Here is a 136587-nt window from a genome sequence, read left to right on the forward strand (position 1 = left end):
TCTGCGAGAGCGCGCGCACGCGCACGCGCACACACACACACACACACACACACACACACACCAGCTTTGAGTCTACAGAGCAGTTCCTCTGAGTGACAACAGGCCCTCTCCCTACTCTGCCCCCCCTCCACACCCAGGCAGGGTCAGGCCTCCAGACAATTTTCTTGGGCTACTCCTACTTGACTCAGTCTCTCTCCTTCCACTCCTTCCACTTGAGTCAGCTCCATGGATTCCTTATGGGTGCTGTGACTCAGAGCTTTGGGGGAAAAAACATTTTTGGGGGTCACACCTGGCAGCACTCAGGGGTTACTCCTGACTCTGAGCTCAAAAATCGCCTCTGGCAGTCTCGGAGGACCACATGGGATGCGGAGATTCAAACCACTGTCCGTCCGGAGTTGGCTTCGTGCAAGGCAAACACCCTACTGCTGTGCTATCTCTCCACCCCACCCCACCCCACCCCGGAAATCTTTTTGTCTCGGGGAACCCTCCAGGGTAGGAAATGGAGACATAGCCCTTTACAGTTTGGGAGTTCTTTCTGTTTGTGTTCTGGTAACACCCCTGGGTTACAGGGAGTCAAATCCAAGGCTCTAGCATTTGAAGGTGCAGGCTGCAGCTTTCTGCATTCATCAGGTACCCCCGAGTTTTCTCTCTGGCCTTAGGGCCACTTCCATGAGGTGCTGAGGGCACTGGAGCTGCTCCCACCCACTCCTAGTCAGCTAAATGAGCTAAATGCTGAGTCCAAGGACATGCTGCTGCTCAGACTGGACCGTGGTGCCAGGAACCACATGGTGCCAGCAGCCAGGTGGTACACCCTCTCCAGACCCTGGGGAGTAGCTTCTTTTATTTATTTTTTTTAGTTTTTGGATCACACCCGGCAGTGCTCAGGGGTTACTCCTGGCTCTACGCTCAGAAATTGCTCCTAGCAGGCTCAGGGGACCATATGGAATGCCAAGATTCAAACCACTGTCCTGCATGCGAGGCAAACGCCCTACCTCTATGCTCGCTCTCTCTCTCTCTGGCCCGGGAGCAGCTTCTTTCAAAGCCTGAAAGTGTAGGGCAGGACAGATGCTCTAAAGGCTGGTGTGGTCTTGATCTGCAGCAGGGCTAATTCCCCTGAGCATCACCAGGACCAACCCCTGAGCTCTGAGCTCTGAGTGCCCTTGAGTTCTGCCATGTGAGGCCCCCAAACAGTATTTTCTGGGAGGTTGAGACCTGGCTCAGAGGCAGAGCTCATGGCTGCAGACATGAGTACCTGGGTTCCATCCTGCTATGTCTTGGGAGTGCTGAGTGTGGCCTTCTCGGGTCCTGGGGGTGGGAGAGAGGGCCCATATTTCACCCTCACAGACACTGTTAAGAGTCTGTGTTCTGGGGTGGGGGAGAGAGGGGCCACAGGTGGTGGGAATGTTGCACTGGTGATGGGGAGTGTTCTGTTTATGACTGTGAAACCCCACTATAATCATGTTTGTAATCATAGTGCTTAAAGATTAAAAAATTAAAAAAGGTGATCAAAAAAAAAAAAGAGCCCATGTTCAGTTCAGCTATGTACCACACCCTGTGCACGTCTGAACCCCAGGGCACCTGCCCTGGTCCCGGGATGGTAGAAATCTTTCCAAAACCTCCTCACACAAGCCTGCTTCTGGACAGCCTCCTGCTGACCTGCATTTCCAGCCTTCATGCCTCTGCCTCCCTCCCACCCGCCTCCTCCCCTACTTCTCCCTGCCTTTCTCCTCCTCTTCAATCCCTATGATGGAGACCAGCCTGAGCATTGGTTTCTGCCCTGGGGGAGGTCCCTCCCCTGCAGTCATGCTTATTTGCATGCTCTCTCTCGAAGTGAATTTTTTGTTTGCTTGCTTTGGAGCAGCGCCTGGCCATGCTCAGGGGTAACTCTTGGTTCTGAATTCAGGGATCACTCTTGGTGGGGCTTGAAACCATATGGGAGACTGGGGATTGAACTTGGGTCAGGCTCAACCAAGGCAAGCACCCTCCCCGATGTAATATTCCTTTGTGTTGTTGGTGGTGGTGTTTCTTTTTTTTGGGGGGGGGGTCACACCCGGTGGCACTGAGGAGTTATTCCTCGCTCTGTGCTCAGAAATTGCTCCTGGCGGGATAGGGAGACCATATAGGATGCCGGGATTCGAACCACTGTCTGTTCCTGGATCAGCTGCTTGCAAGGCAAACACCCTACCACTGTGCTATCTCTCTGGCCCCTGTAATATTCTCTTGTCCCTAATGAATTTCTTTTTTTTTTTTTTTTTTTTTGGTTTTTGGTTTTTGGGCCACACCCGGCATTGCTCAGGGGTTACTCTGGCCGTTTGCTCAGAAATATCTCCTGGCAGGCACTGGAGACCATATGGGACACCGGGATTCGAACCAACCACCTTTGGTCCTGGATCGGCTGCTTGCAAGGCAAACGCCGCTGTGCTATATCTCCGGGCCCCCTAATGAATTTCTTTAAAGAACACTAGTTTACTTCATAAAAAGGGAAGGGGGAGAAAAGGGAATTGTGGGGCTGGACAGATGATACAATGGGGAGGGCTCTTGTCTTAAGCAAGGCCAACCTGTGTTTGACCCAGCATCACATAGGATCTCCTGAGTCCAGCCAGGAGTCATCCCTGAGCACAGAGCCAAGGTGTCAGCGATGAGTCCGGCCAGGAGTCACCTCTGAGCAGAGTCAGGAGTCAGCCCAAGCACTACCAAGAAAATTAAATGGTTACATTTGTGCCTAAGTATGTGGACTGAACTTACATCCTGGCACCACCCACCCCAAGGTGTCCCTGTGTCACTTCTAGCTTTATCTCATCCTCCTGTCCCCAGAGTGTGGCAATCCCTTTGTGACCTGAGGTCAAGGGCTAGTACTTGCCCCCAGACCTGGGTCCTTCCTCACTGGTACCCACTTCTCTCCCTTTTGTTTGCTTTTATTTTGTTTGGATTGTTGTTTTATGTTGGTTTTTTTTGGGGCCACACCTGGTGACGCTAAGGGGTTACTCCTGGCTATGTGTTCAGAAATTGCCCCTGGCTTGGGGGACCATATATGATGCCGGGAGATCGAACCGTGGTCTGTCCTAAGTTACCATGTGCAAGGCAGATGCCCTAACACTTGCGCCACCGCTCCAGCCCCTCTCCCAAGTTCCTTGTACCACTTCCCTGCCAGGAACTGCCACTGGGGAGTGTCAGAAGGTGATTGCAAGCTGGGGAAAAGTCATGGGTGAGAAAGGCCCTTGAGGGCCTCCACATTCATGCCCGGAGGGACCCAACACCCCATTTTTATTCCTTTGGGACCCATGAACCCTTAAGGTCTGGGACCCCTCCTGATGCCTGATGCCACCCTGAGCCCCACATTGCATGACCACTTCACCCTTCTTGGTTTTGCCTTACTCACGACAGGTGACATGGTCATCTCCAAGAACCCCTAAGACAGCTGAGGGCCCTGCATCCCCCAGGTGGCTGAGGACCCCGTGGGCAAGGGCATAGTCAGATAACTGGCTGCCCCTAATGCTGCCTGTGCTTCTCCTGGGCACTGTAGATAAGGGCTGGCCCTTACCAGGGTAAGGGTAGCCCCTCGGGGGGCCCGTACCTAGGTAGAAGCCATGCAGGACACAGACTGACCCCTTCCACCTCAGCATCTCACATGGCACGGGTGAGAAGGCCAGTTGTGCGTACAATGGGATGGTGTAGTCCATTTGGGGAGCACTGTTGGCAACACACCGTGGCCACAGCCACCCTGAAGAGCCACACATTCCACAGTGTCTGCATGGAACCCCCACTCAGACACAGAGACCACGGTCAGACTAGAACTCATGTTCACATCAGAGCTCATTGGGGCGCAGCCCCCGCCCACCCTGCTCCATGCAGGTAGCAGGTCCTGGTGAACCTGGGCAAGGCTGCGGGGTCCAGGCTGTGTCCCCATGTTCCATGAGCTCTTCTATTCGCAGGTCCTTCAGCCTCACCAGGTGTTCCAGTTTGAGCACCTTTATCTGGAGAATCTTGGGAAAACACATGCCCCTGGGAGTGAGCCCATAGCCAGTCTCATGGGGGCCAAGTGACCACGCCACAGGGAACAGATGTGGAACCCCCGGGAGAGGAACAGGGAAGCCTGTACAGAAGGTGAAGAAGGAGTGCATTGGCCACCACAGCGTTTTAGACGGACACCGGGTACAGCTGGGGCCCTGTGAAGTTGGACAGCAAACACCGGGGCTCCCCAGGGCTTGTGGGCAGTGGCTCCATCTCCAGAGCGCCAACAGGGCACTGGTGCTGCCTCACCAGCAGGGGAGGGGGCAGCCAGGGTTCCTGTACGGTGCAGGGACAGGGTGTGGCCTCCCAGGAACATGGGCACGGCAGGCCGCAAGCTACATTCTTCCTCCTGGCACTTCCTGTGCTCTGCAATGCCAACCACAGTGACTCCAGTTCCTCACCAGCACCCACAGGTCTGACCAGATGTGGTGAAATCCCTACACCTCTCAGCTTGAATCCAAAACAGTCAGTGCAGGAGCTCATGGGGCTGTGGTGGCCAATCTGTGGTGGCAAGGGACAGGGGCTTCCTGCTTGGGACATAGAACCTAAGAATCAGGCCTGTACTCTCAAGAACCAGGTGCAGGGGTGTCTGTCTCTCTTGTGCTGTTTGGAGTGCCCCTTTCAGGGTCATGCCCCCTATTCCCACACCTGCTGGCTCAGGGGCCCCTGCTCCAATGTCAAGCAGTTCCTACCCATAGGCATCAACCCCAGAAGCCCCTGGGTTCACTTTCTAAATATTCCAACAGAAACTCCAGCCCAGGGCCTACCTTAACAGTCTCCTGCAGAATGGCCAGAGCCTGCTCCTTCTCCTCCAGTAACTGCTGGGCCTCGGGGCTTAAGAGTGTCCAGGGCCCATCCGTGTGGGTCAAGGGTCTACTGAAAGAGAAATGTAGCCTTAAAGATGGGAGAGGAGTGCAGGGAGTGGGAGTGGGATGGGAAGTGGGGCCCACCCTCTGCAAACACAGCAGTTGGTCTTCTCAGGCGCTGTCTGTGGCCCAGGAGTCTTCGCATGGCCAGATACCTGGAGGCTCTGCAGGTCTGTACAGTGCAACACTACATCTCAGTCCCCACCGGGAGAGACCCACGGGGCTTAAACACAGCTGTCCTGGGTGGTCCTGGACAGGACAGACCTCCCCTGTCAAAGCCATGCTTCCACACCACCCTGCCAGTTCCCAGAAGCCCACTCAGCTGCTTCTGAACAGTGCCCAAAGGGGCCCAGACAAGGTCATTCTCCATGCCAGAGGATCTGTACACTACCAGCATATGTGGGGGAGTCAAATTCCCCCCGAGGCCCATCAGCTTCAGCACTGGAGGGTCCTGGGTCCTGTAAAAACAGCCACGGCTGGGGCTGGAGAGATAGCATGGAGGTAGAGCGTTTGCCTTGCATGCAGAAGGACGGTGGTTAGAATCCCAGCATCCCATATGGTCCCCCGAGCCTGCCAGGAGTGATTTCTGAGTGTGTAGAGCCAGGAGTAACCCCTGAGCACTGCTGGGTGTGACCGCCCCCCCCCCAAAAAAAAAAAACAGCCAAGGCTGGAGGGGCCAGGGACAAGGGAGGCAGGGCAGGGCAGAAAGAACAGCCCAGCTCATGTTGGCTGCTGTCCTGCTGCTGTAGCATCAGGCTTGTACCCACTCGAGCGCCTTCACTCCATGGGCTTTTAAGGATGTGGGTGCAGCGGCCACAGCCACCTACGGCAAGCGGCAGGTCCTCGTGGACAGCAGCGCTCTCCATCTTCTCCCGGAGGACACACAGGATGGGCTCAATAGCTCCGGGCGTGTTGGCCACGACCCTCTGGATGTCGGCTTCGGAGACCCAGAGCTTCAGCTTTGAAAGGACTTTCCTGCAAGAGGGAAGCCTCGCACCCCATTCTCCCTCCAGGCAAGGGGCTCCGCAGCCCCAGCCTTGCGTCCCAGGGGTTCTCCTTGTGGATTTAACAACACTCCCAGCTGTGCCCTGCCTGCTGTCACTGTCTCAGCTGGGGCTCAGCACTCCTGACCCTGGGCCACTGGGCCCACTGGCCGAGCTGCCCCACGGAGACTCCCACAGCCTCTGCTTTCACCAGGTTGCTCAGTCACTTCGGGGCCAAGCCTAGTCCCATAGTGAGGGGCGGTCAGCCAGCGGGGACAGCCAGCTGAGTGAATCGGACAGGGGCCCGAGGTTATAGGGTTGGGACCCCAGGTAGGCGGGCAGGGGCCCAGGGAGAGGCGGGCAGGGCCCGAGGGAACCAGGCTGGGGTCCTAGGGACCCGACAGGACCCAGGGACGGGGCGTGCCGCCTGCCTGCCCAGGGTGCGCCAGTTGTCCAGCTTCTGCTGCGTGTTGCAGGTGGGCACGTAGTTGTGGAGGTCCACCAGCCTCGGGTGAAAGAGCTTCACGATCTCCGCCAGCAGCACTGGGGGCGGGCGGGCTAGGACCAGGGACCCTGGTAGGCGCATCCATCCCCTCCGTCCTCGACGAGCCCCGTCTCGGCCTCTGGCGGCCCTGGCCACACTCACCGCCGTCGCTGAAGTCCCGGGCCACGTGGCGCTTGGGGCGGCTGAGCGGGAGCCGGTCCAGCCAGGCGTAGAGCCGCTGCAGCGCGGGGGCCGGCAGCGTTGGGGCCGGGGGACTCGGCCTGGCTGCGCCCAGCATAGCGTCGGGCTGGCCAGAGGGAGGCCGTTGCCTGCAGACGGCGCGGGGCGCCGCTGGACGGGTCTGGGGGACGCTCTCGGGCCCGCGCCGCCGCTGCCCTGCTGCAGACCCGACTGGGACTGGTCCAGTACGTTATCTTTCTTGGTTCGTTTTCAGTTTACACCCGGCGGCGTTCAGGGGCTACACCTGGCTCTGCGCTCAGAAATTGCACCTGGCAGGCTCAGGGATATAGGATTCTGGGGATCAAACCCGGGACTGTCCCAGGTCGGCAACATGCAAGGCAGATGCCCTGCCGCTGTGTCCCCCCTTTATTTTTTTAAGCCACACCTGGTGATGCTTAGCTGTTTCTCCTGGCAGGCTTGGGGGACCCTATAATCCGGGTCAGCTCATCCCAGGCAAACCCCTCCCCACTGTGCTATGGCTGCAGCCCAGACGCTGGCCATTTATACTACACATTTATCGTCACAAGCGCCCCTTGGATCAGCACTCCATCCTTCCCATACACCTAATGAAAAAAATAAAAAAACCTGCGCTTTTTCTTTCATGTTTAATAGGAAAACATCAATTTTATATTTTAATTATAGGTATTCTGAGAGCCAGAATCTTTCAATAATGCACTCCAAGACAGAGTCCAGAGCCTCTGGCTGGACCCAGGAGCCATAGGTGGCAAAGGGAACTGGTTCTTCTGCTGGGATTTGTAGAGACCCTCAGACGGCCCTTCACCGTGGTCCAGCTGGGGGCTTCAGGGCAACCTTTGGCCCCATGGCTCCCTGGGAAGGAAAGCAGTAGAGGCTGTCAGAGAACCACCCACTGACCACTGGCTCGTTCCTCCCCGTAGAAAGCCTGTGTCCTGGCCAGCAGGGCAGTGGGCAGGCTGGCAGCCCTGAGCTCCAAGAACACACTGGATCGGGCCCGGAGAGATAGCACAGCGGCGTTTGCCTTGCAAGCAGCTGATCCAGGACCAAAGGTGGTTGGTTCGAATCCCGGTGTCCCATATGGTCCCCCGTGCCTGCCAGGAGCTATTTCTGAGCAGACAGCCAGGAGTAACCCCTGAGCACCGCCGGGTGTGGCCCAAAAACCAAAAAAAAAAAAAAAAAAAAAAGAACACACCGGATCAGCAGCATTGCCTCTGGCTGATGGTGAGGCTGGCCCTGCGGTTGAGGCCAAGTACTTGGCACTCAGTGGGCAGGGGTTACTGTGCTGTTCCTATGGGGTCCTCACCTGAGCACCTCCAGCTGCTGGTTTTATTGGGGGCATCGGGGGTGCGGCACCTCCAGCTGCTGGTTTTATTGGGGGCATCGGGGGTGCAGAGGTTGGCTTCATGACCTGGGGGTACAACACAGGTGAGACCTCAGATCTAGCCCCTTCCCTCTGCAGCCCCTCAGTCTACCCCATCTGGCATTACTGCGGGAGGGAATGTTGATTTTGTGCAGTTCAGTAAATGTGCTATAGACCTGGAGCCAAAAACCCTGCCAACTAAAAGCCCCATTCCTCCCATCAACATTTTAAAGCTATTAGTTAGGGAGCAGCCCAGTGGTGCCCAGAAGCTAGATTTATCTCTGCTCAGAGTAGCCCCTGGCAGCACTTGGCCTGCCAGAGATGAAGCCAGCGCCAGCCCACTGCAAAGAAAGTGCCTTAATTCTTTGACTAGCTCTCTGGCTCCTCGAAGCTATGTTTGCAACTTCCCATACATAATGAAAATGAAAATGCAAAGTGGGAGAGAAGAGAGAGTTGAACTATGACCAGTGGCAGAGAGAGAGTGCAGGGCATCCATGGGAGGGATAAAGGGGCTGTGGAGCTGGTCCCGAAGCATCCTAACAGTGACCACTCAGGGAAGCTGAGTTGTGGTGCTACAGCTGCCAACAGCCAAGCAGGAGAGGATACTGCTGCTGCCCTCTACTGAGACCCCCACCTCGACCAGTCAGGTGTATGCAAGACTGCCCTTCACTTGGCCCTATGACCCAACAGCAAATGGGGACTTGGCCTGCTAGTGCCACCTGTCATAGCCATGAGCAACAGTGCGAGAGGTAAAGGGCTTCCTGGGAAGGCCAAAGCTGGGGACTGTGCAGGCTGACACTGGACAACCTCGCTGGCTCAGATCTGCAAGACTCTCCCCAGCTCCCTCTGCTTTTTCCACGTGCTGTGTGGTTCAGCCTGCAGCAACCTTGGGGCATTATAGGGGTCCCTGGGCACAGCCCCTCTCACCTGCTTAGGCTTCAGCTGCGTCGGGGGCTTCATGGGAGTTGCATATATGAGCTGGGGGAGGAGTGGTCAGGGGCACAGGTCAGGCTCAGCTCATGTCCACTCTGAGCCATAAGCATGTGCCTGGCCCACAGCACACTGACAAACTGTCCCGGTCCTTCCTTCACAGGAAGGACCCGGACGCCCTCTCCGTGCTCCTCACCCCGCCTGCTTACCTGGTCTTGGGCCTGCTGTGAGTACATGGGAACCTTGCAGGGTGGGCCTGGCAGGGGGACTGGAGGCTGCAAGGGAAGGAGTATGAGCACAGCCTGGGAGCACCCAGTCAGGGCTGCCCTCACCACAGACTGGGTACTTGAGGTCCTGTGTGTATACTACATGCATGCTCTACATATCATGTGTGTGTGTGCCTCAGCAGAGCTCTGCTCTGACCCTAGGAAGAGTGAGCCTGTGTGTGGACACATTTGTTCAGGCTGAATGCAGGTGGCTAGCATGGATACTGGTCTAGACTACACAGGAATCAAACCCTAGCATCCTGCCATTTTCAGACCGCCAGTCTAGACCCATACGCTTCCTCCTCGGGAGAATGTGGTGCAGCAGGCTACACCCTACATGATGGGCAGGGCTGGGTCTGCTTGAGGGATAGGTCTGGAACCTTTTTCCAGCTTCAAGAACCCATCAGATAAGTTTGACTTACAGCAGGGGGTGACCGCTTAGGGGTCACCTTAGGAGCCATTGGCCTAGAGGGCTGCATGGAGTGGGTGGTGGAGATCTGCTCTGGGTGGGCCATGGAGTGAGCCGGAAGTTCCCCCATGGCTGGCGTGCTGTCCCCCTTATGAAACAGGGGGTTGGACAGTCCCATGGGCCTCTTGGATGTTGAGTTCCTGGGGAAAAATAAAGGCAAGATGAGTGTCCAGGCTTCAGGAAACAGTCCAGGGACAGGTGCCTGGGCATGGCCCTGCCTGCCAGCTGTATTGGCCCCACATCACACATGGCCTGTCTCTGGTTCTGGTGTGCTATAGGGTCCATGGAGGCCATGGGGAGATGCCCAATAATGGCCAGCAGCAGACCCAGGTTCCCACAGACTTAAGACACAGCTGCCCACCAGGAAGCTTCTCAGGCCAAGTATTGTCATGTTATTACTGCATGTGAAAGTGGGGGACAGGGCCTTGCCTTCTGCACAGTGCTTACCTCTTCCGGAGAAAGAACACCACGACAGCTAGTACCAGCAACAGAACCAGGGCCACAGCCACGGCTACCTTCGCAACCATTGGGAAACTGCGGGACACTGTGGTCACAGAAGTCTATCAGGGCCACCCAGAGCCTGGGTCTGTCCATGGGCACCATGGAGGCTGGGAGCCTCAGACTGTGCCCCCAAGCCCCGCTGACCCCAGCTTAGGGGGCACAGGGGGCTAAAATGTCTGTGGTGCGCCTGTGCCCTGGACACCCCCCCATTTATGATGCCCCAAGCCCAAAGGACCCACCTGCCCGTGTACCTGACAGCTGCTGAGCACAGTGTGGCGGAGCCCAGCCAGGGCTGCAGTAGCACTGCTGCTTGTGATTGCACACCTGCGGGCATGTGGGAGTGGGCACGGGGCCCGAAGCTCAGTCCCTTAGCAGGACAGGAACAGCAAGGGGCATTACATGCACACAGCAGTGCAAATATGCAGACATACACACAGGCAGGCACCCACACCCATACAGAGCTTATCACATGCTGTGCACATGCAGACACATAAGACTGTTGGTGTAACTAGTCTTCACCCTATTCAATAAGTCTTTTTGTTGGTGCTTGTCAATCATTGGACCTTTGGATTGGTCTCTTTTTTTTTTTTTTTTTTTTGGGTCACACCCGGCAGTGCTCAGGGGTTACTCCTGGCTCTATGCTCAGAAATCGCTCCTGGCAGGCACGGGGAACCATATGGGACGCCGGGATTTGAACCATGGACCTTCTGCATGAAAGGCAAACGCCTTACCTCCATGCTATCTCTACAGCTCCTGGATTGGTCTCTTATCCTACCGGTTGTCCATCCCAGAGTGTGGTCTTGTGCTTCCCACAAAAGACCCTGGGTCTCAATGAAAAACCACTTGCATTTTTGGTTTTCTATGACTGAGTTATCTGCTTGCTGTTTTTTTTTTTTTTGGGGGGGGACACACCCAGCGTTGCTCAGGGGTTACTCCTGGCTGTCTGCTCAGAAATAGCTCCTGGCAGGCACGGGGGACCATATGAGACACCGGGATTCGAACCAACCACCTTTGGTCCTGGATCGGCTGCTTGCAAGGCAAACACCGCTGTGCTATCTCTCCGGGCCCTGCTTGCTGTTTTTAGTACTAGGAGTGGAAGGCTTGTGTGTGGAAGTTCTTGAACCTGTTTTATTTCCTTAATCATGTGTGGATTATTTCCTATGTTGGAGTTTGCTTCCAGACCTGTGTCCCTTAAATCTCTTAGGATTAGGGCATGAAGCTTCTGTTTCACCCATGTTCAGAAGACACATGAACACACGAGAGCACATGTGACATGTACACACAACAGGCACTAGCCTGCTTACTCATGCATCTACATAAACCACATATCAGCAAATGCAAATAGACACATAGACACATAAATACACGCATGCAGAGACACACCTACATAAAAAAGCACGCAGACACAACTGCACAGGCACATTAAGATACCATGCAGTCTTGCCCTCACCCTCCCACTCCCCTCTGACCATGTATGTGCACCCTGTCACCCTCCTGCTGCTGCTCCAGCCCTGTCCCATGCAGCCCTCCACCCACTGTAGCCCTCGTCCCTACCCCATGACCATTGCACTTGGCTGAGCAGTTCCTGGAGCTGTAGACAAGGAGATCCTCACAACGCCTGTTCCAGCACACCTGAGAGAGGCATCTAGCTGAGTACGGACCCTACCTGCCCCCTCACCCACACAACCAACCTGGAACCTGGGCATGCAGAATCTGGGCCCAGCCTGCTGCCCACCACACCTGTGGGCTCTGCAGCCTGAGGTTTCTGGAGCACCCTATCCCACCCCAGCGCCGCCACCCACATGACTGGGCTCCGCATAGTGGGCACTCACCCTGTCCTGGCCGCAGCGCGTACCCTGGGGCACAGGCACATAGTTCCTGTTGTCCTGGTAGAGTGCCTGGCAGGTGCCCGAGGAGAGGGAGATTATACAGGAGGCGAGCTCAGGTGCCTTTTGGCCGCCTTCACAGAACAGGACCCCACACCTGTCGACCCTAGGATGGGATAGACGGGACAGGTGGGCTTCATGCTGGACCTACATTGTCCTCCGCAGCCCCTCCACCTCCTCCTGGGGCTGCCTGCAAAGTCGCTCTTACCTATCTACACCCCGGGGCAAACTGGCCCTGCAGTTCGGTGCGATGGAGACGCTGTAGCATTTGTCCATGGCAACGCGGGCATCTGCAGGGCAGTGTGGTCAGCTAGGTCAAGCTCCCGACCCCACCCCCCACCCCCTGACTACAGAGTGTGCCTCACCTGGCCCCCACAGTTTCTGGCACGTCCTGGCCAGAGAAGGGCAGTCACCATTGTAGCAGTAGCCCCACGGGCAGGGCGTTCCATTCTCCTGGAAGGCATCCTCGGGGCACTCGGGCCCAAGCCCGTCACAGTGCTCCTCCAGGTCACACTGATCCTTGGCGGCCCGGCACAACTCCCCAGCGGCCTTCACCTGGTCCAGCAGATCCCAGAGAATCTTGCCACTGCCCAGCTCGAGGCTGCCTCCAGCTGGGCTGGGCAAGTGGGAGTGCCTGAGGTTCGGGGCACCTGGGGTGAGCTGTGGGCCTGGCTGTGGGTAAGGGGCGTGCTACTGGCAAGGAACGTGGTTTCTGGGGCATGGTTGTGTGTGGGTCTGGCTGAGGACAAGGGGCGGGGGTGTGAGTTAAAGGGGCTATTGATAGGGCGGGACTGAAGTGGGCCTTGAGTAAGGGGCAGGGCTTTGGGTAGGTGAGACGGAGTGAGGTGTAGGCAGGAATGAGTGAACAGTGGGGCTATGGGCGGGGCGAAGCCCACTCACCCTGCAGTTCTGGCAGCAGGTTCCTTGTCCACACTCGGCACCAGGGACGAGCTGGCAGGTGGAGGCGTTGCAGCAAGGGTTTTGGCAGTCCTGAGGGGGCAAGGTCCTGCTGTGGCTCTTCATCCCCATGGGGGTTGGGGCTTGCATGCAGCTCTTGTGGCCATGAGACCAGAACTCCTCGTCTCCTTCCCTCCCTCCCAGAGCCCAGGCAGGAAGTGTCCCCAATGCCAGGGTTGGCTCTGTGCCACGTACCTGGAGTGGGCCGCAGTCACACTGCTCCCCGTGCTCTAGAAAACCGTTCCCGCACTTGGGGCCACCCACTAGCCGCACAGGGTCTGGGGCGTTCCTCAGGCAGGCTGCTTGCTCCGTCGCCACAAAGGTCTCCAGGTCAGCCCGGCTGCAGTAGCTGAAGATCTTGGGGAAGCTGGAGCTGTGGGTGCAGACCATTACGGGGCTGCCCAAGTCTCCCACAGGCAGAGCCCCGGGCTGGATTTGGCTTCACCTGAGGCTGGCGGTCATAACGCATTTGCGGTCCCCCTCCACTTCTGGGCAGTAGCAGCCAGGCACGTTGTCATCGTGGTCCAAGCCCAGGTTGTGGCCCATTTCGTGGGCCATGGTGACCGCCACACCCACGGGGTTTCTGTGGTGGTCCTGAGGGAGAGCCGTCTCTGGGGCCCGCTGAGGGAAGCCTCGCATGTTCTCCAGCAAGGCAACTCACAGGCCGGGCCCAGCCAGCTTCCCACACACCCACTAACATAGGTCCCTCCACCTGGACCCCGTAGTGGCCAGGCCAACAGCTTGCACACCTGGTTCACACCACCCGAGTACTTGGAACACATAGTAGCCACCTTGGCCAACCCCACAGTGGTCCCGGTGAAGTCCACAGCCCTGAAAAGGAAGAGCATGTGGGTGGGGTTCTGCCTCACCTGTGCAGCCCCATCCTGTGTGTGGGGCCCACACAAACCCAAAGGGCCAGATGTACCTGTACTCATCTGCACCCACCCCCAGGCACACCAAGCCTGCCCATACTCCCACGCACGTGATGAGGTGCACGCTGTCGTACAGGTGCCACTTGTTCTGGTTCTGCCACCAGGCTAGGAAGTTGTCGAGTGTGGTGTCATCCTTGGAGCTGACGTGAATCTTGTCTCCGCTGTTCCACATCTCCAGGCCCACCAGGACTACACGCATGTGAAGCTTCTGATATAGCTGGGAAAGGGCAGGACCCCCTCAGGCTTTGGGACACACAGGACAGCAGATGGCTCATCACTGACTGGGGGGCTTGCACCCCCATGCAAGGGCTCTGGCAGCCACTAAGGGCAGTATGTACCTTGTCCATGTGGTTGACCACTTCTAGTACCCGTCTGCGCACAGCTTCCACGGTGCCCAGAAGCTGAAACTGAGAATGGGGACCCTCAGGACCCTTGGGTGGGCTGCGGTGCCCTCATGACCCAGCCCCTCACCTGCCCCCTTATGCACCTCACTATAGTCTGTGACCACGTACAGTTCCACGTAGCGGGTTTCTCGAGAAGGTGGCCAGGTCTGGGGATAACGAAAAGTCGGTCAGTGTTGTGGTCACGTACTCTGGGTCCCAGAGCTGCCCCCCATTATTCAGTTGCCTCCTGGGGATGGCAGAAGTACCCTCACTGCTGCATGGAGGGGTCTTGGGAGTGCAAAGGCCATGTAGACAGTAGGCTGCTCAGTAAACCTCTCACCTGGGACCTGAAGGTGGCTGAGGCCCGAGGCCCAAGAATGTGATCCAGGTTGGAGTCATTGACCCCACAGGTCCCGGCCACCTGCTGCAGCTGCGTCTCTTGGTACAGGGCATGTGGCCCCTCCTCCCCAGCACCCTCCAGGGGCTCAATCAGGTGCATGGCTGAGCCCACCGTAAAGAAGCCCCTGAGGGTGAGGGAACTGAGTTAGGCCCTGCAGGGCAGCGCCAGGACAGGCCTGGGCTCCCGAGCTCATTTGTAGGGGTTTTGGCAGGTCTCCAAGGTGCCCACCTGAGGCCAACGCAGTTGCTGAGGCTGGCAGCCGACTCGGGGTAGCCCTCCACGTGTCCCTGATAGAAGCAGTGGTCCTGCGGGAGGAGGGCATGAAGGTCCCATCTTGCTGCCCCCAGGCCTGCTCAGGGAGGCCTCCACCTACCTGTGGCTGCAGCTGTTCTGTCACCTGGGAGCCGTTGGCAGTGACATAGGTCTCTGTATAGCCCGAGGCAACTAGGTCCCTGGGGAGACACCAGGTCCCTGGTGCTGTACAGGGATGGCACCATCCAGAAGTCCCAGTATGGGGCTGGGGTGGACCCTCTAACCAGCAGGGGCAGGGTGAAGGTGTGGGGGTGGGGATCAGGTGGGATTAGGGTGTGGGGCAGGTCTTCTGCTCACCTGTTCTTTCGCAGGTGCAGGGTGAAGGTGCGTCCTGGGACCCCAAGGACATAGCTCACACTCTCTGGGTGGCGGGTCTGGTAGGGAGTGGAGACATTAATACACCCTATACTGGGCTCTGGGGAGCAGTCTAGAGCTCCTCAGGGACTCCAGGCCCTGCTGGGCCATCAAGTGAGTAGGAACATGGGGTGATCCTGTTGATAGCACTAAGCATGGTCCCCGCTTTTTTGTGCCTGGAGCTGCTGAAACACAGCCCTGTGGGCCGCTTAAGGATAGGCCTCATCAGGGCCAAGAAGGCTCTGCCAAGAGCAGGACAGCCACATGTGCTGGCCACACACATGTTCCTCACCCACACACATGTGTCCACATGCACATAGACTTATAAATACTAGCTCACTCATGCAAACCCATCATGCGCACCCACTTGCATATGCACACACGTATGAACTCATAGCCCGAGGCCTATAGGCATGATGGCTAATTACTGGCAGGACTGCTGGGCGCAGGCCAAGCCTCCCTACTGAAAAAGGGGGAGCAATCCTGGAAAACACTGCTGAGAAAAGGTCAGTTGTGTCCTAGGTTAGTGCTTGGCAGGATAGCAACAATGAACTTACTAAACATTAATGTATGATCAGAATGAACTATGCTGAGTACATAAAAAAAAAAACTGTGCCTTTGTCCCTCTCATTAAAACAAGAATTGTTGGAAAACACCTTATTCTAAACCGATGGAATAATCTATAATAATAGTTTACTCAAGCTGGTAGAATCTATATTTTTCCAAGCTGGTAGAATCGATAATAATGTTTTTTGTTATTTTTTGTTTGTTTTGCTTTTGTTTTTGGGTCACACCCGGCAGTGCTCAGGGGTTACTCCTGGCTCTAGGCTCAGAAATCGCCCCTGGCAGGCACAGGGGACCATAGGGGATGTTGGGATTCGAACCACAATCCTTCTTCATGAAAGGCAAACACCTTACCTCCATGCTATCTCTCCGGCCCCAATAATGTTTTTTAGTCAGTTATTTAGTATTGTGTAGACTGTGAATGTGTTTGGTCTTTTAATTACATCTGTCCTCTTTTTACTATAGTTCCTTAGTATAACATTAATAGACAATGGGACTGTACTTTGTCAATTAATAGTTGAAAAACAAGAATCATATCCTGGGCCAGAGAGAGCACAGTGGTAGGGCATTTGCCTTGCACACAGCAAATTCAGGACGGACAGATGGTGGTTCAAATTCTGACATCCCATATGGTCCTCCATGCCTGCCAGGAGCAATTTCTGAGCAAAGAACCAGGAGTAACCTCTGCGTGCCGCCGGGTGTGACCCAAAAACCAAACCAAAACAAAACAAAACAAAAAAGGGCTGGAGCAGTGGCACAAGCGATAAGGCATTTGCCTTGCTTGCCCTAGCCTAGGAAGGACCATGGTTCGATCCCCCAGCGATCCATATGGTCCCCCAAGCCAGGAGATTTCTGAGCGCATAGCTAGTAGTAGCCCCTGAGTGCCACGGGGTATGGCCCAAAAACCAAAAACAGACAAACAAACAAAAACAAAAAACAAATACCCACAAGAATCATATCCAAGAGGAAATAATAAATAATAAATATTGTTCTGATTTCTGTTTATGGTAAATGAAACTGATGACAAAGAATTTACCATATACATACAATGTTTAGATAGTTGTCTAATGATTGTGCTGACACATAATATTTAATCTTTTTTTTAGAGGGGGGGCCCTAGGTCACACCCAGCAGTGCTCAGGGGTTACTCCTGGCTCTACCTTTGCCTTGCATGCAAGGCAAACGCTCTACCTTCATGCTATCTCTCCGGCCCCTCTCTGAACAATTCTTAAACGACCATCATTTGTCCTGAAGAGTGACTTTCCGACCAGTCTCAGCTGCTTTTCTGTGACTCTTTGAGGGCTAGGGCAGAGAAAGATCACATGAAGTTATCTGCATGTGTGTGGTGAGTGAAGGGCAGGTACAAGTTAAGGTACTGCTGAGCCTGGGGTGCAGGCAGGGAACAGCTATGGACTCAAGTGCCATCTCCAAGCCCGAACCACAGCCTGCCCCTGCCACCATTGCTGCTGCCGCTGCTTCAAGTCCCAAAGAAAAGGGGTCTCAAACTCAAGGCCCGCAGGCCGCAAGCGGCCCTCCGTACAACATTTTGTGGCCCTGCCCTAGAGGAATCTTTTTTTGTTTTGTTTTGTTTTAGTTGTTTAGGTCACACCCCCCAATGTTCAAGGCTTACTACTGACTTTGCACTCAAGGATCACCCCCACTTTGCCTCCTGCGGCCCCCAGATAAATTGAGTTTGAGACCCCTGCACCTCCTTTTCTTCCTACACATGCTACTGTGCTACTGCTCTGTATTTCGTGGGAATGCGAGCAGTAAACAAAGGCCAAAGGCAGGAGAGCCAGCCTAGCCCTTTCCAACTGTGGAAGTTAGCTGGAGAAGAGCAGAAAAGACTAACCAGCAAAGGGGTGCTTTAAGTAGTAGACGGAATTATTAAAACACTGGGCATTCAGGGGACTTTGAAAACCCAGGCCTGAATGAATTAAATTACTCCAGAGAAAAAGTGACGCCAAACTCCCTCTTTTTGCCACCACCTCTCAGAAATTTCTGAGCAGGTACTCTTCCTCAGACTCTGTTAATGGTAACAGACTATCAGAAAGAAAAAAAAACGGCTGTTTTAAATTCAAACCACTTGTACTACAAAAAAGAGCAGCTTTAGGGGCCAGAGAGATAGCATGGAGGCAGGGCGTTTGCCTTACATGTAGAAGAACGGTGGTTCAAATCCCGGCATTCCATATGGTCCCCCGAGCCTGCCAGGAGTAACCTCTGAGCGCTGCTGCCGGATGTGATCCAAAAACCAAAACCAAAAAAAAAAAAAAAAAAAAAAAAGCAGCTTTAATCATGGTGATTTTCTACTAGATTATGAAAAGCCTAGATTCAATTCAATCCCCGGCGTTCCATATGGTCTTCCAAGCCAGGAGCAATTTCTGAGCACATAGCCAGGAGTAACCCCTGAGTGTCACCGGGTGATGAAAAACAAAACAAAACAAAACGAAATATTGAGCCTTTACTGAAAAAAAATTTGTTTTTGTTTTTGGACCACACCTGGCAGCTCTCAAGGGTTACTCCTGGCTCTACGCTCAGAAATTGTTTCTGGCAGGAAGCATACCTCCATGCTATCTCTCCAACCTCTACTGAAAAAAAATTTATCTGACTTTAGAGGTTTTGAAAAATTAAAAATTCGGTAGAAAAGGTTGCAAATTATTGTGGTAAGACAATATTGTTAATTTTGCAAGTATATAATATTGTTAAGATGATGCAATTTCGGGGCCAGAGAGAGAGCACAGTGGTAGGGTGTTTGCCTTAGACCCAGAAGGATGGTGGTTCGAATCCCAGCATCCCATACGGTCCTCTGAGCCTGCCAGGAGCAATTTCTGAGCATAAAGTCAGGAATAACCCCTGAGCGAAGCCAGGTGTGACCCAAAAAAACAAAACAAACAAAAAAAATGATACAATTTCATGACAGTTTTGTCAACAGGTATTAAACTTAATGTTGATCATAAGATAGCTTTATATAGTGTAAAAAATATCAATGGGTTATGATAATATTAGAAATGCTATCTGGGGCCCGGAGAGATAGCACAGTGGCGTTTGCCTTGCAAGCAGCCGATCCAGGACCAAAGGTGGTTGGTTCGAATCCCGGTGTCCCATATGGTCCCCCATGCCTGCCAGGAGCTATTTCTGAGCAGACAGCCAGGAGTAACCCCTGAGCACCACCGGGTGTGCCCCCCCCAAAAAAAAGAAATGCTATCTGAATGTAATGAATATATTGTCAATATCCAAAAGATGGAAGTCTATAGAATTTATTTAAATGTATTTTTCTTTTTGAGCCACAACTGGTGACGCTCAGGGGTTGCTCCTGGCTATGCACTCAGAAATTGCTCCTCGCTTGGGGGATCATATGGGATGCTGGGGGATTGAACCAAGGTCCATCCTAGGATGGTGTGTGCAAGACAAACACCCTACTGCTTTGCATCACTGCTCCAGCCCCTTATTTAAGTGTTTTTTTTTTGTTTGTTTGTTTTTGGTTTTTGGGCCACACCCGGCAGTGCTCAGGGGTTCCTCCTGGCTGTCTGCTCAGAAATAGCTCCTGGCAGGCACAGGGGACCATATGGGACACCCGGATTCGAACCAACCACCTTTGGTCCTGGATTGGCTGCTTGCAAGGCAAACACCACTGTGCTATCTCTCCGGGCCCTTATTTAAATGTTTTAACAAATATTATAAAGGACAATTTGGCCCTGATTAGGTGTAAGCATGTGCAGTAATTTGGTTCCATATTGAAAGAGGGCTTCAAGCCCCCTATAGCTGTAGCACTGATTTAAAAATTATTAGCGGGGGACCAGAGAGATAGTATGGAGGTAGGACGTTTGCCTTTCATGCAGAAGGTCATTGGTTCGAATCCCAGCATCCCACATGGTCCCCTGAGCCTGCCAGAAGCAATTTCTAAGCGTGAAGTCAGGAGTAACCCGAGTACTGCTGGGTGTGACCCCCCAAAAAAATAAAATATTAGGAAATATTAATTGGGTTCAGCCCTATTGAAACTGACTATAGAGGATTTTTTTTTTTTGATTTTTGAGTCACATTCGGCAGCGCTCAGGGGTTACTCCTGGCTCTATGCTCAGAAATCGCCCCTGGCAGGCACAGGGGACCAGATGAGATGCCGGGATTCAAACCACCGTCCTTCTGCATGAAAGGCAAACGCCTTAACTCCATGCTATCTCTCCAGCCCCTGACTATAGGGGATTTAAGCCCTCTGTTTAACATCCTGAAAGGACCTCTGACCCAAAGTCTAAAAAGTATCTGACCAGTGAAGCAGAAAAGGCATTAAAATTAGTATAAAGGAAAGTGGGTTAAAACAAATCAGTTCTTCAAAACCATGGCGACTATTAACTTTAAAAACTGCTTATATCCCTACTGAATGTACTTGGTGACAAGGACTAATTGAATGAATTCACCTACCTAATTCTTTACATAAAATTAATAACTCTGGGCCGGCGTGGTGGCACTAGAGGTAAGGTGTCTGCCTTGCGAGCGCTAGCCTAGGACAGACCATGGTTTGGTCCCCAGGCGTCCCATATGGTCCCCCAAGCCAGGAGCGACTTCTGAGCGCATAGCCAGGAGTAACCCCTGAGCGTCACCGGGTGTGGCAAAAAAAAAAAATTTAATAACTCAGGCCAAAGAGATAGCATGGCGGTGGGGCACTTGCCTTGCATGCAGAAGGACAGTGGTTCGAATCCTGACATCATCCTATATGGCCCTCTGAGCCTGCCAGGAGCGATTTCTGAGCTTAGAGCCAGGAGAAACCCCTGAGCGCTGCTGGGTGGGACCCAAAAAAACAAAAAAAAAAAAATTAATAACTCATATCCATACATGGTGGCTTTGGAAATTGGTAAGAGAAGACTTAAAAGTATTAATCTTACAGGTATTGATATATCTGAAATTATAATCTCTTGCAGTAAATAGCAGTTCAAACAATTGTTACAGATGAAGGATCAATGGGGCATGACCCTGCAAGGTTTTGTGGGGGAGCTGTTACATCATTTGCTCTCACACCCACTATTAACTTTTGTTAAAAAAAATACTGCTGGGGGCCGGGCGGTGGCGCTGGAGGTAAGGTGCCTGCCTTGCCTGCGCTAGCCTAGGACGGACCGCGGTTCGATCCCCCGGCGTCCCATATGGTCCCCCAAGAAGCCAGGAGCAACTTCTGAGCGCATAGCCAGGAGTAACCCCTGAGCGTCACAGGGTGTGGCCCAAAAACCAAAAAAAAAAAAAAAAAAATACTGAATTTGGGGCCGGAGAGATAGCATGGAGGTAAGGCATTTGCCTTGCATGCAGGTCATTGGTTCAAATCCCAGCATTCCATATGGTCCCCCGTGCCTTCCAGGAGCAATTTCTGAGCGTGGAGCAAGGAATAACCCAAGCACTGCCGGGTGTGACCCAAAAAACCACACACACACAAAAAAATACTGAATTCGAGCCGGAGAGATAGTATTGGAGGTAAGGCGTTTGCCTTTCACGCAGGTCATTGGTTCAAATCCCAGCATCCCATATGATCCCCGGAGCCTGCCAGAAGCAATTTCTGAGCATAGTGCCAGGAGTAACCTCTGAGCGCTGCTGGTGTGAACCAAAAACCAATATATATCTATATCTATATCTATATCTATCTATCCATCCATCCATCCATCCATCCATCTACTGAATTTGGTGCCGGAACTATGGTGCAGCTTTAGGGCATTTGCCTTGCACATGGCTGACCCAGGACGGACAGCAGTTCGATCCCCTGGCGTCCCACATGGTTCCTTGAGCCAGGAGCGATTTCTGAGTGCATAGCCTCTGAGCGTCAGTCACCGGGTGTGGGCTCCCAAAATGCTGAATTTATTTTTCCTATTAAATTTAACCATATTACTTTAAGTACTTAAGTAAAGCTTTAAGCTCCTGTGATAAAAATTACTAATTTTTGCATAAAAGGCTAAAATAATTTCAGTCATAAAGGTTTTTAACTTGTGTCCACAAAAATTTAATCTACATACTGAATTCTGCATATGTATATTCTGCATCTATTCTGCATCATCTCTGAAAAGGGACATGAACGAGTTAAAAAATTTAAAAAGTGGGCCTGGAGAGATAGCACAGCGGCATTTGCCTTGCAAGCAGCCGATCCAGGACCAAAGGTGGTTGGTTCGAATCCTGGTGCCTGCCAGGAGCTATTTCTGAGCAGACAGCCAGGAGTAACCCCTGAGCACCGCCGGTGTGATCCAAAAACCAAAATTCAAAAAGAAAAAAAAAATTTAAAAAGTCTCTGCATATACCCGGAAAGCCCCAAAAGGTTAAGGTGACTGCAACTGAAAATTCACTGAACCTGTACAACCTGTTAACCTGTTATTGTGTCTGTGATAAATGTTTCAAATGTTCCCTGAAATGTAAAAGTCACTAAACTTCCTGAAATCAACTGTCATGCTGTGTTCTGTAAATATTCCATTGTACTGAAGTTTATTGGACATCTTCGAGGTCATTCTAATCTTCCAGGGCCTCTTACTGAAGGCAAAAGACTAGCTGATCCCTTTTATTTTATTTTATTTTTTTGGTTTTTGGGTCACACCCAGCAGCGCTCAGGGCTCACTCCTGGCTCTATGCTCAGAAATCGCTCCTGGCAGGCTTGGGGACCATATGGAATGCTGGGATTTGAACCACCATCCTGTACGTGCAAGGCAAATGCCTTACCTCCATGCTATCTCTCCGGCCCCACTAGCTGATTCCTATACCAAGGAATTGTCATGAATCTGATTAAAATTGTCAAAAAAAATCATCAATTGTAGCACGATAATGCTTCAGCCCTAAGATTAATGGGAGAACGTTTGGCATTACTAGAGTATAAGCCAGACAAAATAGTAAGAGACTGTAAAAACTGTCCTATCACCCACCCATCTTTATTGATGGCAGTGAACCCTAGAGGTTCAAAACCCAATGTCTTATGGCAAATGGATCTTACTCATATTCCTAGCTTTGGCCACTTGTTTTACGTGGATGTTAGTGGGCACTTAGCCTCATGTTATCCAGTCACTGATAGAAAAAGAGAAGCAGTAAAAGATGTCATACAGCATCTTATGTCTTGCTTTTCTATATTAGGTGTGCTGAAGAATATAAAAACAGATAATGAGGGCCCGGAGAGATAGCACAGCGGCGTTTGCCTTGCAAGCAGCCGATCCAGGACCAAAGGTGGTTGGTTCGAATCCCGGTGTCCCATATGGTCCCCCGTGCCTGCCAGGAGCTATTTCTGAGCAGACAGCCAGGAGTAACCTCTGAGCACCGCTGGGTGTGGCCCAAAAACCAAAAACCGAAAAAAAAAAAAAAAAAAAACAGATAATGACCCTGCTTATACTTCTAAGGCTTTTGTACAATTTTTCAAAACTATGGGCATTTCTAATTTTACTGGTATTCTCTATAACCTTCAGATCCAGGTTATTGTGGAGAAAGAACATCAAACTTAAAATATCAAATTAGAGGGGGCCGGGAAGGTGGCGCTAGAGGTAAGGTGTCTGCCTTGCAAGCGCTAGCGTAGGACGGACCACGGTTCGATTCCCCGGTGTCCCATATGGTCCCCCCAAGCCAGGGGTGATTTCTGAGCACATAGCCAGGAGTCAACCCTGAGCATCACCGGGTGTGGCCCAAAAACCAAAAAAAAAAAAAAAAAAATCAAATTAGAGGCCAGAGCAATAGCACAGTGGTAGGGTGTTTGCCTTGTAGGTGGCTGACCCAGGACAGACCCTCAGTTCAATTCCCCTGCATCCCATGTGGTTCCCCAAGCCAGGAGCATTTCTAAGCGCACAGCCAGGAGTAACCCCTGAGCATTACCGGGTGTGGCTCAAAAACATAAACAACAAAAATTTAAAAATTTTTTTCAAATTAAATGATTAAGTGCCTCAGGTTGTCAGTATTTTACTCCTTATCAATTGCTTAATCATGCTATTTGTTATAAATTTTCTGAATACTGATTATAAGGGCTCTACACCCATGGTCCAGCATGAGAGGAGAAGCCCCTGGTCACATGGAAGGACCTATAAATGTTCCAATGGCGTGGTCCTGATGTGCTTATCTTGAATGCAGTGACTGTCCATCCAAACTTCCACATCTGCTCTTCCTTCGACTCCAGGAATGATGACTGTGGACCATATCTGGATGCTGACTCAAGAAGCAGACAGGGCGGTGGTTCGAATCCCAGTATCCCATATGGTCCCCTGAGCCTACCAGGAGCGATTTCTGATTGTAGAGCCAGGAGTGACCCCTGAGCGCTGCCAGGTGTGAGCCCCCCCCAAAATACTAATTTTACAGGCATGTCTAGTGATGTTTCTATTTGCTTTACATATCTGGGTACCCACCCCTCTTAATGTCTGCCCACAACCTAACAAGTCTTTCTTTTTTTTTTTTTTTTTTTTTTTTGGTTTTTGGGCCACACCCGGTAACGCTCAGGGGTTACTCCTGGCTATGTGCTCAGAAGTTGCTCCTGGCTTGGGGGACCATATGGGACACCGGGGGATCGAACCTCGGTCCGTCCAAGGCTAGCACAGGCAAGGCAGGCACCTTACCTCTAGTGCCACCGCCCGGCCCCACAAGTTTTTCTTATTGATAAAAATATGAAGAATGAAAAGAAGCCAAGTATACATGGTGTTTGGGAACCACAAAGTCTCACTTTTGGCTACAAAAATTATAATGACTCAGGGGCCGGAGAGATAGCATGGAGGTAGGGCATTTGCCTTAAATGCAGAAAGACGGTGGTTCAAATTCTGGCATCCCAGATGATCCCCTGAGCCTGCCAGGAATAATTTCTGAGCATAGAGCCAGGAGTAACCCCTGAGCGCAGCCAGATGTGACCCAAAAAACAAAAAAAATTATATATATATATATATATATATGTATTTTTTTTTATTTATTTTTTTTTTTGGTTTTTTGGGCCACACCCGGCGGTGCTCAAGGGTTACTCCTGGCTGTCTGCTCAGAAATAGCTCCTGGCAGGCACGGGGGACCATATGGGACACCGGGATTCGAACTAACCACCTTTGGTCCTGGATCGGCTACTTGCAAGGCAAACACCGCTGTGCTATCTCTCCGGGCCCAAAAACAAAAAAAATTATAATGACTCTTTTCAACCTGTTTCTTACCCTAATATTATCCCTGATGTCGCAGATTATAAAGCCTACACTGTGCCCTCTGAAGAGACACAATAACTGGATTGTGGCTTTAAGACTAATGCAAAAGGTTCAGCTTGTTGGTACAGATCTAAGTTTTTTTAATTTCTCCATCTCCTCCCCTAAGGCCATTGATAAAGGTTTCCCCAAGGATGGGTTGCCCCTCCTATTGGAGTATATCTCCATATCATAATTTTTCCAATTTTTTCCCAAATGTTTCTATGGAACCCATTCTTGTAAAGGTGGCTGATGAAAATATTTGGTTTTGGGGCCGGAGAGATAGCATGGAGGTAAGGCGTTTGCCTTTCATGCAGAAGGTCATCGGTTCGAACCCGGCGTCCCATATGGTCCCCCATGCCTGCCAGGAGCAATTTCTGAGCATGAAGCCAGGAGTAACCCCTGAGCACAGCCGAGTGTGACCCAAAAACCACAAAAAAAATTGGTTTTATTTTATTTTATTTTTGCTCTTTTTTGGGAGGGGGTCACACCTGACAGTACTCAGGGGTTACTCCTGGCTCTGTGCTCAGAAATCTTGTTTCTGGCAGGCACGGGGAACCATGCCAGTAATTGAACCGGCTGTCCTGGATTGGCTGTGTGCAAGGCAAATGCCCTGCTGCTGTGCTATCTGTTCCGCCCCTGGTGAAAATATTTGTATTAATATTTATGATATTAAGGTATGTTTAAATTTTCCCTATGCCCTTTTGGTAACTTTATTCAGCAAGTTTCTATTTGATCATTTAGATTTTCCTGTAATATTTCATATTCTGATTATATTATTACTAATTGTCTAGATCAGAGGTCCTCAAATTACAATGGGCCACATATTGTATTTGTTCCCATTTTGTTTCTTTACTTCAAAATAAGATATATGCAGTGTGCACAGGAATTTGTTTAATTTTTGTTTTTATTTATTTATTTTTGGGGGGTTTTTTGGGTCACACGTAGCAATACTCAGGGGTTACTCCTGGCTCTAGGCTCAGAAATCGCTCCTGGCAGGCACAGGGGACCATTTGGGATGCCAGGATTCCAACCACCGTCCTTCTGCATGAAAGCCAAATGCCTTACCTCCATGCTATTTCTCTGGCCCCAGTTTTTGTTTTTACTGTAGTCTAGCCCTCCAAAGGTCTGAGGGACAATGTTTTAAAAAGTTTGAGGACCACTGGTCCTAGCATTGCAGCCACTGATTCTGGTTTGATCTTATTGAAACCTCCTCCTTATGTCATCATTCCTGTTAAAGTTTCAGATTACTGGTATGATAATTCTATTTAGTTTTGAAATGTGTGGATGCTTTCATTAGACCAAAGAAATTTGTTGCTGCCTTGATCTTGAGCACTACCGCCCTTATTACTATTTTTGTTTCATTAGCTGCTTCTATTACATCTTTGGTTCAGGAAGTACATTCTGCTTCTCATGGCAATAATCTTTCAAAAATGTTTCACTTGGGCCAGAGAGATAGCATGGAAGTAAGGCCTTTGCCTTGCATGCAGAAGGACGGTAGTTCGAATCCTGACATCCCATATGGTCCCCCATGCCTGCCAGGAGCTATTTCTGAACAGATAGCCGAGAGTAACCCCTGAGCGCTGCTGGGTGTGGCCCAAAAACCAAAACAAAAAAAAAAAACACAAAACAAACAAAAAAACCTGGTAGAATCAATAATGGCTTTTAGTCAGTTATTTAGTATTGTGCTACGAATATGTCTGGTCTTTTAATTATATCTGCCCTCTTTATGCCAAGAAACATTAATAGGCAATGGAACTGTACTTTGTTGATTAATAGTTGACTAACAAAAAATCATATCCAAGAGGAAATAGTAAATATTTTTCTGGTTTCCATTTATGGTAAATGAAACTGATGACAAAGAATTTACAATATACATACAATGTTTAGATAGTTGTTTAATGATTGTGCTGACTCACAATGTTTAATCTTTTTTTTTTTTTTTTTTTTTTGGTTTTTGGGCCACACCCGGTGACGCTCAGAGGTTACTCCTGGCTATGCGCTCAGAAGTCGCTCCTGGCTTGGGGGACCATATGGGACGCAGGGGGATCGAACCGCGGTCCATCCAAGGCTAGCGCAGGTAAGGCAGGCACCTTACCTCCAGCACCACCGCCCGGCCCCACAATGTTTAATCTTATGGCTTAAAAATGTCATGCTTGATCTACCCAACTTCCTATTATGATAATTTATTCTTTAAATATAAAGCAGAAAAAAAAATAAGCAGAACTCCCAATAAATTGGACTCAGTTACAACTACTCTTGAGTGTGTCTGGTCTGAGTACCCACTCTTCTCCGACTCCTCCTTACTCCCATACTCCCTGAAATTACCCTGACACCCCTCCTCTCAGTGCTGCCCAACGACACTCATTCACATTCATACATTTGCATATGCACATATGTATGAGCTCACTTAATCATGCATACATGTTTGCACACATGTATGAGCACACGCGTGCACTCACTTGTGTGTCCATTTGTGCATGTAGCCTGTGGGTTCAGAAAGGCAACGAGGTGGCAGTATCTCCCCAGCCACAGCCCAGCCCAGCCTGAGGCGGAGGTGGGAGGCTGAGTCATCCAGAGGCTAGTCAGTTGAGCTGGCCCTTTGGCTATCTGAATCTGGGAGTGGCCTGAGCCATGACTGGATGCCATCGTGTCCCAGGGAGGCACAGAGCTTCCTTGGAGGCCAGGACCTCAGTGAAGATAAGAGAGGAAGCAGGAGAGGCCTCTCATGGTCTCCCTGTGGTGCTTCCACAACAGAAACTCATGGAGGAGAGGGGGGGGGGCAGTGGCCTGACCACCATCCACTCTAACTTACCATATGAGAGAGGGCTCTTCGTGAGCGAGGACCTGGCAGGCGCCGGGGCAGCACCACCTCATACTGCTCAACAGGGGTCAGGAGGGTACTAGAGGCTACCTCTGCAGAAAGAGACTTGGGTCAAGGGCCTTTCTGCACTACACTCTCAGCAGTCACCAGGCCAGAGGTAGTAATAAATGTCCCAACTCTGTGAGCTTTCATCTCTTCATCACAGCCAGTCAACACTGCCGGTACCTGGGGAGACTACCCCTTCCTTTTCTGGTGCCCCAGCAGCGTGGGCCGCCCCATATTCTCTTCCCTATCCCTCTCCACAGTTCCCCAGCACAGAGCCCTACTGGGTTCTCCCTCCCTGCCTTAAGACCCAACCCTGGGGCTGGAGAGGTGGCTCTAGAGGTAAGGTGTCTGCCTTGCAAGTGCTAGCGTAGGACTGACCATGGTTCAATCCCTCAGCGTCCCATATGGGCCCCCATGCCAGGAGCTATTTCTGAGCGCATAGCCAGGAGTAATCCCTGAGCATCAAACGGGTGTGGCCCAAAAAGCAAAAAAAAAAAAAAAACCAACCCCACCACCAACCAAGTTTAGTTCCCCTTTGAAAGGTCCCTCTGCACTGCTCTCTCCCTCCCTGGCCCCCAAGCAACCACCTCCACAGCCTGGTGGCCAGAGGTGACCAGCCCAGATAACTCACCAGCCATGTGGATGACACTGCCCAGAGAGCCCAGATCAGTCCTGATAACACAGACTGACCACCATGACCACCACCCCCTCCCCGCTGGTCCTGTGGACAGAAATGGAATCAGACTCACCAAGCAGCCAAAGCAGCAGCCAGAGTCTGAGGCTGCACATGTGGGCTGGAGGGTCTGTGGGCACAGTGGGGTCAGACAGGGCTCTGGGAAGCAACACTCCAACCAACGCTTAACCGCAGATACTGATCCCTCTAAGCCCTGGGCTGTTCTTTCTGAAGTGGGTGGGAGAGAGGGTGTAGAGGGCAGGTCAGGGCTTGTGATTTGCAATTGCGATTGCATCAGGATCCCGGAAGGAGGGCCTCAAGGCAGGAGAGGAACTAAAAGGAGGGGTGTGACTAACTTTAAAAGGGATTAGGGTTTTGGGGCCAGAGTGGTGGTCGGGACCTTGATTCCCGATGTCCCATATGGTCTGGTCCCCCAAGCCAGGAGCTATTTCTGAGCGTAGCCAGGAGTAACTCCTGAGTGTCACCGAGTGTGGCCCAAAATACCCACCCCCAAAAGAGAAGGGGTTAGAGTTCATTGATACCCAATCTACAACAAGCTATACAGAGGGGAGCATGTGGGGGAGAGGGGCAAGAAAGAGAGGGAGATAGGGGATGCATGCTGGGAATAGGGGTGGAGGGAGGACAACACTGGTGGTGGGAATGGCCCTGATTTATTGTCCCCATGTAATTTAAATATTACGATTACTGTGAAAGATTTGTAACTCATTTTGGTCACAATATTAGGATTCTATCCTGGCACCCAAAACAGACCCTGAACAAAGAATTGGCCCAGCTCCCTCAACAGGTGGGGTGTGCTCTCCTGTTCATCCCTTCTTCCCAGTCACGGGGGTCCCTAGGGCTATCCTCCACTACCCCAACACCAGGGTATGGCCCAGCCCCTCTGCTCAGCACCACACTCAGAGTCTGGGTTTTCACTGTTTATTTGGGGCAAAGGGAAGAACAGGTTCAGCCGGAGGGGAGTGCCGAGGGCAGCCTAGTTCCAATGTGGCCTTAGCAGGCCAGCACAGGGCTGTCCCATGGGGTCACTGCGCAGTCACAGCAACCCTAGGGGCTGGTGCTGGTGGACCCCGAGGGCCAGGAACGTGGGGAGCTGTCCTCTGGCTCCTCTCTGCAGACAAACGCTCCAGACGCTCAGTATAGAAGCCATTGAAGTCGAGCCTGTGGGGGCCAGGGTGACTTCTGAGACCACTGGGCACAGCCAGAACTGAACACGAACTGACAGACACACATATGGACAAGCACACAGATAGACCAGAATATAGACACACACATGCATATGAACAGAGACAGGCACACAGGCATACTTCTAGTATACAGATACATGGACAGATATACAAGGACACACACTAAAGTGTTAGACTTCGTGGTTCCAGTATATAGGTCAGGATCTAGAAGGCAGCAGAGTCTGCAGCCAGGTGCTGTCCAGTCACTCCAGCTTTACTGCTACAGGTTGGTGCCCTGAGCTGGGTGCCCAGCCCACCTCCCCATCAAGTCCACCCTGGCCCTTCCTTCCCCCTCTGAGGGTGGAGGCTCAGACCCCTGCCCTCTGCCCGGTGTTTCCCACCACCCAGAGCCCCAGGGCCCTGGAGCCCGAGGGTATCTGGCCAGAAGCCAATGCAGTGTGGTGGCAGGCGGACCTGGAGATGACGCTGGCCATGCCGTGCTCACAGTCGCTGGTGCTGTAGATGCTCAGTCGGGCCAGAAGGTCCAGCAGGTGCGCAGAGAAGTTCTTGTCGAACTTGCTGATGGTGGCTTCAAAGCTGGAGGCCAGCTGCGGCGCGTCCACATGCTCAGCCAGGTGCTAGGGACAAGACAGCCATGAGGGCGGTGGCAGCCCCGTCTCTCCTCTTGGCTGAGCCTTGCTATGCGAAGGAACTTGTACTTCCGGCCCTGGACCACCTCCCGTGGCTCCGTGAGGAAGAAAGAGGCCATGGTCCCGTGTGCTGGGCACTGCTACCATGTACTGCATCTGCACTGAACTTGGATCCAGTCCCACTCAGAGGCCAACAGACCAGCCCTGCCCCTGGGAGCCTGGCACCTAGCCGCACACACACACCTGGAGGTGTTGGGGGCCTGTGTCAGTGACTCATGCCACAGCAGGCCTCTGGCCGCCCGCCCACTGCCGCACCTTCCTGGCATGCTCCTTCCTGGCACGCTCCTCCGCCCGCTCGACATCAGTGGGTGGTCCTAGCAGGCCATATTCTGGCGCCCTCGGGCACAGTTCACCATCTAGCTTCATGCTCTGTGTGAATCTCTGGAGGCAGGGAGGCGCGTATCAGCCGTGATGCACCTGTCCCCGGGCCCCATGCACACGCCTGGCACAGCAGCACACCTGCATGCAGTTGGTGAACATGACACACACGGACATGAGCTTGGAGAAGACGCGCAGCAGCTCAGGGTTGGTCAGCATGCAGTCCTTGAGGCACGAGTCCAGGAAGCCCGTGTGGTGACCCAGCACGTCGTCAATGTTGCTGGCCTGGGGGGTGAGGGATGGGGACCAATGCGGCTTCTGTCTGAGCCTGAGCCAGCTCTATGACAGAGGCCACGCATTTCCAGGACAGACCAAGGGACACAGGTGAAGCTCCAAAGGCACATGAGGGTGGGGCGCTCGGACCCTGTCAGAACCTCCAAGCCAGCACCCCAAGTACTCCCACCACACTTGAAGATCACTAAAGCCACTGCTGTCTCTGAACCCTCTGGGGGGACATCCTGATTAGTGCAGAACTTCTTGCATGTTCTGCTGTGCTCTGCATGACTTAGATCTCATGCCCTGAGAGACTGCTGAGTGGTCAAGGTGCCAGCCCTGTGTGCAGCTGACCCAGGTTTGATCTCTAGCAGCTCGATGACTGCCTCACCCTGCTGAGTGCGGCCCTGCCCAGTCTGCATACACAGCAGCGCTCACCGATCTAAGGTTCTTCTCCAGCACATGCCATGTGGGCTCCATCACCTCGAACATCATGTAGTACTGAATGTTCTGGACAAAGTTGAGCATCCGCTGTCGCAGTGTGAAGGCTCCAGCCAGCCTGTGAGGTAAGGGTCTTTGATAGAGCCGAATGGGGTCTACAGGCCAGCAGGCACAGAGCCTGGTCTAGCCTCCCTGGTTGCTGGAGGGGACAGGCCCACAGTCCCCACAGGAGTGCAAGGACATGCGTATGGATGGGAACTGTCTTTCTTGGGGAGGGGCAGACGCACCACTTTGCCGAGTGAAGTGAGCACTGCTTGGCTGCCTTGTTGCTGATCCACACATTACACAGCTGCCGCTCCACGTGCTTGCAGTAGAACATATGCCGGAAGAGCATCTGGTAGCGCGTTAGTGCTTTCCTTCAAGGGCCAGACAGGCAGTATAATGAGTAGGGCGCTGGCCTTGCACATGCTGACCGATCTATCCCTGCCACAATATAAGATCCTGAGAGACCCCCAAGAGTCATCCCTGAGTTCCACCGGGAGTGGCCCGGAAACAAACCACCAACAGAAAGACCAAATCTAGGACTGGCATCACAATCTAACCTCCAGTACTACATGGTGCCCTGTCATCTGCCCACCCACAGTGCAAAAACCAAGATAAACGGGAAAAGAGGCTCAAAAGACAAGGGCAGAGCCTGGGCCCTGCCACCCACCAACAAACTTGTGCAAACAGTCCAGTCACAGGTGGCAGTAGGGAGCCTCAAGGACACAAAAGCACACTAGAGCCATGGCCCACCCTCATGGTGAGTGGCCTGCAACAGCCACTCCACAGCCCCTCTCACCTGTTGATGATCAGGGACAGTGGCCACTTGACCACGTAGTCGAAGGAAAAGGCCTCCAGACCACTCAATGTGAGCTCCGTGGGGTCAGCCTGCACCATGGCCTTCTCTTGCTTGGTCTCGATGGCCAGGACTCTCAGGAGCTGAGTGATGAGGTCATGCGGCATGAGGTCAATCTGAGAAAAAGAGGAAGAAAGAGATGAGACCTGACTCAGCATACCACAGAAGCTCAGGAGCCCAGGGCCCAGCCGCACGCAAACACAGGAACTACTTCCCGAGGAAACCAGAAGCTCAAAGGAACTCAGCAAATGCTCCCCAGGGGCCCTAGGTTTATCCTGCACCAAGTAGGTGGGCACCACCCAGATGTCACAAATGGGAATAGAAACAAAACTGCCTACAAGTCACTGGGTGTGCTTGTGCCTGGGGATAACAGACAGAGGAACAGGCAGCCTTGTGGGGGAAGGAGAGGGGGATGAAAGAAGGGAGAGGAAAGGGGGAAGGAAAGAGAGGGAGAAGGGGAAAGCAGGAAGAGAGCAGAAGAGAAGGAAGGATTGGGAGATGGAGCAAGAGTGTAAGAGGGGAGGATTGGGGGATGGAGCAGGAGTGCAGCAATTAAGAAGCAGGGGCTCCAGATCGCTTGGCCTGAGGAGGAAGTGCTGGGGCTCTGCAGCTATCTGGTGTTTGGGCTGGATCTGGGATCCCTACATGCAGCTACTCTCCTGGGTCAGCCCCTGTAGCAGTCAGGGCCACCCCGCTGTCCACCTTGAGGTCATCCTTGTAGGGGTCGGTGTTGGCAGTGCTCATGCGCAGGGCCAGCTCCAGCAATGCCTCCAGGCGGGAGGGTGCAATGTCATCTACCGGCTTCTTCAACTCCTCTTCCGTGAGGTCCATGAAGTGCACGAAGAAATCTCCCTGGTCCATCAGGAAGTAACGCTTGATGGACCTATCAGAGAGGTCTGGGTGAGGCCTAGGTGAGACCTGGAGACCGGCGGGGGCACCCTAGGCAGGTGAGGCACAGGCCAGGTCAGCCCAACACCCTGCTCCTAGCTAGCATCCCAGGAAAAGGGGTGGTCTGGCCTGCAGCCAGGCTCAGGTGGGGACACAGTAGACACCCAGTGCCAGGGCTTGGGGATGCCAGTGTGGACACAAGTGGGTGGCCTCTAGAGCAGGAGCAAGCCGCATGTGGCAGCTAGGAGGGGGCAGAGCTGCCCATCACCTGAGGTGCTCCAGCAGTGCCTGTTCCTGCAGCAGAAAGCCCAGCAGCACCTTGCTGGCATAGCTGAAGGCCTGCTCAATCTGTTCCACGTAGGCCCGCTCCTTCAGCGTGTAGACCACTTCGGTAGCTGCGGGGCAGGTCACATCACGCCCGCATTCCCGGACCACGTTGAGATACTTCCCTGAAGGGGTCAAACAGCGGACCAGGGCCTCAGTGTGGCCTCAGGGTGCTGCACCAGAGGCAGGCAGTCATAGTCTTGTAGGACCAGCCCCTGGGGCCCCGCTCTGGTACTTCAAGCTGAGGTCTTAGGTCAAGGGAATGAGCCAACTCCAAACAGCCTTTGGCGCCATCTCAGGCTTCCGGACAGCTCTGCTTGGAGGCAATGTACCTGGCCAGGCAGCATATCCAGACTCTGGGCTCAGAATGGCCTTCAGCAGAAGACAGGACTGGGGGGGAGCATGCCCCTTAAGGCAAAGACAAGTTAGGGCTTTGGCCACAGGGTTCCAGAATCACAGAGATTCTGTTCCCCGTTGCCATTCTCTAGAGCCTGGCTGAGGGCAGGAACCAGGTCCTGGGGTTCACCTCCCTCAGTGCCTCCAAAGGGCACCAACACCCTCAAGTGGAGCACAGGGCCAGTAAGTCACCTGGCTGTTGGAGCAATTCATCAACACCGAGGGCATCTGAGACTCTGCTCCAAAGACCAGAGTGCTAGGCCAGTAGGAAGGGCACCTGCCTTCCATGAGGACGACTTGGGTTCAATCCCTGGAACTACCAGTATTAAGTTCTGAGCACAGAGCCAGGAGTAACCCAAGCAATGTTGAGTGTGGACCAAATGCCTAGATCTACTCCAGAAACACAACAATGCCACCACGAGGACCCAGGAACAAGGGGGCATGAGCCTCTGTGATGTACCTACTGGGGTCATGGGCAGTGCTGAGGAAGAGTGAACCAGGGCGGGCAGTCAGCAGAGCTCGCCACAGCCAGGTGCATTAGGTGGGTCAGGGGCACAGCTCACCAGTGCTCAGGACCTTGCCGGCCACCTTCTGCAGGAAAGACGGGATGTGCCTGGGCACCACGGTGTACCGCTGCTCCCAATACTTGTCATTGTAATCCTCCTGGATCTTCTCCTTCTGAAGCTCATGCTCCTCCACCATAAACTCGCTGCAAGCACATACCAGCTTAGGGCGTCACAGGGCATGGGGCCAAGCATAAAGAATCCCACATCTGGGGCCGCGAAGGTGGCTCTAGAGGTAAGGTATCTGCCTTGCAAGCGCTAGCCAAGGAAGGACCGCGGTTTGATCCCCCAGCGTCCCATATGGTCCCCCCAAGCCAGGGGCAAGGGGCAATTCCTGAGCACTTAGCCAGGAGTAACCCCTGAGCATCAAACAGGTGTGGCCCGAAAAAACAAAAACAAAAACAAAACAAAAAAAAGAATCCCACATCTGTGCATGAAGTGGGGCACCAAGGCTCAGGCATGTGTAGGCCCAAGTGGAGGCGGCTTCCTTCAGGACTGAGGACCAAGCCTCACCTCCTCCAGGGACTGAGACACTTTTAGGGAGCTGTTCCATGAAGCTGTGGGGTGCTGCAACTTGACAGGAGGTGGGACATGGCTTGACAGGCTGAAGCCTGGTTTGATCACCAGCATCAATTGTGCCAGAGTCAGGACTGATCCAAAACCCAGTGAGGAAATAAAAATGGAAGAAGGTGGAGCCGGAGTGATAGCATAGATGTAGGGCATTTGTCTTGCGTGTGGCAGACTTGGGACAGACCAGGGTTTGATTTCCAGCATCCCTTTTGGTTCCCTGAGCCTAACAGGAGCAATTTCTGAGTGCAGAGCTAGGAGTAACCTCTGAGCACCACCAGGTGTGGCTCTAAAACAAAACAAAAAAGGCAGACAAATAAAAGCACTTTAAAAAATACAAAGGGGGAGGGGCTAGACTCCTCAAACTATGGCCCACAGGCCACATACTATATTTGTATCTGTTTTGTTTCTTCATTGCAAAATAAGATATATGCAGTGTGCATAAGAATTCGTTCATAAGTGTTTTTTTTTTCTATAGTCAGACCCTCCAATGGTCTGAGGTACAGTGAACTGGCCCCCTGTTTAAAAAGTTTGAGGTCCCCTGGGCTAGAGTGATTGCACAGTGGTAGGGTGTTTGCCTTGCTAATAGCCTGTGGGTATCCCCTTCCTCCACTTACTGTTTATCCCACCTGAAACAACAAACACCAGGAATGGTAGAGGAGTCTGCCTGGGGGGGAAAGAGGGGGTAAGAGAGAAACAGAGGGGCCCGAGTGGGCGCACTAGAGGTAAGGCCTTTGCCTTGCAAGCACTAGCCTAGGATTGACCGTGATTCAATCCCCGGCATCCCATATGGTCCCCCCAAGCCAGAAGTGATTTCTGAGAGAGAGCCAGAGAGGAGGAGGCTGGGAGACCATTAAATAGGAGCTGGGGCTGGAACTCAGCAAGGAAGCATGTAAAGCAGCAAAAAAGGAGAAATTAAAGAGAAAGACAAGGTTTAGGAGCAGCAGGAAGAGTAACAGGCAGAGATAGAAGAGAAGCAGCAGAGAAAGGCTGCTTGAAAAGTTTAGCATAGAAGCCATGTGAGGAAATGCAAATGGTGGTTAGGACCATGAAATAGCTAGCTGACTCCTATGTAACTTTTGTTTGTTTGTTTTTGGGTCACACCCAGCAGGGCTCAGGGGTTGGTTACTCCTGGCTCTATGCTCAGAAATCGCTCGTGGCAGGCTCAGGGGACCATATGGGATGCTGGGATTCGAACCACTGACCTTCTGCATGCAAGGCAAACACCTTACCTCCATGCTATTTCTCTGGCCCCAACCTGTGCAACTTAAACTGACTGATTGTGATAATTTCTCCACCTTTACCCTTCAATTTCCAGACCCGCTGGCTGAAGGGGCAAGGGGCGCCAACCCAAGGAAGGCCTCACCCAACACACGTGGACGGTCTCATGAAAGCAACAACAGCCGACTCAGGGCAGACCCAGTTTGACCCCCAGTATCCTATATGGTCCCCCAGGAACGATTTCTGAGCACAGAGCCCGAAGTATCCTGAGTGCCTTTGCCAGGTGTGACCCAAAACTCAAAACAACAAACAAAAAAAACACAACCAGGCCAGCAGCTGGAGTGATAGGACAGTGGCAGGGCGTCAGCCTTGCACATAGCCTACCTGGGACCTACCCAGATTTGATGCCCAGCATCCCCTATGCTTCCCCGAGCCTAACCTGAGTGAAATCTGAGTGCAGAGCAGGGACTAACCCCTGAGTGCAGCCAGGTGTGTGGGGGTGGGGGTCGGGGGGACAACTGACACAAAAACCACAAAAACCCACACCCACAGGCTAGAGTCCCTAGCATCTAAATACACTGTGGCATGTAGGAAGGGCAGCAGAGTGGTCAGAGCCCGATTCAAGGAGACTCAGAACACTAGAGTGAAGGCAACAGTGCCCCCTGCAGACACTGTCCTGACTGCATAGGGCCCCGTGCCTCTGTAAGCACCTCCTCACTCTGCCTGACCACCCTGGTGCCAACCCACCTCACCTATACGGGTCGTCAATGATTCCTCTGTAGATCCACTTCTCCAGAATCTCGAAGTAGGGCACACTGGCGGCCTTGGTAAGGTATAGGCACAGCTCCTGCGCCTGGCTGTCTCCCGTGTAATTGAAGCTGCGGTCGTGTAGAAGGCTGAGGGTGGCCCCTCCCAAACACTCGCCTTTGTCCACTGACGTGGCTGCAAGGAGACAGGGTGCTTGCATGCAAAGGGGAGCAGCCAGAAGCCCCCAGCCATGTTTCCCTCCCTATGGAGGAAGCACTCAGACTACTCAGAGCTTTCTAGCAGCAAACAAGCATGGCTCTGCCTCACTCCCTGGAGCAGAAGGAAAGGAGGTGGCCAGTGCATGGTATGGGCAGCTGCCCACACTTGGTCCCAGCCACAATCGTCACACTGTTGGACCTGGCTGAGGCGTCACATACCCAGGGAGGCCAGGATATCAGCAGTGCGCATGGCCGGCTGAATGTAGAACCAGAGCTTCTGCAGGGACAGCAGCCCCTGGCGCTGCAGCTGCTCCAGCTGTGTGACCAGGATCAGGTACTCTTTCACCAGTGTCCTCATGGCAGCCGCCAGGGCATGGTTCACCTGCCCATACTCGAAGGACGACTTCTCTTCAATGAACCTGCACAGGCAGCTTTGCGTCATCTGCAGCCTCTACCACAAGATGCCCCAAGTCGCCAGGGCATTTGCCTTGCATGCAGAAGGCCAGTGGTTCGAATCCTGGCATCCCATATGTCCCCCAAGCTTGCCAGGAGCGATTTCTGAGCATAGAGCCAGGAGGAACCCCTGAGCACTGCTGGGTGTGACCCAAAAACCAAAAACCAAAAAAAAAAAGATTCATCTTACTTTGTTTCGGTTTAGGCCAAATCTGAGTTGTTATGGGCTGACTCCTAGCTCTGTGCCTAGAATCCCTCCTGGTGGAAATCAGGGAAGTATACAGGGTGTTAGGGACCAAACTGGGTTGGCTACATGCAAGGCAAGTGCCCTCCCTGCTGTACTATCTTTGTCCCTCTGTGCTACTCTTTAGGAAAAAATGCAGGCCATCTCTCCACACTGCTCTCGGGCCTCCGCTGCACCTACCTGGTGATGGTGGAGTAACTGGCAGCCACAGGCAGAATCCTGCCCACCAGCTCTCGGACGGATAGGTCCAGGTTGGGGTCTACGAGGAAGGTGCGGCCCTGTCTTCCAGTCAGGGGCTGGGCTGTGATGTACCTGCCGTCCACACCCACCAGCACATACAGCAAGTCTTCCACCACGGCCGACTCCTGGGCAGCCAGCGGCAGTGAGCCTGCGGCAGACACCAGATGGGGTCACTCCCCGCTGCTCACAGGGAGCCAGGCTGCCACCCACTGCTCTCCACACCCCCAGAATCACAGAAATGAAAACCCAAGACTGCGCTGGCCCCAGGGAGCGGTGGACATTGAGGCCTCCAAACTAAAGGACAGCCTGAAGCTGCGGACTGGCCCACAAGCACCCCTCATTGCCAGGGGAGATGCAGCACATACCTATGGGCACGGTGGTATCTGTGCTTGGGCCTGAGCCGGTTAAGAAGTCCCCGAGCAGCGTGGGCCTCTCGTACACCCAGGCAGGGAAAACCGGGAGCTGCTGGCCTGAGTTTTTTTTGTTCTGCTTGTCTCGAAGCATCTTTCTTGTAAGTTCCAGAGACTAGTGACAGTGTTTCAAGAACAAGATCAGAAAGACACTTTCAGGACAGACAGGCTTCAGGGAGCACTGTGGACAGAGTATGGCACCTACACCAGTCTGCCCCCAGGACCCAGATCCGGCTCTGCTCTGCTCTGTGTGACACCCAAGCCAAGTCACTTCCTGGGAGGGTGCTCCCTGCCCGAATGCCAAGCTTTGGTGGGCTCAGTGTCCAGGAGTGCAACGTGGCACTCACTGAGTTCACCCAGGCTATCTCACAGGAGTGTGAAGCCTACACGAGACCAGGACACGCACCCAATGGTGGTCCACAGAGAAAACACAGGTGGGGAAGGATGGCCAGGTCTGATGGTCAGCCCAGGGTCCCCCAGCACTGCCCAGAGTAACCCCAAGAGCAAAGCACCAAGCCAGGAGCATCCCTCAAACATGCCAGGAGGGGCTTCCCTGAAGAATTACAAAGAGAATGAAAACAATCCAGCAAGAACCATCTAGAAAGTATCACCTAAGGAAAGCAGCTCTCAGGAGTCAACGAAGTAAAGGAGTCCCACATGTTTTGCTCAAAATGCACGTCAGGGATAGAGTAACAAGGATTAAGGTGCTTGCCTTGCACATGGTGATCTGGGCCTGTTCCCCATGCAGGTGTGGCCTCAAACCAAAATAAACCCAAAGCACAACTACCCACTCAGCTAGGCCCACTTGCTCAGAGCAGGACATCAGAGGTTCGCATCTCTGCCCTAGAAGAGCCTGGAGGGGGGCAAGCAGATGGCTCAGAGGCCACAGACTGGCCTGGCAGTGACTATCTTGAGCACCAGGGAGGGTGAGAAGCAGATCAGAAAGACCCGGGGCAAAGCAACCTCTCCAGACACGGTGTGGGTCACTCTGAGGTATGGGTCAGTGCTGCAGGCAACGCACCTGCTGCAAGGTGGAGCCTGTGGCAACGCTGCCCAGCTGCTTCCTCAGCTCCTCCAGCTCCTGCATCGAGATTCTGGAGGCCATGGCCGGGGTGCCAAAGCCGGGGATGCTGCTGGTGGTGGCAGCGGCTGCCAACTCAGCTCTTTCTTTGGCATTCTGCTGGAGGTACTGTAGTGTCTGAAAGGATGCAAAACTGGCGTTATTCAGCTCAAGAGGCAGACCGGTACCCGCCCTTCTGTGGCCCCATGCAAGCACAAATGCCTGAGGTCCTAGAAATGTGCTCTCCTGGGCTGCCTGCTGCCGGGCCTCATAGCTCACACACAATTCTTCAACTGCATCTCTAGGACACTGCCATGTCCATTTGACACTCATCCTGGTGCCCAGTAGACCACAAAGGTGCCAGGCCCAAAGCAGCTTTCCTTGGCATGACTGGGGCTTGGCATTGTCTATCTCACAGTTCCATCTTCTATCCCTCAGACCACAGGACAAGACACAGCCCTGGGGAAATCAGTGCAGCAGATGCCAGAAGAGGGCGCTACTGAGGGTCCAGGACATACCTGCCTGTCCTCCGTGAGCTTGGACAGCAAGTACACCAAGGAATCAAGGTTCCTGGTGCTTTTAGACTTCAGCTCATCATATTTCTTCAGAAAGTCTTCTGGAGTACGAGAAAATTCTGCTATCTTAACCTTAAAAACACAAAAGCAATTAAGTGATAGTTATCAACAAAGGACTTAAGTTAAAAACCAGAGTCATGAGTCGGAGAGATAGCACAGTGGTAGGGCGTTTGCCTTGCATGCAGAAGGACAGTGGTTCGAATTCCAGCATCCCATACGGTCCCCTAAGCCTGTCGGGGGCGATTTCTGAGCACAGAGCCAGGAGTAGCCCCTGAGCACTGCTGGGTGTGACCCCCCCCCCCCAAAAAAAAAAACTCCAGAGTCACAACAGGGGCCCAGGGCTCCATGGTCTGTTCTGGAGGCCATGACTTCTTATTGACTTAAAAGTTTCTTATGTGTCAAATAGAATTGGGAGTACTCTGAAACTCTATTCTGCCCATTTTATCTGTCTTGTCCTCCTTCTAAGCATGAATAATAAACATAAGGCCAGAGTGGTAACACAAAGTGGTATGGACGTTAGCCTTGCACCTGGATGACCCAGGCTTGACTCCTGACATCCTATATGATTCTCTGAGCCTGCCAGGAGTAATCCACAAGCGCTGCCAGGTGTGACCCAAAAACTAAAATCCATGAGTGGGTGAGACCACCCCAGGCACTGTGTTTCTTTTTTTGGGGGGTGGGGGGTTGGGGTTGGGTCACACCTGGTCACACACAGGGATTACTCCTGGCTCTCTGCTCAGAAATAGCTCTGGCAGGCTCAGGGACCAAATGGGATACCAGGAATCGAACCAGGGTCTGTCCTGGGTTGGCTGCATCCAAGGCAAACGTCCTACCACTGTACTATCACTCTAGCCCCAGGCACCGTGTTTCTAACCCCTTAGGCAGAAAGGTCTGATGAAGCAGTGTAGCAGCTGAGAAATAATACCAAGCCAGTGAGTATTGAATCCCACAGTGAGGACAGATTTACTAGTCAGCCTGCTTTTGACCTCATGGCCTCTCTCTGCCATGTGCTCTCTCTGCCCCACCAAAATCCAGCATTCCTCTTTCTTTATAGCCAAACTCACCAGGGTGGGGGAAGGTCCTATAATCCAAGTGGGCTTTTACATATCAAAATAATAGGTTGTCGGAAGAGGAAGTCAAGGGAACACTTTTGTTTAGGATTTCAGCTAGGTTCACTTTACAATGAATAACCAAGGCCTCATAATTGTCCTAAAAGCAGATTTAAAGATATATACCTTTCATTCTGAATTAAAATTGCAATACAGAACTACTTTAGGTACAAACAAAATTCCTTCAAAGAAATAACACTAAAACATCCTTTCTGCCTGATGATGCTCTGAGAAAATGTCTCCTCCTCACAGGTCCCAAAGTCAGGATGACAGGCTCTCAGCTCAGTGCATCCTTGCACCTCTGCAGGCCCAGTCCAACCAGGGGATCAGCCAGCTCACCTTAGCACTGTGTGCAGACACAGTGGTTGTCACGTATGGGGTTCTGTTCTTCTGCAACAGCTCAATATAGACCTCGGCCCCATCCCCACCGTGCACACGCAGCAAACTCAACAGCTCGTTGACATCATGGTGAATACGAAACTCACTCATAGTTCTGGTTCCTAGATGCCAGCAACATCACAATGTCCTCCTGAAAGACAGCGGGAAGAGACAGACAGCGAGATGCTGTGAGGACACACTCAGTGGGCCAGCCTGGTAGCATTGGTCTCTGGGACGTCCAACAGCTCCCCCTGCAGGAGACATCTGGGCTGTAGCTTCTAGGATCCAGGTGGTGGATTTAGTCCTTTCAGCCTCATTCCAACTGGTGCATGGACATGGCTACTCAGGTTTGGGCTCTCTGCTCCTCTGCAGCTTCCAACTTTACAGTGCTGGACTACTTAGGGACGGTTCCCCAAGTTGGGAAGTTTTCATGTCCAGCTGTGCAACAGTCCTGGGCCAATAAGAGCACTGCCATTACACCCTTGCTCCTGCCTGAGTGGAACTCTGACTTTTCCCCTCTGATCAGCTCTGTGCACTTCTCAGGTACAGTTTGACACTATCATGCTTTCAGGGGAGAGTTGGACCACACCCAGCAATCTCATAGCTCTCCTGCCAGTGCTCGGGACTATATGGGCACCAAAGATCAAATTTGGGTGAGCTATGTGCTAAGGCCAGGTACCCAACCCATCCTCTGGCCCATATTTCCTTTTCTTGCCCAAATAGCTCTGCAGGAGAGCTGATCAGGCCTCTACTGCAGCTGACCAGGTGGCCATACTACAGAAACATGTCCCATGTACACAGCCTGTACCTCTGACTCTAACTCCATTAGACTAACTTGGGGGTTGAACTCCTTTCTGTTCCATAATGCGTTAGCCAAGAGCATGTAGTTGATCCAAATAAATATACACACATACTCACAGGCAAAAGCCACATGTTAACGCAAGTTACTGACACGAGGGATCCTACTTTGAGCTCACAAACTCTGGGTGATCAAAGAATACTTGGATGTGTCTCATCTGGTACTGGGGCATGCCCCCAACCAAATGTACCATAGACACAGCACTTCCAGTGCTCTCTGACACAGCAAAGCTGTTTTGATCTATAAATTTTCTGGGGCCTATATTTTTTTGTTTTGGGGTCACACCCTGCAGCGTTCAGGAGCCACTCCTGGCTCTATGCTTAGAAATCGTTGTCGTCCCCCCCCCCCCCCCCGTGGGCAGGCTCAGGGGACCATATGGGATGCTGGGATTCGAACCATCCTTCTGCATGTAAGGCAAACACCTAACCTCCATGCTATCTCTCCGGCCCCGAGGGGCCTATTTTTGGGGGGGAATCACACCTGGTGGTGTTCAGGGCTTGCTCATGGCTTTCTGTGCTCAGGAATCACTCATGGCAGGGTTCATGAGACAGTATGTGGTGTCAGGAAGGCATCAGGATCGGCAGCTTTCTAAACAGATGCCTTAACCCTGTACTAACTTTCTGGAGCCCTGACATCTTTCAATTGATCCTTAAAGACTCCATAACCCACAGGTCAGGAGCCCCCTTGCTAACAGTTCCAGCAATGAGCCAGGATGGAAACAAAAGGCAGAAGTCCTGGGCAATGCTTACAATATGCGGACTAGGTGGTGGTGCTGCGACCGTGAGCTCCGAGGGAGAAAAGGCTTCTCCAGCCATGCCTGAAGCATCTACCACTCGACACTAAGAAGCCCTGGGGTTCCCTGGAGTAACTCCCCATGCACTAGGAACTCTGGGGACACCCATCCAGAGCTGGAGTGGGAAAAGTGGGCACAGGGCGTGAGCACTGGGCAGTCTATGCTCCCATTTCATTTCAGGATAGGTTGCATGGATGTCTGTAGCCTTCTGGGAAGGGTCAGGTCACAGGAAGCCACTGCAGTTCTGCTCACCACCCCCATTCCCCATTAAAAACAAACAAACAAACGCAATACCCAGAATAATTGAAATGGCAAAGGGGGAGCCCGTGCACTCCAAAACCAACTATTCCCGTTGTCAGGGGCTAGGTCCTGGGTGCAGGTCTTCCTATGCTGGGAGACACGTCTGTCTTCCTTTCACAAACGGCAGAGGACAGACAGCCCAGTCTGGGTACAAGACTGTCGCCACCATAGGATGCCCACCCGGTGCTCAAGTCCTGAGGCCGCTAGGCCCCGCCTTGCAGGCAATCTGCGGGCGCCCTTTCCTCTTCCCGCTCCAGACTTTCTATCCTGTGAAACCCCCCGATCTAGTCGTGGTCCATTCTCCCAGGCTAACTGGAGAAATAAGGCCCTGAATGCTCTCGGCCTACAGCAATGGCATCCTAGGACGCAGCCCATCGGGCCCCAGCCCAGGGCCAGCTTGCAACCACACTCGGCTAATCGCAGATCGCCCATCTTTGGGGGCCACGCAGTCCCGCGCACGTCCGAGCAGGCGCGTCACGGCGGGAGCTGCGGCAGCCGAGGGGCGACAGGATCCCGGCGCGACTCACCGAAAGCGCGCGCGGGGACAGAGCGCCAAAACCCTCTCGGCGCGCAGCCGGGCGGCGGGGGAAGTGACGTCACGTGCGCGACGTCACTGACGTCACTTCCGGCCCGTTTCGGCGGCCGACGGTGGCCGGGAGGCTGAGGCGGCCGGTGCGCGCCATGCAGCTCCCTCCCGCGCTCTTCATTCGGCTGGCTGAGGGACCCGGGGCGGCAGAGCCGCTGCCCGTGGAGCGGGACCCCACAGCCGGGGCCACGCCATTCTGCTTCGCGGCCCGCCGAGTGCGCTTCCCGCGGGAGCACGAATTCTTCGAGGTGCGGGAGCCGCGCTGGAGAGGGCGGTTGTGGGCGTGGCCGAACCTGGGTGGGCGTGGCCAAGTCTAAATGGGCGTGGCCTGTCCGGACGGGGCGTGGCCGGCCCTAAACGGGGCGTGGCCCGGGTGGGTGGGCGTGGTCGATCGCGGCGGACAGGTCTGTTCTGGATGGGACAGGGCGAGGTAGGTGGGCTGGAGAGGGCTGCTGTGAGCTGGACCTGCCTACGGGGAGGAAGGGCCCGAGGCCTATGGACGGGGCCTGTTGCAAGTCAGCCCCTGAAGAGGTTGACTGATGGAGGGATGGAGGATGAGATCTTTCCCCTTCAGCTCGAAGCACGCATCTGCCATCCTGTCTAGCCGACAGTTCTGAGATGAAACTGCGGGTAAACAGCTCTCAGACAGTCAGGCTTGTGGAAATATTAGCTTTATTCGGTGGACAAGACTGAAGTCCAAAGCCTCAGCCTCAGTTTCTGCCACAAGCCTCTCGCCTTCCACAGACCCTTGTTTTTATCCCCCAGAATCAGGTACCACCCAATGGTGGGATCAGATACCACCCAATGGTGGAGGCAGAATCAGGTACCACCCTAGGGTGGGGGCAGAATGCCAGGTCACACCCTAGGGTAGGGCACAATCACCATCAGAGTAGGGTCAGTAACATAATAATCCCCTAAAATATTTACATACACAACAGGGGCCTATGAATGGGGCCTGACTAATGTTGTGGTCTGTCCTCCCTCCATGCTTACGGCAACGTTTCCTTTAGGATGGAGACGTGCAGCGACACCTGTACCTTCAGGACCTGCTCACGCAGGTTACCGAAGTGCCAGAGAGTCCGAGGTGAGTGCAATGCCTTTCTTCCTGGTGACCTGTCCTAAGCCCAGTGTTGGCCTCAAGGCCCCTCCAGTGCCCACCCAACTGTCCTGTGCAAAAATCCCCTTCTGAACTCGCAATAGCAAAAGAGAACTCACAAGGTTCCGATGAGCTTGTAGGCACGAGGCGGAGGGTCATGTGTCAGTGATCATAGTCCTCCCCTCCATTCTCGCCCCCACTGTGTTTCCTCGCCAGCGTGCCTGAGTTTCCCTGCCAAGTAGCGGGCTGCTGCCAACTGTTCACTACACTGCAGGCATATGAGCAACACTACCATGCCCTGCACCGGAATGTCTGCTCCTTCTGCAAGCGGGTTTTCCCCTCGGGACACCTGCTGGACGTCCACATCCTAGAGTGGCATGATGCACTTTTTCGGGTCCTGTCTGAGAGGCAGCCCATGGTAGGTGGCATGGAGTGAGGGACAGTGTGGCATCCGGTCTGTGGTCATTCCCACGCTGAGGTGACCCTGTTTCTCTTTCAGTATCAGTGCTTGGTGGAAGGCTGTGCGGAGAAGTTCAGGAGCAGCCGAGACAGGAAGGATCACCTGGTGACAAGTCACCTCTACCCTGCAGATTTCCGCTTTGATAGACCCCCGAGAAGCCAAGGATGTGCGAGGTGCGGGCAGAGCCTCCTGAATATTCTCTGCAGGGGCCTAGGAGACCCTACCCCCCACATCATCATGCCTGGCTCCTAACACATGGGAGTCACCGACCAGAGCGCTCTTGTGGCTCCTCTCCTGGGGCAGCCCCATCTCAGGTATCACTGCCTAGGGGCCTGTGTGTTTGATTCATCCTGGGCACAGAGCTCTTCCTGTGTGTGGGGGCCTGGTAGGTTCACAAACCTGACAGAAACAACTCTTTTGGGGTGCACATACTATGGGGTATCCTTAGGAGAGTGTATGGGGGTCTGCAGCAGTGCAGGCTGGCTGCATCTGTGCTGAGTCTCTGAGAGCTCATTGTGATGAGTAGATTCTTCAAAGGCCTCAGTAAAACAATTTTCTCTCTGCTGTCACTGGGCAGAGACAATCCCACCTTGTGCTGGCCTGGTGCTCTGCAATGAGCCGATTTTTTTTTTTGTTTGGGGAGGGCCACACCCGGTGACGCTCAGGGGTTACTCCTGGCTTGGGGGACCATATGGGACGCTGGGGGATTGAACCGAGGTCTGTCCGGGGTCAGCAAGGCAAGCGCCCTACCACTACGCTACTGCTCTGGCACCAATGAGCAGATTCTCATAACACTTGCCCCATCACTGACCCCTGGGATAGCAAGACACTATGTGATACCAGGCTGTGTGACGCGTACAGGCATGTGGCCCACATGGGGTCTGCAAGGGTGACGGATGAGATGAGAGTGACCAACTATTGGCACCAAGCTAATGAAGTGGGAACTTATTCTGGGAGTACTCAGTGGCCCCAAGTATTGGGATGGGAGATGAAAGCTGCTTCCTTTGTACTCATTTCCTGGGGGACTCCTGGAGCTGGGGGAGTGTCGTCTATAGCTGCTCAGGTCTCCTTCCTCACAGCTCCAACGCCCTGTGCCTGCCGGCAGAAGCCATGGGGGTTGACAGGGAGCAACCAGAAGGGGACACCATGGAAGTCTGCTCTGCACATACAGTGTCCCCTGCAGAGCCCACAGGGGAGCGGCCAAGGCCCAGACACAGGTCAGTGTCCAGCTTATTCTTCACATGAGATTCAGTGCTGGCTTGAAGCCTTGCCCAGTGGTGTGTCTTTGCTTACCGTTATCATCCACTGCTAGACACGACCAGGGTCTCCAAAGAGATCTGCTTGGCTGTGTGATGGGCGACTAAAGCTCTGTGCTAGGGAGAATGTTGAACTCCATGGAGGGAGCTGCATTCCTTTTCCCTCAGCAGTGGGCATTGACCCTGCATTTCACCTGGTTCTGGGGGAAAAGGCAGCAGGGCTTCCTCTGACAGCCGGGAGCTGAGGAGCCTGCCACTGCTGTGTCTGCTCTGTCTCTGCTGTGTGTATGTGGTGTGTGCTGCATGTGGGCTGGTATCCTGGTACTCAGTGCTTCGGGTGGGTGGGAGCTGCCGTGGGAATCTGGTGGGACAGTGCAGGCTGGAGGGAGCCTAAAGAATGTTTAGAGGGCGAGGGGGAGTGTCTGAAGGCAGAAACAAGCCAGGGCTGCGGCTACTGGAGATTGGTGCTAGAGCTTGGGGCAGTGGGTGGCTAGGGGGTTGAGTGCCTGCTGCTTGGGCAGGAGGGCCCGCTCATTCCCCAGACAGTCCCAGCAGTGAGTGGGGCAAGGCTCCAAATGTAAATAAATCACCAGGTTGGTCTCAAACTTTCTCCTGTTCCAGAATTCCTTCCACCATCTGTTTTGGCCAAGGAGCATTGCGAGGATTTAAAAGCACCAAGAAAAGGACTAAACACTGATGGTTGAGACAGAAACACCGAGGTCTGGTGACAGCCTGGGGTCAGCAGCCAAGCTCTCTTAAGTGTCCTGGGTGGGCATCTTTGTGTCTTCACCAGGGAGGTAAAGGCGAGAAGCAGCAAAGCGCCCCAAGCCTTTGGGAACCCCAGTCATGCGGAGCCAGCCAGGAGGGTCTCAAGTGAGGACATGAGTTCGTATGGGAGCTGGGAGCTATGTCTGTTTTCAGCCATGTGATGGCAAAATGTTCAGGGCATCTTAGAGCCTGGAGTCCTGGGCAGGGCCACTCTACTCTGAGGAGTAATGCTGAGAAAGGCCCGTGGCCATCTTACAAGTCCTGTCTGTCCACACAGCTCATCTGACGCCCACACAGGTGGGGAAGGGGCTTAGCTGTGAGCAACATATACATGAGAATACAGGCTTGCCACTAACCCTCACCTGCTGCTCACCACAGCTGCAAGTTCTGGGTATGAAATAGGACAGGTGACACCAGGCTGCGCTAGGACCAGCTTCACAGATCTCCAGCCACAGTTGTATTTTAGGGCTCCCTGCCCCAGAAATTTGGACCCACCCCACTGAAAGGTCCATAGGTAGATGTGGATCCCCAACAGGCTGCTACAGTCACTGGTGGGGACTGTAGTGGACAAGACAAAGTACTCCCCTGCAAGGCCAGAAAGGTTCCTCAGAGTAAAGCAGGAATAAAGGCTGAGGGAAGAATCCCAGGACTGCCTGAGTCCAAGCTCATTCCCTGCCCAAACATTAGTCACAGGATGTCCCGGCAGAGAAAGTAGGGGAAACATTTTGGAACGCCAACCTGCTGCTCTCCATCCTCATGTCGCCTAGATCTCAATGCCTATGTATGCCCTTAGCTCTCCTCCCTCTGGAGACACCAGTCTCCTGGCACGCACCTCACTCCTGACTTTCTTCCAATAAAAGGTGTTTGCTTTCCTTTGGGTCTCTGCCTGGAAGTGTTTTCTGCAGAGGTAGGACTGGCCAAGGGAGACTCACTTCCTTCAGAGGACCATCCCCATCTTGTGCCATGACACTCTGGGAATGCAGTGCCTGATGTCTGCTCAATAACTGGAGAGATAGAGTGTCTGTGTCAGGCAGGTGTTTGTGGCCAACAAACAGCCCTGGTTCCTAGCTGCTCCCCAGAGACCAAGGAGGATCCAGGAGAAAGGAGGCTGCTAGATCAGAAGACCCCATGTAGCCCTGCCACAGCTTCAGGGCTCAAAACACCAGTCAGGGAGTGCTATAGCCCACTGATGGGGCCTACGGAGCAGATGCACCCCACAAACAAGGTCTGAGAGCACACACACCACACAGACAATTCCTGTGTGTTGTCCCAGCACTGTGGGATTTTCTGTGTGTTGTCCCTGCACTGTGGGATTTCCTGTGTGTTGTCCCTGCTGTAAGGGGTGTGCAGGACTCAGCCTACTGACACCTCCACACGACCCAGCCCTGACCAGGAGTTGCTGGGCAGCACATGCCAGTCTGGCCTTGGACCCTGAATGCAGAAACTCAGCCTGGCCAGGGTCACCATCCTCCTGAGCCCAGAATGACGACAGGACAAGACATGCAAAGGGACTGAGGGTTTACTGTGGCCTCCAAGGCCACAGGCATCTGCCGGAGTCCTACCATCCATGACACCCCATATCCTGAGGCCAGATAAGCCACACTCCACCTGCCAGTCACTGCACTGGGCTGCTCTGTAGCCCTTTCAGGACCTAGCTCTGCACATGGAGCTGGGCCCAGCCAGCAAGGACTCCTGTGTCAGTGAACAGATCTGGGGTGGACAGGACCTCCTGCTGGTTTCCTCCTAGGGATCCCCTAAAGGAACCTCCCTGCAAAAAGTTTAGCATCTCTCCCCATGGTACCCACAGGCTGTTCACGGTGATTCTTGGGTGCCTGTGGTTTTAGAGGGACCATTGGATCTAAGTCCATCCTGATGCTCCGGTACAGCAATGCACTGTCTGGCCCTCCTAACAGTGGCTTCACTGTCCTTGCATGCCCCAGACCCAGGGTGAGGGGCAGAGGGATAGTCTTTGGGTCTACGGAGGTGTGCTTTGGGGATTCCCAGGCTTCTGTCCTAGCAATGCCCCATTGCTGCTAGGTCAGGGCTCTGCTGGTCCCTGCTAACCACCCCAACCAGAGCTCTCTGTTGTATATGAAAATATTTCCATAAGATTATTCTTTGCCTGTTGTCCCACCTTGACCTTCCAGGTGGGGGCGCTGTGGATAGCCGAATAAAGAGTTTGGGAGCGAGGTGGTCAGGGTCTTTTGCCAGAGTTTGCTGGCTGGCCCCAGGTGGGTTTTGGAGCTAGCAGCAGGCTGACGAAGGCCTCTCTTCCCCCAACCTTTTACCCCTTAATCCTCCTGTTCGTGTGGATTAATATTACCAAGATCTCCCCCCAAAAAGGGACAAGGGGATGGGAATCAATTTCTCATTCTGGGAGCTCTTTGCGGATACACAACCAACCAACAAAGGAGTAAACGGGACCCAACACTCTCCACTCCGGACACTTCCTTCTAGGTGATGTCATGGCTGTAGCAGCGCCATGGCTGGGAAGCACCTTGCCCAGACTTCCTGTGATTCTGCCGCAAACCTGCTCTGTGGACGGATGCACAAGTGCATGGGCAATTTCCCAGTGCAACCACCTGGGCCATGCAAGAACAAGCCCAAGTCGGGAATAGCGAGGGAACAGGCAAGACAGGTCCTGTTTGGCTCAAGGAAGGATACTGTGTATACCCCAGTCCAACCCCTGACTGCAGCTGTGGGGGAAGCAAGTGGAGTAGCTGCCCTACTGGTCAGGTGGGAAAGAAGCCAAGAGCTTTATATAGTGATGGCGGTGTGTCTAAGAAGCGATCCGATTGTCTAAGTGCACTGGTTGGTTATCCTGCATGCACACCTCTGTTAGTGCTGGGCCTAAGCAATCAGACACAAGGGGTGAGGCCATATGTAAAGCGTATTCGAAGAGGAAGACCCTTCTGGAGAAGTGGTTGGTAAAAGAGTGGCTGGTGCAGTCAATGCTGATGTCCCATATGCTCTGACCCTGCAGGCAGGGGTGGTTGGTGGAGATTCTTACATATACTCAGGGTCCCAGAAGTCACTGTAACAATTGGGGGGGGGGTGGAAAGTCCACTGTGGTGGGCAGTGACCTGAACCCCCATGTGACCCTGAGTCAACCATCTGTCTGGATACAACCTTGGGAGCCCCAGTGCAGCGAGGACAGAAACCTCAGGTCTACACTGCAGTGAGGACAGAAAGACCATCAGGAGCCCCAGATGTGAGTGGACAATGCCCCTCCCCAGCCCTCAGGCTGTGGCTGCTAGATGCTGGGAAGTGTTCTTGCCCAGAGAGGTGGTGCTTTAGGGTTAGTCCGTGTGCAGGGTCAGTGGTGTATCAGTGAGTGTGTGTGTGTGTGTGTGTGTGTGTGTATGTGTGTTCAGTCTATGTGCAAGCAATGAGGGGGTCAGTCTGTGTGGTCAGTGGGTATGTGGAAGTCAGTATGGGGATCAGTCCGTGTGGGTGGTCAGTGGGTGTGTGTAGGGTCGGTGAGCGTGTGTCCGTATGTATAGGTGTGGCTGTGTGATGAACTAGGGTATGGAATGTGGGGCTGTGGCTGAGGTGTGTGTGAGAGGGCTTGCATCCCACTAGGCACCCCTTTGGATGGGTAGCAGGACCTCAGGACTCACAGGGCCAAATCCCCTTTGTCTCCCAATCCTGGTCCCCACTCACAGCTCTCCAGGTGGGGTACTGGTGTGAAAAGTGGCACTGGTCGAGGGAGTGGGCACAAGTGGGGTATGGCAGGTGGTCAGTGGCGTGAGGGTGCACCATTGGCACAGGACGCAGGGCAGGCAGGTGGATGTGGAGCTTTACTCAGAGGCAAGTGGCAGAATTGGGGGCACGTCAGGGTGTCAGTGGAGGGGGTTGTGAGGAGTTGGGGATGAGCTCAGTGGCTGCAGTCCAAGGAACTGCAGGCTGAGCCCGCCCCCTTCACTCTGGGACAGGTGCGGAGGGAGGGGCAGCAGAGGCAAGGGGTCAGCTGCTAGGACCCCCTTCCCGGTGGGCACAGTTTCACGGGCATCACTGGGGGGTCGGAAGTGCCGTGCTCCCCTCCACCTTCTGCACAGCCACACCTGTGGCACTCTCAGTCTCGATGGAGGCTCTCCCTGGGGTCGCGGTGGCCACAGGCACAGGTGTAGGAGCCTTGGGCCCCTCCTTGCCAGCGCGATAGCTGCCCCCCCAGGCCGCCGGTCCATCTGCAGCCCCATGCTTGCGGCTCACTGGGAGGGCGCCAATGGCAGCCAGGATGCTTCGGTGCCGCTCAGGGTCCAGCTCCGTGTAGTACATCTCCAGTGTGACTGGGCTGCAGATCTTGTGCTGCTGGCAGGGAGGGCAGAGGGGAAGTGGTCTCTGAGCATGTCCCGACTGCATTTAGGGGCTACTGAGGAAGCCCTCTGTAGGGTGAGATATGTCACCCAAGCCAAAGGGAGACCCAGAGTTCTCAGGATCAGCAGGGCAGAGGACAGTGTATGGCCTCCTGTTTCCAGTCACCTCTAAAATCCCTGGTCTGACTTGGGAGCTCCCCAGGTTCCACCCCACCCCTCACCCTGAGGCAGTCTTACCCTGAGCAGGAAGCCATCCGGGCAGGTGAACTGGTCATACCAGATGGCCTTGTACATGATGAGCACGCAGCCCAGCAGGGCCATGGTGAAAGCGATCATGCGCGCTGTGGGCAGCTGTGAGACACAGGATAGGGGTGGGGGAGAGCCAGCGGTCCCCTGGGCCAGGGGTGGGGGGTCAGATGTGGAACAGTACCCACAGCACAGAGTGGAAGGCACCATCTGCTCACACAGGGATGGGCACAGGATTACCAAGAAGCAGAGGATGAGATCTGCAGGCACTGAGGAAGGACCAGGACCCAGGGACATGTAGATCAAGCTCAAGGCTACCCACCCAGGCCAGCGGCCCATCCTGTACTCAGGTCCACAGTCTGCCTTCCCAAATGTGGGAACAGGTGGCCTACGTTACCCTGCGTCCCTCCTCTGCATCACCACCACTCAGCTTCTGGGCCTCCAGGTCAGGGAAGCTCTTGGCTGGGTCAGAAAAGGAGAGTGGGAATTCCGTCTGTGTCTTGATGACCACCTTTGGGAAAAGAGCACCTGTCACTGAGCTGGAACCAGCTGGCACTACTATGTACTCAAGGTCACCGGTGCCCATGGTCACTTGGAGCTGTTTACAGTCAGGGTAGAGGCTATGCCTTGCTCCTCCCTGGCAGTCGGTCAGGTGGAGAGACCACCTCAGCAGCCCTGTACACAGCAGCCAGGAAAAAGGGGTCTTCTTCTCAGGCAAAGGGGTCTACTTCGGAAGGGCCAGAGGGTGATGGGCCCAGCTCCCTGGTGGGCATGGCCCAGCTTCTCTGCTGCCTGCCCCGGGACCCCCTGTTCACTCTACACCAGTGCTCCCTCACAGGCTGCTCTGGGTACTTACCTGCTCAGAGAATGATGGCTGCAGCTGGCTGACATCCAGAGGACTGATGAGGGGGACGCTGTCCAAGGCAGTCCCATCCAGGTCCCCGGGCCCTTTGCCTGGCTTGCCCGAGAAGCTGCAGCCCAACTTCACCATGGTGTCCTGTGTGGGGACAGACATGGGTGGGTGTCCACAGACACACCTATTTTATGGGCATTACCAGCACTGAGCCCACTGCGCCCCCCCCCCCCACTGCCTTGCTCCTGAGTGTTGCCTCTGCCTGGATGCTGATGCCTAGCCCAGATACTCCCTCGGTCCAGATGTGTCTGCCCAGTTCCCTCAGTCCAGATGTGCCCTCTACCTGAATGTTTCCTCTGCCCAGATGTGTCTGCCTGGATGTGCCCTCTGATGCTGCAGTAGGCCTTGGGCACTCTGGCCACCTTGGGAAGACCAGCTCATCTCACTGGCACTGAAGGGGACCTCGCTAGAGGTCCCATGTCCTGTTGAGCTTTGACTGGTTTAGAGCCTGGAGAGGAGGTATCACTACCCCACAATTCCAGCTACCCCCACTGCCCCTCACTCCTAGAGGAGCCCCAGAAAGGAGCTGTCCTTGGTCTCTGCCCTTGGCTGCTCTCCCAGGCATGCAGCCCACACCCCAGCACCGCTGGGCACCAGTGACCAGCTCCTGATCCACGTGATCTCGGCACCACAAACCTCCCTGTGAAGGTCCCACAGCTCGGAGCCACCGCATGTGTGGTGGCTTGGGAAATGGGTGCCTTGTGGGGGGGGTAGGCTGTGCTGGGGGGGGGGGTCAGGCCATGTTGGGGGGCAGGAACGCAGTGGCATGGGAGCCTGCAAAAACGAAGCGATTCCCAGAAGAGAGGGGAGTTATCCCGCCACCCCCGGAGTCCGGGTCCAGTGAACCCCTCTCCCCACAAGGATGCGCGAGAGGGTTGCAGGGGCAGGGCCACTGGGCTGCGGCGCGGAGGGTCTCCCGCCCCAGGGCAATGCGCAATGTCCACTTGACGTCACCGCGGCTCCATGGCAACGGAGAGGCGGGGGCCCTGGCGCGGGCGGGCCCGGTGGGGAGGGGCCCTGCCCGCAGAGGTGTTTTGGAGTCGGGGATCCGAGGGCTGGGTGCGGGGCTCGTCTCTGCGCGCGTGTCCGAGCAGCACACGGAGCGGTGCGGGCTCCTGGCTGAGGCTCGTGGGCGGAGGCCAGAGTGGGGCTGGGGTCTGCACGGGACGCGGTGCCCCCTCTGCAGCTTCAGGAGGCACCCCTTCTCTGCTCGGTCGGGCTTGCGCGCCGGTGCGCCCCGCGCGCCCCCGCCCCAAGGCCGGCCAGGGGCCCTGCGCGCGCTCAAGGGCACGGCGCCACCTGTGGCCCCGCACCCGGACCTGTGGCAGGTGGCTCGGTGCCACTCGGAGGCTCCCGGCGCCCCCCGTCCTCCTTCCTCTTCCAGGGGCACCCTCCCGGGACCCCTCCCCAGCCCGCGCAGCTGCCCCTGCTGAGCGCGGTCCTGGGGCCTTCCGTGCGGTCGCCCTCGGCTCCCCGCACACGCCGGGCTGCTGCGTCCTCCGGAGCACGGCCGCCCCGGCCGGGACCCCCACTGCCTTCGAGGGACTGGGGCCCCCCGGGTCTTGCCGGCCACTGCTGCGGCTGCAGCGGTGTCGTATCCGCTCCCAGGCAGCCAGTGCACGCGTCTGGCACACCCGCGCACACCCCGGCACATAGCCGTGCAAGCCCGCACACACCCGCGCGCACTCGTCCCCTCCTCACCCTACGCCGCAAGCTGAAATGCGGGAAAGGCTCACAGGCGGCTCTGGGCAGCTGTTAGCAGGATGCGGAGCCGAGCGGGATGCGGAGGAAGATGCGGTTCCAGACGCTTCGCCGCAGCCAAGGCAGGAGGGAGGAGGGTTGAGCCCCAGACCGAGGCTGCGGTTGCCAGGGAAATGCAGGAGGAGGGGGGCCAGAACGCCACCTCACAGCCCGGCCCCCACGTGACCCCACCTCAGGCCACACAAGTCGCGCACACACACGCACACACATCCCACATACATCCCACAAACCTTGCACACGCACCACACACACCCACACACTCACCACTCACCTTACATATGCGCCACAACCTCAAAATGCACCACACATCCCCCCCACGCACCACAAACCTCCCAATGCACCCACCCACACATGCCTCACACGTGTGTCACACGACTCACACATGTATCATATACTCACACATGTACCCTATCTTCTCACACATGTACCACACACCATACATGCGTCACTCCTTACACACATGTACCATGTCCCTCACACATGCACACACACCAGACACCTCGCACACGTACTAATGTTGCACAAACCCTCACAAGGAACCATGTCGACGGAACAACCTCTCCCAACATCACCACTCCATACTCTGCCCGTGCCACCCACACCTGTCCCATCTCCTCACGCTCTGCCCACGCTGCACACACCTGTCCCACATCCCCCAACACTCGGCCCACACCGCAGTCGCCTGTTCCATTCCTGGCACATGATAGGTGCTCTCTGTTGAGAGATCAAGTGTGGTTTGAAATGACTAAACATGGGGCCGCTGGCAGGGCCCTTTTCCACTCTGTCACGACCAGTGTGTCTCCCTTTATTTTGGTGCGGTCACACCCGGCAGCTCTCGGGTTACTCCTGGCTCTACGCTCAGAAATCGCTCCTAGCAGGCTCGGGACCATATGGGATGCCAGGATTCGAACCACCGTCCTTCTGCATGCAAGGCAAATGCCCTATCTCCTTGCTATCTCTGTGGCCCCAAGGTTGTCTCCCTTTCTGGCCCTGCTCACCCAGCCTCTGTGCCCTGACCTGGGTGATAGGAGCAGGTCCAGGAAGCCTCTGACCCCCCTCTCTCACCAGAGCCCAGAGCTGGCTGATCTGGAGACCCCTTGGGTATCTCTAGCTCTGAGTCTGCCACCCAAAGGGTCCCAGCTGTGGGGTGGCTGGGCCTAGAGCCCCAGCATGATAGCAGGGGTTGGCCTGACCTCTGTCCAGACACACCCCTCAGGGCTATAAACCCAGAGGCCTGGGCAGGAGGAGCAGAGTCTGAGTGTGAGCCATTTCTGCTGGGCACTGGGAAGGCACGGACATGAGGTAACTCGGGAGCCCCTCAGCCCACTCCCCTCTGTGCTGCCCAAGAGTGACTTGGGCTGATTTTGGGAGGCCTGTGCCTTAGGAGCAGAGTCTGGCTGCTGGCTTGGCTCCTGCTCCTCCTGTGTTCCAGAGCTCTGGGTGTGGGGTCTGTCAGGAGGGGCCCATTCCATGCAGGAGCAGGCCTGGATATCCCCAAAGGAAGGGAGTCCAGGGGTAGGGTGGGGCTGGGGAGAGCAGTGGCCTCAAGGTGTGTGTGTGTGTGTCTGAGCCCCAAGGATTATGTGTGATGGGGGAAGAGAAAGGGCCTCTAGGTTTGTGTGTGTGTGTGTGTGTGTGTGTGTGTGTGTGTTTTATGTGCATGTGTGAGTGAAAGCCCCCAGCGGGCTGTAGGGTGTCAGTTCCAAGCCCTGACAAAAGGTTGTAACTCTATTGCCGGGGGGCAGGTGGACACAGGGTTGGGCAGGGCCCAGTGGCATCCAGTCTTTGCCCCAAAGAGACCTTTGTGCCTGTAAGTGACTGGGGTGGGGCTGGGTACACTTGGGGTATCAGGGAGGTGCCTGACCCTGGGCCCCCACCCTCCCGCAGGTACAGTGGGCCTTGCTCACCACTGTGCCCCCTGGCCCCCACACAGCAGGACAAATCTCCCAAGGTCTGGACTGCAGAGCCCAGCCCTGCTCAGGATCCTGCAGGCATTAGAGAAGCCAGCACCTTGGCCTGAGGACAGTAGTGAGGAAGTGGGTCACTTAGGCAGGACTTCCCTTTGGTGGGGACCACAGGCTCACACCGTGCAGGCACACACACACACACACACACACACACACACACACACACACATACACACCAGCTGTGGGGCTCAGACACACATACATTCATACACACAACGGTTCACTGCCTCACAGAGAAGCACTCTCAACTGAGACATGGTTGTGCGTGTGGTGCTTCCAGGCTGCACTTCCTGTCCCTGGTGCTCACACATCTTTAAGCTGCAGTGCTCCTATCCTCTGTGCTCTCGCACACTTAGCTGCAGAACCTTCAGAAGTCACATACGGCACGTGTTTGTGTCCTGCACATACAGCTCACATGTCCACATACCCTGCATGCGCATGGCAATGTATTCTCATATTCAGGGGTCTCAAACTCAATTTACCTGGTGTCCCGTCCTGCAGGACTCCGTTATTTCGTGGGTGTATAGAGGGGTTCCAGCCTGTAAAAATAATGTGTGGGGGGGGGAGAGACAGAGACCAAGTAAAGTGTCTTATCAAGGTCTCGCTTTATTGAAGGGTACAGGCTCTTTTAAGCATGACTAAAACAGGGGGTGGAGAGGAAGCAGAATGGAATAGCCAGCATTACAGGCAGTCTCTACAGGGTGCATCCTGTAATTAAACTTTACATGTTATCTTTACACAGGAACCAATTTTTACCTTAAGATAGTAAAGCTTCCAAGATGTCTCAAGCTTCCTGGAATGTATGCCTGATAGGAAACTGTTTCCTATTTTTCCTAATTTTTCCTAAGAAAAATATTTCTTAGGGCTGTGGGGCTAGTCAATGCCTTAGGTTATGTACTCTTGCCACACAGACTGGTTTTTTTCTGCTGAATTCCATATCAGGGGTTGGTCTCTGGCTGTCTCTGACAACCTGGGGGCCGCAGGAGGCAAAGTCAGGGTGATCCTTGAGTGCAAAGTCAGAAGTAAGCCTTGAACATTGGGGGGTGTGACCCAAACAACTAAAACAAAACAAAACAAGATTCCTCTATGGCAGGGCCACAAAATGTTGTAAGGAGGGCCGCAAAAGGCCTGCAGGCTGTGAGTTTGAGACCCCTGTCATATGTGCATATGCCTGCATGCCACACTTGTATGTATCCTTGTATGTATATATGCATGTAGCTTCCTCTGTGTTGGCTGGCCTTTGCTCTCCTGACTGTAAATTGATGATGCCTCCTGACCCCTGACTAGTCACTTACTTTCTGTCCTTCTGACCTTTGCTCCTCGGCTGATTCTGGGCCTGGCCTTCTTATCCCCTGTCAACCACCTGGATCCCCAGGGGGCCCTTCCTTGTCACAGTCCACATTCCTCAACTGTGCCCAGCTCTGGGACATAGTACTACATGGGCCTGACCAGAAGGGCCCCGGTGACATTCAGGTGACATCCTTGCAGCCTCAGCTCATCAATATCTCCTCTGCGGGCTGAGTCCCTAAAGGTTTAAGTGTCTGTGTCAGTGGGATCTGCTGGGAAGGTCCAGTACTTGTGGGCAAGGGGGCCTGGAGTAGGGATGTGTGTGCCTCTGAGAGACTAGCTTTGAGCTAGGGTAGAAAGGAAGGTTCTTGGGGCCTGTGCCTCCCCCCAGGGACTGTCTGGAAGTCAATGACAGCTGCCTTATCCACTTCATGCTCTTCTGTCCACAGGTTCCTGCTTCTGTCTCTGCTGGTCCTGCAGCTGTGGGAAGCTGGTGAGGCCTCAGCACTTCAGGTATGTGCAGCTCCTGATGGCCCCTACCGGACTGTCGGCCCCAGGCTCTTGTGGTGACTGGCCAGTGCATGGATGAGTCTGTGATGTCAGATGGCCCAGGTGGGGGTGGTTTCACCCCTGCGCCTCACACCAGTCCACACTTCTTTCTCAGGCACTCACGACCAAAGACTTCGAAATCCCCGCACAGGACACAGATGAGTGAGTGTCTCTCTGGAGCAGGAGTGTTGGGGGACAGAAGCTCTGGGAAGTGCCCCAGACCACACAGGGACTGTTCCCCAGGCAGAGCACCAAGCCACCTGCATGGCCAGATGTTCTCTCCTGGTGGGGGGGGGGGTCCTGGTCTGTAGGTGGGAGAACCATCTGTGAGCCCTGCTCCAGGGCTCTGTGGAGGCTCCATCCTGGGCTGGGGACTGACCTACTGTGCTCACAGGGCCTGGGACAAGCATGCCCCGGAACCTCTGGGGAAGGACCATCCACTCTGGGGCCTAATGCACTTGGGGCTGCTCCCAGCAATGAAGTTCCTGGCCGAGACCCAGCAGCAAGGTGAGGGTTCCCTATGGGTGGGGACAAAGTGAAGGTCCTTGTTATGGAAAGAGGGTCAGGGACCTGTTGGGTCTAAGGGAGCCCTGTGCCCTGGAGGGAAGTGTGACTCCCTGCCTGTTCCCAGGTCTGCCAGCCACAGCAGACTCTGAGGACCTCTTGGCTGCGCTTCGGAGCCCAGTAGAGGGTCCTGAGCCTGACCAGGACCCCCTGCACCATGCTGTGTCCGAGGATGGCTGGGTAGAAGTGGAGCCAAGGTCGCAGGCATCGCTGAGGCGCCTGGTGCTGTCCGGGCCAGAGGAAGACCTAGACCACATCCACCACCAGAGTGGGGACTCCCAGGGGCCATGAACTTTCACTAGCACAATAAAGCTGCAGAGAAAGAACCTGTGTTTTTAGGGGGACCCACAAAGCAGGAGCCCCAGGGCTGGCCCTCAACTCTATGCAGCTCAGGGTCCTCTGTTGCCCCAAAAGTGTCTGCAGATGCAGGGGTGACCGAGGATGGCAGGAGCCACAACAGATGTGCAGGTCTGGGCATCCCAAGGTGTCCAGCAGGTAGGTGCTGGGCCTGAGGACCAGGGCCAGGCTGGCCTCAATCCTCTCACTCACCTCCTGGTGGCCCATTCTCCACAGGCTGCTGGAAGCCTAAGGTTGCCGCCACAGGGCTGAGGTGCAGGAAGGTGGGGAATTTGACAGGGGCTGAGTTGCAGGAATGTGGGGCCCTGGCATGAACTGAGGTGTGGAAGTTGGGAGCACAGTCCGTGCATGCAAGTATGCTCCTGTCCACTAATGTTCATGTCCTGCTGGCCTGTGCTCCTGAGGTTCCCCCTGGTTTTTGGCTAGGGGCCCAATTGTGCCCTTGGGTTCCCAATGCATAGGAACAGAAGCCTTCACCCCAAAACATAATCCCTCAATGTGGGGTTGTCGGGAAACCCCAAAGTAGGAGCCCATGCCTTGTGAAGGACTGAAGTCGTCCTGGTTGCTGGGTGGAAAGGGCAGAACAGCAGCACCTAGAGCCCACCTGGCCTCCTCATAGGCCTTAGCACCTTCCCCAGATCTTGGGCCAAGGGAAGGGGCACATTCATGGCTCCTGCACCCCAAATAGGAAGGACCAGCCCTCCATCAGACAGCACCAAACCCCACTCCACAGGCACACCCACTGCCTGCCATGTCTGAGGGGCCCTCCCTCTCCTTCAACACAACCTGCTGGCACTAAGGTGAGGCCTTCAAGGTGTTTCGCCCTGAACTCATGGTACAGAGAAGCTATCCTGGGTCCCATTTACCACCAGAGGCAAGTGACCCATCAGAGGGCTTCAGCTTAGTCTGGGAGTCCTCTTGCCAGGACACAGTGGCAGGGTCAGAGGGTGGGACAGCTCCATGGTGTTCTGGGCCTGACAGAGAGACCACAGCTGGTGCAAGCAGCACCTGTGCCCCACCACGCACGGCTGTTGCTGAACACTCACTCTGCTTCACCTTTTCCTGGGCCCACTCCTGCAGAAAACTGATGGGGCCTGCTGGACCTGGGGAAAAGCCATTGGAGAGGGCAAAGCCACAGCAGATCCTGGTCTGGCAATACCTGTCCTGATAAGCAGTCAGCTGTGTGGAAGAACTTCAGTCTGCAGCAGTCTGGTCCTGCATGCACCCTTGGCCAAAGCTGCAGCATTTGAGTGTGAAGCATGAAGGGGAAGCCAGTGCTGCTGAGAAGCTACAGGGTGGAGCGAGTACACTTTGCACCAGAGCAAAGGGGCTGTGGCCAAGGGGAGTGTTGCTAGGGTCAACCAGCTAGGGGCTGGGGCGAGCATGATGCCTGGAGAGGCCTTGCTCTTTTGCACTCTTTCCCTGCCCAGTTCTGCTGTCCAAAGACCCAGTGGGCGGAGCCCATCAAGATGGCAAGGATATTCCCTGGGTTCATCTGGGGCTATTTCTGGGGCAGAGAAACAAAGACAAGAAGATAAGGACAGGCCCGGAGAGACGGAGAGATAGCACAGCGGTTTTGCCTTGCAAACAGCCGATCCAGGACCTAAGGTGGTTGGTTCGAATCCCGGTGTCCCATATGGTCCCTCGTGCCTGCCAGGAGCAAGCCCTGAGCACCGACGGGTGTGGCCCAAAACAACAACAACAAACAAACAAAAAAAGGACAACAGGAAGGAAACTTGCTCTGCACAGTTAACTCAAATCTGATGCCTGGCACCCCACAGGATTCAGTAAGCACTGCTAGCTGTGTGCCCCGACACACCACAGAAAGAAGTGAACTCAGGCAGACTCTATTTGTAACTTGTGGCTAAAACAATGAGTAAATCTGCAGATAAGAAAATTGGAAGAGCAGGTGCAGGAGCCATGTTAGAGGCTGAGCTATTTAATGGGCCATTTGTGTGAGTAGGGAACAGTTCTGGGAGGGTTGGACTCTCCCTGTACTAAGGGAGAAGACTGCATTTCCACCAAAGCAGTGGCCAGCAATGGTCAGGATGTCCAGGAAAAACATTTTTGAAAGATGCTGACCCACAATTCTGCATGTATATGCAGCAGCAGCAGAAACCCTAGCAGCCCAGGAGTGGAGAAGATGACTTCTCTGGCAATGGCTGGGAAAAGGCACCATGTGATCGTATGCCATTTTAGTCAACAGTGTACATAGAGCTCTCCAGTTGACCATCAGTTCCCACAGGAGCATGATGCTCCACCTGGTTCCGTCCTTCAGTGAAAACCCGGAACACAGGCAGTACATGGGCAGAACCCTTCATTGTGAGCAGAACAGAACATGTTCTGGGCTGCACAGGGACTGTGAAAGCTGCCGCAGCTAGAGACACGGCTTGGCCCAAGACCATCATTCAAAGGGACAGATTTTGCTCTGAAAGCAGCAAACAAGTTTCTTCCGTAAGTTGAGGTGGCTAGTCACTATTGGTCTCTGAAGGTGGCCTTCCTCTTCTCCACAAATGCTGTCATGCCTTCTTTCCGGTCCTCCTGTGGGAAGGGAAAGAAGCAGGGGGTCACACACAGTTCTGCCTAGGTCCCATCCTGCTTGCCATCCATTCCTGCTTCCCAAAGCCCTCCACATTCACAGCTGGCCAGGAGATGAAGAGGGAGGGCCTGTGTCAGGGCCACTGCAACCTGAGTAGGCCCCAGATTCCCTTGCGTGGTGCTTGGCCAGGGATGAAGATTTTATTTTGGGGCCACCTGGTGATGCCAGGGATTCCTCTTGGCTCTGCACTCAGAAATCACTCCTGGCAGACTTGGGACCATATGAGAAGCTGGGGAGCGAAACTGAGTCGGCCGAGTGCATTGAGGAGCCAGGCAAACACCTTCCCTGTAGTGCTATCATTCCGGCACAGGGGTGAAGATTTTTATCTGATTGTCCCCGCTATGCACCAGCCGTTGCCATTCAGCAATCAGGTCTGGTTATTCACCACATTGGACCTGGCTCCACAGTAGTTTCGGAGATCACCCCAATCGCACGGGCTCCTTCCCGTGTGTGCAAACGTGCACACACCACAGCCCTGTGCTTCTAAAGGGCAACTCAAAGGCCAGGGACATGCCCTGGACACTCAGAATTCCAAGTTCAATTCCAGGGAACATGAGGTCCTGGGCACATGACTGCTAGGCAGCACTGCTGGGCTGAGGAGTGGCTGTGAGTGGCCCCTGGGCCTTTGAGCACAGCTGAATGGCCCCCACTCCAAACAAAACCCTCTACCTTCTTTGGGAAGGGAGCCAAGCCACAGTCCGGCACACAGGCCCTCAAACAGGGTCCTTCCTGAGCACCGCTGGGTACGACCCAACCACCCACAAAAAGCGACCAGACCTTCAAGTGCGGAGGCTGTCCTTAGTGTAGCGCCTTTTCCTTGCATATGTGAGGAAGCTCTGGGTCAGATTCCCAGCAAACACAAGTGAGTGAACACGTGCTCCATTCTGGGCTTGCCTGCACGTGTGTGTGTGTGTGTGTGTGTGTGTGTGTGTGTGTGTGTGTGTGTGTGTGTGTGTGTGTGTGTGTGTATTTTTTTTTACTCTGCCAAATCTCCATCTCTCTCCTCTGGCACATTTCCTGAATAACCCTTAGAATCTCTTTACTTCACTGAGAAAAAAATAAACAAGTATTCTATATATATATATACACACACACACACACACACACACACACACACACACACACACACACTTATATGTTGCATTCTATGTACTTATAAGGTTTTAAGGAATGGAGCCAAGTCAACTGCACTTTAGCAACTCAGCACCCAACTGGAATCAATCCTGCACACTGGCCTACCCTGCCTGTTGTGGACTCAGGAGCTAAGAATCAAGCCCCAAGGACAGTCCAGCTCACAGGGATATGAGACCCAATTCATGCTTTTTACTCACAGTGGCAAAAGTTAAGTAGAAGAGTTTCTTCTCCAACTTGTTTCCTTCTGTTAGTGTCATCTCAAAAGCTGAAAAAGATGATAGGTTATAGTCTGAAAGTCGTGTGGGGCACAGAGGTCCCATGGAACCACTGGAACTTTATTCCCTTGAAACCTACACCATGGCCCTCATGGCACCATGTCCTGGACACTGCCCAACTAGGAGCTTCTGGCACACAGTGAGCTTCATGAAGTGAAAGGGCAAATCCTGTCCAAGTGCAGATGGCATGGATAGCATGTGAAACCCTTCAGAAAGGTTCCTGGGTCCAAGGTGGTCCCTGCAGGCCTGTGCCGCTCAACTGGAATACACTCTCAGTCCTTCAGGAACTGAAGCACGTGTCTAGGAGGACAGGACAGAGCCTCTCCAGCAGAGGGTGGAACCTGACTCTGAGGATGTGGTTCCCGACAGGTGTCTCCCCCAGAGACTGAGAAGAAGCTGCGCTAACACTCAAGTAGGTCAACCCTGGCCTAGGTGTGGTCCAAAACTTCATTAAAATTCCCCAAGTCTCCTGAGGTGGCTTTGCCCAGGTCCCTTTTGAGGAACTGGCTGTCCAGGGTAAAAACCAGATCAACCAGCTTCCCAGTCCTGTTAGAGCAGCAGTGCCAGGTATGGCAAGGGTCAAAGCCCTGGGCTCCCAGCCCTACCTGCATTCACGGACTCTTTGGCCATTGCAGTTACAATTTTTGAGTTGTTGGCGATTTTTTCTGCACACTTGATGGCTTCTTCAACCAGTGTCTCAACAGGAAAAATCTTGCTTACAAGACCTGGAACACAAGACTGAATCTGTGAGGGAGAAGAGTCCTGAACCCTGAGGGAGAGGACTATGTCCTAAGCCTTGAGGGAGGAACACCATGTCCTGAGCCCACGAGAGGGAAGAACCACTGTGTCTTGAGTCTGTGACCCTTGCCATATAGAGGCTAGGGCCATGTTAGTCACTAAAGGCTTGGGAGGGACCTCTGGGGTCTGATGGCCTCATGTCTCCCACCAGCATATTTGTCATAGATGTTCTTCTCACAGGGAGCAGAGGCTGCTAGTCCCAGTCTCAGCACCCCCAGGTAAGGTGGTGTATTCCTTCTGCTCAGCACCCCCAGCTCTGGGTGGTGCACCTCATCTGCTCAGTGCCATGTGGCTGCCTGTACCTGCTTGCTTGGCATCCTGAGCTGATATCCGGTCACCAGTGAGGATCATCTCCATGGCCAGCGACTTCCCCACTGCTCGGGTCAATCTCTGTGTGCCCCCTGCACCTGCAGGGCAGAAGCTGCTAGTCACACATGCCTGCAAAATCCAGGAGCTGGTGGATTAAGAACCCAGTGGCCAGCTAGAGGTCCTCACTCAGCCTCCCCAACCCTGGCCCTCCAGAAAGGATAGTCAGTCAGCCACAATTGACCTTGGCCCCCATCCAAAGGGCACACCACAATCTGATGGGTTTGGATCACCCCCAGAAGGTCCCAAACTCCCTCTCCTGACCCAAAGTTGCTCTTGCCCACTCTGGACCTCGCTCCCCCATCCCTACAGTGTAAGAGACATCAGGGCTCTAGGCCAAGGCTGGGCTGTTCCTTATTAGATAGCTACTCTTACCTCCTGCCCACTGTCTTTCCAGGAGCAGGATTTCTGTTCAAATGGATGCAGAAAGGATGGGAGCTGTCCAGCCCTGATGTGTGAGTCATGGAGACTTGGTGCTCCACAGAGCACCTGCCCTATTAGGACCGCCCAGAAGCAACAAGCAGGCCCCACTCTGGGCCACAGGGCCACTCTCTGCACTGCTGTACCCATGTGGGCTGTAAGGTAACAATGACTACAGACAGGGGCTGTAGCCTGGTCAGGAGGGTCATGTGCTTTGTCCACAGCAAGAAATGTACACAGTTCCCCAAGGAGTGGACAGACTTTCAAGTAACCTGCAGAGTTCAGGCCAGAGAGAGCACGAGTTGACTCTTTACCTGGAATGGTCCCTAACAAGATTTCTGGCTGTCCAAACTGGGCTTTCTCTCCAGCATAAATGATGTCGCACATCATGGCAAGTTCACAGCCCCCTCCAAGCTGCAGAAGAACAGGAGGAGTCAAAGGGGAAGCCCTAGAGAGCCACTCTAGAAACTAGGAGGGATTGCTACTAAAGTGAGATACAACGCAGGGCACAGAGGACTAAGGCAGAGTTCCACCTAATTTCCGTTCAAGTTCCCCTCTTGGCTAATATGGGCAGGAGAACACTCTCATCACAGTCATGCAGTCTTTGCCTGCCACAGGGTTCAGAAGTACAAGAACGGGACCTGGGCAGGGCCACATACCACTACACAGCACTCAGATCTGGGCCACCATACCCCGAGGGCGCTCTATTAAATAACCAGACACTGAACTGCTCCCCGGCAGCTCTGTGGACTGTGACCAGTCAGTAGGGTGCAGCTGAGCCTAGAGCATGGGTCTCAAACTCAATTTACCTGGGGGCCGCAGGAGGCAAAGTTGGGGTGAGGCAGGGCCACATAAGGGATTTCGTTTACTGAATAAATGCAATAAAAAAATCCCATTAGGGGCCGGGCGGTGGCGCTGGAGGTAAGGTGCCTGCCTTGCCTGCGCTAGCCTAGGACGGACCGCGGTTCGATCCCCCGGTGTCCCATATGGTCCCCTAAGAAGCCAGGAGCAACTTCTGAGCGCATAGCCAGGAGTAACCCCTGAGCGTCACAGGGTGTGGCCCAAAAACCAAAAAAAAAAAAAAAAAAAAAAAAAATCCCATTAGTAAGAAAAAAATTGCAATTATTCGGTAAGCGAATAATCACGAATACTGCGATATTTGAAGGCCAGCCGCAGGCCACAAAATGTTGTACGGAGGGCCGCAAACCCCTGGCCTAGAGCTTTCCCATCTGGATGCAGAGTCCCAGGGCAAGGAGAAAGGTTTGTGTATGGGTATATACAGGACATGGAGAAACCAGGGAAAACCATCACATGTGCAGACAGAGCCTTCCTGGGGAGTCAGGTTGCCCAGTGGGGCTGGATACGGTTTGACTTGACAGGGGTCTTGCGGCCAATGGGGACCATGTGCTTCCAAGCAGAGACTGAGACACTCTCTCATTTAGCATAAAAGCCTTGCTGGCCAGAAACTCTGCAGCTCTGTGAGTGAGTGGGGTACAGTGGACTCACAGCAAAGCCATTGACAGCTGCGATGACAGGCTTCTTGATGTGGGTCACCCGGTCCCAATGGCTCAGGAACCCGGTGGAATAGCAGTTCTGGAACGTCTGGTTCTGCATTTCCTTGATGTCAGCTCCAGCTGGGGACGGAAATGAGGGTTGGCAGTCGAGACCCCATGACTGTTGCACCCCAAACTCACAGATGCCAAGTGCCTTGTGTGCACCATCAGGAGTTCTGAGAGTCCGTATGGGCAGAGAGCTGCAGAGTAAACCTGACCACAAGATCTGGGCATACTGAGTCCATATAGGAAACAGAAACAACAGGACCCATTTTTTCAGCTTTTCAGCAGTGTTCCTGAAGGGTTACCAGGGTGACCTGACACGGGCTTGATAAAGGATAAGCCAAGAGTGCTCGGAGCAGCGGGGAGGGGCATGGGAAATAGCTGGTAGGCAATAGGACTCGAGACCTCCCACAGCCACCCAGAGTGCCAGCCACCCATCCTTCCCAGCGCACCGGCGAAGGCTTTCTCCCCTCCCGTGAGCACGATGGCACCCACAGCCGGGTCTTGCTGGAAGGCCTCCATGGCGCGGTTGATCTCGTTGATCAGCCCGTTGCAGAGGGCGTTGAGCGCTTTGGGACGGTTCATCTGCACCAGACCCACGTTGCCCTCCTTGCCTTTCTTCTCCGTGATGATGTACTCAAAGCCAGCGCCTAAAACGAGGAGTGCAAGGACGTTGGTTTTCCTTTGCGCAGGCTTTCCAGATCCTGCCCTGGACGGGAACCCCTCTTGGGCCCGCGGGGAAGGGAAGGCGCAGCGGAGACCCGTGAAAGAGCACGGGTGGCCTTCTGGAGGGTGACCGGGGTGACAGGCCACGGTGCCCTTTCTGCCGGGGAGCCGTCGGGGCAGAAGGGCGGAGCGCCGAGGGCGCAGGGGACGAGGGGAGCCGGGGCGGACGAGGGGAGCCGGGCGCAGGGCAGGCGGCCTGGCAGACGGGCTGCAGTCCCCGGAGCCCACGCTGGGACGCAACGCCAGCTCGGAGGACGGGGGCCCCGGGCCGGCCTCAGCGGCTCTCACCCGAGGCGAAGGGGCGCGGCGGCGGGCCGGCGGCCACGGGGCGCAGCGGAGCGCGGACGCGGAGCAGCAGGGCGCGGAGAGCGGCCATGGCTGGGCTGAGCAGAGCTGCACACTCGGCCCGCCCCGCGGAGCCGCCCCCCGGACAGCCACTCAGCGCCCGAGCGGAAGGACAGGCGCGGGCAAAAGTGGGCGGGGCGAGCGCCCGACCGGAAGAAGGCCTGCGTGAAAGAGTGGGCGGGGCCCGGCGGAAGACGGTCTGGAGTGGGAATGGGCGGGGCTAGCGGGAGAAAGGGGACGTGATGCGGAAGTGGGTGGGGCGAGGGCCTGACCGGAACAAGGACTGCGTGCGAGAGTGGGCGGGGCCCGGTGGAAGACGGTCTGGCGCGGAAATGGGCGGGGCTAGCGGGAGAAAGGGGGCGTGATGCGGAAGTGGGCGGGGCGAGGGCCCGACCGGAAAAAGGCCTGCGTGCGACAGTGGGAGGGGCCCGGCGGAAGACGGTCTGGCGGGAGAAAGGGGACGTGGTGCGGAAGTGGGCGGGGCGACGCCCTGCAGAAACTGGGGCTTGTTAGAGCAGAAGAAGGCGGAGTCAGGTCCGGCAGGGAGAAGGGCGCTGAATGCGGAAGTGAGCGCGGAGAGGCGGGGCCGAGGCCGGATGTTCATCTCCTCTCCACCCTGTCCTGCAGGATTCTGAGTCTCTCCCACTAGGAAGGGAGGGACGCCAGGGCCAGCAGGTGTTAGGAAGCTGGCGACCCTTTAGGCAGAGCCCCGCAGAGCAGCCGAAACGTCTGGGAGCGCAGAGTTACGAAACCCCACAACTCCGTCCTCTTCTCTTTGTGTTTTGTTTGGGGGAGGCCTACCTCCGGCGGCCTCAGGGGTTACTCCAGGGCCCAGTGGTCCTCAAACTATGGCCCGCGGGCTACATATTGTATTTGTGTCTGTTTTGTTTCTTCATTGCAAAATAAGATCTATGCAGTGTGGCAGAAGAATTCGTTCATAAGTTTTGTTTTTAACTATAATCAAACCCGCCAATGGTCTGACGGACAGTGAACTGGACCCCTGTTAAAAAAGTTGGAGGACCCCTGCTCCAGGCCCTGTGCTCAGAAATCGCTCCTGGCAGGCTCGGGGGACCATAGGGGATGCCGGGATTCGAACCACCACCGTTGGTCCTGGGTCAGCTGTGTACAAGGCAAACGTTCTGCCACTGTGCTATCCCCCGGCCCTTCTCTTTGTCTCTTTTGTCTCTCCTCGTGCTTTTTGGTTAGCAATGACGTGGCTCAATGTCACTGAAGAAGGAAGAGGGTTGCTTGGGTCCTCGGGGTGCAGGGTCACCCCCAAGAAGGTGCTTGTTGCCTTTCAGTGTCCATGCATGGTTTTGAGGGTCTTCAAGGTTGCACCTGCCAGGGAGGGACCACGTGGTGACCATTGGTGATCAAATTGGCATCAGCTTCATGCAGGTCTGAGTCCTGTGTGTCTCTCCCGCCCGAACCTTTTTCTTGAACCGGGCACTATGCACAGGTTACATTCCATAGACATGCAACAACACGCATACACACCCTCCAGTACGCAAGTACATGCGCACACACGCGCCCATACATATTCTTTTTTAAAAATATCTTTAAACGGGCCCGAAGAGATAGCACAGCGGCCTTTGCCTTGCAAGCAGCCGATCCAGGACCAAAGGTGGTTGGTTCGAATCCCGGTGTCCCATATGGTCCCCCGTGCCTGCCAGGAGCTATTTCTGAGCAGACAGCCAGGAGTAACCCCTGAGCACAGCCGAGTGTGATCCAAAAACCAAAAAAATATATATCTTTAAACACCTTGAATACAAATACGATTGTAGTTGGGGTTCAGTCATGTAAAGAACACCCCCCTGCATCAGTGCAACATTCCCATCACCAATGTCTCAAATCCCCCTCAACCCATACACATTCTCGGGTCTGTAGAGGATCCTACAGTCCTACCAGACCCCCCTTTTGGGGGCTTTGGGGCCTTACAAGTCGCATGCCCACTGCCTGGGTCTGAAACCAGAGGTCGTGGGAAGTGACCCCGACCATCCACCACTCCGAAACCCACCTCGCAGGCGGGGCTCGGAGCGTCCCGGAGCTGCGTCCCGCTCTCCCGGCCCTCCCCGCCCCGCTCCACCCCCGCCCGCGCTCTCCACCTTCCGACCCGTCTCCGGCTCCGCCGCAGCCTATCCCGGCCCGGACTTTCGCACTGGGCGCGGCGGGAACTCCTGGACAAAGTTGGGGACCGGCCTGGGCAGCGCGATGTCAGCGAGTGGCGCGGCCGCGGAGACCCCGGGCTGCGGCCCGCGGGTGGTGGTGGTGGGCAGCGGCCTGGCGGGGCTGAGCGCGGCGCAGAGGCTCAGCGACCACCCGGTAGGCCCGCACCTGCGGGTCCTGGAGGCCACGGACCGAGCCGGGGGCCGCATCCGCTCAGAGCGCAGCTTCGGTAACGGCCTTCCCAGAACCCGCCACCCCCGGAAGCCCACCCGGACATCCCCGATTGGATCCCTTTCCGGACCCCTTCCAGACCCTGCCTGTGCTGCCTCCTGCGTGCCCTGCCCTGCCTGCGCCCCAGAAGCCTTAACAGGCTAGCCCGAATGAACCTTCTCCCCACCCCACCTGTTGAGATTCCTGGCTCCCTCCCCAGCAGGTGACTGCACCTGAGTACACAGTTTCTCCCTCCAGCCTGGAATAGCCCCATAACCTGCCCCCTGACTGCCATCTCTCTCTGTCCCACCAGCGTCCCCTCCTCTCCCCAGGTGTCTCTCAGGCGAGGTCTGTTCTGCCCATCCGGCAGGGGACTGGGCATTGGGTGGGACAAGAGCTCAGGCCGGTCTCCTGTCCCCCAGGTGGTGTGGTAGAGATGGGTGCGCACTGGATCCATGGGCCTTCGAAGGGCAACCCCATCTTCCAGCTAGCTGCTGAGTATGGGCTGCTGGGGGAGAAGGAACTGTCGGAGGAGAACCAGCTGGTGGACACCGAGGGTCACTTGGAACTGCCATCCGTGTCCTACACCAGCTCTGGGGGCAGGGTGAGCTTGGAGCTGGTGGCGGAAGTGGCTGATTTATTCTACAGTCTCCTAGACCAGACAAAGCAGTTCCTGCACTCGACCAACTCCCCGGTGCCCAGCGTAGGGGAGTTCCTCAGAATGGAGCTCAGCCACCTGGTGACTGGCTGGACCCACAATCCAGAGATCAGGCGACTCAAGCTGGGCCTACTCAACTCCTTCTTCAACTTGGAGTGCTGTGTGAGCGGCACCCACAGCCTGGACTTGCTGGCCCTTGTACCCTTTGGGGAGTACACGACGCTGCCAGGGCTGGACTGCACCTTCCCAGGGTATGCGCCCCCTCCCCTGTCCTTCCTGGTTCCCCTCCTCTCTGTCACCCCATCTGCCCCTCTTTGTGTGCCTCAGCTGAGGTCACCCTGGGTCCTCAGACTTTAGAAGACACAGTGGATGGGACTGGCAGGATGTGTGTTGCCAAACAAAATAAAAATTCATTAATTTTGTTTGGACCTCTCCCGCATGTTCTCAGAGCACCCTGGGCACTTTGGGTGAATGAGGTCATTTCATCTTCCTCTGTCTGGGGTCCTTGTTACCTGGTTGAGCCCAGAACCACAGCATGGAGCAATCAATCCCCTTGCTCCTCCTGGGCGAGGTCGCTGAGCCCACCCAGCACCTGCTCACTCCTGCTACCCCTCTGTCTCCCAGGGGCTACCAAGGCATCACAGATCGCATACTGGCCTCTTTGCCCCCAGACACCGTGATTTTCAACAAGCCGGTGAAGACTGTCCACTGGGGAGGCTCCTTTCCGGACCCTGAATGCCCTGGGCAGCGTTTCCCTGTGCTGGTGGAGTGTGAGGATGGGGACAGCTTTGCCGCACATCATGTCCTGGTCACCGTGCCCCTGGGTAGGTGCTGCCATGGCTCTAGCTCAGGCTGCACTGCAGTTTCCAGACAGAATTACTCCATGTGCTTTGGAGCAACTGTGCCTTTGGGAGAGAGGGAAAGAGGTGGAAAAGAGGTCAGGTGGGAATCAGTCATGTGCTTTTGAGAAGCTGGCCAGAAGTTGGTTGAGGAAAGAGGCCCAGCCCAGGAGACTGGGTAGGGGCGTGTATGGAAGGTGGAGAAGGTGGTGTCAGCTGTGCTTCCTCTGAGCTTTACACTGACTTCTCAGACAACCAGACACATCCTGTCCCTCACTGGACACATCCTGGGGTCATAGCATCCTCCACCTTGAGTCCATAGGATCTAGGTTTGGCCAAAGGCTCAAAGAGTTCCCAGTCCCCTTGTTCCCTGGTCAAGCACTCGGGTGTGGGTCCAGTGCTGTGTCTCTTTGCTGGGTATGGTGACACAGCTTTCTGTGTCCCCCTCAGTAAAACTTGCAGGTGCATTTCTCCCACCTCCGCCCTTAACTCCAGCATTGCTGTTAGGTGCTGCCCTGTGTCCACTGTCCTCCCAGGAGCCAGGCTAGTGCTGCCTGTGTGCAACTGCAGCACCACTGTGGGCCATTTCTGATTTCACAAAGAGTTTCTGGTGTGTGATAAATTGGGTTTGGGGTGAACAGGTGTTGATTAAATATAAAATATAAAGTCCTAAAGTTGGGGGTTGAAGTTTTTGTGGCTCGGCCCAGTGCCTGTAGCCCCTTGGGCTGGCTGGTCTGAAGGTTGCAGGATAATGGCAGAGAAATGATCCACAGGCATTCTGTTGAAGTTTCAGGTGATATCCAGCTTATTTCAAGACCCTAACCACCATGTGCATTTCTCCAAACAGAATGTGGGTGTGAGGCTGCCTCTTGGTCCCTGCCATGGAGGCCCGTTTCTTGTTTTTCTGTGGGTTTGTACCTCTGTTCCTGCTGGCTTGAATATATCTGCTGCAAATGTACTGTTACATCCTTGTTGTTGAACTTGGGGTTAAACTTGTAATTTTGTCATGGACTTTAATTTTGGGGGACCACTCTTGGTAGTTCTTTGCTGAAAGATCACTTCAGCAGTGTTTGGGGGACCATATGCAGTGTCAGGAACTGAACTCGGGCAGTTCTGTGTGTGAGGCAAGTGCTTTGCTCTGTCTATGTCTTTGGCCCTATGGGGAATACTCTTTTTTGTTTGTTTATTATAGTGTTTAGGGCTCATACCTGGCCATGTGCTCAGGAATCATTCCTTGTGGTACTCAGGAGACCAAAAGGGATGTCAGGGTTTGAACCCAGTTGGATATGTGCAAGGCCTACCCAGTGTACTGTTTCTCAGGGCCATGGAGATGAAAAAAACTTTTTTTGGTTTGTTTGTTTTGGTTTCTTTTGTTCACACCTGCCGGTGCTCAGGGGTTACTCCTAGCTCTGCACTCAGGAATCATTCCTGGCAGACTTGGGGGGACCATAAGGGATGCCAAGGATAGAATCTTGTGTGCAAGGCAAATGCCTCCCCACTATGCTATTGCTTCAGTCCCACGGTGATGAATTTTATGTGGCGTAGCTCCTGGATAAAATCTGTGGACTTTGCAGAGACCAAGAGGCAGAAGACTGAGGTCCTCTAGCACAACTTCCCTGGCTGGCCTGGTGCCCTGAGCCCACATTCCTTGCACTGTGGAGCTGGGAACCTCATCACTGGGATCAGGCCTGCAGTGGACCCTGAAGGGTGCGCTGGCCTTTTGACCCCCTGCCCCTGCCCTGCCCAGAGGTGGAGATTGTCTCTGCAGAGAATGTGATGATGTTGGTTTCACTTTGGGAGATTCCCGTTGTGCAGCCCCCACCTATGAATTGCAGGTTTTCTGAAGGAACACCTGGACACCTTTTTTGAGCCACAGCTGCCCCAGGAGAAATCGGAGGCCATCAGGAAAATGGGATTTGGGACCAACAATAAAATCTTCTTGGACTTTGAGGAGCCTTTCTGGGATCCTGACTGCGAGCACATCCAGGTGGTGTGGGAAGACGCGTCGCCCCTGGAACCTGCCTCAGAGCTGGAGCTGAAGGACTCCTGGGTCAGGAAGCTCTCAGACTTCGTGGTCCTGCCGCCTTTCAAGTGAGTACATTGCAGCTCATGTCTCGGGCACCCCGCAGGGCTCATGTCGAGTTCTGTACTGGAGACTCTTGCACACACACTGGGGCTGACCCCACAGGGACATACAGAAGCCATTATCGAGGCCACACCACTCCCAACAGCATGGTATGTCGCCAGGGGATGGGTATGGTGATGGAAGCATGGACGTGTCTAAGTGTGGCGCTTGGGACTTAGCCTCTCTCAGACATGGGCTGGCACCAAAGGGCTCAGCCCTAAGGCCCAGTGATAACAGGGGCCTTCTGCATGTTACAGTGCTAACCCAGAAAGTAGGGCAGGCAAGGACTGACACCCAGCAGTCAGGAAGCCAGGACACAGCAGTCATCTGGCAAGTGTACAGTCCACCGGCTTTCAGCACAGCTGGCCAGTCTTGGACCTTTAGGCCTTGGAACAAAGTGGCTTGGGCTGACCCACACTTCCTGAGAGTCACAGCCATCTGCTCTGCCAGTGGCTCCTCCCCACTAAATCTAATGTGATCCCCAGGAGTCTGGTCATGTGCCTGGCCAGGGATGGGTGCTGGGGAGAGAGCCCAGGGCCAGCCATGTGCAAGGCAGCTTCCTGCCTGCTGTCCTGTCTCTCCAGCCCCCAAAGTGTAGGTTTCTGTGTGGTTACTGCATTAAGGGTGGGGCTGCTGCACTTGCATCCTCTACTCACCTCATTAGTTATCAGGCTTTGTTTTATTTTTTATTTTGGGGGGCATGTCCAGCAGTGGTTTTGGACCCCCCCCACCCATGCAGGTGGTCTCAAACTCCCCTCAGGTCTGCCCATGTCCTCTGTGGTTTCATTGCTGGGCTCGAGTCTGAGTTCATGGAGACGCTGTCGGATGAGGAGGTGCTGCAGGCTCTGATTCGGGTGTTGCGACGGGTAACAGGTATTACCCCCGGGTCCAGACCCTCAAACACAGAGCAGTATCTCCTGTCCTAACAGCAGGTGTCTCTGAGATTCCTGCTCCTAGGGTGGAGGACCCAGGCCAGCCACGTTGACTTGTGAACACTCTCCAGTTCTTCGTAAAGCCCACCCTGGACAAGTGTCCTCAGGGTCTCATTGTCCAGGATGTGGCTGGGAAAATTGCTGCTTGCCTGGAACAGCTGCTGCCATGGGCTCTGCCTTCTGATTCTCAGAAGCCATGTGCTCATGTCTGCACAAGTCTGCCATACTCTGGGGAGAACCCTGACTCTGCCCTGCTCAGGCCTCAGGCCAGTAACTCCTATAGGTCCAAGTGTCTGCCTGCTAATGCCACTTGTCTTGGCACAGGAAACCCTCTGCTGCCTGCACCCAGGGGTGTGCTGAGGTCTTGCTGGCACAGTGCGCCATACACCCGGGGTTCCTACAGCTATGTGGCTGTGGATAGCACTGGGGACGACATTGACCTGCTGGCCCAGCCTCTGCTTGTGGATGGCAAAGACCCCCAGGTAGGAGGTGACTCCTGGGGAAGGGTTTGCTCAGAGCTGAACAGACTCTTGGTTAGTGTGTGTGTGTCAAGGGACAGGTTGGCTTCTTCCTGTCCTCTGGGTGCCAGGAGGGAACTTGCTCATCTTGGGTGCTTGGGGCTCTGAGGCAGGGTGTGGCCCGAGCAAACAAAAAAAAGCAAACTTTTTGTGCCCTTTAGCCCCATCTCCTGGGCTCAAGTGAATACTGCCCACGATGCAGAAACCTATCTTCTGGGAGGCAGGTCCTAGCTGGAGTCAGTTATCAGGCGGCCCCTCCTGGGTCTCCCCTAGTCTCAGGCATCCTTGGGAGCCTCAGCAACTCACCCTTGCACTGCCCCTTCCATGGGGGCTCTTGGGACAGTCTGAATCATCTCATCTCCTCTTTGTTCTTTTCTGTTTTCTGGGATTTGTGTTGCTTGGATGTTGTACTGGTTTTCAACATTTCTTACCTGTTAACTCAGTTTTTTTTTTTTGGGGGGGGGGGTCACATCCAGTGATGCTCATGGGCTTAGTGTTGAGGGGAGTCCCTGGGCTCAGCCTGTTGAGCTGAGCTGGCTCTCAGGCTCAGGCTCATTTTCCTCGTCTCTTTCCTAATTTTCTCTGGTTTGGGAGACATCAAGTTATCTCCCAGCCTCATTCTTCGTCTCAGAGCTTTGAACTTCAGGAGTGCTTACTGCCAAGCATCCTTAGGCACCCAGGCTCCTGTGAGAGGGTCCCTTTGTGCACTTGGCTGCAGCGCTCAGTGCGGTCTTGCATCTTTTGTCATTCCAGGTGCTGTTTGCAGGAGAAGCCACACATCGCACTTTCTACTCCACCACCCATGGTGCGCTGCTGTCTGGCTGGAGAGAAGCTGAGCGACTCCTAGGGCACTGGGGTCCCAGGACAGAGCAGAGACCCCTGAGGAGCTGAGCCCTCCCTGACTCTGTTCTTCCTGTGGAGGCCGACCTTACTCTCCTTACATGCTCCCATTCAGGGGATTGTGCTGTTCAAGGGAACCCCTCTGTGATGTACTCATAAAGTGTTCCCACCTGCCCCTGAGTCTAATCTGTCCCTGTGTTGTGGGGTGCAGCCTCTGTTCTGTGTTTCTCTGGTAGGGCCTCGTGTCTCCACCCTCCATGTGACTTGGCCTTGCTCTGGGACTGTGGTTTCCTAGTGTCCTGGGTGTCTCCAGGTGTCTGTAGGCATCTGTCACTGTTGCCCAGGCCTCTCCGTTTGTTGTACATGGGTATTGTGGGTGTGGCGGCCTATACCACTGTAGAGGAGCTGGGTGGCTGGGTGAGCTGTGGGTGAGCACAGGTGGGGTCCATGGTTCCTCTGGTGGTATTGGGGTACATGGAGGGTCCCAGATGCAGTGCCCTGGTCTTCAGCGTGTGTCAGGGCCCTTACACTCTGAGAAATCTTAGAACAGAACTCAGATTTAAGGGCCAGAGTGATAGCACAGCGGTAGGGCTTTTGTCTTGCCTTGCACGTGGCCGACCCAGGACAGGCCTGAGTTTGATTCCTGGCATCCCATATGTCCCCCCGAGCCTGCAGGAGCAATTTCTGAGCCAGGAGTAACCCCTGAGCCGGCTGAGTGGCCTAAAAACAAAAAACAGACAAACCAAAAAAAACACAAACAAAACTCAGATTTAAATATGTACATTTACTTTTGTTTCTATAGCTGCATGTAGCTACTCCAAGTTCAGTTTTACTTGTAAAACTGTTTTACTTGTGTGTGAGGGGCCATATGGACTGGGGCAGACTGGAAAAGACTGCTGTAATTCCTGTATTTTCTCTGGTCCATACGAGGACTTTTAAAAATGAAAATGTTGGAACTGTAGTGATAGTACAGTGCGGAGGGCACTTGTTTTGTCCCTGGCATCCCATATGGTCCTCTGTGCACTGCTAAGAGGGCAGAACCTGGGGTAAGACTTGAGCACCGCCAGGTGTGGCCCCCAAACAAACAAACAAACAAACAAACAAACAAACAAACAAACAAACAAACAAACAAACACACTTCAACGTGTTCCTTTCTCTTCCAACACCCAGAAGCCACTCGGTACCCGGAGACCTTCTCTGCCCCCTACCGGCACAGCCCGTCAGTCACAGCACCGCCCGATGGGCCCGTCCCAGTCCGGTTGGGGCGGGAACTGCTCTGCACATGCGCAGACTGGTGCGGACCGTTGAGACACCGGAACCGTTGGTTTGGTCTTGGGCACCGCGGAGCCGTCCGTCCGCGGGACCGTCCGCCAGCGCCAGCGCCAGCGAGATCGCCCTTGCGCGGAGCCGGTTCCGGAGCCATGCGGCTGAGCTTGCGCGCGTGGAGCGGCGCCGCCCGGGCCGCGTGGCGCGAGAGCTACCCCCTGGGCGGCCGCGACGTGGCACGCTGGTTCCCCGGACACATGGCCAAGGGTGAGGCCGGCCGCCAGGACCCCTCCTGCTTCCCTTGGGCCCTCGGGCCGCGCACCGGATCGAGTGGTGGCTGGGTGCGCGGGGAAGCCGGGTTCGGCCCGGCCCGGCGCGATTGGAGTCCTGCCAGGTGTGGCCCGGCGCACCCCGCTCCGGGATAACTCTTGGTGTCAAGTGCGGCGCGGAGACGAGCTCCAGGTCTCCCTAGTCCTCCTGTCTGGGCCGGCCCAGTGTGCCCTCGGCGCGCCCCAGTTCACTTTGCAGCTGTCAGCGCTCCCAGTGCATTCTGCAGCCTCCTTGTGCCTGTGCTTGCACGCCCGACAGCCCCAGGCACACTCAGGCACCCTCAGAGCCCTCTGCAGCTCCGGCCCCTACGAGGTTTTCAGACTCAGGGCACCTCACAGCTATCCCCTACTCTCCTGCAAGTGAGCCCCCTTGGTTGGTGGCATCGGGTAGAGGAATGTGAAACACGCCCCACCCTGAGCTGCTGGGGACTAAGTGTGCCCAAGACTGGGCAGGGCTGGAAGTCGCTCCACTCTGGCACAGATAGACCCAGAGGGCGATTACTTTCCCCAGCACTGCCTGTGGAGACAGGCCCGCCTCACCCTTGGGACTTGTTGCTGAGCACCTTTCCTCTGCACCTGGACTTGAACCCAGCAGGGCTGTACTTGGGAGGCTGTGCCCCTGCTCTGGCCGTCATAGTCCTGACTTTGGGCGCTTCTGTTTTCCAGGGCTGAAGAAAATGCAGAGTAGCCTGAAGCTGGTGGACTGCATTCTTGAAGTCCACGATGCCCGCATATCCTTTGGTACCTGTGATGTGTTTGGGATACCCATATTCAGTCTGGGCCCGTTTCTGCACAGAGTGTCCAAATTCCTGGGAGTCTTAGTGCAGAGAGCGATTGGGATTGGTATGAGAATGAGATGGCTTGTTAATGTGCAGGGGACCCACTCAGTGAAAGGACTGGAGCTTTTAATACCCCGTTTCCTGGGTTAGAGGTTGGACGCTTGCCAGTGACCAGTGATCAGGTCCATCCTGACTGTTGTGAAGCCCCATATTGTCTTCGCCACCCCCCACCCCCATGTCAGTGTAGAGGTCTGGCTTCACAGGAGCAGCACTCCCTGCTGACCCCTTCGGCCACCTGCAGTCACAGCCCTTTTGTGACAGTCCAGCAGTTACTGACTAGCAGGAGCCCTGGGGCCATCACAGCTCCATGGACCCACCTGGATTCTCATTGGCTTCTGTAGTGTGTGCCACTGAGCCTTTCTGTGGGAGCCACCATCTTAGGCAGGGCAGCACTAAGTTGCTGCAGGACACCGAGCAGCAGGTGCAGAAGTGTTGGTGTAGGGGTCTTGGTGCATGGCCTGGGAAAGTGTTTGGTCCTTCTCCAGCCCACTGCACGATCCCTCCAGACTTCTGAATCTAAAGCAGGGGCCAGGTTGCACTTGGCCACAGGCATGTTTTTTTTTTTTTTTTTTTTTTTTTTGTGGTTTTTGGGTCACCCCCGGCAGTGCTCAGGGGTTATTCCTGGCTCCAGGCTCAGAAATTGCTCCTGGCAGGCACAGGGGACCATATGGGATGCCGGGATTCGAACCGATGACCTCCTGCATGAAAGGTAAACGCCTTACCTCCATGCTATCTCTCCGGCCCCAACACAGGCATGTTTTTGGATTGGTTTGGTCTTGGGACTCCCCAGGGCACCCTAGAGCATCATCCTTTACTGCTGCCTGCTCAGGAGTGGGGTTGAAAGGTTGTGCCTTCTGGGGAGTTGAGAGGCCCTACATGTGTTGGGGTGTGACACTCCACTCCTGGGACATAGGTAGTGTTGAACCAGTGGTGAGTTAAGAACTTTCTGGCTTTGGGTTGAACCTGGTAATGCTTGGGGCTGGCAAGTACCCAGGGGTTGCTCCTGGTGGTGCTCAGGGGCTCATGTGGTACTTTACCGTGGCTCAAACCCGGGCCTTCTGCTACGAAGTCTATCGAGCATCCCTCCGGTCCAGCATTTTGACTAGTATCAGTCAGTGATAGCCGGTGGGCCTTGTCTTGGTCTCAGCCTGGAGCATGAGATGGGCCCCCGCTTCACCCTGCCCTGTGCTTGCGGGATGGATCTTGCTGTTTTTAGAAGCTTGTTAGAGTCCTTGCCCTCTTATGCCCTGAGGACCGGGCAGGACTTGTGCTGACCAGTGTCCTGAGCATGAATGATGTGGTCACTGTTCGCCATTTTTCCACATGTTCCACACTGGAGGAGTCAAGTTGGCACTTCTGGGGAAATGTGCCTATCTCTGCCATGAGGTGGGGCCTGGTGCCACCTGCATGCGGAGCCCTCACGGATAACTCATGGCTGAGGAGACTGGTTCTAAGCCCTAAGCTTTGTCTTTGCTATCAGGACTCCCATCTTCAAGGCCTCCTGAGTGCTCAGCATAGCTGGGCTCAGTGCCCTTGTTCTGGGGGCAGGGAGGATCTCTGTGCCCATCTCTGTTGCTCTCCTGAGGGCTTTGCAGATGACACGGGGCAAAAGCACTTGGTCAACTGCAGAACGCAGGAGTTGTTTGCCTTAATGTTACCACATCCCCCTTTCAGGCCGAAACCCTCTGTTTCAGGAAACACTCGGGCTCAAACCTCACCTGCTCATCCTCAACAAAATGGACTTGGCTGACTTGGGGCAGCAGAAGGTAAGGCTGCCTTGATGCTGTGGACATGGGAGCTGACAGGGCTGCCCTCCACTGTGCAGGTATAGGCACAGCCCCCCACCCTGCCTGAAGCCCAGCAGGCCTCTGGCTCAAGGTCCCAGGGTGGGGGGGGGGGTTATTGAAAAATGGTTTCAGGTCTGAGGAGATGCCACAGCTCCAGGGAAACAACTAAACACAGTTTCACGTTCTCAGAGCCTGGAACCTCGATACCTTCCTCACTGTACCCTGACAGTTGAGGGTCTGAGGGTCTTTGGGATCAGGTCGGGTGTTTCTGCTCTATGGGTGACCTGTTCTATGGTTGAGACTCCTGGCTTGTGATGATTTTTTTTTTTTTTTTTTGGTTTTTGGGTCATATCCGGCAGTGCTCAGGGGTCACTCCTGGCTCCATGCTCAGAAATGCCCCTGCAGGCACAGGGGACCATATGGGATGCCGGGATTCGAACCACCGTCCTTCTGCATGAAAGGCAAACACCTTACCTCCATGCTATCTCTCCAGCCCCTGTGATGATTTATTTTTTTGGGTTGTTTTTGGGCCACATCCAGAGGTACTCAGGGGTTACTGGCTCTACGCTCAGAAATTGCTCTTGGCTGGGGCTGGAGAGATAGCATGGAGGTAAGGTGTTTGCCTTTCATGCAGAAGGACGGTAGTTCGAATCCCGGTATCCCATATGGTCCCCTGTGCCTGCCAGGGGCAATTTCTGAGCATAGAGCCAGGAGTAGCCCCTGACCCCCAAAAAAAACAAAAATAAAGAAAAAGAAAAAGAAATTGCTCTTGGCCGGCTAGGGGATCAAACCCAGCTCTGTCCTGGGTTGTCTGCGTGCAAGGCAAATGCCCTACTGCTGTAGTATTACTCAGTCCCCAGCCCTGAAGATTTCTGCTTTCTGCCACATCTCTAGTGTGAGACTAGTCAGCTCTTCAGGTGACTTCCAGGCTCAGCTGTGTCACCCATGTCACTTGTGCCACCCATACTTCTGGTGTCACCACGTCACCTGTGTTACCCATGTTACCTGTCTTGTCTATGTCACTCATGTCACCTGTGCCACCTGTGTTGCTGTTAGGTGCTGTGAGTGAGTGGGGAAAAAAGGGAGGGTTTTGTGGGATTTGCATGCAGGATCTGACTTTCCTTGGTGTGCTGTGATCTCTGTCATCACCTGCTTCACCCCAGTGAACAGATGAGCTTCTGCTCTCTTAGTGCCCTCTGGTGTTGGACACTGACTGATCCTCAGCACAGCTGGCTTAAAGGATGAGGAGCCGCATCACTCATAGGGGAGGCCATCAGCTTCTGCCCAGCATTGCTTCCTGTGGGGCTTCAGCGACCTGCTTGGCCTTTGTGGCCGAACTGGGTCAGAGTCTGAGAGATAGGCAGTGAGGAGTCCTGCTGGAGTGGCCTCAGGCCTGGAACCAGCTGCCGGGGCCCCTGCAGGCAGCCATGCTGATCTGTCTGCTCCTCCATGAGCCCTGGGAGGGAACCTGCCTGCTCCCACCAATTCATTGTCCCATCTCTTCCAGAAAATTCGGCAACACTTGGAAGGACAAGGTGTGAAGAACGTCATTTTCACCAATTGTGTGAAGGACGAGAACATCCAGCAGGTTGGTCTTTGTCACCTCCTTCCCTCATGCTCTGATCACACCCAAGGGGCTCCGTGAGTTGTGGTGTCTGTTCATGACTCAGAACTGCATCTGGCTCTGGGTTTGGGCCAGGATGGACCTAGTGGGCTGGTTTGAAGAGCAAATGCCTGGACTATGGGTGTTCTGTGGGCGAGGTGCCGATTTGATGGAAGGGTGGGTGGGCACAGCACTGCTCTGGGGGCTCTGCTCATGGGTTGTGACCAGACAGACCTCCATCGTGGGCTGTGTGGGTGTTGCAGGTTATCCCAGCAGTTACGGAGCTGGTCAGGAGTAGCTGCCGATACCACCGAGGTGAGGTATGTGGTGGGGCCAGTATAGCCATGGGAGGTACGTCAGGTGGACTTTTTGTGGAGGTGCACCTAGGAGGCGTTTCAGACCCTCTGAGGCCACTTCTCCGGTTCTTGGACCTGGAAGGGCAACTGTCCCCTGACCCACCCTGTCTGTAGAGCCTGGAATTCTGTGTCATGGTCATCGGTGTCCCCAATGTCGGCAAGTCCTCCCTGATCAATTCTCTCAGGAGGCAGCACCTCAAGAAAGGTATGACATGGCCCTGGGCTCCTCTGAACCCTCAGGCCCAGCCCTGTGGTATCTCTATTCAGCCCCAGACCCCACCCGTGGGCATTTCTGCTTAGCTTGTTTCCTTTTCTGAACTTTGGGATGTTCTCCCCAACCTTCCCAAACTTGAGTGTATGTTCCTTGCTGCTCTGGAGTCCCTGGGGGTGCTGCTCTCCTCCCCAGATGGGTGGCACTGGCAGTGATCATGCAGAACACCTGCCCACCTCTTTCCTGCAGCCCTACTCTGGAGGTCCTTGTGGGGATTTCCAGGTCCCTGGTTGCTTCCCTGGGGGCTCTAGGGTGCTTATCTGGCGCTGTGTGTGTGGACATCCTTGCTCTTGGCATTTGCCTTCCTTTTGGTATTTGCTGGAGCAAACCTGGCTCCGTTTTACGTGGCTGCACTCCTGCACACCAGACCCTAGTTCATAACTGCTTGGTCACTGTTGGGCACGGAGATGAGCTTGTGACTTCTTTTTACTTTTGGTTTTGGGCCACACCCTGTAGTGTCTGGTGGTGGCCCTTAAGGGAGCTGCATTGGCCCACAGCTCCCTAAGCTCTGGGTGATGGGAGGGCTTGCTTTGTGACTGGATTTGGTGCTTGTACTGGTCCTGCCTGCTGCTCTCACAGCTCTTCTGTCCTGCAGGGAAGGCCACCCGGGTGGGCGGTGAGCCTGGAATCACCAGAGCTGTGATGTCCCGGATTCAGGTGGGGCCTGGCTACGGGGGCCCAGGGCTCTGTGGGTGGTGTGAGGGAGTGTCCCGGGGCCCCCTGCCTACTTGGGGTACAGGCACCCTGTCCTGAGAGGGCTTCGTGCCCATGCAGATGAGGGATCCCTGGGTTCAAGGCCTACCCTGTGCCCATCTCCCCCTTTCCTGTCCACCTTAGGGCTTCTTTTGTTTCTTCAAGCGAAGTGGGCATCTGACCCCGCACAGCGAGCTTCTGAGTGAGGCCGCTTTGGGGACAGGCAGCCGTGAGGCCGCTCAGTACAGCCTTGATCTGGGGCTTGCTGAGCCACCGTCACCTGCCCTCTGCACGCCCAGGTCTGTGAGCGGCCATTGATGTTCCTGCTGGACACCCCTGGGGTGCTGGCGCCTCACATCGCCAGTGTGGAGACAGGCTTGAAGTTGGCCCTGTGTGGTGAGTGGATAGTCTGCATTCAGGCCACCCCCACCCCATATCATGGGTCCTTGATGAATCAGTGGTTCTGTGCTTCTCTTTGCTCAAGTGCAGGAGGTCATAGGAGAGTGCCAGCATAGCTCTGAGCTGGGGATTCATGGCTGCAGTTCAGCTCTTGCCGTGGGGCACTGCTGACCTTGCTGCCTTTGTCCAGGAACTGTGCTAGACCACCTGGTGGGGGAGGAGACACTGGCCGACTACCTGCTGTTCAACCTCAACAGACAAGGACTCTTCAGGTGAGTGAGCTTGGAAGGGCAGCGGGGCCCTGGCCACCCTTCTCCCGAGTGGCCCCCAATCAGCCTCATGGCAGGGGGCAGGCAAGAGACTGCCAGATCTCCAAGCTGTGTTATCCTCCTTTTGTCCTCCCTACATCCAGTGACTTGTGGTTTTCAGTGTAGAAGGAGGTGCGGTGCTTCAGTCTAGAACCCTACAATACCCTACACACCCTACACATGGTGTGTCTACCTGTGCAAGTGCTGGACACATCCCTGCCATGAGGCATGAGCCGTGGTGCCTCCGGAGCCCCATGCAGTGGGGACACCATCTGATGGACCCGTTGACGTCCTTGTCTGCTTTCATTGGTTCCTGCCATGCAGATGGCGTCCAGGGTGCAGAGGTTGCTGGCCCGGGTTCCGTTACACTGATGTTTGTATGTCCCTGTGTGTCCCCACCCTGTTGTGGGACAAATCTCAGCTGTGGCCAGGTATGGCCCTTCCTCTTTTTTTTTTTTTTTTTGGTTTTTGGGCCACACCCGGCGTTGCTCAGGGGTTACTTCCTGGCTGTCTGCTTAGAAATAGCTCCTGGCAGGCACGGGGGACCATATGGGACGCCGGGATTCGAACCAACCACCTTTGGTCCTGGATCGGCTGCTTGCAAGGCAAACACCACTGTGCTATCTCTTCGGGCCCAGCCCTTCCTCTTTGTCCTCGCAGCCTCTGCATAAACACGCACCTTGTTGCTGGAGTGCCTTCCCTTGCGTTCTTCCCTTGCACCCTTCCCTCATCTCCTTCCCTCGCATCCTGCAGTGACTCTTGCTCTGCAGATGCTTGTTGGAGCGAGCCTGGCTCCATCTTACATGGCTGCATCCCTGCACACTGAGCCCCAGTTCATAACTGCTTGGTCAGTGCTGGGCACAGAGATGAATATGTGACTTCTTTTTCTGTATGTTGATCCACTGTCTTCTCACTAGATTAATACGGAGTTTTTTGCTTTTAAATTTTGCTTTCATTGGGGCACAAGAAATGTCACTACAGCACTCTTGCCTCTGGCCATGCGCTTCAAATCATTCTAGGACAGTTTGTGTGCATTTTTCTTTTCCTGCAACTGCTCCTGGAAAACAATCCAGGTTCCTTCCTCTTTCTGACCTCAGGCTGGACCTGCTTCCCTGGGAAGGTCCTGCTGCCCATATGCCTCACGGAGACTCATCCTGGGGACGGGTCTGGCTCTCATGTCCTTCCAAGGTGCTTTCAGGTCCAAGGTGATTTCAGGGTCTGCTCTGCTTCTCTTGGTCTTTCTCACCCACGGGACCATCATCCCTCAGTCACTTCCTAGGTTTCCCCAGAGGCTGCTCCTTACTTCACTATCACTTCTTTCATGACGTTCAAATTTTGTCATGGAATCACTCTAGTCTGATGGCACAGTGGCCCCTCTGTGGAGCTTCTCTTACATCCCTTGTCACTGCAGCCATTCACCAGGTCCCAGCACTCAGACGCTGCTGCCCTCTGCTGGTGAGTGGAGGGACAACACTTTGCTGCGGACCACTGTCCAGAGCTGTGGCTGGCTCCGTACAGCCTTTCTCCTGCCTCTCTTTGGCACAGCAGATTGATGCTTGAATGTTGCTATGTGCAGTGCAAGTTGACTGGAAGTGGATTGTTTTTTGTCTAGTTGTCTGTTCTGTTCATGGTGGGTTTTCGGGATTTTTGCGTGGACCTGAGGACACACATGAAGTGTCAGTTTTTGCGTCTTCCTCTGTCCCCTTTGTGGATTTTCTGGAGCCTACTTTAGTTCTCCCCCGCCCCCACTCTTGTCTCTCCTGTCCTCTGTGTTCCTGTACATCTTCAGTGACATTTCATAGATAGGGCAGGAGCCTGATTGGGGGCACTTCTGTCATTTCATCTTGCCCACCGGACTCTGCCTGAATCTATGCAGTGAGGCAGGGGCAGAAGGCCAAAAGGACATGCTGGCTGTCCATGTACACTTTCCAGATGCCGAGGCTACCCACACATGCCACCTAGGCATCCTCCTCGCACCCAGCCAGCACAGGCCATGCCCTTTGTATGGGCTTCTGACTTGTGGGCAATCTATAGGGCACACCACCTATTTTTTTTTGTTTTGTTTTTTGGCTCATACCTGGCAGTGCTCAGGGGTTACTCCTGGCTCTATGCTCAGAAATCGCCCCTGGCAGGCACAGGGGACCAAATGGGATGCCAGGATTCGAACCACTGTCCTTCTGCATGAAAGGCAAACACCTTACCTCCATGCTATCTCTCTGGCCTACACCACCTACTCTTGAGAGTCCCCCACAGGTCTCTCACATGGGGCCTCAGCTTCCTGCCAGGCTGGATATATGGATAGCCACCCAACAGGGTGGGGGTTCAGGCTGGTCTGGCTGCTGGCCCTAGAGATGTTTCTCTGGCAGTTTTGCCAAAGGGCCTTGTGTGGCTGAGTCTCAGTCAGTTCCCGGCAATGGGGCCGAGCTAGCCCGCATTATCCTCAGATGAAGGAGATGCTGACCAGATGGGCCTGCGGGACCTGAAGGTCCAGATAATCCTATGTGACAACACTGCCCAGCAGGTGCAACTGTGGCCACTTCAGCCCCCTACCAGGCCCTGCCTGGGTGGGGGTGGGCGGCCCCTGCTCCTGCCAGGGTCATGCTGGGTCCCTTCCCTTCAGAATCACCATGGCTAAGTGGTCATGGCAGGCTGACTGATGTCTGCAGGTACGTGCAGCACTATGACTTGGGTGAGGCCTCTGATGACGTGGCCAGTGTCCTGAAGCAGGTGGCCGTGCGGCTGAGAAAGACTAGGAAGGTGAAGGTACTCACGGGCACAGGTGAGCTGGTGGAAAGAGAAGGCACCTTGCGAACACACTCCTCACTGTGGAAAGCCTACCTCAGGCCCTGGGCCCAGCCTCCCCTCCTTTCAAACTCACCACCTCCACCTGTGTCCTAGGGAACGTGAACGTTGTCCAGCCCAACTACACGGCTGCAGCCCGTGACTTCCTCCGTTCCTTTCGCTGTGGGCTTCTGGGCCCTGTGATGCTGGACCAAGACATCCTGTAGAGCTGGCCTGGGGGATAGATCCTGCCTGTGGTAGTGAACCTGGTACTCCTTATCATCAGGACACCTGTCTTGACCTCAGACCATTTTTGCCTGTAAACAGTTTCCAGAATCTGCTCCTTATCTATCAACCAGTGACAGGCCCTCTCCCCAGAACTGACCTGTAACGCTCACATACATTTGATAGAAGAATGTGCTGTAAGGGCCCTGAGTGATAGCACAGCGGGTAGGGCATTTGCCTCGCCTTACCCAGTTTCGATCCCGCATCCTATATGGTCCCCCAAGCACCATCAGGAATGACCCCTGACCACAGAGCCAGGAGTAACTTGAACACTCTGAGTGTAAACCCCCCCTTCCCAAATAAATAAAATGTGCTTTAAAAGATTGCGAGAAATGAAAACTGCAAACAAGCCTGCATGGCTTTTGTCTGAGACTCAGTGCAGTTAATAAACTCTGCCAATGAACCCCTCAACATTTCTTGGGTTTTCAAGTTTCTAAATTGGCAGCCCACAACACAGGGAGGGATGCACCTGGCCTTGGGGATAGACTGAACCTGGGCAAGTTGCCAGGGCCTCACACACTGGTGCCCCAGGTCTCTATGCTGGCTAAGGTCGCTTTGACCTTCATAGCTCATTGCGTGTCACCATGCACTGGTAAGGGGCCACAGAGGGATGAGCCTAGATATGAGTATCAGGGACAGGCCTTGCCCTAAGCAGGAGACATACCCAAGTGCAAAGTCTCCAAAGAAACCATTTCAGGGGGTTGGAGAGATAGCATGGAGATAAGGTGTTTGCCTTGCATGCAGAAAGACGGTGGTTTGAACCCGGCATCCCATATGGTCCCCCGATCCTGCCAGGAGTGATTTCTGAGTGTAGAGCCAGGAGGAACCCCTGAGCGCTGCCGGGTGTGACCCCCCCCCCCAAAAAAAAAAGAAACCATTTCAGAAGGCAGTACAATCTGTAAATTTTTTTTTCAATCCGGCAGCGCTCAGGGGTTACTCCTGTCTCTATGCTCAGAAATCGTTCCTGGCAGGCTTGGGGGACCATATGGGATGCCGGGATTTGAACCACCATCCTTCTGCATGCAGGGCAAATGCCCTACTTCCACACTATCTCTCTGGCCCTGTAACTTGGTTTTAACCAGAAATATCCACAAGTGTACTGACTGGTATATGATTGTAGCACCGTAGCCCCTCACATGCACACTGCAGGCCCTTCACACACACACACACACACACACACACACACACACACACACACACACACACGCATGCACACTGCAGGTCCTCACTGCACATGGACACTCGGCTCAGCTGGTTGCCAGCAAAACGTTTATTTCACAACACCAGTAAAACGTGCACAATCATGAATACAAGGTGCCAGTAGCTGGTGGAGCTGCTATCCTGATAGTGTGGGAACTGGGCAGGCTTGCTGGCATGATAACTGGGGGCCCTAGGCCTTGCTTCATCTGGCCCAATTGGCAGGGTCACAGACTCCCAGTGACCTGTGGCTATCTTGAGGGGCTTGGACATGAGGGAGAGGCCTTTGGGTGCTGTTGACTCCCCAGGACCCCTACCCTCACTCAGGAACTCCTGTGGCGGCTTATCCAACGTCATTGTTCTGTGCCACTGGGATCAGACTTGGAAAGTAGTTCTGGACTGGACTGTGCCATTGGGTCTTGTGTGTCCCCGCTGGGGACCTGAGTGCAGCCCCACTGGGCTGTGTGTGTCATGTTGTGAGGGTGCCCCCTGCTATAGTCTGGTCCTTTTGCAGCTCTAGACTGGCATGGGGTGGGAGGAGGCCAAGACCCTGTCCAGGAGGAGCGTTGACTCCTGGGAGATCCTCCATCTTTTTTTTGTTTTTTTTTTGTTTTTTCGGGCCACACCCGTTTGATGCTCAGGGTTACTCCTGGCTAAGCACTCAGAAATCGCCCCTGGCTTGGGGGAACCATATGGGACGCCGAGGGATCGAACCTCGGTCCTTCCTTGGCTAGCGCTTGCAAGGCAGACACCTTACCTCTAGCGCCACCTCACCGGCCCCGATCCTCCATCTTCTGCCTTGAGTGAGGACAGGGTGCCCATGTCCCTGAGCGGCCTTTGGTGGCGTGAACCGTAGAATAAGGACGGGGAGTGAATAGGGTCTGGCAGTGTAAATCAGAGGTTGTAGGGAGGGGCATCCTGCCTAGCACCCCTGTGTGGACAATGCTGGTTCCTGGTCCCATGGCTAGTTTGAGGACCCTTCCCCCTAAGCTGACCAGGGGCTACTGGGGGTAGGCTCTACAGAGCACCAGAGGGCAGCAGGAGTTGTGGGAGGAACTGGGTCCAGAAAAGCCTGGCCTGGGGTTACTGGCGGATGTGGTAAGGGACAGACCCCAGAGCTGAGCCCAGAGCGAGAGGCCGAGGACAGACTCTGAGCCCTTAACCATCCTTCGTGTGGGGCTGCAGGGACCTTCTGGCTTTCGCTTCTTGGATGCCGAGCTGGTGCTAGAAGCACTCAGCCTGCTGCCCGCGTTGGCCCTGCTCTCAGTCCCGCTTGGCCTTGAAGGGTCTGATCTAAGCCTTGTACAAAGCCTGAGCCACTGAGGGGGCAGGCCCAGGGAGGTGCCGCAGCACCATGAGAACACGAGCAGCCACAGCTGGGCAGCTGGGGCGCTCAGCTAGCTGGTGGCCACCTTCCCTGAGGAATATGTGCCAAGGGCTGGGAAGGCCTGAAGGAAACCACGCGCGGCTTCTCTGTGCCTGCAGAGGTCCGAGAAGTGTGAGGGCTCCAGGGTGTTACCAGCCGAGGACGAGGCCAGTGCCAGTTTCTGCCACTGCTATGGTCTCTGGGCCCGAACCACACGGGCAGCTTTTCTGTCTCGTCAGCCGGCCGTGTGTCGCCCCTCCACAGCGAACCCATGCGCGTGGGCAGGCCTTATGCCCAGCTCGGTCTCCGTGCCTGCCCCAGGCTCAGCTCTGCCCACCCTTGGCGCTTCCTCCGGGCGGCAGCAGGGACAGTTCCAGGGTGCTGAACCGGCGCTCCAGAGACACCTGCTCTTTGGGGAAGGCTCGCGTCCGGGGTGGGCGGCCGTTCGTCGGCTGTGGCCAGCGGACCGCCTGCTCGGGCCCAGCCGGCGGGGCTAAAGGCCTCGGAGGCCGCGGGCAACGAGCGCACTGCCCAGCAGCAGGCCGAGGCTGGGGCCGGCGGCGGGTCCGGAGGCCGAGATCAGCACCAGGTAGCTGTACACGGTCCGGTTCCAGCCGGCGCCCGCGTCCTCGTCGTCGTGCAGGGCGGGCTGGCCCGGGCCCGGGGCGCGCCGCCAGGCCCCTCCCGCCGCCAGCCCGGCCGCCGCCGCCGCCCCGGCCCCCGCCGCCGCCCCGGCCGCGGCCAAGCGAGCCGAGGAGCCGGAGAAGCGGGGCGCAGGGCGCACCCGCACCCGCGAGGCCCCGCGCGCGCCTCCCCGGAGCCCGCCGCGCGCGCTGCCCCGCGCCCCTCCACGGCCGCCCTTGGCCGCGCCGTAGTCGCAGAGGGAGGCAGCGACCAGCAGGAGAGCCCAGCACGCGGCCGCCGTCCGGGTCATCGTCGGGACCTGCGGGCAGCGCGAGGGTCTCAGCGGGGGCCGGGGCAGGGAGGGCGCAGGGCGGGGACCACATGGCCGGAGGGGTCGGGGTGGACCGTGCCTGCGGTCCACGCCCTGTCTCCGGGAAGAGAAGGGTCTCGGAGCAGGACCGGGCGCGGCTGCTCTGGGAAGCCCGGCCCAGGTCTCCCCCGGGCGCCGGAGGGTCGTGCGGGAGGGTGTCCAGCAGCTCGGGCTGGAGCGCACGGGGCGCCGGGGACAGGCAGGCTCGGGGTCCAGCCGCGATCAGCCCATCTGCGCTACCCACCAGGCCGGGCCCTGCAGTCCATCCCACCCCGGCCCAGGCCCGCATCCCAGGCCAGCGCGCCGCGGCCTTACCCGCTGCTTCGGGCCTCGATGGAGCCGCTGGCCGCGGAGTCCGCTGCAGCGCGCAGCCGAGCGCCTGCGCCAGCCCCGAGCTGCCGCACAGATCATCCGCCCTAAAATGGGGGCGGAGCTCGGCCCCCCACCGGAGGAGGTGCCCCCCCTTACTTACCAGCTGCTCTGGGAGCACAGGCCGCCCCCCCCCCCCCCAGAGCCCACACTCAGGCGCACGCACCGCTGGGCACAAGGACCCCAGATCGGCATCACCGGCCCAGCCTACGCAGGTATGGCCAGGCCCGCAGGTCGTTCTGAGCCTCGGGGATAGAGGGGGCTGTGGACTGGCTGACTCGTGCTGACTGCCCTGAGTCCGCTGGGCCACTGGTTGAGGTGGTGGCCGTGCCTGGGAGGTCTGATCTCCCTGATGGATCCCCGAGGACTGGGGTGTCACTAGCCTTGCTGGCCTTAAAGCCGAGAGTCCAGCTTGTCTCCTGAGCATTCTGTCTCAGATCTGGCGCGTTAAAAAGCAATTTTCTTGGGGCCAGAGAGATAGCACGGAGGTAGGAAGTTTGCCTTGCATGTAGAAAGACGGTGGTTCGAATCCCGGTTTCCCATATGATTCCCCCAAGCCTGCCAGGAGTAACATCTGAGCGCTGCCGGGTGTGACCCAAAAACCAAAACAAAAACAAAAAAACAACTTCCTGGGACTCAAGTAGGGAATGTTCTTTCCATTTTGGGTGGCTCTGCTTGGGAAGCCAAAGTGACTTGGAAGCTTCCTCCAGGGCCTGCAGGGAACGTGACCTATCCTGGGTCAGTAGGGCCAGCTCCATGAACTCTGGATGGGCAGTGATGGAGACTGGGCAGGCCTAGCCCTAGAAGGCCGTGCATGCTCTGGTTCAATCTCCGCCTGTACCTAGTTCCGTACTTCATGGAATACAGGATCTTCTGGGGGGAGCCAGAGGTGGTGTGGTCAGTACTCTGGAGGATGGTCCCTTCTTGTTTATGCCCCCACGAGGTTCAGCCATGTGGTGACATCAAGCATGCCAGGGCACACAGGGCAGAGACTAAGGACTCGAGAGTAAACAGGAGAAATGAATGGTCAGCTGAGATAGTATCTGGAAAATGGGAGATGAAAGATGATGGATCTCTGTAAAATCACTCTACACGCTGTATTTCCAATCCCTGGTGAACAAGTCTGAATCAGGGTCGCACTGAAATAATCCAAACCAGGCTGAGGGTGAAATATGTTTAGTCTGGCAGTCTTCTACCTCATACGGACAGACAATTGCCTGCCAAAATGGTCATTTTCATTGAGTACAGAGATCATCCCCCAGGTGGGGGAGTAAAGACAGAATAAAGATAGATATCTCAGGCTACACTGAGCCAGGCTTGCCCAGGTTTAAGACAATCTATATTTTGGGGTAAAGCCAAATTGTAAACAAACAGATACAAAGGAACCAGTGATGATCCTTTTGGGTAAAATAAAGTGTAATCTAATAGATGTGTGTCTTCTATTTTGCCAGTGTGCAGATGGGGCCCGAAAGAGGTTCTTTGAACACTTCAGAGTAGACAGGAAGAACACAAAAACAATTATTTTGTTTGTTTGCTTGTTTTTAGGTCACACCCAGGAGCACTCAGGAGTTACTCCTGGCTCTACACTCAGAAATTGCTCCTGGCAGGCTTGGGGGACCATATGGGATGCCGGGATTTGAATCACTGTATTTCTGCATGCAAGGCAAATGCCTTACCTCCATGCTATCTCTCTGGCCCCAAGAAAACGGTGTTTATGCTTGTATGCCAGCATGAAAATTTTGTTTAAAAAATTTTTTTTAGGGGCCGGGTGGTGGTGCTAGAGGTAAGGTGCCTGCCTTGCCTGCGTTAGCCTTGGATGGACCTCGGTTTGATCCCCTGGCTCCCCATATGGTCTCCCAAGCCAGGAGCAACTTCTGAGCGCATAACCAGGAGTATCCCTTGAGTGTTACCGGATGTGGCCCTCCCCCCCCCAAAAAAAAAAACAAAAAAAAATTTTTTTTTAGGGCTGGAGCAATAGCACAGCTGGGAAGGTGTTTGCTTTGCACGTGGCTGATCCAGGTTTAATCCCTGGCATCCCATTAGGGTCCCCTGAGCCTGCCAGGAGTGATTTCCTGGCATATACAGAATGTTTATTTATTCCTGGCATATATAGAATGTTTATTTTGTATTCTGCCCTTTCCCACACCCATACAAAGCTCTTTTTTACTCCTTAATTCTCTAACCCCCTCTCAAACATCACTAACCTACATTACTCTTTTTTTTTTTTTTTTTTTTTTTGGTTTTTGGGTCACACCTGGCAGTGCTCAGGGCTCAGAAATCGCTCCTGGCAGGCACGGGGGACCATATGGGACGCCGGGATTCGAACCGATAACCTCCTGCATGAAAGGCAAATGCCTTACCTCCATGCTATCTCTCCGGCCCCTACATTACTCTTTTTAACTTCAGTAGTGTACAATCCTAATCACAGTCCAAAGATGTGCATTGTGTGTGACAACCCCAAATTGTTTCAAGATACATAAAATGGACACGTATTTCTTTAGAATATTTTGTGGTTTTTTTTTGGACAGCTATAATTCTTACTAAATTTTTTCTTATACAGTGATGATTTTAATCACTTTTTATCTTCTCTTTTTGAGCTGTTTAATAAGGAATTTTGGTGGAAATCACCACCAAAGATCACTTTTTATCTTCTCTTTTTGAGCTGTTTAATAAGGAATTTTGGTGGAAGAGTCCCCCAGTTTAATGCTTATGATTGAACCATGTCATGGGAATCATTGTAATTGTTCTTATGGCCCCCATATGCGCCAATAACACCACGTGGCATTGCTTCTTATTTGCATAGGCACATTAAAATGGGAAAATACTATACATACAAATAAGATCCTATTTAATAGAGATTGGAACACACAAATCTTGTAGTGCAGAGGGACCTTACACCCTGAACATTGACATAACGACCTGGCACAGACCTCAGAAGAAAGGGCATAATCCATTCTCCCCTGAACCAGGGAAGCCATCCACGAAACATCCAGGCTGGTTTATAACATCACCTGGAAGCAATCCTCTACCACGGAAGACCTACACTGCTCAGACTTTGACCTGCTCAAAAGAGACTTCCCTTGACACTGAGAAGACTTAACAACGACAACGACCTGCTGACAGGACAGGGCTCCCTGCATTGCCCTTTGATTGTGAGGTGAAAGGAGAGGATGCTCCACATCCTGACTTCAATGTGAGATATGCAGATTCCAGGATCTTTAATACAGAAACATGATACCAACAACAGAGACTGTGTGAAAAATAAAAGTGTGTTGGCACTACAGACAATGTATTGGATTGGACGATCTAGCTTGCCTGAAGCCTAGACTTGGTCTTATGCCAGGAAACTTTAGGGGTCGGGTCTCTTTGTACTTAGGCCAGGGTTATTTCTTTCCATGTCCCTCATATTTTGGTGGGCCTATGCAAACAACAATTGCCACTCTAGCGCCATTTTTACTGTGCTCCTTTGACTCTAATCTTTAAAAAGAACTCACTTAAAATTTGAGGTTAACGTAAGCTAATATGCATGTATATGGAAATGTAAGAAAATACTATGCCTGTAATGTTTAAGGAGTTACGTAAGTTTTATGGCTTTAGATTGCTTTGTGTACTGTTAAGAAATATTATAATGTGTTACAATCTGGGGACTTGAGGGACAAAGTAATTGTACATGGATTCTGTCTTATTTATCTTAATGTTCTTTGGCTGAAATTTCAAAGTTAAGATATCAGCAAGGGAACTTCTGAGAATTATGTTATGGGTGATTGTCCTTCCACTGTAACTTTACCTTGTCCTCTTTCTTTGTACCTTTGTTTTCATAATTAAAAAAAAAATTTGGACCATGCTGGACAGTGTTCAGGGTCATTGTCTCTGCAATTGCATGAGCTTTGCACACTCCTGGAGGACTCTGCATTTTACTAGCTACATAGTTTATGTTTGGTTTGGTGAGACTGAAGCTGTGTAAAACCTTGAACCGGTATATTCATAAGTTAGAGATGATCATCTTTGTCAAAGCATTTTGTAAAAATTAACATTCACTTGTGGAGAAAATGCCAAGATAACTAGTCACAGAAGTGAACATTTTCTTTGCTAAGACTACTTCAGAAGAGATTGTTTGGATGGAAACCCTTTGAAGGGTACTGAATACAGCAGTAGAGTCTCTTGTGAGAACATGAGAACACAGCACTGGACAGACAGCAGCTCTGACAACTGCCCCCACTCTCTCCTCCTGGCGGACAGCACAGTGGACTTTTAGCTACACCTGAGTAAGCAGAACCAGAGGGTCTGGCAGAGCCAACAAAATCTACAGGTGCTCTGGAGGTGCTTAGGAAAGCCTTTGTTTCCTCTAAAGAGAAGGCCTGTTCATCTCCTTCCCCCTTTCATGCCTGGACTGAGATTTGGTGCACGTGAGGAAGGAAGGAAGGAAGGAAGGAAGGAAGGAAGGAAGGAAGGAAGGAAGGAAGGAAGGAAGGAAGGAAAGAAGGAAGGGAGGGAGGGAGGGAGTGATATAAGGAAAACGGGAAGGAAGGAGAGAAGAAAGGGAAAGAAGGAAGAGAAGGAAGAAAGGGAGCGAGGAAGGAAGGAAAGTAGGAAGGAAGGGTGGAAGGAATGACAGTGTTAAGTATATGGAGGCTTTCATAATATTTCTCTTCAATATTTGCTTCTCTACCTGCTTTCCCACCTACGACCTCCAGGTGGGGGTGTTGTTCAGATCCAAATAAATAGGTGATGAGCTGGGAAGTCAAGGTCCTTTCAGCAGTTGGCTGTCGGGCTCTTGGTCTGTGGAGCTGCTGGCAGGCTGACAAAGGATTCTGCGGCCTACTTTCTCGCCTTTTTTACCTTCCAGTCTGTGTGGATTATTTGCTGTGGATAGATATTACTAGGATTGCTTCCCTGCCCTGGGGTACAGGGGAAATGGGAATCGCTTTCCCGTTCTGGGAGCTCTTTGGGGATCAAGCCTCAACCAATCTAGGAGAAAACGTGATGCTTCAAGACAAAAGGAAGAAAGGGAAGAAGGACGAAAGGAAGAAAAGGAAGGGAGAAAGAAGAAAGGAGGGGAGGAGAGAAGGAAGTAAGGAAGTAAGGAAGTAAGTAGGGAAGGAAGGAAGGAAGGAAGGAAAGGGGGAAGGAGGGAAGGAAAACAGGAGAAAAGGAAGAAAGGAAGGAAGGAAGGAGGGAAGGAAGGAAAGAAAGAAGGGAAGAAGGAAGGGAGGGAGGGAGAGAAAGAGGGAGGGAGGATCCTTGCCAGGAGACTGCTTTGTGTGGCTGCAGGCGAGGCAGCTGGACTGGCTGCTTGCTTGAGAGACTTTTGTTTTTTTTTTTTTTTTTTTTTTTTGGGTCACACCCAGCAGTGCTCAGGCAGCTCCTGGCTCTACAGAAATCATTCCTGGCAGGCTCTGGGGACCATATGGGATGCCAGGATTCGAACCACCGTCCTTCTGCATGCAAGGCAAACGCCCTACCTCCATGCTATCTCTCCGGCCTCTTGAGAGACTTTTATTTAGGTATTTTGTATATTTCACACTCACTAAAATATTTCTTTACCAGACAGGGAGTATCTAGAAAATACAAAATAAAATACCATTCTCTATAGCAACCAGCACTGTAAATAACCTCCCATAATGTGAAAGATCCCTATAAATAATGTAAAAAAAATACAAGCATAAAATAGAGCATTTATGAAGGCATGAATCAGGGCACATAGGTCAGCATGAAAAGGTGCTGCTCTCCAAACTCATCCTTGACAACTGCCTCCACTTACTCTGGGGATGAAGTTAAAAGAGAGAGCACAGCGGTGTTTGCCTTGCAAGCAGCCGATCCAGGACTTAAGGTGATTGGTTCGAATCCCGGTGTCCCATATGGTCCCCCGAGCCTGCCAGGAGCTATTTCTGAGCAGACAGCCAGGAGTAACCCCTGAGCAACGTCGGGTGTGGCCCCAAAACCAACCCCCCCAAAACCCCCCCAAAAAACCCAAAAAACAGCAGGAGAGCTTGTATGCTGAAGGAACAAGAAATGGCAGCATGTGTTTCTGCACCCCTGGAGTTTTAACTAAAACAACCTAAAACTACCTTTCTCGTTTTGAGGCGAGATGGCAATGTGTGTGGTCCATCGGCCACCTCAAAGTTGTTCAACCAGCTGAAGTTGGGTCTGCTCAGGGTTCTGCAACTTGATGGGAAGGGGACCAGCCGGTGGGCTCAGGGGTAGGAGCACAGGACTTGGGAAGCCCAGGACATAGGCAGGCCCCAGGTGGGAAGGAGAGACAATGGCAAGCCCCCCTCTGTGAGCCTGGGTGGTCTTTCCTAAGTGGGGCCCTGCTGCCTATGGACTCGTGCCCTTGTGCACCTTGTGTGTTCAGATGCCCTTTCACCACTTGGCAGGTTCTTTTTGGAAGTTGGCCTGGCTACATGGAGGTGGTGGCATGTGAAGGAAGCCTCCCCCTGGCCCAACATGTTGTCATGAGGTGTGGGGTCACCGGAGGAGTTTCTCCAGGGCCCCCCTGATGTCTCGGTTCCTCAAGCAGTAGATGATGGGGTTGAGCAATGGGGTCACAACCGAGTAGATCACAGACACAAACTTGTTGAGGTCAAAGGAACTGATGGCACGCGGGCGGGCGTACATGAAGATGGTGGCGGTATAGAAGATAGCCACCACGGCCAGGTGGGAGGCGCAGGTGGAGAAGGCCTTCTGGCGGCCAGTGCTCCCTGGGACCCTGAGCACTGTGGCCAGGATGTGCATGTAAGAGACTATGGTCACCAGCAATGAGGTTGCCAGCACAGCCAGAGCTACCGCGAAGTCCAGCAGCTCGATGGTGGTGGTGTCGGAGCAGGACAGCTGCAGCAGAGGGGAGATGTCACAGAAGAAGTGGTTGAGGGTGTTGGGACCGCAGAAGCTGAGGCGAGAGATGAGCATAACAGACACAAAGGAAGCCAGGAAGCCGCCCAGCCAGACACAGAGTGCCAGCTGTAGGCACAGCTTGGAATCCATGATGGCTGGGTAGTGCAGCGGGCGGCAGATGGCCAGGTACCTATCACAGGCCATAGTGGACAGGAGGAAGCACTCGGAGGAGCACAGTGAGATGAACAGGAAGAGTTGGGTGAGGCAGCCTGAGAAGGATATGGTTTTGTCCAATGTCAGGAGGCTTGCCAGCAACTTGGGTACAGTGACAGTGGTGTAGAGAATCTCCAGGACAGACAGGTTGGCCAGGAAGAAGTACATGGGTGTGTGCAGTTGTTGGCTGGTGTACACCGTCACCACCACCAGCAGGTTCTCCAGGACAGTGCCCACATAAATGGTGAGGAACAAGCCAAAGAGCAGTCCCCGAAGGTGGTCCAGCTCTGGGAAGCCCAGCAGGATGAATTCGGTCACTACCTGCTTCGTGCTGTTCATGGCCCTCCCTGTAGGGCAGCAGGGGCAGAGAACAGGGTGGTGTGTGATAGGTGCCCTGGACCCGGCTGCGCTTCCCTGCTCCTAGGTACTCTCGGTATTTCCATAGTCCCTTTCATTAAGTTCCATACTTCCCAATACTTCCATACTCAATACCCCACACTCCCAAATACCCCAATATTTCAAACTCATACTGTAAAGGAAAATTTTCCCCTGAGTTTCTTGACTGCCCTGATCACCTACCCCCCTTCACAATTGTGGGAACTTGTAGACCCAGTTACAGTTCAACTTTCTTTCTGTTCTGACATGGTTCTAACCTGGTCATGTTAACCCTGTAAGCTTGCACCTGCACCTTGCAAAAATGTGATTGAGCAAATGCCAGATATCATGTACTTCCTAAAGCAAATCAATCTACTGTAACTTTCTATTGTTCAAAATGCTATATACAGCTTGTAAGCTCATGGCTCCGGGCTGGCAGTTTCTGGCTTATGCTGGATTCTAGCACAGCCCCTGCATATGCTTGTAAGAAAATAAACCCCCTGCTTTTGCATGAGACTGTGGTCTTGGTGTCTTTGAATGGCGCATCATTCTCCTGGATTTAACAATACCCCAAAGACTCTCAGAATTCCCTCACACTCCCTTATACTTTCTTCCTCCCCATATTCCCTTCTACTCCTCACTCCCACATACTCCTGCCTGCATAGTCTTCCCCTCTTGTCCCCACTCCAGCACTGGCAGACAGTTTCGGAGCGAGAACAAAGCAGAGGGGGTTGCCGAGAGGAGAGGGCTTGGAAGTTGGCACCATAGTGTCCTCTTCCTGCCTGGAGTTCTTCAGAGGTGGGGGGCCACTAAAGGTGAAGAGAAACCCCCTTCTCATCAGCATGGGGCATCCCACCCTCACTTGTTCCTTCTAGGACTTTCTTCCCTCACTGCAGGGCTATGCTGATACTGCTCCTGGCTCACCTGGAGAACTAGGGATCTTGAGGGGAGAGCATGTGGATCCGTGAAGGCTCAGGGTCTCAGGACCATTACAGGAGGTTCTTGGGAGTGCAGGGCACAGGGCTGAATGAGGACCCTCAGTGGTTGGGCCCAGCTTGGCCCAGACCCAGGGACATATGACTGACCCCCACTGCAGGTGCTGTCCTGGTGGCCTTGCACAGACACAGGCTGCAAAATAGGATCTGGAGCTGTGGGTCTGGGCAGGAGCTTTCATGGACTCACACCCTCCTCTGCCTGAAGCTGCAGCTTCATTGTAGATTGCACCGCAGGAGTCAGGCTGGGGTGTTCCCTAGGGTGCTGGCTGCCTCCCAGGCTGCCCTCCCAACAGCAACAGCACCCCACCTGGGGCCCTTCCCCTGAGGTTGGGGCACAGATGCTGCCAGGCTGCACAGGGCCGTTCCCTCTGGTTTACCTAGAATGGGGCGGCCTCCAACTCTGACAAAGCCTGGAGGAGCTTCTGTCCTGGGATCTGCCTCTGGGACCCAGCTATGCAGAGGACTCTGTGGCTAAGGCTGTCCTCGGGCCCTGGGCCCCAGGCCCTTGCCTCTGTGCCTGGCTTCAGGGGCTGCTCTGGGCTATAGGAATCAGGTTCCACTTGACCTGCTACATCCTTCCCAGGGGTAGCTCACCAGGATCTCCTGGGATGTCCCTGACAGCATGTCCACTGCTGGGAGGTGCCCACCCCTGAGCTCTGAGCCGATTCTTCATCACCAGGATGCCAACTCCTTTACTAGAATATCCTGTGTGCCCTCCTGGGTGCTTACGCCCCCAGTGCTCAATTTCACCCTCAGAGATTGATGCTGCCTCTGAAATGCCAAGACACTGTGGAGTGCGAAGTTCCTCTTCTCACCTCAGCTTTTGGGTGCTTGTGGGAAATTGGTCCTATTCTTGGAGACTAGCTATGTGGTACCTTTGAGACTGATTCAACTTCCAAGTCTTTCAGGATTTCCTGTCACTGATCTCTGTTTTGGTTTTTCCTGTGATCAGAGACACCCATGATTCCTTTTTTTTTTTTTAACCTCTCAGAGTGCATCCTCTCCCTCTGCCCTTCCAAAAGAAGAGAAGAATGATCATCAATGGCCAAAGGCAGTCGCAGAAGCAATACCTAGAGTTGGCTTCACACTCAGGAGAGGATGTTCTGGCTCCTCCTCGTGGCTTCGGGTGCTCTACATGATCAGAGAAACTTCTCTAATCACATACTATGGAAATGATCCTTGAAAGTATAGTCTTCACCCATGATTCTTGATGTTCTGAGGCCTGATCCGGGCAAGGCAGGGCCTTTGTCTGCTGGGTCGATCCTGTGGAGGATCTGGTGGGTCTTCAGTGGACCAGGTTGCCTGTTGGAGCAGGATGCCTCTGCCTCTCCTGAGGTGCACTCAGGGCTCGAACCAGGCATTTCTAGGGCTTTCTTACGGTTGAAAGGTTAGGATTGTTTTGACCTCCTGAGTAGTCCATCTCCATATAGTTATGAAGCTATATTTGTTGCTCTGAAATAATGTTTTCTTTGACACGAATTAATATCAGTTTTCTTTGGTTGTGTGTTTTATATATAGTGGAATTATGTATATCTTTTACAATTATGTATATCTTTTAAAGTTTTTTACTTTAAAATTACTTACATCTTTCTGTTTATGTTTTTTGGAAGAACATAATGCTGAATCTTGCATTTGCTTCCAACTTGACAATCTCTGCCTTTTATTTAAATAATTTATATTTTAAATATATATATATATATATATATATATATATATATATATATATTTGGTTTTTTTGGGGGGCACATCAGTTTGATGCTCAGAAGTTACTCTTGGCTAAGCACTCAGAAATTGCCCCTGGCTTGGGGGGACCATATGGGACGCTGGGGGATCGAACCGCAGGCCTTCCTTGGCTAGCACTTGCAAGGCAGACACCTTACCTCTAGTGCCACCTCACCAGCCCCTAAATATATTTTTATTTTAATGTCATTATGAGTATGGTTAGGTTGAAATACTACTTGTGTTTGTTAATGTTAATCCAGCCCTGTGCCCCTTACAAGTCTTTCAAGACAAGTCTTTTCAAGACAGCTTTCTCTGTCTCTGGGATTATAGTGTATGGTCTTGGCTTGCTCATTTCCTTTAATTTTCTTTAACTCTTTGTTTTCCTTCTTTCATAGTTTTTTTTTTGTTTTTGTTTTTGTTTTTGGGCCACACCAGGCGTTGCTCAGGGGTTACTCCTGGCTGTCTGCTCAGAAATAGCTCCTGGCAGGCATGGGGACCATATGGGACACCGGGATTTGAACCAACCACCTTTGGTCCTGGATTGGCTGCTTGCAAGGCAAAGGCCGCTGTGCTATCTCTCTGGGCCCTCTTTCATAGGTTTTTAAAGGTTAGCATGTACTCTACTTAGTGCACCGACTTTCACCAATATGAATTCTCCAACCTCTAGATTTCTTTCCTGGTCTCTGAACTATTATTATGCATTTTATTTTCATATGCTCTAAACCTGCAATACTCTTAGAATCTGAGTTTATGCACACCATTGTCTTTTAATATATAATATGGATATGTATGTTTATCATTCACATCTGATTTTCCATGCAGATCTTTATTCCACTGGGCATGGTCTTCCTTTCCTATTCCATCAAGTACATCTCCTAGTAATGCATTCTTCAAGTTCTGTGTTATATGAAAAAGGCTTTAGTTTTACAGTTCTTTAAGATTCTAATTTGGCTTTTCTTTTAATATTTGAAAGATGTTGCCTCATATAGTAATGCAAATAAAATGGTGCTGGTACAAAAATAGACATGGACCAGTGAATTAGAAGATAATCCAGGGGGCCTGGAGAGATAGTACAGTGGCGTTTGCCTTGCAAGCAGCCGATCCAGAACAAAGGTGGTTGGTTCGAATCCCGGTGTCCCATATGGTCCCCCGTGTCTGCCAGGAGCTATTTCTGAGCAGACAGCCAGGAGTAGCCCCTGAGCAACGCCGGGTGTGGCCCAAAAACCAAAAAAAAAAAAAGATAATCCAGAAACAAACCCACACATATACAGTCACTAACATTCGACAAGGAGCCAAGAACACATGAGTGGGGAAAAAAAACTTTCTCTTTAGCAAATGGTGCTGAGAAAATTGGACAACATGCAGAACAATAAATTTAGATTCCTGTGTCTTACCACTCACAAAAGTGAACTCAAAATGGTTTAAACTTAGTTGTGATCTGAGGCCATAAACCCTCAGAACCGAGGGAACAAGCTCCCACCATCCATGATTTGGGTGGTGACACTTTTTTTTTTTTTTGTCACACCTGGCAGTGCTCAGGAGTTATTCCTGGCTCTATGCTCAGAAATCACTCCTGGCAGGCTCGGTGGACCATATGGGATGCCGGGATTCGAACCACTGTCCTTTTGCATGCAAGGCAAATGCCCTACCTCCATGCTATCTCTTTGGCCCTGGGTGGTGACACTTCTGATCTCACATCACAAATGACCTTGTGCATGACAGAAGGAACAAAGATAGGCCAACAGCCTGTGGGAGGAGAGAAAAGTGTTTGTAGACCACAATGGCAGTGAACATACAAAACAGGCAAAAAACTTGTTCAACTCAGCCAAAGGACAGCAACTGGACTAAAAAAATGAGGGTAGAGGGACCAAATAGTACTTTCCCAAGGAAATGTCTACAAATTCAACAGTTTGAGGAGAGATGGAGAGCATCACTAATCATCAGGGTCACACAAATCCAGACCATGGAGGCTATGCCCCACACATGCTAGTGTCAAAACGCCCGAAGAGATGGGCTGGAACAATAGCACAGTGATAGGACATCTGTCTTGCTCATGGCAGACTCAGGTTCAATCTTCATTCCTCCATGTGGTGTTCCACGTCCCACGAGCAGTGACCCCTGAGTCAGAGCCAGGAGTAAGCCCTGAGCACCACTGGGCATGGCCCAAGAACAACAACAAAACCCCAGAAAAGGTAAATGGGGGTGTGTGAGTGCAGGAGACGGGACCCTTCTTGCTGTTGGGGTGTGGACATGGTGTGTCTCTCTGGAAAACAGCACAGAAGTTCCTCAAAAGCTAAAAATAGAACCACCATATGACTCAGCAGCTGTTGCATTAACTGGGTCCTATTCAGTATATGCTTGTTACTCATTGGTTGGAAACACCTTTGGATGAAGCACCTTTTGGATTTGCGCCTTAGACCACTCGGTCTCCACCCCAAGGTTTGGTCTGGTTCTTTCTAATAAAGACCCTGGGTCTCAGGAAAAAGGCTCTTGCATTTCTGATTTTCCACCACTGAGCTTCTTAGGAATGGAAGACTTGTGTGTTGGAGTTCCTGAACCTGTTTTATTCCCTTAATTGTGTGTGGATTGTTTCCACCATTGGTGTTTGCTTCCAGACCTGAGTTCCCCAATGTCCTGGACTTGAAGAATGAGGCTTCCACTTCAAGCAGCCCTTGAATATTCATCCCAATGAAGTAAAAATAGCTTGATAAGTACTTGCACCCACTCTTTCATGTGCATTTCTCATGCTAACTGAGAATGGGGAGTCCATCTGTGATGAATGGTTGATGGGGTCTAGGCTGCAGGCTCTGAAGTTGTGGGAACAAACAAAAGTCATAGGGGGGCTGGAGAGATAGCATGGAGGTAGGGCATTTGCCTTGCATGCAGAAAGACAGTGGTTCAAATCTCAACATCCCATATGGTCCTCTGAGCTTGCCAGGAGTGATTTCTGAGCATAGAGCCTGGAGTAACCCCTGAGCACTGCCGGGTATGACGCCAAAACCAAACCAAACAAACAAAAAGCCTTTTAATGTCCTTTTCATGTCATTATTGGTTCCAGCATAGAGGAACCATGAGGACATTAGGCCAAGTGAGATAACTGAGAAGGAGACAGACTGTGTAATGCCTTACCTGCAAGTTCCTTTTTTTTTTTTTTTCCATGCAAGTTCTTTGTTTTTGTTTTTGGGCCACACCCAGCGGTGCTCAGGGGTTCCTCCTGGCTGTCTGCTCAGAAATAGCTCCTGGCAGGCACAGGGGACCATATGGGACACCGGGATTCGAACCAACCACCTTGGGTCCTGGATTGGCTGCTTGCAAGGCAAACACTGCTGTGCTATTTCTCTGGGCCCTCCATGCAAGTTCTAAAGAGCTGGATTTGCTTCTCCCTTAGGCTTAGAGGGAAGGATTATTTTCTAAGGCTTCCTCTGCCAGGGAACATCACAGACCTTTGATCTAGGTCTTTGCACATGAGCCACACATTGCATCTCTTTAACGAGACTACCCAGCTGTGAGACTGGAAGGAGTTGTCTAGTGTCCTTGTATGTTGCCAAATATCACCTAAGCTCTTAGACCAAGTACACAATTCTTTCAGCCTCATTTATGGTGTCTCCCTGAGAGCTGAGGACATATACTTCATCACTAGAACCAGGAGCTGGGGGACCATGCCAACCAACCTGACTCCTCTCTAGAATTGAAACATTCCAGGATTCATACCCCAAACTGGGCCAGGAGTAGCCACCAAGCATCACCTGTGTGGACCAAAACAAAATAGAAATGCAGATACTAAACTAAGCTGACAAAATGCTTCCTGAGTATGAGGTGCAGATGATCGGCCAGGCCTAGCACATCAAAACATGATGACTCTGGGGACCGGAGAGATAGCATGGAGGTAAGGCGTTTGCCTTTCATGCAGAAGGTCATCAGTTCGAATCCCGGCGTCCCATATGGTCCCCCGTGCCTGCCAGGAGCAATTTCTGAGCATGGAGCCAGGAGTATCCCCTGAGCCATGCCAGGTGTGACCCAAAAACCACAGACACACAAAAAAATTATGACTCTGACAGTTTCCACAGCTGACACGGACACTCCTGGAGCTTGTGTTCTGCTTCTCATCAACACTGAGAGATCCAGGCTTCTAATGGGGAATGGAGACCTCCTCCATTTGTTTCTTGGCCGTATTTGCTGTTGACCCTGTCTCCTCCTTGTTCTACTTAGTATGATATTTTATTTTATTTTTGTCTGCTTGAATTTTTTGGGTTTTGGGCTATATCCAGCAGTACTCAGGGCTTACTGTGGGCTCTACCCTCAGGAATTACTCCTGGCAGTGTTCAGAGGACCAAATGGGGTGTTGGGAATTAAACCCATGATGGCCACATTCAAGGCATACTATCATGCCACACTATCACTTCAGCCCACTTAATTTCATACTTTAAGTAATTTTAGTATTTTTAAATTTAAGAATGTTGTCCTTTACTGCCAATTGTTAAAGTCATTTATATGCTTGTTAAGATCAACCCAATAAAGATTATTTACATACATGGAAAACTAATTCTTCATTCATTGTCTGCTGAACAAAAGCCACTCCCATAAAGTCTGCCGGAATATGTCAGATTGCTGGTTTGTAGCTGTCCTTGGTCATTTTTGTTGTGCTCAGTGAAGCTAGTCATTCCTGCATCATGCCTGTGAACAGTTTCTCATAGCTTTCTGATTGCACCAATAGGTATGGCATCCCTTTTGGATGTCACTTCACAAGCAACCCAAACAATCTGACTACAATCCAACTGTGTGATCAGGGAGGGTTTTTACTAACAAGGGCCTCTGTGATTAGGCTCCCAACTTCTGTCCCTAGACCCTAAACCTTAGTAAAACCTCAGTCATCATTGATCTTCAGTCCAAAAGATGATGTCTCTGATAAGAGGACAGGCAGAGTTGGACCTCCCTATAGGGTTCTTAGGGATGGAAGCAGACCTCCCAGACAAGACTAGGAAGTGCTCAAGCAGAGGACATGATACACCACAGCCAATACTTTATTGTGCAATGGACACTTCATCCCCCTGGAATTAGAAACTGCTCATCTTTAAGATGGCTGGATCCTTGAAAGGCTATTCTGGTTTTGAACCTGGTTATTTTCAGCTGTTTCTCTTAGGCATTGGAGTAGATTTAAGATCAGGCTGACAAATCAATCTATGGATTGATACCATCTCTTGTTTTCATGCTAATCAGCATACTTATGACTTTTGTGTTCTTTGTTTTTAGAAACAAACTGATGTTTTTTTTTTATTTCAAGGAACCAACTTTACTTGGGAAGGATGTCCATCGGAGCGGGATGGAGGCTAAATAGCTTCAGAGACGGAATGGGGTATGGTTTTGCATCCACCAGAGGTAGAGACATTGCAGCTTAGACACAGTCTAGCAATCTTGCAGGAAGCTCACACACATTCATGAGGGAGGGAAGTTAGCGTGCACAATTTACAAACATATAAAGAATATGTATTGCATGTTCAGAAAATGGCTGAGAGACTTCATGGGGTCTATGTATCTTAGTAGGTTTTGATGCCTTCAGCACCATTAGCTGAGGCAAAATTTGCCTGATTCTGCAGAGAATGAAGAATGAGGACTGGCCACCCAAAGGTGATGTCTGAGTCCTTGTCATATTAGCCTAAACTGAACTTCAGTTGGCCAAGCTTGGTTTTATATCCTAACACCCAAAAGATGAGACTTGATTAGGGGCAGATGGATCCTGAGCAGGAACCATATTCTTCCAGCTTTAACATGATGGCTCAGAGATCTGGCTGGTCAAGAGCACTGATCTGGAGCAGGTTCTGATGGGAGGGTGTACTGTCAGAGCTTCTGACAACATTGCCCCTCTCTCCCTCCTAAAACGAAAAAGAAAAAGAAAAAGCTTAGAGGTGTGACAACTTCTCCCTGAAGAAAAAACTTTCATCACATTCTTTTTTTTTTTTTTTTGGGCCACACCCGTTTGATGCTCAGGGGTTACTCCTGGCTATGCACTCAGAAATCGCCCCTGGCTTGGGGGGACCATATGGGACGCCGCTGGATCAAACTGGGTCCGTCCTGTGCTAGCGCTTGCAAGGCAGACACCTTACCTCTAGCGCCACCTTCCCAGCCCTCATCACATTCTTTTGACATTTAAAAATTTATTGAAACCATTGTGATTTACAAAGTTCTTTATATTTGAATTTCAGACATGCAATGTATCAGGGCCAATTCTACCACCAGTACTGACCTCCCAGGTCAATGTTCCCAGGGTACATCCCATGTCACTACCCTCTGTCCCACAGCCTGCCAGCATAATAGGCCCATTTTAAATTTTGATTGTGAAAGTTTGGGTCTCATGCTTTCATTGTTGTTGACTTTAGTTCTGTCCTTTTTTTTTTGTTTGTTTTTTTGGGCCACACCCAGCGGTGCTCAGGGGTTCCTCCTGGCTGTCTGCTCAGAAATAGCTCCTGGCAGGCACGGGGGACCATACGGGACACCGGGATTCGAACCATCCACATTAGGTCCTGGATCGGCTGCTTGCAAGGCAAACGCCACTGTGCTATTTCTCCGGGCCCCTGTCCTTTTTTTTTTTTAACACCACCAATGCACCTGAGACTGCTTAGCCTCTGGTCCCCTTTCTTTTTTATTTGTGTTTCTCCTCCACTCATTTTTTTCCTTCTCTACTTTATACTCTGAGGTCAAGAGTATTCAAGACAACTCCCATTTAAATCATTGCATTTCATCAATCAGTTATTCTAAATATCATATATAAGTGAGATCATTCTGTATTTATCCTTCTTATGGCTTACTTCATTTAATGTAATACCTTCCAGTTCCATCCATGTTGCAGCAAATTGCATGATTGCATTGTTCCTTACAGCTATGTAGTGTTCCATTGTATATATACATAGATGTATGTATGTGACTCCACCCTGGATTTAGGTGTATCTACCTGAGACCCGCCCATTTCTGGGCGGGGTCTTGGAAACCAGATGCTATGTTAACCATACCTGCGAGACCCCGCTCATTTCCTGGGAGGGGTCTTGGAAGGGGTTTGACCAGAGAGAATTAGGGCTTTTGGCCCTTTTGGCCTCTTTGGTCTTTTGCCAGCTTGGAGGTCAAAGGGAAGATGGCTGAAAGGAGTTAAGATGCAGGGCTAGCAAAGAATAGCTGAATGCTTAAAAGGTTATGATATAGGCCACACATGTGGTGGATAGGGTATGAGTAAAGCTGATACTTCCTGAAGCCTGCCTGTGAGTGAGTTCAATACCCGTCGCTCTCCTGGACCCCAGACCCGCCAGTTGATGAGGGATGAAGCCACGTGGCCATGGCCTAAGAATAAAGGCCTCCATCCATCTCCATCCAGTGCCATCGTTAATTATTTAATTCTACATATGTATATATCATAACTTCACTATCCACTCATATTTTGTTAGAAACCTAAGTTGATTCCAATTCTTAGCTATTGTGCTGAGTGCTGCAATGAATAGCAGTGTGCATACATCCTTTTGGATGAACGCTTTTTATTCCCGAGTATAGATACCCAAAAGTGGAATTTCTGGGTCGTATGGCCAATTGGTTCTTCGTTTAATGAGAACCCTTCATACTGTTTTTCTTAGGGGTTGGACCAGGAGGCATTCCCATCAGCAGTGGATGAGAGTTCCTTTCTCATCACATCCCTGACAACACAAATTGTTCCCAGTATTTCTTTTTTTTCCCCAGTATTTCTTATGTGTGCCATCCTCATTCATGTATGATGATATTTCATTTTGTCTTGATTTGGATTTCTCTAATTATAAATGATGATGAGCATTTTTTCACGTGCCTGTTAGTCATTTGTTGGTCTTCCTCAATAAGTTTGCTCATTTCCTCTCCCCATGTTTTTTTTTTTTTTCTTTTTGAGTCACACCTGGCAGCGCTCAGGGGTTACTCCTGGCTCTACGCTCAGAAATTGCTCCTGGCAGGTTTGGGGTACCATATGGGATGCTGGGATTTGAACCACCATATTTCTGCATGCAAGGCAAATGCCTTACCTCCATGCTATCTCTCCGGCCCCAAGAAAACAGTGTTTATGCTTGTATGCCAGCATGAAAATTTTGTTTAAAAATTTTTTTTTAGGGCTGGAGCAATAGCACAGCTGGGAAGGTGTTTGCTTTGCATGTGGCTGATCCAGGTTTAATCTCTGGCATCCCATTAGGGTCTCCTGAGCCTGCTGGGAGTGATTTCTGAGCACAGAGTCTGGAGTAACCCCTGAGCACTGCTGGGTGTGGCCCCAAAACAAAATAACAAAACCAAAAAATTAAAGAAAAATTGGACCATGCTGGACAGTGTTCGGGGTCATTGTCTCTGCAATTGCATGAGCTTTGCACACTCCTGGAGGACTCTGCATTTTACTAGGTACATAGTTTATGTTTGGTTTGGTGAGACTGAAGCTATGTAGAACCTTGAACTGGTATATTCATAAGTTGGAGATGATCATCTTTGTCAAAGCATTTTGTAAAAATTAACATTCACTTGTGGAGAAAATGCCAAGATATCTAGTCACAGAAGTGAACATTTTCTTTGCTAAGACTACTTCAGAAGAGATTGTTAGGATGGAAACCCTTTGAAGGGTACTGAATGCAGCAGTAGAGTCGCTTGAGAACATGAGAACACGGCACTGGACAGACAGCAGCTCTGACAACTGCCCCCACTCTCTCCTCCTGGACTTTTAGCTACACCTGAGTAAGCAGAACCAGAGGGTTCTGGCAGAGCCAACAAAATCTACAGGTGCTCTGGAGGTGCTTAGGAAAGCCTTTGTTTCCTCTAAAGAGAAGGCCTGTTCATCTCCTTTCCCCTTTCATGCCTGGACTGAGATTTGGTGCACGTGAGGAAGGGAGGAAGGAAGGAAGGAAGGAAGGAAGGAAGGAAAGAAGGAAGGAAGGAAGGAAGGAAGGAAGGGAGGGAGGGAGGGAGGGAGGGGGAGATATAAAAGGAAAATGGGAAGGAAGGAGAGAAGAAAAGGAAAGAAGGAAGAGAAAGAAGAAAGGGAGCGAGGAAGGAAGGAAAGTAGGAAGGAAGGGTGGAAGGAATGACAGTGTTAAGTATATGGAGGCTTTCATAATATTTCTCTTCAATATTTGCTTCTCTACCTGCTTTCCCACCTATGACCTCCAGGTGGGGATGCTGTTCAGATCCAAATAAATAGGTGATGAGCTGGGAAGTCAAGGTCCTTTCAGCAGTTGGCTGTCGGGCTCTTGGTCTGTGGAGCTGCTGGCAGGCTGACAAAGGATTCTGCGGCCTACTTTCTCGCCTTTTTTACCTTCCAGTCTGTGTGGATTATTTGCTGTGGATAGATATTACTAGGATTGCTTCCCTGCCCTGGGGTACAGGGGAAATGGGAATCGCTTTCCCGTTCTGGGAGCTCTTTGGGGATCAAGCCTCAACCAATCTAGGAGAAAACGTGATGCTTCAAGACAAAAGGAAGGAAGGAAAGAAGGATGAAAGGAAGAAAAGGAAGGGAGGAAGGAAGAAAGGAGGAGAGGAGAGAAGGAAGGAAGTAGGAAAGGAAGGAAGGAAAGAGGGAAGGAAGGAGGGAAGGAAAACAGGAGAAAAGGAAGAAAGGAAGGAGGGAAGGAGGGGAGGAGGGAAGGAAGGAAAGAAAGAAGGGAAGAAGGAAGGGAGGGAGGGAAAAAGGGAGGGAGGACCCTTGCCAGGAGACTGCTTTGTAGGCAAGGCAGCTGGACTGGCTGCTTGCTTGAGAGACTTTTTTTTTTTTTTTTGGTCACACCCAGCAGTGCTCAGGCAGCTCCTGGCTCTACACTCAGAAATCGTTCCTGGCAGGCTCGGGAGACCATATGGGATGCCGGGATTCGAACCACCATCCTATATGCAAGGCAAATGCCCTACCTCCATGCTATCTCTTCGGCCCCTTGAGAGACTTTTATTTAGGTATTTTGTATATTTCACACTCACCAAAATATTTCTTTACCAGAACAGGGAGTATCTAGAAAATACAAAATAAAATACCATTCTTTGTAGCAACCAGCGCTGTAAATAACCTCCCATAATATGAAAGATCCCTATAAATAATGTAAAAAAATACAATTATGAAATAGAGCATTTATGAAGGCATGAATCAGGGCACATAGGTCAGCATGAAGAGGTGCTGCTCTCCAAACATCCTTGACAACTGCCCCCACTCACTCTGGGGATGAAGTTAAAAGAGAGAGCACAGCGGTGTTTGCCTTGCAAGCAGCCGATCCAGGACTAAAGGTGGTTGGTTCGAATCCCGGTGTCTCATATGGTCCCCCGTGCCTGCCAGGAGCTATTTCTGAGCAGACAGCCAGGAGAAACCCCTGAGCAACACCGGGTGTGGCCCAAAAACCAAAAACCTCCCCAAAATAAACCCCCCCCAAAAAAAACAGCAGGAGAGCTTGTATGCTAAAGGAACAAGAAATGGCAACATGTGTTTCTGCACCCCTGGAGTTTTAACTAAATCAACCTAAAACTACCTTTCTCGTTTTGAGGCAAGATGGCAATGTGTGTGGTCCATCGGCCACCTCAAAGTTGTTCAAGCAGCTGAAGTTGGGTCTGCTCAGGGTCTGCAACTTGATGGGAAGGGGACCAGCCGGTGGGCTCAGGGGTAGGAGCACAGGACTTGGGGAAGCCCAGGACATAGGCAGGCCCCAGGTGGGAAGGAGAGACAATGGCAAGCCCCCCTCTGTGAGCCTGGGTGGTCTTTCCTAAGTGGGACCCTGCTGCCTATGGACTCGTGCCCTTGTGCACCTTGTGTGTTCAGATGCCCTTTCACCACTTGGCAGGTTCTTTTTGGAAGTTGGCCTGGCTACATGGAGGTGGTGGCGTGTGAAGGAAGCCTCCCCCTGGCCCAACATGTTGTCATGAGGTGTGGGGTCACCGGAGGAGTTTTTCCAGGGCCCCCCTGATGTCTCGGTTCCTCAAGCAATAGATGATGGGGTTGAGCAGCGGGGTCACAACCGAGTAGATCACAGACACAAACTTGTTGAGGTCAAAGGAACTGATGGCACGCGGGCGGGCGTACATGAAGATGGTGGTGGTATAGAAGATAGCCACCACGGCCAGGTGGGAGGCGCAGGTGGAGAAGGCCTTCTGGCGGCCAGTGCTCCCTGGGACCCTGAGCACTGTGGCCAGGATGTGCATGTAAGAGACTATGGTCACCAGCAGCGAGGTCGCCAGCACAGCCAGAGCTGCCGCGAAGTCCAGCAGCTCAATGGTGGTGGTGTCGGAGCAGGACAGCTGCAGCAGAGGGGAGATGTCACAGAAGAAGTGGTTGAGGGTGTTGGGACCGCAGAAGCTGAGGCGAGAGATGAGCACAATAGACACAAAGGAAGCCAGGAAGCCTCCCAGCCAGGCACAGAGCGCCAGCTGTAGGCACAGCTTGGAATCCATGATGGCTGGGTAGTGCAGCGGGCGGCAGATGGCCAGGTACCTATCACAGGCCATAGTGGACAGGAGGAAGCACTCGGAGGAGCCCAGTGAGAGGAAGAGGAAGAGTTGGGTGAGGCAGCCTGAGAAGGATATGGTTTTGTCCCACGTCAGGAGGCTTGCCAGCAACTTGGGTACAGTGACGGTGGTGTAGAGGATCTCCAGGACAGACAGGTTGGCCAGGAAGAAGTACATGGGTGTGTGCAGTTGTTGGCTGGTGTGCACCGTCACCACCACCAGCAGGTTCTCCAGGACAGTGCCCACATAGATGGTGAGGAACGAGCCAAAGAGCAGTCCCCGAAGGTGGTCCAGCTCTGGGAAGCCCAGCAGGATGAATTCGGTCACTACCTGCTTCGTGCTGTTCATGGTCCTCCCTGTAGGGCAGCAGGGGCAGAGAACAGGGTGGTGTGTGATAGGTGCCCTGGACCCGGCTGCGCTTCCCTGCTCCTAGGTACTCTCAGTATTTCCATACCCCCTTCCATAAGTTCCATACTTCCCAATACTTCAATACTCCATACCTCACACTCCCTAATACCCCAATATTTCAAACCCTCATACCCCAAAGACTCTCAGAATTCCCTCACACTCCCTTATACTTTCTTCCTCCCCATATTCCCTTCTACTCCTCACTCCCACATACTCCTGCCTGCATAGTCTCCGCCTTTTGTCCCCACTCCAGCACTGGCAGACAGTTTCGGAGCAAGAACAAAGCAGAGGGGGTTGCAGAGAGGAGAGGGCTTGGCAGTGGGCACCATAGTGTCCTCTTCCTGCCTGGAGTTCTTCAGAGGTGGGGGGCCACTAAAGGCGATGAGAAACCCCCTTCTCATCAGCATGGGGCATCCCACCCTCACTTGTTCCTTCTAGGACTTTCTTCCCTCACTGCAGGGCTATGCTGATACTGCTCCTGGCTCACCTGGAGAACTAGGGATCTTGAGGGGAGAGCATGTGGATCCGTGAAGGCTCAGGGTCTCAGGACCATTACAGGAGGTTCTTGGGAGTGCAGGGCACAGGGCTGAATGAGGACCCTCAGTGGTTGGGCCCAGCTTGGCCCAGACCCAGGGACATATGACTGACCCCCACTGCAGGTGCTGTCCTGGTGGCCTTGCACAGACACAGGCTGCAAAATAGGATCTGGAGCTGTGGGTCTGGGCAGGAGCTTTCATGGACTCACACCCTCCTCTGCCTGAAGCTGCAGCTTCATTGTAGATTGCACCGCAGGAGTCAGGCTGGGGTGTTCCCTAGGGTGCTGGCTGCCTCCCAGGCTGCCCTCCCAACAGCAACAGCACCCCACCTGGGGCCCTTCCCCTGAGGTTGGGGCACAGATGCTGCCAGGCTGCACAGGGCCGTTCCCTCTGGTTTACCTAGAATGGGGCAGCCTCCAACTCTGACAAAGCCTGGAGGAGCTTCTGTCCTGGGATCTGCCTCTGGGACCCAGCTATGCAGGGGACTCTGTGGCTAAGGCTGTCCCCGGGCCCTGGGCCCAGGCCCTTGCCTCTGTGCCTGGCTTCTGGGGCTTCTCTGGGCTATAGGAATCAGGTTCCACTTGACCTGCTACATCCTTCCCAGGGGTAGCTCACCAGGATCTCCTGGGATGTCCCTGACAGCATGTCCACTGCTGGGAGGTGCCCACCCCTGATCTCTGAGCCGATTCTTCATCACCAGGATGCCAACTCCTTTACTAGAATATCCTGTGTGCCCTCCTGGGTGCTTACGCCCCCAGTGCTCAATTTCACCCTCAGAGATTGATGCTGCCTCTGAAATGCCAAGACACTGTGGAGTGCGAAGTTCCTCTTCTCACCTCAGCTTTTGGGTGCTTGTGGGAAATTGGTCCTATTCTTGGAGACTAGCTATGTGGTACCTTTGAGACTGATTCAACTTCCAAGTCTTTCAGGATTTCCTGTCACTGATCTCTGTTTGTTTTTTTCCTGTGATCAGAGACACCCATGATTCTTTTTTTTTTTTTTTTTTTTACCACTCAGATTGCATCCTCTCCCTCTGCCCTTCCAAAAGAAGAGAAGAACGATCATCAATGGCCAAAGGCAGTCGCAGAAGCAATACCTAGAGTTGGCTTCACTCTCAGGAGAGGATGTTCTGGCTCCTCCTCATGGCTTCGGGTGCTCTACACGATCAGAGAAACTTCTCTAATCACATACTATGGAAATGATCCTTGAAAGTATAGTCTTCACCCATGATTCTTGATGTTCTGAGGCCTGATCCGGGCAAGGCAGGGCCTTTGTCTGCTGGGTCGATCCTGTGGAGGATCTGGTGGGTCTTCAGTGGACCAGGCTGCCTGTTGGAGCAGGATGCTTCTGCCTCTCCTGAGGTGCACTCAGGGCTCGAACCAGGCATTTCTAGGGCTTTCTTACGGTTGAAAGGTTAGGATTGTTTTGACCTCCTGAGTAGTCCATCCCCATATAGCTATGAAGCTATATTTGTTGCTCTGAAATAATGTTTTCTTTGACACGAATTAATATCAGTTTTCTTTGGTTGTATGTTTTATATATAGTGGAATTATGTATATCTTTTACAAGTTTATTACTTTAAAACTACTTATATCTTCCTGTTTATGTTTTTTGGAAGAACATAATGCTGAATCTTGATTTTGCCTCCAACTTGACAATCTCTGCCTTTTATTTAAATAATTTATACTTTAAATATAAAGTATAAAATTTTTTTTGGGGGGCCACACCAGTTTGATGCTCAGGAGTTACTCCTGGCTAAGCACTCAGAAATTGCCCCTGGCTTGGGGGGACCATATGGGACCTGGGGGATCGAACCGCAGTCCTTCCTTGGCTAGCGCTTGCAAGGCAGACACCTTACCTCTAGTGCCACCTCACTGGCCCCTAAATATATTTTTATTTTAATGTCATTATGGATATGGTTAGGTTTAAATTTACTACTTGTGTTTGTTACTGTTAATCCAGCCCTGTGCCCCTTACAAGTCTTTCAAGACAAGTCTTTTCAAGACAGCTTTCTCTGTCTCTGGGATTACAGTGTATGGTCTTGGCTTGCTCATTTCCTTTAATTTCCTTTAACTCTTTGTTTTCCTTCTTTCACAGTTTTTTGTGTTTTTTTTTTGGGGGGGGGGGCCACACCCGGAGTTGCTCAGGGGATACTCCTGGCTGTCTGCTAGTGGGCCCGGAGAGATAGCACAGCGGGGTTTGCCTTGCAAGCAGCAGATCCAGGACCAAAGGTGGTTGGTTCGAATTCCAGTGTCCCATATGGTCCCCCGTGCCTGCCAGGAGCTATTTCTTTTTTGTTTGTTTGTTTTGTTTTGTTTTTGGGCCACACCCGGCGTTGCTCAGGGGTTCCTCCTGGCTGTCTGCTCAGAAATAGCTCCTGGCAGGCACGGGGGACCCTATGGGACACCGGGATTCGAACCAACCACCATTGGTCCTGGATCGGCTGCTTGCAAGGCAAACCCCGCTGTGCTATCTCTCTGGGCCCTCTTTCATAGGTTTTTAAAGGTTAGCATGTACTCTACTTAGTGCAACCACTTTCACCAATATGAATTCTCCAACCTCTAGATTTCTTTCCTGGTCTCTGAACTATTATTATGCATTTTATTTTCATATGCTCTAAACCTGCAATACTCTTAGAATCTGAGTTTATGTACACCATTGTCTTTTAATATATAATATGGATATGTATGTTTATCATTCACATCTGATTTTCCATGCAGATCTTTATTCCACTGGGCATGGTCTTCTTTTCCTATTCCATCAAGTACATCTCCTAGTAATGCATTCTTCAAGTTCTGTGTTATATGAAAAAGGCTTTAGTTTTACAGTTCTTTAAGATTCTAATTTGGCGTTTCTTTTAATATTTGAAAGATGTTGCCTCATATAGTAATGCAAATAATATGGTGCTGGTACAAAAATAGACATGGACCAGTGAATTAGAAGATAATCCAGAAACAAACCCACACATATACAGTCACTAACATTCGACAAGGAGCCAAGAACACGTGAGTGGGGAAAAAAAATTTTCTCTTCAGCAAATGGTGCTGAGAAAATTGGACAACATGCAGAACAATAAATTTAGATTCCTGTGTCTTACCACTCACAAAAGTGAACTCAAAATGGTTTAAAGACTTAGTTGTGATCTGAGGCCATAAACCCTCAGAACAGAGGGAACAAGCTGCCACCATCCATGATTTGGGTGGTGACACTTTTTTTTTTTTTTTTTTGTCACACCCGGCAGTGCTCAGGAGTTATTCCTGGCTCTATGCTCAGAAATCACTCCTGGCAGGCTCGGTGGACCATATGGGATGCCGGGATTCGAACCACTGTCCTTTTGCACACAAGGCAAATGCCCTACCTCCATACTATCTCTTAGGCCCTGGATGGTGACACTTCTGATCTCACATCACAAATGACCTTGTGCATGACAGAAGAAACAAAGATGGGCCAACAGCGTGTGGGAGGAGAGAAAAGTGTTTGTAGACCACAATGGCAGTGAACATAAAAAGAACAGGCAAAAAACTTTTTCAACTCAACCAAAGGACAGCAACTGGACTAAAAAAATGAGGGTAGAGGGACCAAATAGTACTTTCCCAAGGAAATGTCTACAAATTCAACAGTTTGAGAAGAGATGGAGAGCATCACTAATCATCAGGGTCACACAAATCCAGACCATGGAGGCTATGCCCCACACGTGCTAGTGTCAAAAACACCCGAAGAGATGGGCTGGAACAATAGCACAGTGATAGGGCATCTGCCTTGCTCATGGCAGACTCAGGTTCAATCTTCATTTCCCCATGTGGTGTTCCACGTCCCACCAGCAGTGACCCTTGAGTCAGAGCCAGGAGTAAGCCCTGAGCACCACTGGGCATGGCCCAAGAACAACAACAAAACCCCAGAAAAGGGTAAATGTGGGTGTGTGAGTGCAGGAGACGGGACCCTTCTTGCTGTTGGGGGGTGGACATGGTGTGTCTCTCTGGAAAACAGCACAGAAGTTCCTCAAAAGCTAAAAATAGAACCACCATATGACTCAGCAGCTGTTGCATTAACTGGGTCCTATTCAGCATATGCTTGTTACTCATTGGTTGGAAACACCTTTGGATGAAGCACCTTTTGGATTTGCGCCTTAGACCACTCGGTCTCCACCCCAGGGTTTGGTCTGGTCCTTTCTAATAAAGACCCTGGGTCTCAGGAAAAAGGCTCTTGCATTTCTGATTTTCCACCACTGAGCTTCTTAGGAATGGAAGACTTGTGTGTTGGAGTTCCTGAACCTGTTTTATTCCCTTAATTGTGTGTGGATTGTTTCCACCATTGGTGTTTGCTTCCAGACCTGAGTTCCCCAATGTCCTGGACTTGAAGAATGAGGCTTCCACTTCAAGCAGCCCTTGAATATTCATACCAATGAAGTAAAAATAGCTTGATAAGTACTTGCACCCACTCTTTCATGTGCATTTCTCATGCTAACTGAGAATGGGGAGTCCATCTGTGATGAATGATTGATGGGGTCTAGGCTGCAGGCTCTGAAGTTGTGGGAACAAACAAAAGTCATAGGGGGGCTGGAGAGATAGCATGGAGGTAGGGCATTTGCCTTGCATGCAGAAAGACGGTGGTTCAAATCCCGACATCCCATATGGTCCTCTGAGCTTGCCAGGAGTGATTTCTGAGCATAGAGTCTGGAGTAACTCCTGAGAATGCCGGGTATAACGCCAAAACCAAACCAAACAAACAAAAAGCCTTTTTATGTCCTTTTCATGTCGTTATTGGTTCCAGCATAGAGGAACCATGAGGACATTAGGCCAAGTGAGATAACTGAGGAGACAGACTGTATAATGCCTTACCTGCAAGTTCTTTTTTTTTTTTCATGCAAGTTCTTTTTTTTTGTGTTTGTTTTTGGGCCACACCCGGCATTGCTCAGGGGTTACTCCTGGCTGTCTGCTCAGAAATAGCTCCTGGCAGGCAGGGGGACCCTATGGGACACCGGGATTCGAACCAACCACCTTTAGTCCTGGATCGGCTGCTTGCAAGGCAAACACCACTGTGCTATCTCTCCAGGCCCTCCATGCAAGTTCTAAAGAGCTGGATTTGCTTCTCCCTTAGGCTTAGAAGGAAGGATTCTTTTCTAAGGCTTCCTCTGCCAGGGAACATCACAGACCTTTGATCTAGGTCTTTGCACATGAGCCACACATTGCATCTCTTTAACGAGACTACCCAGCTGTGAGACTGGAAGGAGTTGTCTAGTGTCCTTGTACGTTGCCAAATATCACCTAAGCTCTTAGACCAAGTACACAATTCTTTCAGCCTCATTTATGGTGTCTCCCTGAGAGCTGAGGACATATACTTCATCACTAGAACCAGGAGCTGGGGGACCATGCCAACCAACCTGACTCCTCTCTAGAACTGAAACATTCCAGGATTCATACCCCAAACTGGGCCAGGAGTAGCCACCAAGCATCACCTGTGTGGACCAAAACAAAATAGAAATGCAGATACTAAACTAAGCTGACAAAATGCTTCTTGAGTATGAGGTGCAGATGATCGGCCAGGCCTAGCACATCAAAACATGATGACTCTAGGGGCTGGAGAGATAGTATGGAGGTAAGGCGTTTGCCTTTCATGCAGAAGGTCATCAGTTCGAATCTTGGCGTCCCATATGGTCCCCCGTGCCTGCCAGGAGCAATTTCTGAGCATGGAGCCAGGAGTATCCCTTGAGCCATGCCAGGTGTGACCCAAAAACCACAGACACACAAAAAAATTATGACTCTGACAGTTTCCACAGCTGACACGGACACTCCTGGAGCTTGTGTTTTGCTTCTCATCAACACTGAGAGATCCAGGCTTCTGATGGGGAATGGAGACCTCCTCCATTTGTTTCTTTTTTTTTTTTTTTTTTGGTTTTTGGGCCACACCCTGCATTGCTCAGGGGTTACTCCTGGCTATCTGCTCAGAAATAGCTCCTGGCAGGCACGGGGGACCATATGGGACACCGGGATTCGAACCAACCACCTTTGGTCCTGGATCAGCTGCTTGCAAAGCAAACACCGTTGTGCTATCTCTCCGGGCCCCTCCATTTGTTTCTTGGCTGTATTTGCTGTTGACCCTGTCTCCTCCCTGTTCTACTTAGTATGATATTTTATTTTATTTTTGTCTGCTTGAATTTTTTGGGTTTTGGCTATATCCAGCAGTACTCAGGGCTTACTCTGGCTCTATCCCCAGGAATTATTCCTGGCAGTGTTCAGAGGACCAAATGGGGTGCTGGGAATTAAACCCAGGATGGCCACATGCAAGGCATACTATCATACCACAATATCACTCCAGCCCACTTAATTTTATACTTTAAGTAATTTTAGTATTTTTTTTTTTTTTGGGCCACACCCGGTAATGCTCAGGGGTTACTCCTGGCTATGTGCTCAGAAGTTGCTCCTGGCTTGGGGGACCATATGGGACACCGGGGGATCGAACCGAGGTCCGTCCAAGGCTAGCGCAGGCAAGGCAGGCACCTTACCTTTAGCGCCACCGCCCGGCCCCTAATTTTAGTATTTTTAAATTTAAGAATTTTGTCCTTTACTGCCAATTGTTAAAGTCATTTATATGCTTGATAAGATCAACCCAATAAAAATTATTTACATACATGGAAAACTAATTCTTTTTTTTTTTTTTGTGGTTTTTGGGTCACACCCGGCAGTGCTCAGGGGTTACTCCTGGCTCCATGCTCAGAAATTGCTCCTGGCAGGCACGGGGGACCATATGGGACGCCGGGATTTGAACCGATGACCTTCTGCATGAAAGGCAAACGCTTTACCTCCATGCAATCTCTCCGGCCCCGGAAAACTAATTCTTCATTCATTGTCTGCTGAACAAAAGCCACTCCCATAAAGTCTGCCGGAATATGTCAGATTGCTGGTTTGTAGCTGTCCTTGGTCATTTTTGTTGTGCTCAGTGAAGCTAGTCATTCCTGCATCATGCCTGTCAACAGTTTCTCATAGCTTTCTGATTGCACCAATAGGTATGGCATCCCTTTTGGATGCCACTTCACAAGCAACCCAAACAATCTGACTACAATCCAACTGTGTGATCAGGGAGGGCTTTTACTAACAAGGGCCTCTGTGATTAGGCTCCCAACCTCTGTCCCTAGACCCATCTAGGAGACATTTGCATAAACCTTAGTAAAACCTCAGTCATCATTGATCTTCAGTCCAAAAGATGATGTCTCTGATAAGAGGACAGGCAGAGCTGGACCTCCCTATAGGGTTCTTAGGGGTGGAAGCAGACCTCCCAGACAAGACTAGGAAGTGCTCAAGCAGAGGACATGATACACCACAGCAATGGACACTTCATCCCCCTGGAATTAGAAACTGCTCATCTTTAAGATGGCTGGATCCTTGAAAGGCTATTCTGGTTTTGAACCTGGTTATTTTCAGCTGTTTCTCTTAGGCATTGGAGCAGATTTAAGATCAGGCTGACAAATCAATCTATGGATTGTTACCATCTCTTGTTTTCATGCATACTTATGACTTTTGTGTGTTCTTTGTTTTTAGAAACAAACTGATGGCTTTTTTATTTCAAGGAACCAACTTTACTTGGGAAGGATGTCCATCGGAGCTGGATGGAGGCTAAATAGCTTCAGAGAAGGAATGGGGTATGGTTTTGCATCCACCAGAGGTAGAGACATTGCAGCTTAGACACAGTCTAGCAATCTTGCAGGAAGCTCACACACATTCATGAGGGAGGGAAGTTAGCATGCACAATTTACAAACATATAAAGAATATGTATTGCATGTTCAGAAAATGGCTGAGAGACTTCATGGGGTCTATGTATCTTAGTAGGTTCTGATGCCTTCAGCACCATTAGCTGAGGCAAAATTTGCCTGATTCTGCAGAGAATGCAGAGTGAGGACTGGCCACCCAAAGGTGATGTCTGCGTCCTTGTCATATTAGCCTAAACAGAACTTCAGTTGGCCAAGCTTGGTTTTATATCCTAACACCCAAAAGATGAGACTTGATTAGGGGCAGATGGATCCTGAGCAGGAACCATATTCTTCCAGCTTTAACATGATGGCTCAGAGATCTGGCTGGTCAAGAGCACTGATCTGGAGCAGGTCCTGATGGGAGGGTGTACTGTCAGAGCTTCTGACAACATTGCCCCTCTCTCCCTCCTAAAAAAAAAAAGAAAAAGCCAGTAACTTACAGGTGTGACAGCTTCTTCCTGAAGAAAAAACTTTCATCACATTCTTTTTTTTGTTTGTTTGTTTTTGGGCCACACCCATTTGACTCTCAGGGGTTACTCCTGGCTATGCACTCAGAAATCACCCCTGGCTTTGGGGGACCATATGGGACGCCAGGGGATCGAACCGCGGTCTGGTCCATCCTACTCCGTCCTACGCTAGCGCTTACAAGGCAGACACCTTACCTCTAGCACCACCTTCCCGGCCCTCATCACATTCTTTTGACATTTAAAAAAATTATTGAAACTTGGGGCCAGAGAGGTAGCATGGAGGTAGGGCATTTGCCTTTCATGCAGGAGGTCATCGGTTCGAATCCTGGTGCCCCATATGGTCCCCTGTGTCTGCCAGGAGCAATTTCTGAGCCTGGAGCCAGGAATAACCCCTGAGCACTGCCAGGTGTGACCCAAAAACCACAAAAAAAAATTATTGAAACCATTGTGATTTACAAAGTTCTTTTTTCTTTTGGTTTTTGGGCCATACCCGGCGGTGCTCAGGGGTTACTCCTGGCTGTCTGCTCAGAAATAGCTCCTGGCAGGCACGGGGGACCCTATGGGACACCGGGATTCGAACCAACCACTTTTGGTCCTGGATCGGCTGCTTGCAAGGCAAACGCTGCTCTGCTATCTCTCCGGGCCCTACAAAGTTCTTTATATTTGAATTTCAGACATGCAATGTATCAGGGCCAATTCTACCACCAGTACTGACCTCCGTCCACCAATGTTCCCAGGGTACATCCCATGTCACTACCCTCTGTCCCACAGCCTGCCAGCATAATAGGCCCATTTTAAATTTTGATTGTTAAAGTTTGGGTCTCATGCTTTCATTGTTGTTGACTTTAGCTTGTATATTTAGTTCTGTCCTTTTTTTTTTTTTAACACCACCAATGCACCTGAGACTGCTTGGCCTCTGGTCCCCTTTCTTTTTTATTTGTGTTTCTCCTCCACTCATTTTTTTTCCTTCTCTACTTTATACTCTGGAGTCAAGAGTATTCAAGACGGGGCCGGAGAGATAGCATGGAGGTAAGGCGGTTGCCTTTCATGCAGGAGGTCATCAGTTCGAATCCCGGCGTCCCATATGGTCCCCTGTGCCTGCCAGGAGCAATTTCTGAGCCTGGAGCCAGGAATAACCCCTGAGCACTGCCGGGTGTGACCCAAAAACCACAAAAAAAAAAAAAAAAAAAAAAAAAAAAAAAAAGAGTATTCAAGACGACTCCCATTTAAATCATTGCATTTCATCAATCAGTTATTCTAAATATCATATATAAGTGAGATCATTCTGTATTTATCCTTCTTATGGCTTACTTCATTTAATGTAATATCTTCCAGTTCCATCCATGTTGCAGCAAATTGCATGATTGCATTGTTCCTTACAGCTATGTAGTGTTCCATTGTATATATACATAGATGTATGTATGTGACTCCACCCTGGATTTAGGTGTATCTACCTGAGACCCGCCCATTTCTGGGCGGGGTCTTGGAAACCAGATGTTATGTTAACCATACCTGCAAGACCCCGCCCATTTCCTGGGAGGGGTCTTGGAAGGGGTAGATAAGGCTTTGACCAGAGAGGATTAGGGCTTTTGGCCCTTTTGGCCTTTTTGGTCTTTTGCCAGCTTGGAGGTCAAAGGGAAGATGGCTGAAAGGAGTTAAGATGCAGGGCTAGCTAAGAATAGCTGAATGTTTAAAAGGTTATGATATAGGCCACACATGTGGTGGATAGGGTATGAGTAAAGCTGATACTTCCTGAAGCCTGCCTGTGAGTGAGTTCAATACCCGTCGCTTTCCTGGACCCCAGACCTGCCGGTTGATGAGGGATGAAGCCACATGGCCATGGCCTAAGAATAAAGGCCTCCATCCATCTCCATCCAGTACCATCATTAATTATTTAATTCTACATATGTATATATCATAACTTCACTATCCACTCATCTTTTGTTAGAAACCTAAGTTGATTCCAATTCTTAGCTATTGTGCTGAGTGCTGCAATGAATAGCAGTGTGCATACATCCTTTTGGATGAACGCTTTTTATTCCCGAGTATAGATACCCAAAAGTGGAATTTCTGGGTCGTATGGCCGATTGGTTCTTCGTTTAATGAGAACCCTTCATACTGTTTTTCTTAGGGGTTGGACCAGGAGGCATTCCCATCAGCAGTAGATGAGAGTTCCTTTCTCATCACATCCCTGACAACACAAATTGTTCCCAGTATTTCTTTTTTCCCCCCAGTATTTCTTATGTGTGCCATCCTCATTCATGTATGATGATATCTCATTGTTGTCTTGATTTGGATTCTAATTATAAATGATGATGAGCATTTTTTCATGTGTCTGTTGGTCATTTGTTGGTCTTCCTCAATAAGTTTGCTCATTTCCTCTCCCCATGTTTTTTTTTTTGGGGGGGTCACACCTGGCAGCACTCGGGGGTTACTTCTGGCTCTACGCTCAGAAATAGCTCCTGGTAGGCTCGGTTCTCTCCCCATTTTTTGATGAGGGTTTTAGGTTTTGTGGTCAACCTTTGTGAATATTTTGTATATCTTAGCTATTAAACCTAGAACTGATGTGTTCAGTGCAAAAATCTTCTCCTACTGTTGTCTTAACTCTATCTCATTTTATTTTTTGCCATACAGAAACTTTTTAGTTTGATCTAGTCCATTTATTCAGATTTGATGCTATAGTCCTTGGCATTGGCAACCTATCATCGAAGATTACTTTGAGGTCTAATTCTTGGAGTGTTCTGCCTATATTTTTCTCAATAAACTTTATGGTCTAATTTCAAGGTCTTTGATCCACTTTGAATTGACTTTTGTGTAAGGTTTGAGATATGGATCAATATTTAAGTTCTTACACGTGGTTATCCAATTGTTCCAACATCATTTGTTGAAGAGACTGTCTTTATTTCATTTAAGTTCTTGGCACATTTGTCAAAGATTAATTGACCTTATACTCAGGGATTTGTCACTGGATATTCTATTCTGACCCATTGGTCTGAAAATCTGTCTTTGTTCCAATACCATGCTGTTTTGATCATGATGGCTTTGTAGTAGAAATTCAGGTTAGGTTATGAGATGCCTCCCAGTTTCTTGTTTTTTTAATATGGATTTGGATATCTTAGGTCTTTTGTAGTTCCACCTAAACTTTAAAATTGATTGTTTTGAGTCCTTGAAGAATGCTGTCTGGGGCCCAGAGAGATAGCACAGCGGTGTTTGCCTTGCAAGCAGCCGATCCAGGACCAAAGGTGGTTGGTTCGAATCCCGGTGTCCCATATGGTCCCCCGTGCCTGCCAGGACCTATTTCTGAGCAGACAGCCAGGAGTAACCCCTGAGCACTGCCGGGTGTGGCCCAAAAACCAAAAACCAAAAAAAAAAAAAAAAAAAGAATGCTGTCTGAATTTGGATAGGAATTGCGTTTATTGTTTCTGGGACTTTTTTTTGTGTGTGTGTGTGTGTGGACTCTTAGGGTCTTTGATGTATATTATTATGTCATCTGCAAACAGATAGTTTGACTTTCTTTTTTCCAATTTCAATTTCTTTCATTCCTTCTTTTTCCTGGTTGCTAATGCTAGGACTCTGTCCTTTGACTTTGATTGGGCCTAGACACAGCTTTGGGAATTCTGTTCTGATCAGAACCCCGGACCCCTGGCTGTCAGCACCTCCTTCTAGATGCACAGGCCCCATCCATCATGTTCCTCTACCAATTCTGCTGGCACCATGCTGTTCACTACATGTTCCTGGGCTGCACTTAGTGTCCTTCATCATGAAGTTGGTGCTTCCCCAAGACACCAGAACATGTGAGAGCTATGTGCCTGCCTATCTTTGTTGGGCATGAAACTTCATCTGTTCTTCAACCTGTGCCAGTGAGCTCTCTTCCCAACTCAATCTGTTTTTATATAATAAAGCCTTTCTTTCTAAAAAAAATCAGAAAAATAAGTTGAATGAAAATAAAGAGAGTAAAATGGGGATTATCAGAGGTGTGGGGCAGTGGGGTCTAGGACTGGAGATACTGTTGTTAAGGAGGATAAATGAGTCCTGCAGAGCTATGTTCAGCCTAATAGTTGCAACACTCTGTACACACAGCACAATTGCTAAGAGATGATAATTATGTAAAGCAACAGAGGGTTAGTCTGGTGGGAATCACACTGCAGCATGCGGGTACTTACATAGACACTGTGCCTTGATCACACTGCAGCAAGCAGGTAGGTACACCCACACAGCATGCCCTGCCTCATCTCCTATGCACTCTCTGGCCTGTTTCTGGAAGTTCTGACCATTCAGTTGTTGTAAATGATGATGGTGTTCAGCCTTTTGAATTGACTCCTTTTTTTTTTTTTTTTTAGCAGTGTTCTCAATCTATTTTTTCTGTTGCCAACCATCACTGTCATCTTCCTCCTCCCCCAGGAGGGGTTGTGTTTGGTTGTATTTGGTTGTTTCTGTTGACTAAGATTTGTCAGTGCAAACATTTGGTTTCATTTTGTTGTTGTTGTTGTTTTGTTTTTTTGTTTTTCGGGCCACACCCATTTGATACTCAGGGGTTACTCCTGGCTAAGCTCTCAAAAATCGCCCCTGGTTTGGGGGAACCATATGGGATGCTGGGGGATCAAACCGTGGTCCTTCCTTGGCTAGCGCTTGCAAGGCAGACAGACACCTTACCTGTAGTGCCACCTTGCAGGCCCCGGGTTTCTATGTGAGTATAAACACTGGGTTATGCCATTAATATATGTTTAACTTTAGTAAGAAATTGCTGGACTGCTTTCCAAAGCAACACGTCCTTCAGTGTTCATTGAGGATGGGTTAATGAACATGGCTTCTGTGCTTATTGCTTCTTTCCTATGGCTTCAGCTCACTTTTCCCACTGACTGAAACATCAAGTCTATATCTATGCACTTGACACCATCATGGTAAAAATGTCTGTCCTCCTCATACATCACACATTTGTCTAGGTGATTGTTTTATTAACACATTTGGAGATTTTGTCACTCTGAGTGCCTTTTGTCAGGACAAGAGGAACAGGTACAGGCTAGAGCACAGGCCTAACATGTCACCAGAACTATGAGCTGTGACCCTGGTGTTCCCTAACACTGCTGGCCTGACTGTCATCACTGGCTATGAGACTATACCCTAAGGTTGTTTCCTTTTATCACAGTTGATAACATCAATGGTTTCCAAAATCATGGCTTGTATTTGGATTCTATCAAGCGCCTTTCTGCAGATCAAAATTCTTACCTCACAAGTCCAGTCTGTCTCGTTAATGACTGTTAATGTGATGCTCTGGAATCACAGTCAAAATCTCAGCTGATGTCATGTCCTTGCTCCTGTTCCTTCTAGGGATTCTACAGTTTATGGTTTGATCTATGTTGAGATACTTTTAAGAGATGAAGGTTGGTGTTCACATTCCCCATCACTATTTGTTGAAAGTTAAATTGTCTTTTTTATCCCTAAGATATCTTCTGATGAACAAAAGTTTTAGCTTTTAAAACTATTTTAGGCCAATTTTAGAGATTTGCAAAAACCCACAAAAATATCCTAGACAGTTCTCCTCCACCTGCCTCCCATTTCCACTCCTATAGCCTCTTTCATGAACTGGTGTTTGCTGCAGTGAGTGATTCAGTCTGAAGCATCACAGCTCACACCCAGAGTTGATTTCAATTTCTTCGGTTGCAAGGGACCCTCTCCCCCAACCTCTCCCCCCATGATATATGGCATTTGTGGAAGACCTACAGGCATAACCCTTTGAAGCAAAAGGCTGAGAGAATTTGAGCATGGAACAAGTCATCACATTGGCTCTCTGGCATGCTGAACTGACACTCTCACCAGAGCAGTGAGGCTGAGAATGTAGACTGGAAAGAAAGATGTAGAAGCCATCTTGACTACCAAATAATGCGGTCTAGGTACAGAAAATCATAAATAATTTGTACCCACAAAAATCGATAAAGAAAGGTGTCAGAAGAAAAATGGTAATGTTTCTAGTGCTAAAAATAAGAATTAAAGATAAAAGTTAAGGGGAAACTCCATGTGCATCAGCATAGTATAAATAAAATATTATGGAATTTTTTTTTTTTTGGTTTTTGGGTCACACCTGGAAGTACTCAGGGGTTTTACTCCTGGCTCTACACTCAGAAATAGCCTCTGGCAGGCACGGGGGACCATATGGGATTTTGGGATTCAAACCACTATCCTTCTGCATGCAAGGCAAATGCCTTACCTCCAGGCTATCTCTCCGGCCCCAAATATTATGGAATATTTTAACTAAAGAAGTGAAATTCTTGTACAGTCAAGTCATTGAACAAAAATTTAACAAAGACAGGGGCCGGGAAGGTGGCGCTAGAGGTAAGGTGTCTGCCTTGCAAGCGCTAGCGTAGGACGGACCTCGGTTCTATCCCCCGGCGTCCCATATGGTCCCCCCAAGCCAGGGGCGATTTCTGAGCGCATAGCCAGGAGTAACCCCTGAGCGTCAAACGGGTGTGGCCCAAAAACAAAAAAAAAATTTAACAAAGACCAAATGCAAATATACTTCATGTTATTGGAGCAGATTTAATACTATTAACACAGTAACACATGACTCAATGTAATCTACAGACAGTAAATCCCTATCTAATGTCCAATGGCCATTTGTGCAAATTATAAAAGTGGATCCCTGAAAATGTAGGGAGTGGTAATGATACGGAACAGCAGCAATCATGTGAAGGAACAACATTGTAGGGCTACAACTATAGTAATAAAAATATTGAGGAACCGAGGACATCAGTAAAGAACAATAGAAAAGAATTAAGTCTGGAAATTAAACAGTCTACTACTGAACAACCAGTGTGTCTGAGATGAAATCAAAACTTTCCTGGAAACAAATGACAATGAAAACACAAACAATCAGATCCTATGGGATACAGCAAAAGCGGTACTGAGAGGAAAATTTATAGCTTTGCAAGCACACATCAGGAAGGAAAAAGGAACATACATGAATAGCTTAATGATGCAGCTTATAGAATTAGAAAATGATCAACAAAAGGAACCAAAAATAGGGAGACAGAAGTAAATAACAAAGCTGAGAGCAGAAATCAATGAAGTGAAAACCCAAAAAACAATCCGAAAGATCAACGAAAGCAGAAGTTGGTTCTTTGAAAAAATAAAAAAGATAGATAGACCATTGGCAGAACTCACAAAGAAAGAGAGGGAGAGAAACTTGATAATGCGTATTAGAAATGAAAAGGGGGAGATCACTACAGATATTGCAGAGATTCAAAGTGTATTCAGAGACTACTTTGAGAAACTCTATGCCACTAAAAATGAGAACCTGGAAGAATTGGATAAATTTTTGAACTCATATAACCTTCCACGATTGAATAAAGAGAATGTAGCATATCTAAACACCCTCATTACTATTGAGGAAATTAAAACCGTAATCAAAAATTTGCCCAAAAACAAAAACCCAGGCCCTGATGGATTCACAAATAATTCTTTCAAACCTTTCAAGAGGAACTACTACCAATCCTGGCCAGGCTCTTTCATAAAATTGAAAAACAGGAACACTTTCAAATAGTTTTTAAAAAGTCAACATCACGTTAATACCAAAACCAGATAGAGATGTTGCCAAAAAAGAAAATTACAGACCAATATCCCTGATGAGCACAGATGCAAAGATCCTCAACAAAATTCTGGCAAACAGGATCCAATGCCTCATCAAGAAGATCATTCACTATGATAAAGTAGGTTTCATCCCAGGAATGCAAGGATGGTTTAATATCAGTAAATCTATCAACATAATGCACAACATCAACAACAAGAAAAATAAAAATCATATGGTCATATCAATAGACGCAGAGAAAGCATTTGATAAGGTCTAACACCCATTCTTGATGAAAACTCTCAGCAAGATGGGAATGAAAGAAACCTTTCTCAATATAGTTAAGGCCATCTACCACAAGCCAATGGCAAATATTATCCCCAATGGAGAAAAACTAAAAGCCTTTCCTCTAAAATCTGGTACAAGACAAGGCTGTCCTCTCTCACCACTCCTATTCAACATAGTACTGGAAGTACTTGCTATAGCGATTAGGCAAGTAAAAGATATCAAGGGCATCCAGATAGGAAAGAAAGAAGTCAAGAGATAGCATGGAGGTAAGGCGTTTGCCTTTCATGCAGAAGGTCATCAGTTCGAATCCCAGTGTCCCATATGGTCCCCCGTGCCTGCCAGGAGCAATTTCTGAGCATGGAGCCAGGAGTATCCCCTGAGCACTGTCGGGTGTGACCCATAAACCACACACACACAAAAAAAAAAAAAAAAAAAAGAAAGAAGTCAAGCTCTCACTGTTTGCAGATGACATGATACTCTACTTAGAAAACTCTAAAGACGGGTTGGGGCTACAAAAAAAAAAAAGAAAACTCTAAAGACTCTATCAAAAAGCTTCTAGAAATAATAGATTCATGTAGCAATGTGGCAGGCTACAAAATTAACACACAAAAATCAATGGCCTTTTATACACCAATAATGATAGGGAAGAAATGGACATTAAGAAAACAACTCCATTTACATTAGTGCCACACAAACTCAAATATCTTGGAGTCAACCTGACTAAAGGTGTGAAGGATCTATACAATGAAAACTATAAAACACTGCTCCAAGAAACAAGAGAGGACATGCAGAAATGGAAACACATACCCTGCTCATGGATTGGTAGGATCAACATCATTAAAATGGAAATACTTTCAAAAGCATTGTACAGATTTAATGCAATTCCTCTAAAGATACCCATGAAATTCTTCAAAGAAGTGGATCAAACACTTTTGAAATTCATTTGGAACAATAAACACCCTCAAATAGCTAAAGGACTTCTTGGGAAAAGGAATATGGGAGGCATTACTTTCCCCAATTTAAGCTGTATTACAAAGCAATAGTTATAAAAACAGCATGGTATTGGAATAAGGACAGGACCTCAGATCAGTGGAATAGGTTTGAGTACTCAGAGAATGTTCCCCAGACATACAACCACCTAGTTTTTGATAAAGGAGCAAGAAATCCTAAATGGAGCAAGGAAAGCCTCTTCAAGTGGTGTTGGCACAACTGGTTAGCCACTTGCAAAAAAATGAACTCAGACCCCAAGCTAACACCATGTATGAAGGTAAAATCCAAATGGATTAAAGACCTTGATATCAGATCTGAAACTATAAGGTATATAGAACAACACGTAGGTAAAACACTCTATGACATTGAGACAAAGGCATCTTTAAGGAGGAAACAGAACTCTCCAAACAAGTGGAAGCAGAGATAAACAGATGGGACTATATTAAGCTGAGAAGCTTCTGTACCTCAAAGGAGATAGTGCCCAGAATACAAAAACCACCCACCGAGTGGGAGAAATTATTCACACAATACCCATCTGATAAAGGACTAATATCCAAAATATACAAGATACTGACAGAACTTTACAAGGAAAAAAAAACATCTAATCCCATCAAAAAATGGGGAGAAGAAATGAACAGACACTTTGTAAAAGAAGAAATGCAAATGGACAAAAGACACATGAAAAGATGCTCAACATCACTAATCATCAGGGAGATTCAAATCAAAACTACTATGAGGTGCCACCTCACGCCACTGAGATTGGCACACATCACGAAGAAGGAAAACAAGCAGTGCTGGCGGGGATGTGGAGAGAAAGGATCTCTTTCACTGCTGTCTAGTCCAACCTTTATGTAAAGTGATATGGAGATTCCTCCAAAAACTGGAAATTGAGCTCCCATATGATCTAGCCATACCACTCCTAGGGATATACCCAAGGAACACAAAAATACAATACAAAAATCCCTTCCTCACACCTATATTCATTGCAGTGCTATTTACAATAGCCAGACTCTGGAAACAACCAAGATGCCCTTCAACAGATGAGTGGCTAAAGAAACTGTGGTATATATACACAATGGAATACTATGCAGCAGTCAGGAGAGATGAAGTCATGAAATTTTCTTATACATGGATGTACATGGAATCTATTATGCTGAGTGAAATAAGTCAGAGGGAGAGAGATAGACACAGAATGGTTTCACTCATCTATGGGTTTTAAGAAAAATAAAAGAAATTTTTTGCAATAATTCTCAAAAACAAAAGAGATGAGGGCTGGAAGGTGCAGCTCATGACATGAAGCTCACCACAAAGAGTGATGAGTGCAGTTAGGGAAATGACTACATTGAGAACTATCCTAACAATGTGAATGAAAGAGGGAAGTAGAAAGCCTGTCTCGAGTACAGGTGAGGGTGGGGTGGGGAGGAGGGAGATTTGGGACATTGGTGGTGGGAATGTTGCACTGGTGAAGGGGGGTGCTCTTTACATGACTGAAATCATGAAATTGTAGTTGTATAACTACAATCATATTTGCAATCACGGTGTTTAAATAAAGATAATTTAAAAAAAGGAAAAGAATTAAGAACCTAAACTCTTTTTTTTTTGTTTTATTTTTTTGTTTTTGGGTCACACCTGGTAGTGTTCAGGGATTACTCCTGGCTCTACACTCAGAAATCGCTCCTGGCAGGCACAGGGGACCATATGGGATTCCAGGATTCAAACCATATTCCTTCTGCATGCCTTACCTCCGTGCTATCTCTCTGGCCCCAAGAGCCTAAACTCTTTTACAAGGAACAAGATCATTCAATGGGGAAAATTTTTCATCCAATACTTGGAAAACAAGACCTCTGTCCTCCTGCAGAAGAATGGAGCAAGGATCTGACTTCACACCACACAAAATAACTCAGAGTCAGAGACATGACTGTAGGAGCTTAAAGCCATAAAGTCTCAACATGCAATAAAACAATGAAGAAACCAGGAGATTTGGAGAATGAGTCCTGGGTCAAACTGGCTAGTCTTGCAGCACTCTCAGGCCTGAGAATCAGTTAAGTGTTGAGAGAGAAAAACACAATGATGAAGGGGCTGAAGAAATCACAGTGAGGAGGGCCCTTGCCTTGCATGAGGGAGATCTACTTTTTTTTTTTTTGTTTTTGTTTTTGGGCCACACCCGGTAGTGCTCAGGGGTTACTCCTGGTTGTCTGCTCAGAAATAGCTCCTGGCAGGCACGGGGGACCATGTGGGACACCGGGATTTGAATCAATCACCTTTGGTACTGGATCGGATGCTTGCAAGGCAAACGCCGCTGTGCTATCTCTCCGGGCCCAGGAGATCTACTTTTGATCCCAGTACCCCATCTAGTCTTCTAGTCCCATCAGGAGTGAGCCCTGATTGGAGTCAGGAATAAGTCCTGAGCAGAGCCAGCTTGTCCCCAGAACAAACAAAATACAAAAAAAACACAATAGAACACAGAGCATATTGAAGGAACTCCAGAAACTACTGGCCATTCTCAGTGGACAAAGCTAAGATAGTTAGAGTAACAAAATTCAGAAAACAGTTTTATTAGATTATAGCCCAAATTAAGCAATAAATAAATATTCATGAGTCAATACAAATATAAACAATTGGACACAGGCAGGGAAGGCAGAGGTGTGGGGTGGATGCAGGTATGGAGGTAGAGGTGTGTGTGTGTGTGTGTGTGTGTGTGTGTGTGTGTGTGTGTGTGTAAGGTGTTGTTATGGGTGGAGGTGTGTACAGGTGTGTGTGCAGGTATGTTAGAAGGTGTGGCTTCAGGTGTGTGCATGTTTAGTATATGAGGTGTGGTCAGTGTTGTGGGTAAACTGGTACTAGAGGACACTGGAGTGACCCCACTGGAGTCTGGGGTGAGCATGTCCCTGGGACTGACTGGTGGCCCCTGAAGTACTGTTGGGGAAGACAGGCCCAGGGAGTTGATGTGTCCCCTCACTTGTCCCCATGAAGGGGTTTCTGGGTGGGAACCAAATAAGAATGAACCCTTTGCCCTTACCTTGCCTCTTGTGGAGGAGGCCAGTCTGGCCCTGCCATTCATCTGCCCAGGTGCTGCTGTCCCAATGCCTTTGTAGGGTAGGGACCCAGCTTGAAGAGGGCTGTGAACACCTTATCTTGAGTGCAGTGGGCCCCAGAGGCACCTGACATGGAGCCAGTGCCAGGAGCTATTCCCAAGGAGCTGTGACTGGGAGCCTAGGGAGGGAGGTCTCAGGAGTTGGCACAGCCCCAGGATCACCCCTTGGGGTCCCTATGGCCTCTAGGGCCAGCTGTGTGCCAGCTGCCTAATTGGACCTCTCCATGGGTATGAGCCCCAGGGAGGGCAGCTGGAGGTGGAAGCATCTCTATGCTCTTGGGGCTGCCAGGCTGCAGGTGGCTGCAGGTAGAGCTCAAGGGTGGAGAGTGTGGGTGTGACGGGCACATCAGCAGTCGCAGAGCTGGGCTTCTGGCCTGCACTGGCCCATGGCCCCCAAATGCTTTGGGTGAGATGGAGCAGCTGCCGAGGTCTCAGAAACAAGTACCGCTTTGCTCTGCTCATGTCCCTGCTGTGGGGGTCCATGCTACTTCGGCCTCTCAGTGACCCGGCTTGGGCAGGCTGGCAGAGTGTCTCAGAGCCATCAAGGCCAGGGTGCTGAGCCACACTCTGGGCTGTGAGGAGACATTCATGGATGGCAGCGAGTGTAGCTTCTCTCTTTGTGCCCAGCAGGTCCAGGGCATTGGGCATGAATGGCAGAGAGTAGAGCTTCTCTCTGCCCAGTACATCTCCAGGAGCATGGGATGATTGGGAGCTGGTGGCTTAATCCCAAAGAGCCTGGTGGCAGGGCATGGGGGACATCTGGTCAGATAAGGCCCCATTCAAGTGCCACTATCCAGGCCCCTGCAGGGAGCATGTCAGGAATTGGCTCAGATCTCTTTGGTGAGTGTCCTCTCCATGCTGGGGCCCCATGAGCTGACCCTCAAATCCCCTACTCCATGAGGGCCTATGATGCTGGAGGAAGGGGCCATTGGTGGGACCACTTAGTTCACTCTTTCCTCCGAGTCTTGAAGTTCCTTGAAAAGAGTGGGACTGTGTGGTGTCAGGGTCCCACACAGGCTGCTCCAGGTGCTTCTACCCCCAGGCAGGGGTGAAGGGAGGCAGCTATTGGGCTGCAGGGCTGGAGATATTGCTCAGGGTATCTGGAATTGGAAGCTGGCATTGATAAAGACTCTTGTTGGCCTTGGCCTTGCAGTGAAATATTCAGTAGTAAAAGCATCCAGTGAATAAGAGAAGTGTCCAGCTCTGGGGCCAGAACACAGATCAGGATACCCACAGGCTTTCCTCCTTGGTATAGCACAGGGCTGGTCTGTGTGGAAGGCGGGACCATGGCTGTGTAGGTGCTGCCAGGCACAAACACTGCTTTGCTATTACTCCACTGTGGCTAGTGTAGTGTTTGTGGTCTCAGGAGCAGGCACCAGGGACCCCAGGGTTACCAAAAATGGGGTCAATGAATCCAGATGAACTGGATTCCAGCAGGCATTTAAGAAAATAGGTGTACAGGGCCGGAGAGATAGAACAGCGGCGCTTGCCTTGCAAGCAGCCTACCCAGGACCCAAGGTGGTTGGTTAGAATCCCGGCATCCCATATGGTCCCCTGTGCCTGCCAGGAGCTATTTCTGAGCAGATAGCCAGGAGTAACCCTTGAGCACCTCCAGATGTGGCCCAAAAACAAACAAACAAAAAAAAAAAAAAGAAAGAAAATAGAAGTATAGATTAGTTAAGTCCACCTGCAAATAACGTATTTATCCTTATTTAGTTTTACTTTCCACCATCAATTTTTAATTTTATATTCTGTGAGAAGTTGTGCATCTGGATATTTCCTGTAAATAAGGTCATTGTGGAATGAGACAAACTTACCCAGTGTGAAAAATATTCTCTCAAAACCAATTTCCATTACTCCAGTGAGCATCCTCCCATGAAAGTAATGTTTAACTTGGACATACTTCAAGTGACAAATATTTGCCTTTTGTTTGTTTGTTTGTTTTTCAGGCCACACCTGTTTGATGCTCAGGGGTTACTCCTGGCTAAACGCTCAGAAATTGCCCCTGGCTTGGGGGGACCATATGGAATGCCAGGGGATTGGCTAGCGCTTGCAAGGCAGACACCTTACCTCTAGCGCCACCTTGCTGGCCCCGACATATTTGCTTTATTTATTTTTGATTTTTGTACATACCTGGTAATGCTCAGGCTTACTCCTGGCTCTGATTTTAGAAATTACTTCTGATGGGGCTTGGGGAACTATATGGGGTGCCAGGAATCAAATCTGGTCAGCTGTGTGCAAGACAAACGTCCTGCCCATGGATGGTACTGTCTCTCCAACCTACACAAATATTTGATTTCTAATAGTCGCACTTTTTTTAAGTTTCATAACTCAGAAGTAGATTTATCCTATTATTTTTATAGAATGAGTTTCCCAAGTATTTGTAGAATTGAAAATAGATTCATTTAAGAATTGTGACTATGGGGCTGGAGCGATGGCACAAGGGGTAAGGTGTCTGCCTTACCCGAGCTAGCCTAGGATGGACCGTGGTTTGATCCCCGGCCGTCACATATGGTTCCCCCAAGTTAGGAGCGGATTCTGACTGCCTAGCCTGAAGTGGCCCCTGAGCATCACTGGGTGTGGTCCCCCCCAAAAAAGAGTTGTGACTAAATTTCGATGCATAAGAGAAAGTTATATAGGTACAAAAGAAAACATAATCAAAATAGAAGTAAAACAAAAATCTCATTGGGATTTCTGGCCATGG

General features: G+C 51.8%; 11 protein-coding genes, 2 long non-coding RNA genes and 2 other non-coding genes across 19 annotated transcripts; 5 read left to right on the top strand and 10 right to left on the bottom strand.

Moving 5' to 3' along the window:
- Positions 1–3806: 3806 nt before the first annotated feature.
- On the bottom strand, positions 3807–6642 carry LOC126033489 (sperm flagellar protein 1-like). Its single transcript, XM_049790458.1, has 6 exons — positions 6507–6642; positions 6292–6403; positions 5705–5852; positions 4779–4829; positions 4150–4287; positions 3807–3983 (listed from the first exon to the last, which is right to left on the bottom strand). Exons 1-6 carry the CDS (start codon positions 6640–6642, stop codon positions 3807–3809), a joined length of 762 nt encoding a protein of 253 aa, XP_049646415.1.
- Positions 6643–8690: 2048 nt separating this feature from the next.
- Positions 8691–28771, bottom strand: ADAM8 (ADAM metallopeptidase domain 8). Its single transcript, XM_049790459.1, has 22 exons — positions 28630–28771; positions 27827–27927; positions 15254–15330; positions 15018–15096; positions 14873–14949; positions 14585–14768; positions 14349–14411; positions 14200–14268; positions 13912–14078; positions 13679–13760; positions 13375–13523; positions 13125–13302; positions 12873–12962; positions 12338–12527; positions 12181–12262; positions 11919–12078; positions 11641–11718; positions 10326–10410; positions 10033–10129; positions 9539–9725; positions 9060–9125; positions 8691–8898 (listed from the first exon to the last, which is right to left on the bottom strand). The coding sequence occupies exons 1-22, from the start codon at positions 28667–28669 to the stop codon at positions 8737–8739; spliced, it is 2463 nt and encodes an 820-aa protein (XP_049646416.1). The 5' UTR covers positions 28670–28771; the 3' UTR covers positions 8691–8736.
- A 707-nt stretch (positions 28772–29478) lies between these two features.
- Positions 29479–44313, bottom strand: TUBGCP2 (tubulin gamma complex associated protein 2). Of its 2 annotated transcripts, none has more exons than XM_049790543.1 (18): positions 44250–44313; positions 41732–41921; positions 40227–40355; positions 39670–39846; positions 38604–38763; positions 38179–38386; positions 37521–37720; positions 37089–37278; positions 34549–34694; positions 33534–33714; positions 33080–33260; positions 32321–32493; positions 31767–31895; positions 31477–31597; positions 30937–31050; positions 30703–30828; positions 30212–30375; positions 29479–29732 (listed from the first exon to the last, which is right to left on the bottom strand). In XM_049790543.1, the coding sequence occupies exons 2-18, from the start codon at positions 41879–41881 to the stop codon at positions 29597–29599; spliced, it is 2685 nt and encodes an 894-aa protein (XP_049646500.1). In that variant the 5' UTR covers positions 41882–41921; positions 44250–44313; the 3' UTR covers positions 29479–29596. The 2 variants fall into 2 exon arrangements, with proteins under 2 accessions (XP_049646500.1, XP_049646499.1); XM_049790542.1 differs by having other exon boundaries at positions 30907–31050.
- Positions 44314–44380: 67 nt separating this feature from the next.
- ZNF511 (zinc finger protein 511) lies at positions 44381–46438 on the top strand. The gene is made up of 4 exons (XM_049790564.1): positions 44381–44556; positions 45319–45392; positions 45621–45822; positions 45904–46438. Exons 1-4 carry the CDS (start codon positions 44404–44406, stop codon positions 46114–46116), a joined length of 642 nt encoding a protein of 213 aa, XP_049646521.1. The 5' UTR covers positions 44381–44403; the 3' UTR covers positions 46117–46438.
- Positions 46439–46925: 487 nt separating this feature from the next.
- On the top strand, positions 46926–48766 carry LOC126033589 (uncharacterized). Its single transcript, XR_007504467.1, has 2 exons — positions 46926–47081; positions 47742–48766. It is a non-coding gene; the product is annotated as an uncharacterized LOC126033589 (long non-coding RNA).
- A 2916-nt stretch (positions 48767–51682) lies between these two features.
- On the bottom strand, positions 51683–55200 carry CALY (calcyon neuron specific vesicular protein). Of its 3 annotated transcripts, none has more exons than XM_049790563.1 (5): positions 55065–55200; positions 53307–53447; positions 52848–52961; positions 52442–52555; positions 51683–52196 (listed from the first exon to the last, which is right to left on the bottom strand). In XM_049790563.1, the coding sequence occupies exons 2-5, from the start codon at positions 53439–53441 to the stop codon at positions 51900–51902; spliced, it is 660 nt and encodes a 219-aa protein (XP_049646520.1). In that variant the 5' UTR covers positions 53442–53447; positions 55065–55200; the 3' UTR covers positions 51683–51899. The 3 variants fall into 3 exon arrangements, with proteins under 3 accessions (XP_049646520.1, XP_049646518.1, XP_049646519.1); XM_049790561.1 differs by having other exon boundaries at positions 51683–52199; XM_049790562.1 differs by lacking the exon at positions 55065–55200 and adding an exon at positions 53647–54026 and having other exon boundaries at positions 51683–52199.
- A 3622-nt stretch (positions 55201–58822) lies between these two features.
- On the top strand, positions 58823–59436 carry LOC126033590 (uncharacterized). Its single transcript, XR_007504468.1, has 3 exons — positions 58823–58891; positions 59043–59089; positions 59322–59436. It is a non-coding gene; the product is annotated as an uncharacterized LOC126033590 (long non-coding RNA).
- A 2364-nt stretch (positions 59437–61800) lies between these two features.
- Positions 61801–68167, bottom strand: ECHS1 (enoyl-CoA hydratase, short chain 1). The gene is made up of 8 exons (XM_049790560.1): positions 68011–68167; positions 67449–67646; positions 66947–67074; positions 65755–65854; positions 64957–65061; positions 64462–64581; positions 63779–63846; positions 61801–62389 (listed from the first exon to the last, which is right to left on the bottom strand). Exons 1-8 carry the CDS (start codon positions 68096–68098, stop codon positions 62324–62326), a joined length of 873 nt encoding a protein of 290 aa, XP_049646517.1. The 5' UTR covers positions 68099–68167; the 3' UTR covers positions 61801–62323.
- Positions 68168–70204: 2037 nt separating this feature from the next.
- On the top strand, positions 70205–76535 carry PAOX (polyamine oxidase). The gene is made up of 7 exons (XM_049790552.1): positions 70205–70462; positions 70866–71352; positions 71726–71925; positions 73776–74031; positions 74826–74938; positions 75322–75479; positions 76269–76535. The coding sequence occupies exons 1-7, from the start codon at positions 70279–70281 to the stop codon at positions 76404–76406; spliced, it is 1536 nt and encodes a 511-aa protein (XP_049646509.1). The 5' UTR covers positions 70205–70278; the 3' UTR covers positions 76407–76535.
- Positions 76536–77770: 1235 nt separating this feature from the next.
- On the top strand, positions 77771–87456 carry MTG1 (mitochondrial ribosome associated GTPase 1). Of its 2 annotated transcripts, XM_049790556.1 has the most exons (11): positions 77771–77888; positions 78617–78680; positions 80450–80555; positions 82084–82164; positions 82443–82499; positions 82650–82740; positions 83402–83463; positions 83799–83895; positions 84089–84170; positions 86873–86985; positions 87105–87456. In XM_049790556.1, the coding sequence occupies exons 1-11, from the start codon at positions 77777–77779 to the stop codon at positions 87212–87214; spliced, it is 975 nt and encodes a 324-aa protein (XP_049646513.1). In that variant the 5' UTR covers positions 77771–77776; the 3' UTR covers positions 87215–87456. The 2 variants fall into 2 exon arrangements, with proteins under 2 accessions (XP_049646513.1, XP_049646514.1); XM_049790557.1 differs by lacking the exon at positions 82443–82499 and having other exon boundaries at positions 77775–77888.
- A 2521-nt stretch (positions 87457–89977) lies between these two features.
- SPRN (shadow of prion protein) lies at positions 89978–90853 on the bottom strand. Its single transcript, XM_049790567.1, has one exon. It carries the CDS (start codon positions 90767–90769, stop codon positions 90329–90331), a length of 441 nt encoding a protein of 146 aa, XP_049646524.1. The 5' UTR covers positions 90770–90853; the 3' UTR covers positions 89978–90328.
- Positions 90854–97666: 6813 nt separating this feature from the next.
- On the bottom strand, positions 97667–98584 carry LOC126033491 (olfactory receptor 226-like). Its single transcript, XM_049790460.1, has one exon. It carries the CDS (start codon positions 98582–98584, stop codon positions 97667–97669), a length of 918 nt encoding a protein of 305 aa, XP_049646417.1.
- A 2013-nt stretch (positions 98585–100597) lies between these two features.
- On the bottom strand, positions 100598–100810 carry LOC125995205 (small nucleolar RNA U3). The gene has a single exon (XR_007490770.1). It is a non-coding gene; the product is annotated as a small nucleolar RNA U3 (small nucleolar RNA).
- Positions 100811–112224: 11414 nt separating this feature from the next.
- On the bottom strand, positions 112225–113142 carry LOC126033493 (olfactory receptor 226-like). Its single transcript, XM_049790461.1, has one exon. It carries the CDS (start codon positions 113140–113142, stop codon positions 112225–112227), a length of 918 nt encoding a protein of 305 aa, XP_049646418.1.
- A 1604-nt stretch (positions 113143–114746) lies between these two features.
- Positions 114747–114959, bottom strand: LOC125995206 (small nucleolar RNA U3). The gene has a single exon (XR_007490771.1). It is a non-coding gene; the product is annotated as a small nucleolar RNA U3 (small nucleolar RNA).
- Positions 114960–136587: the final 21628 nt, after the last annotated feature.

The sequence above is a fragment of the Suncus etruscus genome, chromosome 17, assembly GCF_024139225.1.
Source record: "Suncus etruscus isolate mSunEtr1 chromosome 17, mSunEtr1.pri.cur, whole genome shotgun sequence".
Lineage (NCBI taxonomy): Eukaryota > Metazoa > Chordata > Mammalia > Eulipotyphla > Soricidae > Suncus > Suncus etruscus.

Coding starts and splice junctions, on each gene's coding strand:
- CALY (XM_049790561.1), bottom strand. CDS start 53,441: ATGGTGAAGTTGGGCTGCAGCTTCTCGGGCAAGCCAGGCAAAGGGCCC. Junction 52,962..53,306: donor AGCCATCATTCTCTGAGCAG/GTAAGTACCCAG, acceptor CTTTTCCCAAAG/GTGGTCATCAAGACACAGAC. Junction 52,556..52,847: donor ATGCAGAGGAGGGACGCAGG/GTAACGTAGGCC, acceptor TGTGTCTCACAG/CTGCCCACAGCGCGCATGAT.
- ECHS1 (XM_049790560.1), bottom strand. CDS start 68,098: ATGGCCGCTCTCCGCGCCCTGCTGCTCCGCGTCCGCGCTCCGCTGCGC. Junction 67,647..68,010: donor GCCGCGCCCCTTCGCCTCGG/GTGAGAGCCGCT, acceptor TCCTCGTTTTAG/GCGCTGGCTTTGAGTACATC. Junction 64,582..64,956: donor TCAGGATGCCAAGCAAGCAG/GTACAGGCAGCC, acceptor CTTGTGTTCCAG/GTCTTGTAAGCAAGATTTTT.
- LOC126033489 (XM_049790458.1), bottom strand. CDS start 6,642: ATGCTGGGCGCAGCCAGGCCGAGTCCCCCGGCCCCAACGCTGCCGGCC. Junction 5,853..6,291: donor AACTGGCGCACCCTGGGCAG/GCAGGCGGCACG, acceptor TCCCTCTTGCAG/GAAAGTCCTTTCAAAGCTGA. Junction 4,288..4,778: donor TTCTGCAGGAGACTGTTAAG/GTAGGCCCTGGG, acceptor TGCACCGTACAG/GAACCCTGGCTGCCCCCTCC.
- MTG1 (XM_049790556.1), top strand. CDS start 77,777: ATGCGGCTGAGCTTGCGCGCGTGGAGCGGCGCCGCCCGGGCCGCGTGG. Junction 82,500..82,649: donor GCCGATACCACCGAGGTGAG/GTATGTGGTGGG, acceptor CCCTGTCTGTAG/AGCCTGGAATTCTGTGTCAT. Junction 86,986..87,104: donor GAAGGTACTCACGGGCACAG/GTGAGCTGGTGG, acceptor CCTGTGTCCTAG/GGAACGTGAACGTTGTCCAG.
- LOC126033491 (XM_049790460.1), bottom strand. CDS start 98,584: ATGAACAGCACGAAGCAGGTAGTGACCGAATTCATCCTGCTGGGCTTC.
- ADAM8 (XM_049790459.1), bottom strand. CDS start 28,669: ATGTGCAGCCTCAGACTCTGGCTGCTGCTTTGGCTGCTTG. Junction 15,331..27,826: donor GAAGAGCCCTCTCTCATATG/GTAAGTTAGAGT, acceptor ACTCCCTACCAG/ACCCGCCACCCAGAGAGTGT. Junction 11,719..11,918: donor CGCGCTGCGGCCAGGACAGG/GTGAGTGCCCAC, acceptor TGCCTCTCTCAG/GTGTGCTGGAACAGGCGTTG.
- SPRN (XM_049790567.1), bottom strand. CDS start 90,769: ATGACCCGGACGGCGGCCGCGTGCTGGGCTCTCCTGCTGGTCGCTGCC.
- ZNF511 (XM_049790564.1), top strand. CDS start 44,404: ATGCAGCTCCCTCCCGCGCTCTTCATTCGGCTGGCTGAGGGACCCGGG. Junction 44,557..45,318: donor GGGAGCACGAATTCTTCGAG/GTGCGGGAGCCG, acceptor CGTTTCCTTTAG/GATGGAGACGTGCAGCGACA. Junction 45,823..45,903: donor TGTCTGAGAGGCAGCCCATG/GTAGGTGGCATG, acceptor TTTCTCTTTCAG/TATCAGTGCTTGGTGGAAGG.
- PAOX (XM_049790552.1), top strand. CDS start 70,279: ATGTCAGCGAGTGGCGCGGCCGCGGAGACCCCGGGCTGCGGCCCGCGG. Junction 70,463..70,865: donor CCGCTCAGAGCGCAGCTTCG/GTAACGGCCTTC, acceptor CCTGTCCCCCAG/GTGGTGTGGTAGAGATGGGT. Junction 75,480..76,268: donor TGGATGGCAAAGACCCCCAG/GTAGGAGGTGAC, acceptor TTGTCATTCCAG/GTGCTGTTTGCAGGAGAAGC.
- LOC126033493 (XM_049790461.1), bottom strand. CDS start 113,142: ATGAACAGCACGAAGCAGGTAGTGACCGAATTCATCCTGCTGGGCTTC.
- TUBGCP2 (XM_049790542.1), bottom strand. CDS start 41,881: ATGAGTGAGTTTCGTATTCACCATGATGTCAACGAGCTGTTGAGTTTG. Junction 39,847..40,226: donor AGCTCACGGAGGACAGGCAG/GTATGTCCTGGA, acceptor GCATCCTTTCAG/ACACTACAGTACCTCCAGCA. Junction 37,721..38,178: donor AGTTACTCCACCATCACCAG/GTAGGTGCAGCG, acceptor CTGCCTGTGCAG/GTTCATTGAAGAGAAGTCGT.